Source organism: Anolis sagrei, chromosome 1, assembly GCF_037176765.1.
Source record: "Anolis sagrei isolate rAnoSag1 chromosome 1, rAnoSag1.mat, whole genome shotgun sequence".
In the NCBI taxonomy this organism is placed as follows: Eukaryota; Metazoa; Chordata; class Lepidosauria; order Squamata; family Dactyloidae; genus Anolis; species Anolis sagrei.
The window spans coordinates 263,425,679-263,569,857 of record NC_090021.1 but is presented as its reverse complement, the minus strand read 5'-3'; the positions used below and the strand labels follow the sequence as shown (position 1 = coordinate 263,569,857).

The following is a 144,179-nucleotide window of genomic DNA, read 5'->3' as shown; positions in this document are numbered from 1 at the left end:
TATACTGTACAATTCTGGAGAAAAATCAAGAGAGATGAAGAAACAAGAGCTGGATCTTTGGAGTAGGGAAATTAGATGAGTTTATTTCTCCAGAATGTTTCCTTTACTTTGTTTTGTGAACTATATAGAAGGAACTATAAAGAAGGCTAGTAGATTCTAACATAAGGCCCTTAGGTATGTTTGGACTTCAGCTTCCAAAAGCATTAACCACAGGGCCATTGGTCAGGGATTCTGGGAGTCATAGGGCCCTTCTACACAGGTATATTATGCAGCTTGGAAGCAGCATGAAAAATGCTGGTTCAAAGCTGCATTGAGGCTATACGGGTGTCCTGAGACATTTCAGCAGTGGGACATCAGCCCAGCCATGTCAAAATATGTTCAGTGCAGCAGAGGATGGGTTCAGTTTCCAATCACCCTGCATCCCAAGGTGCAGGTCCCAAGTAAGAGGCCTCATAACTTAACTAGCACAGGGTCTCATTTGTCCTACATCCGGCACTGGATGCAATCATTGTCCCACATCATTGGGAACCTTTGAAAGTATAAGAAGCTTCCATCTACATTTTGCTGCAATGAAATTAGCAAGAAGCCTCCCAAAGTCTTTCTTTGTGATTAGCAAGCTAGTCTTTTGATAAGTCTGAAATTTGTTCCTTGCTTTTGCTTTTTCCTTTTCTGCTTCTCTTGTCATCTCTGTTTGCAGAGTAGTATTTATTCCACAAAGGATGTGTGGAGATTTCCATTCCAGGGCAAAATTTGAGAAACTTGTCTTGGTCCATCTTCCTAAACTGGCTGTGGGAAAGACATAATTTGTACTTTAGAGTGTTCATGTTGAAGAACAATTGCATCTGCCCTCCATAAAAATCTAATATTAAAAGTGTCCATAGAAAAATCTGTGGAAAGTCAGCTTTCTGTGTCCATGGATTCAACTATCCACAGCTTGAAATTATTTTATGTCATTATTTATGCTAGGATCCACAGATTATGGTGGAACCAACCACAGCTGATAGCATTTTAATTGCATATAACGTATCCCTTAAATCATTAGAAATCATTTTAAAGCAAGCACAAAGTTCCAAACATTTTATGGGAAAATGCCCAATAAAATGAGAGAGGAAAAAACATGGTATGGACCAGTAATGTGGGTGAGAAAGGATGAAGGACTGCATATGTGGACTTCATAGATATCCATATCCCTAGATGTTAAGAGCTTGTCTATTCTGCTCTCCTAAAGCAGCAGCTTACTTATAAAAGATACTCCTTTCGGGAAAGCATAATTTTCTTGCCTGGGAACACCATGCTGAAGATGGAAGGAGCTTTTCAAAATTTCAGAGGTCAAAGTGCAGCAAAGACCAAGTATAATAGTCAGAGTTGTATTTAATTTAAAAGAAGCTTGGTGATCACTGGAGGAGCACTGAACAGGCCATATTAGTTAGCAAAAAGATTGAGCAGAGCAGCAGAAAGCTAAGTTTAGCCAAGGTCGCCTTCCAGCTGGCACAGTTCCCTTGTAAAGTATGGTGATACGGATCAAAACAAGGATCATCTCTAGACAATCAATGTAATCATCTTACCAAGAAATTAGCACTGAAAATGTAAATCTTGTGACCTCATATTTCCCTCATGTACAATATTACCTGTCTAAAGTTTTGTGGGTGAAAAGATCTTAAGAATTATCACTCCTGAGAAGAGAGTTCCTGAGTTATGGTCTTGCCTGGAAGCTGGGACATATCTCCTGTCCTGAGCAAGACTATGTCGTGCTGCCACTTCTGATATCAGAGTCCTGGAAATAAACTCTGCTTGTTTGATGTCTACAGTGAAATGTTTGTGACCAGAAGTGTTTTGAGGTTTGGGATTTCTTCATATTTGGGAATACTTGTACTTGCATTTATATACATAACAAGAAGTCATCGAAATGGGACCATATGTACAGGTTCACATGATTTATTTAGTTACATTTTGAAAGTGTGTTTGTACTACCTCAGAAATAGCTGAGAGGCTGTCCTCTCCTGGTCTGAACTGCACAAACTATCACTCATCCATGATAGCAAGCTCCCACCATCCTACAACAGCGGGAAATGGCACCGAGGTTATAACTCAGACCTCCTATTTGTGAGCGACAGCATCGTACAGCAATGCACCAAATCAGTGGGACCACCAATCCCAAACACACAGCACCGACCAATAGTATGCCAACTGTTCCCAACTATAAGGCCTCAGGAAGTTCGATTTAAACAAAGATTCAACTTCAGAAAGGCAGATTGTACTAAATTCTCAGACATGTTAGATGGCATGATCACATCGGCCGCGCCAATCCCTGAGTAATACGAGCATTTTATTGAAATCTTGAAAACCTGCTCATGGGCCTCGATACCATTACTCCTGAAACAGCTGCCTTGTTGGAAAACTATTACAGGCTCCACAACGAAGACCCATTTAGTGAGCAAACCCTTCAGGCAGCGCAGAGCATTGTGTCCTCCATCTCTGAAGCCAAGAAAGAACAGTGGATCAAGTTGATCACAGAGGTCGACATGGGCAGGAGCAGCCAGAAGGCGTGGAGGCTGCTGAGACGGCTGAGCTACGATCCCTCACAAACTAATACCCATGCCAACATAAAGGCAGATCAGATAGCACACCAACTCTTGAAGAATGGGAAACCCAACTTTGCCACCAAAGTAGAAAAGAAACCAATAGCCAGACAACCAGAGATTGAGAACAACAACCTTCATGAACCCTTTACATCTACAGAATTGGACATGGCTCTCAATAAATGTAAAAATGGCAAAGCAGCTGGCCTGGATGATCTACGGATGGAACAAATCAAGAACTTTGGTCCAAAAGCAAGGCACTGGCTGCTGGAGCTGATGAACAACTGCACTGCATCCTGTCAGATCCCCAAAATCTGGAGGAAAGCAAGAGTCATCGCCATCTTGAAGCCAGGGAGACCACAATGACCCAAAAAGCTACAGACCAATCTCCGTGTTGTGCCACCTCTACAAAGTTCTGGAGAGACTTATCTTGCATAGAATTACGGAAAAAATAGATCCATGTCTGATCCCACAGCAAGTTGGCTTCAGAAAAGGCAAAAGCTGCACATCGCAAGTGTTGAACCTGACTCAGCACATAGAAGATGGCTTTGAAAGGCAGCAGATCACAGGAGCTGTCTTCATAGACCTGTCAGCAGCCTATGATACTGTGAACCACCGCCTCCTCCTCAGAAAAATGTATAATATCACAAAGGACTACCACCTCACCCGCCTCATAGGAAACCTGCTACAAAACAGGAGCTTCTTTGTTGAGATCCAGGGCCAGAGAAGCAGATGGCGGAAACAGAAGAACGGCCTGCCTCAGGGGAGCGTGCTTGCTCCATCCATGTTCAACATCTACACAAATGACCAGCCACTGCCAGAAGGGACAGAGAGCTTCATCTACCCTGATGATCATGCCATTACTGCTCAAGCAGGGAGCTTTGAGATGGTAGAACAGAAGCTTTCGGAAGCTCTAGGTGCTCTTACTACCTATTACAGGGAAAACCAGCAGATCCCCAACCCATCCAAAACACAGAGATGTGCCTTTCATCTCAAGAACAGAGAAGCATCCCGAGCTCTGAAGATCACCTGGGAAGGAATGCCACTGGAGCATTGCAGCGCACCCAAATACCTGGGATTCACTCTGGACCGTGCTCTTACCTACAAGAAGCACTGCCTGAACATGAAGCAAAAAGTGGGTGCTAGAAACAATATCATATGAAAGCTGACTGGCACAACCTGGGGATCACAACTAGATACAGTGAAGACATCTGCCCTTGCGCTGTGCTACTCTGCTGCTGAGTATGCATGCCCAGTGTGGAACACATCTCACCACACTAAAACAGTGGATGTGGCTCTTAATGAGACATGGCGCATTATCATGGGGTGACTGCGGCCTACACCACTGGAGAAATTACACTGCTTAGCTGGTATTGCACCACCTGACATCCGCTGGGAAGTAGCAGCCAATAGTGAAAGGAGCAAGGCAGAGACATCTCCAGCTCATCCCCTGTTTGGGTATCAGCCAGCACGTCAACGACTTAAATCTAGAAATCGTTTTCTAAGATCTATAGAGACACTCGCTGGAACACCTCAGCAAGCGAGAGTCCAAAAGTGGCAGGCTCAAACCCAGAACCTCAACCAATGGCTGATACCTAATGAGAGACTCCCCACTGGGCACACAGAGGACTGGGCAACTTGGAAGGCGCTGAACAGACTGCGCTCTGGCACCATGAGATGCAGAGCCAACCTTCAGAAATGGGGCTACAAAGTGGAATCCTCGACATGCGAGTGTGGAGAAGAGCAAACCACTGACCACCTGCTGCAATGCAACCTGAGCCCTGCCTCATGCACAATGGAGGACCTTCTTGCAGCAACACCAGAAGCACTCCAAGTAGCCAGATACTGGTCAAAGGACATTTAATCAACTACCAAACTCACAAATTTTGTATTCTGACTGTTTGTTTGCTTTGTTCTGTTAGAAATGTAATATAATTTGACTGGTTGTCCTGACACAACAAATAAAAAAAAATCTCAGAAATAATATAGATGGTCATAAGTAAACACAGCTTTTGTATACAGGACATAGATTCAACAAATATCAAGTAAGAGAAAAGGGAAGGTTTGCACTTAAACAAAATGTTCCTAATACATAATTTATATATTATTGTTAAAGCCCATTAGCACTTTGATGACAACTCCTGAATAGCAATAACAGCATAAATAATATTTATTTATTATTTATTTATTTCTTGCATTTATTGACCGCCCCTCTCAGCCCGAGGGCGACTCGGGGCGGTGAACAACAACAGAGAAGACAGTGTACAATGCGTCAAGACGATACAAAAACCAGACAATACAACATGACATATACTTATACTAAAAATCCGCTTCGTCAAGTCCTGGGGTCATAGCCAAATTCGTAGTCCTAGTTCAATCCAATGTCATTCAATACAACTCAATTGAAGGCCTGCTCGAAGAGCCATGTTTTCAGGCCCCTACGGAAGGCCATCAAGGAGGGCGCCTGTCTAACTTCAGCGGGGAGGGTGTTCCACAGCCGGGGGGCCACCACCGAGAAGGCCCGCTCCCTCGTCCCCGCCAGACGTGCCTGTGAGGCAGGCGGGACCGAGAGAAGGGCCTCCCCGGAAGATCTCAAGGCCCTCGTGGGCTCATAGGCCAAGATGCGGTCTGCAAGGTATTTTGGGCCGGAACCGTTTAGGGCTTTGTAGGATAACACCAGCACCTTGAATTGGGCCCGGTAGCAGATCGGCAGCCAGTGGAGCTGGGACAGCAGGGGCGTAGTATGCTCTCTGCGTCCAGCTCCCGTTAACAACATGGCTGCCGCGCGCTGGACTAGCTGAAGCTTCCGGACCGTCTTCAAGGGCAGCCCCACGTAGAGAGCGTTGCAGTAGTCGAGGCGGGATGTGACCAAAGCGTGTACCACCGTGGCCAAGTCAGACTTCCCAAGATACGGGCGCAGCTGGCGCACGAGCCGAAGCTGTGCAAATGCTCCCCTGGTCACCGCTGAAACCTGAGGCTCCAGGCTCAGTGATGAGTCCAGGGTCACACCCAAGCTGCGAACCTGCGCCTTCAAGGGGAGTGCGACCCCGTCCAGCACAGGCTGTAACCCTATACCCTGTTCGGCCTTGCGACTGACCAGGAGTACCTCTGTCTTGTCTGGATTTAATTTCAGTTTGTTCGCCCTCATCCAGACCATTACAGCGGCCAGGCACCGGTTCAGGACTTCGACGGCCTCCTTAGTAGCAGGTGGGAAGGAGTGACAGAGTTGGACGTCATCTGCGTACAGGTGACACCGCACCCCGAAACTCCGGATGATCTCACCCAGCGGCTTCATGTAGATGTTAAACAACAAGGGGGACAAGATGGAACCCTGAGGAACGCCACAGGTCAAAGGCTGCGGCGTTGAACAGGAGTCCCCCAGTAACACCTTCTGAGTACGACCCTCCAGAAATGACTGGAGCCACTGCAGAGCAGTGCCCCCAAGACCCATCTCTGCAAGGCGCCCCAGAAGAATACCGTGGTCGACGGTATCGAAGGCCGCTGAGAAGTCCAGGAGCACCAACAGGGACACACTCCCCCTGTCTAGCTCCCGGCGCAGATCATCCACTAAGGCAACCAAGACCGTCTCGGTACCATGTCCCGGTCTGAAACCAGACTGTGCCGGATCCAGATAATCCGTGTCTCTCAAGAATACCTGGAGTTGTGAGGCCACCACGCTTTCCATGACTTTGCCCAAGAAGGGAAGATTGGAAACAGGCCGAAAGTTGTCCAATTTAGTGGGGTCAAGTGATGGTTTCTTCAACAGCGGCTTTATAACAGCCTGTTTTAGGCTCGCTGGAATCTTGCCTTCCCGAAGGGAGGCATTAACCACCACCGTTACCCACTCAGCCAATCCCCCTCTGGCCTCCTTAAGAAGCCAGGATGGGCAGGGGTCTAGGATGGACGTGGTGGGTCTCATTCCTCCAAGTACCTTGTCCACATCCTCGGGTTTCACAAACTGAAAAGAATCCAACAAAATCTGACAAGCAGGTGCTTGTGTCACATCCACGGAGACTGCATCTAATGTGGCGTCCAGCCCGGACCGGATCAAAGCGACTTTGTCTGCAAAGAACCGAGCAAATGCTTCACAGCACGCTGCCGAGTTGTCAGGGCTCCCACCAGTAGGGGGAGTTAAAAGACCTCTGACAACCCGGAACAGCTCCGCCGGACGGTTCTTTGCAGACGCAATAGTGGCCGCAAAGAAAACTTTCTTTGCGGCTTTTATTGCCGCGGCATATGCCCTCAAGAAGGACACAAACCGTGTTCGGTTTGACTCGCTTGGGTCTGATCGCCACACGCTCTCTAGAACCCTCTTCCTTCGCTTCATCGCTGCCAGCTCCTCGGTGAACCAAGGGGCTGGTTTAGCTCGGTTACTTGAGAGGGGACGTTCCAGAGCGATCATGTCAATAGCCCTGGTCATCTCCCCATTCCAGAGAGCGACCAAGGCCTCGACATCATCGCCTACCGCGGTGGCGGGAAACTCCCCAAGAGCCGTCAGGAATCCGTTCGGATCCATTAGCCTCCTGGGGCGGACCATCTTAATGGGTCCTCCACCCTTGCGGAGGTTAGGGGGCGCAGTGAGCCTAAATCTAATCAGGAAGTGGTCGGTCCATGGCAACGGAGAGATAGACAACTCCTCCACACCGCCACCCTGCTCCCATCCCTGGCAGAAAACCAAGTCCAATGTGTGTCCAGCACAGTGGGTGGGGCCAGTTATTTGTTGGGACAGCCCCATGGTTGCCATGGCGGACATGAAGTCCTGAGCCGCGCCTGTGAGGGTTGCCTCGGCGTGGATGTTGAAGTCCCCCAGCACAAGAAGCCGTTGGGACTCCACCGCCAGGCTCGAGACCACCCCCGCTAGCTCAGGTAGGGAGACTGTAGTGCAGCGAGGTGGACGGTACACTAACAGAATCCCTATTCTGTCCCGGTCACCCACCCTCAGGTGGACGCATTCAAAATTTGTGGTCTGCGGGATGGGGCTCCTGGTTAGATGGATGGTATCTCTATAGACCACTGCGACCCCGCCTCCCCGTCCTCCAGCTCTTGGTTGGTGTTGCACGGAGAAACCTGGAGGACAAAGCTGGGAGAGATTTACGCCCCCCGCTTCATCCAGCCAGGTCTCCGTGATGCACGCCAGATCTGCCCGCTCCTCCAGGATTAAGTCCTGAATCCAAGTTGTTTTCCCGTTGACAGACCTGGCGTTCAACAACACCACCTTCAAGCCAGAGGGCCCGCTCACCTGGTTACACCAAATTACCTTAGGAGACCTATTGGGAATAATTAATTTGGAAAAGCGGTCCGAATCAGGCCGAATTCGAGGTCTCCTTCTCCCGCATCTCCTCCTTCCCACCACGACCTCTATGGGGGCCCCTCGGCTAGTGGAACACCTCCCCCCCTCCATGCCGCAGTTATGAGCCCTAGGAGTACTTTCTCCTGTGCTTGTTGTTAAGTTTATTGGTTCTTGCCAGCATCCCCCCTCCCCCTCCTCCCCCTCCCCTACCACAATCTCAGTCCCAGGCTCCAGACCCCCTCCACTCCCGCCCCCTCCACCACACCAAAGCAACATAAACAGTAACCAAAGGGGGGCAGGGGACCACATGGGTAGCAGAGATACGGGTGGTAGTATTGGTATAGCTAGTTCTTAAAGTGCAAGGGTCCGTCAGAGAGCGTAAATGAACGTAATTTACTTAGCAGCAACACACATTCAAAGGCACATTAATAAAGTGCTGGATCTAAAGTGCTCTACTTAGCGATATAAAGTGCGGCACAGAGGGACAGGGGAGGGGTGAAAGTGCAGGTGCAATCTAGCAGCAGATGGCAGGCGCCTAAGTGCTCTAATTTGTTCTTATCACAATAATGATAGATGGCAACAATATGGGTGTGCAATTTGGCTAAACCCCATGCCGTTTTCAGTGTCCACATTTCAGTGGCCCCCTGATCCATTTTTTGGGAGCTTCCCGAATTTGGGCAGGCAAAATTCCATTTTTGATCTGGCAGCTGAAAGATCTGTTTTTTGCTGCGGGAAGATGTGGCCCATTGGCGGCAATGGGGGATCTTCCCAGGCTCCCCTTTCCGTCATTTGGAGAGCATCAGTCTTAAGAAACTACTTTTTTGGGATTGTTTCTCTTCATATTTTTCAACTAGACCTGGGTTCAGGCATCAGACTTAAGAAATAATCCTTTCTCCTTATATCCTTCAACAATATCTGGGTTTAAGGCATCAGACTTAAAAAGTCACCTTTTCTGGCATCATTTCTCCCCTTTCAATTAAGCAGAATTAAGGCACGCTTTTTAAACATTTATTTCAGTGGGAGACATACCACAAGGAGCATTAGCCATTGTTTTAAATATATATAAATTAATTCCTCATTTTATGGTAGCTTTAGAAATGGTGAGGTATCTCTACCCCACATTTGAGGCTTGCATCGTGAGAAGGGCACCGTTACTGGTGGTTTCTTAAGTGTGTAGAAAGTAAACATTTATTGTTATTTGAGTCAAAAAGCAAGGCAAGCAATGTAGAGCTGTGAGCAGCAATGAGAATTTAGATCACCAGCAGACTGGAGCATGATCTGTCTCTTCCAGAAGTCTGCTCACAACGGAAAAATGGAAGCCCTGGTTGGCTTAATGGGCAGGGCTCACAGGAAACCTGTGTGGGCATATGGCTGCCTCTACGCACTCCATGTGTAGCCAAATGAAACTGAGAGTAGCTGTAGTCAGCTGCCATGTGGACTGCTGCATCCAGCATCCATGCCATCATGACTGAACAAAAGAGCTGGAAAGACAGAGTCCTTTTTGAAAAATGGATCTGTGCACAGTCCTAATAAATAATAAAAAGACTCAGTGAAAATTGGTGAAATTCTATTTCTGAAATGTTAGATGAGGCCAAATGTGAAATATAATCATTGAGAGGGGAGAAGGTAGGTAGGTCAACCCAGGATATGTCAAGAAAAGATTAGTCAGAGCAGCTGGAAAACCCATGAATGTGAATTTACAATGTAAACAAAACTTTTTTTATAAAATGGGGCAGTAAATTAAAATGGGTGGAGGCAACGTATGCAAAAGATAACAATTCAAGTATGCACACAATCCATTGAGTGTGAGTGAATGGTCAGGATGATGGGAAATAGGGATACATGATTTAATTATATGAATATATGCATGCATAGTGACAACAAACAAAATCATACCACTGCTGTCATCATGTGACTGGACATAAAACCACATGGGGAACTCTAGCACAGAACAGAAAGATTTCTTGTATTGATGTGACTGCATGAAGAAAGTCCTGTGTGGCTTTCCAAACTGATCTCAGTTTGGACAAGTATACTATACAGTGAAACTGGCATTGGGGGCTGTGCAGCGGTGGTGGGACTGTAGAAGGATGGCAGCATTGTTTTGTGATGTGTGCTGGAGAAAGCATTTAATTTTGTTGTACAGTGTTCAAGGACAATAAAGTTATCCTATTCCTACAGCCTTCGGGTAAATTGAACCCCATTCTCATTTCTATTGGATTTTAAATAAAAGCAACAGCTCTTACAATAAACAAACAATTATTTTACAATCTTTTTGTTATTCTTCTTAGTCTGTGAAGTCACTTGCCACCCTCAGATTCCTTTGATGGTTTGTTTGTGTGTGTTTGTTTCGGACCTTAATTATTTAATATGTATAACTGTATGACCACGAAGTTCACCAAAATTTCTGCTCTTTCTGGTTCTTTCATGCACCCGAGGAGGTAGATGCTGGCCAACAGAAGCTAGTACATTAAAAAAATTAATACAGATACATATTGATTTACTGTCTTTATTTTACTATGGTTCTTTACTTCACATTGGTTAAAATATGTAGTGCCCCGTTCCAGGAGAATAAAAATAGCCCAACAATAATAACTTTATTATGAAAGATTTAGGAAGTGGTTTTAATGTTTACATTTGCTTATTATAAACAAGAACTCCATTATCATCAGAATAGCCAAATCTTGGAAAGACAGGCCATATTCATTCATGGAGAAGAAAAGTTAATGAAAACACTTTTCGTTTTTGTTTATTTAATCTGATGCGCGGAAATGTTTGCTTGCTTGTTTGTATAGTTGTCTGTCATTTTAGATTACTTTAGGCTTCCACCTTGTGAAAAAAAAACAAAGTTTATTAAAAGGTGTGAGGAAAATTTAGTGTGCTTTTATCATTCAGTGTATACAAATAAAAAGGCTGTTTTTTGGAGCTAAATAAATAAATATAACTCTTTTTTCAAGGCTTACCAAATTACTACTAGAACTTTTTTTCATTCAGCTCATCTCTGAACACATTTCAATGTTTTTATGAAAAAAATTCAATTTTAAGACACATACACATACACACAATTTACAATTCCCACCATCACTACGAGGATTGCTTTCTTTTACATATTAATCCTTTTTGAGATTAATTGCAACATTAATACCGGCCTCAAACAGACAATAGTTTTTTCTCCTACCCTGGATATTCCACATATATATACAAGCCTTACTTGCCTAGTTTCCAACAGACCTCACAACCTCTGAGCATGCCTGCCATAAATGCAGGTGAAACGTCAGGAAAGAATGCTTATGGAACATGGCCATGGTCTATCTGGCTTCAAGACAGTAATAATTTTGGAAAATTTCCATGTTTGTAGGACAATACCTCATTAAATATTTCTGTCATATGTGGTACCAATTCATAAATAAAGGTGTTATAGAATTCTGCTGTAAATCCATCCAAGCCTGGTGCCCTATATTGCTTCAGTCCTTTTATTACTTTAATTACTTCACCCTGTGTTATTACCGCATTTAACATATTTGTATTATCCTCATTTGCTTTATTCCCAACCTTTATCTCAATATTATTCACCTGTTCTTTTTGGTATAGATTCCTGTAAAATTCTCTCATTATATCTTCTCATTCCTTTTTTTCCTTTCTTCAACAATTCATTTTTATCTTTGAATTTTTTTATACATGACTTTTCCTTTCTCCTCTTTAAGTATCTAACCATCTGTTTCATTGATTTTGTACCTTATCCATTAATTCTTTGCCTCACACACTATCTCATTTTATTCCATTGCACTTCATCCATTAATTTCAATTCCTTCTTTTCTACCTTAAAATACTATTTATATCCCTTTTATACATTTTTCTCTTTCCCCCCTCCAGCTTTTCCTGATATGGGACTCAATACTAATACACTGACCTCATAGTACACTTTTAAGTGAGTCTGACACCATGGTTTTAGATAAATTTCCAGTATCATTCATTTTCTAATATTCTCTTATCTCCTGCAACTTTAATTTATATTCACTTTTTTTTACTACCACTGAATTATATCTCTGAATTCTCTGTCTAATCTCAAAACTCAACCCCAGTGCCACAATCAAAAGACAATGGTCCAACAAAAAGATTGGTTTACTTAGATTAGATTATATCTTAATAAACAAAGCAAGTAATGTTCAAATAAAGAAGGTAGGAAGTGAACACATTTCAACTTGTCAGTATCTTTCATGAATTGTGATGACCAGAACTGGGCACAGTATTCCACGTGAGGTCTTACTAAAGTTGAACAAAGTGGGATTATGACTTCTCTCAGTCTGGACATAACATCTGATGCAGTCTAGAATCACATTAACTTTTTTAACCACAGTATCATACTGCTGACCCATTTCAGCTTGTGGTTTACTAAAATTCCTAGATTGCTTTCACATAAATTGCTTTCAAGCAAAGTATCATCCATCCTGTACAGTATCTCTGCACGTCATTTCTTCTGCTTTAAAACTTTACATTTCTCCCTGTTGAAATTCATTTTGTTCATTTTAGCCTAGCTCTCTAATCTGGGCTCATTTTTCAAAGTGTTCCATGTAGAAATTAGCTATGACCAGGATGAGAGGGCTCCCCATAGCTCCTCCATCTTTCTGTTCACTGTCCCACTGAAAGTAGCTGGTGGTGAGGCAATGGTGAAACAGAGCTGTGATGTCTTCTGGGAACCTCTGGTTGATTAGTGCAATGGTGTCTGCTACCAGGACCATGGTAAATAGAGACACCACATCGAAACTGATCAGTTTGTCATTGTCATTGGTATTTAGCTTGAGATTGCTGATTTTTTTTTCCTATGAAGTGGGCTGAGTCCTTGATGTAGTGTGTAGTGAGCCCAATATGGCTTTGTAACTGTGCAGCAAGAAATTTTGCTAAGTCGTATGTGGGGGATCCAATGGCACTCACGATGGGTCTGAGTGGGGTGGAGTCCTTATGGATTTTTGGGAGCCCTCTTAACCCGGTCATAGCTAATTTCTACATGGAACACTTTGAAAAACAAGCCCTGGAAACAGCAATAAAAAAACCCACTATATGGTTCAGATATGTGGGTGACACTTTCACCATTTGGAGTCATGGAGAAGAAGAACTAAACAGGTTCCTGGACCATCTTAATATTATGTAATTGTAATGTTTTAATTGTGTTGTGATACTATGTATACTGTTTTGTTGGAAACCGCCTTGACTCGCCGATATGGCTGAGAAAGGCGGTACACAAATACAGTAAATAAATAAATAAATAACAGCATCCACCCAAACATCCAGTTCACCATGGAAAAAGAAAATGAAGGAAGACTGCCTTTTCGAGATGTCCTAGTCATCCGCAAACCAGATCAACAATTGGGTCACACCGTATATAGAAATCCACACACACACAGATAGATATCTACATAAAAACTCCAACCATCACCCAAGTAAAAGAAGAAGCACCATTAAAGCCTTGGCAGACTGTGCAAAAAGAATCTGCAAACCCCACCTCCTCCAAGATGAACTGAACCACCTCAACTACAGGCCAATGGATACTCCACCTCAGACATCAGAAGAGCTGCAAGACCGAGAACAAGCCACGAGAGTCAAGACAAAGACCCATCCAGAGGAAAAGTGTTCTTGCCATACATCAAGGGAACCACTGACCGCATAGGGAAGCTGATGAGGAAACACAACATACAAACTATCTACAGACCCACCAAGAAAATCCAACAAATGCTACATTCAGCAAAGGACAAGAGGGATCCTCTCACTTCTGCAGGAATCTACCGTATACCATGCAGTTGTGGACAAGTCTACATAAGGACCACCAAACACAGCGCCCAAACACAAATCAAGGAACATGAAAGGCACTGCAGACTACTTCAACCAGAGAAAGCAGCCATAGCAGAGCATCTGATGAACCAACCTGGACACAGCATTTTATTTGAGAACACAGAAATGCTGGACCACTCTCATAACCACCATGTCAGACTACACAGAGAAGCCATTGAAATACACATGCATTTGGACAATTTCAACAGAAAAGAGGAAACCATGAAAATGAACAAAATGTGGCTTCCAGTATTAAAAAACTCTAAAATTACAATAGCACAACAACAGAGAGGAAACAAACAAGGACATCTAATCTCCCCTCAACAAAAGAGCCTTCAACAATACATTGAACATAAGTGATGATTGCTGATACCATCTAATTCTGGCCAGCCATTCTTAAAAAATTCTAATTCCAGGTTCCATTCTTGGGGAAAATGTGGCATATCAATAAGACGATTGATGATTTGCCACGAACAATTTCACCTTGAATTGCTAAGACAGAGCCTCTGCATATATTGTTTAAAATGATAGCACTGAAATAGTTTTGAAAGCATTGCAATCTTAGCAAGAAATGCATCCCCAGAAATTGTTAGGAAGCAAAGGGCAAAGTGTAGTGTGGCATGGAGAATTATAACTTCACCCCACTGAAAACTAAATTGGAAATACTGAGTTCCAGCTATCTTGTGTTTCAGATACAAGCTCCAGTTTCAGCCCCTTGGGGTAAATCTTCACAGACACACTACAGCAGCAGGATCTCTCCCAAGCTACACAGGTAACATGAATTCATCTTTAGAATAATGAATAATTGAAGTTCAGATCACAGAAGAATAGCATAAGAAATTGTGCAAACAACTTCTACAGTGATGATCACTCTAATATTCTCAGTGGTACTCTGAATACCATAACAGCTAAACAAAAGTTCAGTATTTCATGCACTGACTACCGGCCCTGACTTGGCTGTCCTTGAATAATTGCAAATATTTAAACATTTCCTTATTAAAAGGCAAACTATGAACATTTTATGAACATGAATGCCCTGTAGATTGATATTCAGGTGCCAGCAAAACATTTATGATATTTATGGATCTCTGGCACTATCTGTAGAGTTGGCTTCAGGTTGGTGCTAACTCTGTTCAAACAGGAACACTGAATACATCTACACTGTAGAATTACAGCAGTTTGACACCACTTACGTGTCATGGCTCAAGACTATGGAATCATGAGAGCAGTAGTTTTACAATGTCTTTAGTTTTCCCTGCCAAGGAGTGCTGGTGCCTCACCAAATACAACTACCAAGCTTGCAAATTCTGTGTTTTGTCTGTTTGTTTGTTTTTGTTAAAAATGTAATACAAATGTCTGGTTGCTGATGACATGATAAAATAAATACCAAATACCATAATTTCATAGCACTGATCCATGATAGTTAATATGGTTTCAACAACATTAATTCTACAGTGTAGATGCACCCACATAGAGGGAACTGGCAATGACATGATAATTTTTATAAAGGGTAAGCAGTAGCCTGGCACAGATAAATAAATATAAGGCAAGAAAAATAGTAAGGTGAGTGGCATGGACATATTTTTCCTACAGTTATATATTGGGTTTAGATATTCTGAATTGTTTTCATGAGACCAAGTATGGTGAAGTGTTTAAACACTAGACCGTGGACTTCATCACACTGAGGCCAACAAGCCATGTGGTAGCAGGGAGATTTGCCATGCAATGTGGCAAATCTGTCAGCTACCCAAGAGAAACCATTGCCCAGCAGACAATATTGCTTGCTGCACCCCTTACCTTATCCCATGGGGGGAAGCATTACCACCCGGTTTCCCTCTGTTCAGAAGAATGAGAACATGGGAAGCCTCCTGTGTTCTCTGGGACACATCTTAGCATGCTGCCAGGACACTTCCTCTATGGAGCCCCACTGGAAGTAGCCTTACATTGTGTGATGGTATCTCCCTTGAGGAAGCATCCTGGAAGCATCCTAGGATGCTTCCCTTTCTCCATGTGATAGGACTCTGGAGACCAGGATTCAAATTCCTGCTTTGCCATGGAAACCCATTGTTTGTCCTTAGGCAAAGTACACACTCTCTGAACCTCAGAGGAAGGCAAAGACAAACTCCCTCTGAACAAATCTCATCAGGAAAACCCTGTAATAGATTCACCTTAGTGTTGCAAAAAGTTGGAAATGACTAGGAGGCACACAAGAACAACAAATAGTGTCACACATGTTTGCCCTCCCACACCGAAATAACGAGACCACACAAAATATTTGGATGAAATATGGGCAACTTTATTAACGTTACCTAATTAACTTTAACTGATTTAATTTTTAACTGAATTTGGTAAGGGGAAGCCGAGGCAGCGCCCCTGCCCGTCCACTCCTCGGCAAACTGGGGAAACATACTGGTATTCCTATAACAAAATCCGGACAACCTCCAATACAAAGTGCAGGGAACCAATATTTAAGGTAATGAAGGCCATAGTCTCCCCTCTTCTTTACAGGCATTTTCTTTACGTCTCCTGCCAAAGTGAACCTCCTGAGAGTGTTTTGTTAATAGCCTCTTAACCTTGAGAGGGGGTGCCTTGTATGTATCTCTAATAATAAACTTTTATCTACCTGTTTACCGTGGATCCCTATTTAAAACCACACCATCCCAATTTGCCCTGTGACAACATAGGTAAGTGAAAAAAAACCCTAGAACATAGGGGGGGGGGGAATTCCTACCCGGCCCCCTAATGGCAACCGCTATGCTGTGACAAAGAGGGTGGGCATGGTGGGTCGATGGTTGCCGGCAGAATGAATGAGAAGGGCGGGCCAGGCTGAACCTGGCTCTGCCCCCTCCTAAGCAGTTCCACCGGAACTGGTTCTCTCCCTTCGGTGAAGGGGACAACCGGCTTTCCCTGCCCAGCTCTGCCAGGTAGGGAAAGCCTTATGTGTGAAGTGGCAGAGGTAGTGCTCTGCTAATAAAACAAACAAACCACGTGTTATGTGTTATTTTTTTATGCATTTTGATAGAGTCTCCTAGGAAGACAAAAATTGTCATGATACAATTTTGAGTCCTTGTGTTCATCTGACATAAAATAACTGATAAATATGTTTGTTAGCATTGTTCTTGCGTACATTCAGTATCTTCAAACAAATCTTCATACAGAATAAGATTCTACCTCACATTTTAGAAAAAATATAAATGAATTTTGGAAGTAGCAGCAGAAATAGTAGTTGTATTCAGTTTACTAAATATGTTTCATAACTCATCTTTTTTCACTAATGCAAATATTCATCATTTAAAGTTAATTTCTGATTCTGACTACAGCAATCTCAGGACATTATGAGTTTGTAAAGAAAGGTCACAAAGTGATTGACTGTTATGAGCAGGAGAAAAAAATATTTTTAGACAAAAAGAATGTTCTTGCTAGAATTTACCTTTTTGCCTTCTTGACTGGAACTTTGGTCAACAATTTCCCCCAGAAAGGCAATGATGTTTTCTCCATAATTGCAACATCCACACATATTTCCACCAAGGTTCAGTGCTCCCTAACACATGCCTTGCTTTTATTGCAATATGCAGACAACTTTGATGCCTGGAAAATTCCCCTCAGCATTAGCCATCTGTTCATATTGCATCTAGGTTTTAACACTTTTCATAGGCTTTGCACAGAAGAGCAAAGCATGCTGTGAAATAAAGTAGAAATGTATCCATAGGCCCATCACTTGTTGTGTGCTTCCCACAGTTACTCTTTGAGCTTCATTAAATAAGATGGCCTTTAATTTGATTACCTTCAGCATTTAAACACTTTTATCAGTGCATGACAACCACATGCTTTATGAAGTCTTAATATACTGTTGATGGAAGATCGCTGAGAAAATACAAATCTTCTGATGTATTTCTAGTTCCCTGCCTTTGATGAGCATTGTCTGCCACATTGCAGGCATTGTTCACTTCTAGGGTTTCAGAAAATCCCAGATCAGCTTCTTACAGCATTCATTTCTTCTGACCGGAGACTGAGGGGCAGCTCATTTATTATTGAATGGCATCAATTTCCTTTGACATGAGGAAGCATTAGAGACTGGGGATGACTCCAGTTATAAACAGTGGGCCTTTGATTTCCACTGGGCTTTGGTTTCAGGACTCCCATGTATACCAAAATCTTGGATGCTCAAGTCCCGTGGCATGGGGAAATGGCGAGCTCAAAGATTACTTTTTGGATTTGTTTTTAAAAAATGCATGGTTTTATGTGTGCAAGATCTGTGGATATGGAGGGTTGGCTGTATCTGTGTGCTTGGGAATACAGACTAGATGTCTAATGGCACGCTGCACTAGCAATTGTACTTGTTCTGAGTGCTGGTGAAGGAAAGCAAACAAAATATGCTCACATGAAAGAACTAATAACTATAATGCCCCCCTTTCTTCTTGGACATTCCACTCATGTCCTTTTCCATTTGGCTGCTGCCATCTATGCTGATGTGGTTGCATCATTGTAATTCCATGTATCAAAAAGTTAAACCAGATGGTGAGCCAGTAGGCATTTGACATTTTGCCTTAGCCTACTTCCAATGTGGCTGATCTATAAACATAAAGGTAAAAAGCCAGAGACCTAAACGCATGCATGCAAACATATATGAAGTTAGGATAATGATGATATTTCCTATACCATGAAAAGGGATTAGAAATATAATTTTTCCTGAAATTTTGGTGCTATGAAAATTCCCCCTACACTCCACACTGTTCCCTTTTGCGAGAATTTTTTTTGAAGTTTTTTTAAAAATGTAAAATTAGCACCTATTATGATTGAAAGACACCTTGTTACTATAGGAAAATCAAATGTATTGGATAGAATTTTGTTTGGCCTATAATAACCATGCTTGTCATAATAAAATTTGGATTACTCACACAAATTGAATTTTCTTTTTATTTATTATATTTCGTTGCATATCAGATCTAATTTTTGTTACCTATCTGAGAGATTCTGAAGATGCCAATCACAGATGCAGGTGAAACATTAGGAGAAAATGCTACTGGAACATGGCCATACAACCTGAAAAACTCACAGGGACCCAATGATTCCAGCCATGAAAGCTTTGACATTTACAGTTTACAGAAAATGCTTCCACTGTACTTCATTAAAAAGAAAATCATCCTGTTTAGCAAGTCCTGCTAATGTTGATGTATTATCAGTAAATGACTGGTTTTTATACTTATTTTATAAACCTATATTCTCAGACAGAAAGGAGTTGTAAATGGAAAAGGTTTAAGAATGACATACATTATGAAATGGTAGCAAGTTAAGAGACTGATATGCCACAATGGGTATTGATGTACATCAGGATACTCCCAACTTGCATCTTTACAATTCATTGTGTCTTTGCATTTATACAGTGTAGCAACAGATGTGTATCATTAAGAAATGTAGAACATGATGTAGAATATCAGCCAACTTTTATAAGCTCTGAGAGAGTGCATCTGGAGAAAACATTGTAGAGTTAATAGTTTGACAACATATTAATGCCATTGCTCAATGCTATGGAATAATGGAAGTTGATGCTTTACAGTCTTTTGCCTTCTTTGCCAAACAGTGCAGGTGCATCACCAAACTACACATCCCAGAATTAATAGCACTCAAGCATGGCAGTTAAAGTGCTGTCAAATTGCATTAATTCTGCAGAGTTGATCCCACCTGTCACCAGTAAAGACACTGTGACTGGACACCCATACATACACAAAGACAGCTGATTTTAGAAAAAAACATCTATTATACAGGCAGTTCCATTTGAAAAGTACATCAGTTTAAGTACTCAGATTCAAGATCAGTTCAAGTCACTGAGATAAGCAATCAGTCAACAGCTTAACCCTTTTGTAATCGGGCTGTGAATATTGGATAAAATGACAGAAAGTACATTTAGGTCAAACTGTGCCCAGCATGAGTTCATTCACAACCTTATTCACTTCCATTTTCTCTTAGCAAGGTTTTTGTTCTGAAATCCCATAGAAAAATTAGGGTGTTAAGGACACAGTGGGAGTCACAAAAGCTGTCTGCTTCAATGTCTGTCTGTGCATTTTGCCAGTAAATTGTTCAATACAGCTTGCACAGTACTCAATAATGCCTTATGCTACATATATTTCATGACATAAATGCTATTTGAAACTATTTGATAACTGCTCTGCTCAATATATGGGTTGCAGGTTGCTAAAGAAATGGTATTTACTGGGGGGGGGGGAGAAAAGAAAAAGAAACCCTTGCTGCTATTGGGGGTGGCGGGCGGAGGGAGATACCTGTATTTAAACTGCAGAAGGTAGTTCATTTATAAAATACCAGTCAAGGCTACACATTTAAACTCATTGGAATTCCATGTTCTGTGAGGCTCAGAGTTTGTGTGAAAACGGATAACAACAAAATAGCCCTCACAGGCATCTCTGTGCAGCATATTGGCAAGCATCAGATCAAAAAGAAAGATGTTGTCCTCTGTGCCACCCCCTAGAATTGGATTGTCGTTTTAGTTAACATCTTCTCTCCATTTGAAAGTAGCCATCACAATACGAGCATGATCTTTTTGCTGCATTTTTCCCTATGTGGCAAAATTATTCCAAAGCCACCACAGAGAATAATATTACTGCAGTGGTAGGGAATGACATTCAAGCAGAACTAAGGAGCCTTAGAGCCAACAGAATGCCTCAAAAAGAAGAGTGCATGCTGTAATATTGCTTTGTGAGGCAAAAGATTTCATAACCAACTCCCAAGCAGCACAGGCACCTGCAGGTTTCAGGGAGAGTATTCATTCTTATTAACAAAAATGAAGTCAATTTCTGTGCTTTCAACATGCTGTATATGTCTGGAAACAATACATCTGGCATATTAAAGATATAATGATACCCCCCCCCCCCCAGCCTTTGATGTGTTACCAGAAGTCACATAGAAAGTATATGAGAGAGGGGGGAAGAGGAAGAAGAATAAAAGAAGAGTAAAACGAAGAGGAGGAATTATATAAATGAATACAAGTAAGACCCAGGCAAAATCTGACAACACATACTTTTTGGAACAAATTATGGCCAGAATCCTGTTAGTAGCATACACATAGTAGTTGGGTTGTTGTTACGGGTTTTGTGAAACAGTCATATCTAGCTGATGGCACTATATGTGGACTGTTGTGAATGTGATAGCAGATTAAGTTACAAAGAGTAGCATCTAAATGTGCATTGCTGCCATGCACTGCCATTGTGCATTGCAATGGTGTGCACTTTACATAGGTCTACATATTTTGTGCCATGTTGGTATTCAATATGGGGTTGTGTGATATAACCAGTGAGTGGAAAATTGCATTATACTGAATGGATGTCGAGTCTTGGCCAAAGATTGAGCACATATCACAGGTAAACAATTTACTAAAATCTGCCATCCAGTTTCCTGAAAATCTTCTTTATGAATAAGGCCCATTTTTGTTTTGTCCTTTTCTTTGATTTTATGATGCTTTATAATTTCTTTTGAGTTTCCTACAAAAATCTTTTTTGTTTCTGCATTTACCTTATTATTATTGCAAGGTGGTGAGTGCAGAAAAACTAAGAACTAGCACTAGGCCCGGATGAGATGTAAACGCGCCCCCCCCCCCAAAAAAAAACAAATAAATGTCACTTGTTATTTAAACATAGCAGTGAGTCATGGTAGTTAGAAATAGTGTCAACCTCATTAAGTACACTCAAAATGGCTCCAATCAATAGCTTCTTTGTAGATACAATGGTAGCTGCAAATAATTTATTTGCTGCCCACGTTGTCATTATTTATTATTAATTATTTGAAACATTTATATTCCACCTGAAGGGGACTCAGAGCGGAGCACAACATACAAACAACAAACATTCCATGCCAGGACATAAAATAACACAAATTTTAAATTAAAAAAAACCATTTAAATCAGTCATATCTACTTTATATATTGCCATAAAACAGGCCTTCAAAAAGTCTGTATCCCATGTAGGGTTAGACTCATTCCAATCCTTTTATCAACATAGTTCAAGTCTCCATCTTACTTGCTTCAAAGCCACCAACCCCATAGAAAATCAGGGCATTGGTTTGACTCCATTCTATAATAAAGGTCTTTCAGGAGTGATTGTGTCCACTGCCCAGGCCATTTCCCCATTCCAGAGTTCAGCCATAGCTTTGGCAAAATCACTTACTGAGGGGCCAGGAAACTCCCCGAGAGCTGTAAGGAATCTGTACACATCTATCAGCCTCCTGGGGTAAACCATCCTAACCAGCCCTCCATGTCTACAGAGGTTTGAGTCCTGGTAACTCTGTATTTAACCAGTTCTGTCCGTGACAATGAAACTACAGAAAGTTTCTCCCCATGATTAAATGGGAACAAATGGTTAAGAAAACTATCATGTTAAGTTGGATCCTTATCCAACTGTCACCTGAGGATGCAATTATAGTTCAGTTTTAACAGGAAAATGTGTGCATTTGATTCTGTTCATTAGCCTGAAGAGACAGGGCTGATAAGAACCAGCTCCAGGAAGCTGTATGTTCCATTAGACATTTCTTCTATAGAGATCAGATCCTCCAAATACTGTATAAACTCACAGATGTGACTGCTACGCAATGTCATGAATCAAAAAATGATGGAAATCTCAAATTAAAATGCTAGAGCTACTGCAGCCTTTGAAGACCTCACTGACAGCCCCACAGGAAGGGGCTTCAGCAGTGTCTTTGCATAGAAAAAGTTTCCACATTGGATTCCTGATATTGCCAATGAACAAACAATTATGTAAGAAGTGATGGTGAAGATCCATGACAAAGGCTTGGAGAAATACTGAAATACAGAGAACAACAGGCAATAATGGGCTAAGCACTACATGGACAAGACAGGATGGTTGGTATAAAAAGTTTACTTTGTACCAAAATAATGATGGGCCATAATTTTTGAGAAATCTTCTATAGTATACAAAGCAAGGATAATTTATTTTGTGATATAGGGTAATGTGTTCCACTCAAAGATTGGGACGGGGGCGAAGGAAGGGGGTTCTTGGAGATTTCCCCAAAAACTTTTTGTGAACCAAAGGAAAAATCAATTTCAGGAGTATTGAGTAGGCACAAATTTCATGTAAAACAAGGCATTTAGTCCCACATCTTGGTTGTGAAATTAAAAAAATGTTTTAACAAACCAGAAGTTATTTTATAGTGACATCTGTGGGATTTTTAAAGAAGAGTTTGACAGATTCCAGATGGTCTGAACGAGTGGGGTGGAAAATGGTCCTGGACCTTCCCAGGTTGACTGTTTCTGATGTTGAGGCATGACATTGACTTTATTTATGGCTATAAAACTACAAAAGCACAACTGGGATATTAAGAAATAGGAGTTATTTTCTCCAAGAAAATTAATGATAATGAAATAGCAGTACAACATTTCCATTGCCATATAAATGTTTAGTTGCCAAGCATTGGGAGACATAGGCATGATTGCTCCATTGTACGGCTTGTGCCGATGCACTGGTAAACGAATAAATGTGCAATGAAAATGGTAGAGGGATAAAGATATTCTTAAAGAAATGAAACAAGTGGGGTGATACTGCAGTTTAGATTCAAAATGAGATATTAAGGAAGTAGATAATCTAATTTGGAACAGAGTGCTGCGAAGTCAAGTGTACCGAGCAACTATTCACAAGTGCCAGTAATGGAAGTCTCCTTAAGAATGGCATGTGCCAACTCTCTGACTTTTCACCCCTCCTATTTGTAAAAGGATTTGGCCTTTTTAACCTGTAATAAAATGAGCGAAGAGTATGTTAAAATGGCCATTTTCATTCGGAGCAAGAACATTAGTGAGGTTTTTGCTAAAAAATGATTTTTTTAAAAAAAAAGGTAGCGGTGGTGATTTTGAAAATCATGATAATGTAATCATGCCAGTCCCCTTTAAGATGCAAAAATGAATTGGAACAGATGGTGAATCTTCTGTTGAATTAGTCAGATGTGTGTTGAATAATAAGTCCTACATTCAGGGCCCACATAGACAAGGGAAGGTTATACTTTTCTGGAGTCTGAAGGTCCAGCCAAAGCTGCAATCACCATCATGTATAAGAGGGAATGAGGAAAAGCTGTACATTATGCTTAGGGCTATTTATATAAACATTGTTTCTTGTATCTATCTATCTGTTGTACAGACCATTTCCAATTTGCTGGTATTTACCAAAGCAAGATCATAGCAATTTTGAACAACATTCTAAGCTGCTAGGTCTTCTTGCTCAGCCCTTAGGGATTTTTCCCAGAATAGAGAATATGCTTGTGCAGTCTGGATAATATTTTAAAAAACAGTGTTTTTAATATAATTTTTCCCTATCACCTGCCATCTCAATAGTTAGGAGATGTGAAGATAATAATGGATATCATAAGTAGAGTAATGAATTTGGCAAGGCAATTACTGGTCTCCTTCTGACCCCGAGACAGACAGGTTACAGCAAAGGAAAAAAGAAAGTGTTGTCTTCTTTATCAAACATGTGAATGGCTTTACTTCCTAATACTTTTGAATAGCTAAATACATGGTGTAATGGAGGAATGAGAGAGAGAGAAAGTGAACAAAATGATACAGGAGGAGTGTGGGCATGGTGAGCAAACTTTCAGGAAGTAAACTAAACAAGTAAACTAACAACTAAGTATAGGTTTTAAAATGTTACCAGCAATAGCATCTATAAATCTTTCCTTGAATATAAAAAAGGAGCAGAGATAAAAACAAAATTTCACAAGAAATGGGAAGATTTACTTCTGCTTTTATTTTAGTAGAATTGGCAAGGCCCTAATTGTCTGATTCAATAAAATTAACCATTTTGATGAAACACAGTGTTATCTGCCCACTGAAGCTCAGATTTATAGCAAGATTTATTTATTTATTTATTTATTTATTTATTTATTTATTTCGGGTATTTCTATCCCGCCCTTCTCAACCCCTGAATAGGGACTCAGGGCGGCTTCCAACTGGCATACGTTGATGCCAACAATTCACACAGTAAAATACATAGTAACAATAAATTATAACAGTTAAAATATTACATTAATACAATAAAAATACAATAAAATGCCAGCCTGGTGGCCATCGTTTTGCCAAGTCTGTAATTAATAAATTCATTCCGCTTATCATAGTCCGTTTCCAAAGCTTTAGTCGTCATTGTCCATTGTCAGTCTGCCAGATTATCCAAAGGCCTGCTCCCATATCCATGTTTTTAATTTCCTTCTGAAAGAAAGGAGGGATGACGATGATCTAATTTCCCCGGGGAGTGAATTCCACAGGTGGGGCCACCATCGAGAAGGTCCTGTCCCTCGTCCCCGCCAGTCTCATTTGTGACAAGGGTGGGGCCAAGAGCAGGGCCCCTCCAGAAGATCTTAAATTCCTAGGCGGGACGTAGAAGGAGATACGTTCGGACAGGTACGCTGGGCCGGAGCCGTATAGGGTTTTATAGGCCAAAACCAGCACTTTGAATTGTGCTCGGAACTGAATTGGCAGCCAGTGGAGCTGACATAACAGAGGGGTGGTATGCTCTCTGTATGATGCTCCAGTGAGAAGTCTAGCTGCCGCTCGCTGGACTAGTTGAAGTTTCTGAACAGTCTTCAAAGGCAACCCCACGTAGAGTGCGTTGCAGTAATCTATTCGGGATGCAACAAGTGCGTGGACCACTGTGGCCAGATCAGATTTCCCAAGGTACGGGCGCAGCTGGCGCACAAGTTTTAACTGTGCAAAAGCTCTCCCGGCCACCGCTGAGACCTGAGGTTCCAAGCTCAGCGATGAGTCCAGGATCACTCCCAAGCTGTATGTGTGGACAAGTCACATACTTTCTGTCACAGGGCGCATCCAGACAGCACCTAAAACTCCAGCTGTATTTTTTTTCTTTTTCTATGGGGTTTTCTTTTTTGTCCAGGTGCCCTGCCAGAAGATCCAGCAGAGTATCAAGACACCCCCCCCCCCCCACCGAAAAGCGTGAAAAACCTGATTGAGCACACATTAGAGTCCTGCCTGGTTTCGCTCTCAGCAGAAGGCAAGAGCAAACTCTATCAGAACAAATTCTGCCAGGAAAACCTCATGGTTCACCTTAGGTGGCCATAAATGAGAAATGACTTGAAAGCACACTCATATAATAATATAATGTAATATATTGTATTGTATTATAATATAATAATATGAACACAATCACATACATGAAGAGCTAGCTCACCAAATATAGAGCATAATATAAAGAACTTGGCATACTCGCACAAAAAATTAAATGGGCAAATGTCACCAAGTCTTTAAAGTATTTTTCATAACAATACAACATCTAAGTTTACAGCCTTGTTTAGAATAGTGTGGTCTTGTTTCTCAGCAGCATATTTCCAAATCAATTAACCAACCATTTTTTCCTTAGAAGAAATAAAAAATGCCTCTGACAACTTGCTCAGAAGAGTTTACATTTGATTTTCTAGTAGTTTTCAATCTGAGTATGAACTTAGAAGGAGCTATGCATGATGCTAAGCTTATTTGGGATCATGAGGATTACTCTTTCCAAGCTTAGGCAAAAACTTGCAGTAAACCACTTCTCTAGTGATATGTAAGTCACCAGCCAACCCTGGTTGAAAGAAAGGGTGTCATCCAAGATGGACCAGGAGTCATTCTGGCTATGAATGTGTCCTGTTTAGTACAACTCCAACACTCCATTGGCTAACTTTCACTGGTTGTAGTAGTAGTGCTTATGTTGGCTCAAAAGCATACATTATGAGCTTTCAGAAAGGAAAGAACAAGTCCTCAACTTATTCATAAAAAAGAGGTAAAGACAGAGAACCACTGAAGCTGCATGAGGAGATAAATGTATGTCACCATAAAGCTCTGCTAAACATTTCTTAAGAAAGAAGTACTTTTCAATGCTGAGCTTAGTGTTCATTTTCAATGGCTATACATATAAAGAGGATTTACTTTGGAGTAGACTGGAGATTCAACAACATTATCTGCTTTTTAGTTATGCAGCTGTTGTCTGACAATTTGACATGCAGCCAGCCTCAAAAAATCCACATTGCACTACTCTATCTTGCAAAGCCAAAATGCTGACCAGCAAAAGAGCCAAAATGAAACATAGGGCATTTATTTATTTATTTTCTGTAGTATTGGGGATAAGAGATGGCAGAAGCATTTTGAGCTAATCTTAAAAGGAGAAGCAGAAGATATTTGGCAGAAATGAAATCTTGCAGAGAGGAATAACCATTTGAGGAGATATACAATTTGAATCCATTGCTCTATGTCCCGGTTTCAATATGATATCCTTTCAAATATTTAAAAATAGCTACCTTGCTACCTCTTTATTTGGGGACATGAGAGAAGCCTCCTCGCAGGATTGCAAGACATCCGGGCGTCCCCTGGGCAACGTCTTCGTAGACGGCTGATTCTCTCACCTCAGAAGCAACCAGAAGTGACTTGCAGCATGCATGCAAGCAAGCAAAACAACCAACGGACCTTTTCAGGACCAACCATGACAATAATCTCAATCAACATTGAAGGCATATCAGCTGCCAAAGAACAACCTCTTAATTTTCTTTTCTCCAAGCCAAACATTCCCAGCTCCCTGACCCACTCCTCATAGGACTTGGCTTCCAGATCTTGTACCATTTTGGTCACCCTTCTCTGGACATGTTCCAGCTTGTCAATGTCCTTCTTAAATTGTGGTGCCCAAAACTAAAACAATATTTCAGGTGAGGTCTGACCAAAGCAGAATAAAGACTTCACTCAGGCTGTTTCCACACAGCATTTAAATGCACGGCAAAGTGGGTTTAAGAAACCCTCTTAGGGACACATTTAAGTTTCTACACCTCCCCCCAAAATCTGTGATTTCCCAGTGTGGCATTTAGATACTCTCCTGGTATGTTCCAGGAGGGCATCCAGACATCCAAAAAAAAAAAAAACATTAAAAGAAGCATTAAAATCAAAATAACATATCTGGCCACCATAAAACTACATCTAGAATCCTCACTCACCCCCCCCCCCCCCCATCTCCTGGTGCTTCATTTCTGCATGCCAGGAGGACTCCATAAATACTTTAATGGTGGCTGGGTAAGTACTTTTAATTTTTATGGGGTTCTTTTGGGCATTTTGGGTAGGGGCTTGGTGCCCTCTAGCTTTTCCAGGCTCATTTAGCCCCAAAACCAAGAGTGCTGTGTGGATTGAGCCCAGGGATTGTTTGATGCAGTCCCCGGGCCCATATCTAGAAAGATCCGGTTCTTACCAGGTATCAAATAAATTTGGGACAAAGCAGGATTTTTGTGCTTTGTCTTGAATTAATTCAATTTTACCAGAGGCATCTTTTGGTAAAAGGAAATAAAGACTAAAAGTTGGTGTGGGGAGATAGATTGTGTAGGGTTTTGAACATTAAAGCAAGAATCCTAGGAGGAATGCATAACCAGTGATGATGTATCAGAAGTGGAGTAACATCACATGATCAAAACATCAGGCTAAGAAGATAATCTTAGCAGCAGAATGTTAAATGGAAAGCAGAGGATGGAGATAATATTTATTTATTTACTTACTTACTTCAGTTGTATACCGCTCTTCTCAACCCTTAGGCGACTCATAATAATATAAAAGAAGCCAAGTTAAAAGAATATTGAATAATCAAGATGGGAAATGTCCAGTAACATCTTACAAGAGGAAGCAGAAAGGAATTTCATGATGTTATAAAGAAAAATATTTTCTTGGCTTTACTTTTGTGGGGAACAAAAGACAAAGAAGAGTCAAGAATAAAGCTTCCTTCATAGGATATTATTAGGGGATCATCAACAGTGATAGATAATGCATGTAACAAAAAGGGGAAATAAGTCTTTGCTATATTAAGTTTTAGCCAACTATGAAGCATTCAAGCTGCAATAGTTCAAAGACATGCAGTAATGATTTTTGATATCAGAAGAGAATTCTGGTGTGGAGAAACACAGCTGAGTATTGTCGACAAAAAGATGCTATTGAAAATCATGTGAACTGGTAAAATTATCTAAAGACGGTATATGAACAGAAAACAACAAAGGGCCCAGAACAGAACCCTATGTAACCTCAACCAAAAGGGGGAGAGAAGATACATGATCATGATCAACTGTGGGCCCTTCTACACTGCCATATAATTCAGACAAGCAATAATGAGTCTACATTGCCACATAATCCAGTTCAAAGCAGATAATCTGGATTTTATATGGCAGTGTCGAAGGGGCCTACGTCAATGTCCCCTTCCACACTGCTGTGTAAAATCCACATTGAACTGGATTATATGCCAGTGTGGAGTCAGATAATCCAGTTCAAAGCCTTGATATTCTGGGTTATATGGCTGTGTGGAAGGGTCCATTGACTGCTGAGACATCAAGGAGAATAAGAACTGAATACAGACCTTTTGACTTGGGATAATTTTCATAAGAGCTTTTTCCACAGCGTGCAAAGTGCAAAATCTCCATTGAAAGTGATTCATTACAGAAATACTACAAAAAAAGTTGAGGCAGTGTATATAAAGTGTATTCCAAAACTTTCTAGAGGAAATGTAATATTGAAACAGGACAATTATTAGAAAGAGAAGCAGAATTGGAGTGACAGTCCAATCAAAACAAAAAAAAATCTATGTTTCCCATTATAATGTAGGTGATGGGATACTCTAACACCCACATATCCTCTGCTTCTAAACCAGTGGTGGGAAACTATTGGGAATATCATCGCATTGACCCACCCGCTCCCTCCCCCCAGAAACCTTTGAGGGCTACCATGCCACTAAGTCATCTTAGCATTAAAAAAAAAAGGAAAACTGTTCCACAAATACCTACAGACACTCCTAGAGGCTGTGGGAGAACTTTCATCATTTCTCGGCCTTCTTAGGCCAAAGAGAGACCTTTTCTTTCAATAAAAAGTGACTTTGGGTCTTTCCACACTGCCCCTATATCCCAGGATTTGATCCCAGATTACATGTTTATCTGGCAGTGGTGACTCATATATTCCAATTTAAAGCATATAATCTGGGATAAGTTCCTGGCATAAAGGGCAGTGTGGAAGTGACTTTGAAGTCTATTGTTTTGCTCCTGGGACACTTTTTGCTGGAAAGTGCCCCAGAAAAATAGCTTGGAGGATGAAAGAATAAATTGCCATTATAACCTGTAGAACTTATTTGCTATAATTAGCATCATTCTTTCAGAGTTTTTTTTTAAAAGAGATGGGGTTCATGGAGACCTCGCAAATTTATTCTTGGGTGCATTTTCTCTACCCCTGCTTTAAACCATGCCAGCTAACATTTCCATGTTCTCAAAAAGTTGTGATAGCAGATGCTTTACCACTCTTACATAAGCACACACATTCTGAAGGTATGATAGTGCACTATGCATTCATCCATTATAGCCTTTCATGTTAGGCCTATTCCTTGAGTAGGGAGAGAGAAGAGATTTTCTTCCTTATTTTCCCTTCCTAATCATTACATGTCACAGAAGTCCATTATAACTGAAGTAATAATAGTATATAATCATGCATATCTTTTTATCATTAGGGGTTCTCTGTGAAGTATGTGAACACACAGTAAGTATAAGAAGCTGAGCTAGGTAATTTTCAGGTCTCTTGCAGTCCACAGGTCCATGAAGAGCCAATTTCATGCCTCATTCTATGAAAAGTAGTCAATCGTATCATATCCTGACTATGGCCCAATGTAACTAAGATCCCCCCCCCCTCTACAACCTCCTCCCAAGGTTTCTAAATTCCCATTGTTTTATCAGTTGAAATTGAGAAAACTGCTTTCTGGAAGATCACCTGGTCTGGCATCAGAGGAACTAATAATACTTTGCAATTGTGTTTGCTCTACTTGTGTTTACTCTGGGCTCCACACACTAACTGAAAGGTTACATACAGCTGTTATGGAAATATCAGATGGCACTCAGATGATCCCCTTTATTAGAATTTGCCTTTGTAGCCTACATTAGCAACTAAGATTTTTGAACCAACTTGGATATGCTTGTATACATTATTGTTGTTGGTGTCCAAGCTAACTCGGACTTATTCAGTCAAGCTCATTATTGCCTTCCTATGAATATACCCTAAAGTAGTGCTACTCAAAGTGCAGTTGGTCCATGAAGTATTGGCCAGTCTGAGGCAAGTGCCTGAAAAAGAAAGAAATAGTTGTAGCCAATGAGCACAAACATCATGCAATTCCTGAAATATAAGAGGGAAGTTCTGCTAATCATATACAGCCTGCTACTTAAGAAGGACATGCCTGCAGCACCTGGTATTTTCTGGTGATCTGTCTTCCAAATAGTAATCAGGCCTGACCTTGCTTAATTTTTGATCTCTCATAGAGTTGTTAAAGGCAAATTTTCATGCCTTTTAAAAGAAATATGGTAGAGTGCTAAGAGCCTTAAAGGCACCACGTCCCATCTGATTTTGGAAGCTAAGCAGGATCAGCTCTGGTTAGGTAAAAGGTAAAGGTTGTCCCCTGACATTAAGTCCAGTTGTGTCCGACTCTGGGGTGTGGTGCTCATCTCCATTTCTAAACCGAAGAGCCAGCATTGTCCGTAGACATCTCTAAGGTCATGTGGCTGGCCTGACTGCATGGAATGCCATTACCTTCCCGCTGGAGTGGTACCTATTGATCTACTCACATTTGCATGTTTTCAAACTACTAGGTTGACAGAACCTGGGGCTGACAGTGGAGGGTCACGCTTCCCAGAAACAAACCTGCAACCTTTCAGTCAACAAGCTTAGCAGCTCAACGCTTTAACCCACTGCGCCACCGGGGGCTCCTCAGCTCTGGTTAGTATTTTAATATTTTAGAGCAGTGGTTCTCAACCTGTGGGTCTACAGGTGTTTTGGCCTTCAACTCCAGAAATGCTAACATCTGGTTAATTGGCTGGAATTTCTGGGAGTTGTAGGCCAAAACATCTGGGGATCCACAGGTTGAGAACCACTGTTAGAAAAAGGAACTGGTAAAACCAGTTTTGAATATTTGTTGCCTAAGAAAACCCTGCGAAATTCATGACATCACCATAAGTTAACAAGTGACTTGAAGCCATAAACACTGACCCCAAAACCTTAATAAAGCAAAGAAACAATACAGAGCATACAAATATACAACAACATTATTGATCCTGCCTTTGAAAGCATAGCTATTCTGTGAGAATGTTCAACTTGATCTTGCAAAATCTTAGAATGTCAAAAATCCTTAGAACCTCTTGTGATGTTGTCATGAATCTAACCTTTTGCCAGGAGGCCGAAGCCTGGAAAATCAGTAGCTGACATGTTGAGAGAAGGGCTTTAAACATCGAAGAGTGTAGTAGTACTTTAGGGAGAGGGAGCTGAGAAGATTCTAGGCAGGGAGGGAGAACTTTTGAAGTGAGCCTTGTAGTTAGAGCATAGGAAAGGCAAAGGTTCCTGGTTCACTGTACAGAGAAGGGTCAGTGTAGGAAAGCCTATTTTGCTCTGTGAGGCAGTCAGTGGGCTGTTCTCAAGAACACACTGTATCAATGTAGTGAACAGTGTGAGACAAGGAACTCACAGGAAACAAAAGTTAAAGTCTTGAGAGAAGACTGTTTGTCTAAACCAGCTAAGCCTCTGAAACGCATTACGCTTTTGTACAACTCTTTTTAAGAGTTGATTTGTTCACCAAGTTTTATATAAACCTGTTTCTGATTTCATCTACAACTGGTGTCTGCCTCGGTCTGTCACAATCAGTAGATATCAGCTAGCCCAAAGACAACTCAATTTCAGTCCAGTCAGTGAGAGAAACAGCCATTAAAGAAGATCCAAGGGCTTGAACAAACTTTACCAAATTTCACATTCACACTTATGTTTTCCTCAGACATTAATTGAGGTGGCGGCGGCGAATCTACCTCATACATCCGTCTTTAACATCGTTCATACAGTTGGTCACTTAACAATATTACTGAGGTGGGACAAGAGAGTCTTTCCCCCTCGTCGTAGTCATTTATCTTCGTTAAAGTAGTGTCCAGCTGAACGTTTAACACCTGTACACTGGTGGTAGAGGTGGATTTTGTTGTCCCCTCTGCCCGGTGTGTTGTTTATCTTTTTTACAGATGTACATATCCTTCATGTACCCTCTTTTACACATTTCTTGGAATTCAAAATACAACTGACTCAACAGGGCCATGTGCATCTCTGTCAGCTGAGGATAGCCGCTCATGCACCTGATGTAGTGTTCCCTTCCTCACAAAAGCATCACAAGATTATTTATTGCTTCTGCTATATCTCTGGAACAGCAGTGATTCAAATAATGGATTCAATACTACTATACTTTTCTGCATAATAAACAAGCACTGACATCATCATAATGGAGACATTTTAAATAAAACTCAACATTTTGCAAAGCCCTTCAGAAAGTCACTTTTAAGATATTAGGGGGGGGAAAACATCTTCTACACATACCTTGCCAAGAAAACATTAAGATAGGGTTGCCATGAGTCAGAGTTGAATAGACGGGATAAAAAAACAATAGAATATATAGATATAGATACACACCCACACACACACACAAGTTTTGGATTGCCTGCTGACAACAATAAGCAAGAGCTCATCAATAGACCAGGAATTTGCTCTTATTTCTAGAATGTGTTTCTTACTGTATAGTAAAACACAGAGACTTATTCACAAAGAGTGACATGTTGATTTTCAGCATGACCTTTGTGTTCAATGGCAATGTTGTGCAATCAAATGATCTTGTATTCAATGCAGATGATACACACACTGGACTACAATCTCCAACCACGTCTAAAAGAATATATCTATATCTATATCTAACACAAGTGGATTCTGACCTGTAATTGATTATTGTTCTGCATAAAATTGTTGAACAGGACAATCAGGCTGACTAAATGCACAAGGCTGACTAAATGCACATTAGACTAAATGCACAAGGAAGGACTGGCAGCATTATCTGACTCCTTCACATAGTGCACATCGTTGATTTGCGTAGAAAACAGCATTATTTGAACAGAAAACAGGATTTTCTGTGCCGGAAATATTAGTTCTGTTTTGAAATATTCCTCTTCCATGAATGAAATGCTGATTCTTAGGACCTCATCACATCTTTCTTCGGCTCCATCCTAGGACGTTTCTAGGATGAAGCCAGGATGGAGTCTGCTAGAGCCCATCAATGAAGCAGGGCTACTCTTGGCAAGGCTCTGTCCTGGCTCAATCGTGGAAGCATCCTAGGAACATGGGAGATTTCCTGTGTTCTCATTCAGTTAAATCCTGCCACATGCACAATGGAGGACCTTCTCACAGTGACAGCAGAGGCACTCCAAGTGTTCAGCTTATGGTCAAATCACATTTAGCTTAATGGCAAGTTTTTAGCCTTGTTTATGTTTTTAAATGCATTTTAATTGTACCCTCAACTTGCTTTTGACATGATAAATAAATAAATATAGAATGTATATACAAAAATAGTGTCTCCTTTCCTAGATCTCTTTGGGTGGCTCCACACAGCCCTTTAACCCGGGAGCAATCACTTTTTAAAAATGTGATTGTTTCTGAGTTCTAGTCCATACATACCCTAGAATCATAGAATCATAGAATCTAAGAGTTGGAAGAGACCTCATGGGCAATCCACTCCAACCCCCTGCCAAGAAGCAGGAACATCGCATTCAAATAACCCCCAACAGATGGCCATCCAGCCTCTGTTTAAAAGCTTCCAAAGAAGGAGCCTCCACCACACTCTGGGGCAGAGAGTTCCACTGCTGAACGGTTCTCACAGTCAGGAAGTTCTTCCTCATGTTCAGATGGAATCTCCTCTCTTGTAGTTTGAAGCCATTGTTCCGCGTCCTAGTCTCCAGGGAAGCAGAAAACAAGCTTGCTCCCTCCTCCCTGTGGCTTCCTCTCCCTAGAAAGTGTGTGCTTTTCTGGGGGAAGGGCTGTCCACATATCCTGCTTTCCAGCAGGACACCAGGACACAAAAGAAAACCCCTTTAAAAAGACTTTTAAAAAGAAAAATAACTCACCTGGCCACCATTCCCCTTTCTCCAGAGCTCTTCTGACATGTGCCAATGATGAACCAGGGAAGGGGAGAGGAGGAAGGAAATTGCTCCTCCCTCCCCCCTTTGCTGGCGTACATGCCAGAAGAGCCCCAAAGAAGGGGAATGGCAGCTGGGTGAGTTATTTTCCTTTTTGTAAGACTTTTAAAGGGGGGTTTGAGAGGAGGTGGGGGCTGTCTCTGGTTTCTTGGGCTTCAGGAGACAGATAATGTTACTGAACCCAAAAAGACCACCCCCAGCCAAATTAATGAACTGATACTACATTGACCTGTTTTCCTTGCTCCAACCCTTGCACCAATGAAATCACTGGCAGCCACGTTCAGTCTGGAGGGCCCAGCAGCAGTCACCAACCCCCTGGAGAACTACATAGCCTAATCCTATTTTTAATAAAGAAGTAAAAACTTACTATGAACTTTCTATGTCTCTTTCTCCTTTCCTGCTACTATTTTCAAATCCCTTCCGCATTCCTAGCCATGACTGATGGGACCCAGGACTGGAAAAACCATACCAGACCCAACACAGGGTTTGCACCTCATCACCTGACACACATATATCTCTATAAAGCCCCATTAACCTAATTTTTCCTTCCAGGCTCCAGGAACTGCGTCCCTTTAAACCACAGATACTGAAACTCATTGTTCCTCCCCTGGTATCCACAATCTTTTGCTCCAGGCAACCCCTGGACCTCCTGAAACCATCAGCTTAGCCCCCAACCCTCTAGGGGCTCTGAGTCTCCCAATAACCCCACACTCATCCCTATAACCTTCCTCCTTCCCTAACTACCTAACACATAATCCCTTCCCTTGCACCAAGACCTATATCCCACAATTCTGTTTTCGTCCTGGTGGTTTTCCTGCTTTGCGCCAAAAGCATTTGTTTTTCCCTGAAGCGCCATCTGGACACCCCAGGGGAAAATATGGGAATTGCGCACTATAGGTGCTGTCTGGATGCGCCCATAGTTTCATTTAAAGATAATGGTTGGATCATTTATACTAAGATGTATGAAAATCATTAGCTAACAAAATTACACCAGCATAGTATTTTTTTTCTATATTGGAAAAAAATCATTATGAATACAATGTGGTAGAATGAATTTTACCATTGTGTATCTGATGAATTTCATTTTGCTCTTTCATCAGGCATAGATTTCTTGAAGAAGGGGAACAATAATGATGAAGAATTTTCCATTTGAATTAACTTCCTGTAGAGTTATTATTAGATAGCATGCTAACATCTATTTAACACCATTGTTGGTCTATAACACCAAGAAAGAAATGTAGATTTGCATTAGGAATCATTCTTCTCTAGGTATCCCGTTTTTTAGAAACGTAAGTAATAATAATGATTCTTAAATTTTGATTTAATCAGTTGCATTGCCACAGTCACAGCATTTCAGCCTATATAATTAGTCATCTTCTAAGTAATTAATAGTAGGCTTCTTATTTAGTAGTCTGCACTGCAGTAATAACACCCTGGCTTAGTAATGCACATTCATCTTAAATGCTTTTATGCTATGCCATTATGTTTTATATGCAAATGTTATAGCCTACCTATTATACCAAGTGGCTTAAGAAGACATGCTCATTATGATCTGGTAGGTTTCTAAATTAGAATCTTTACCAGTAGTTTGAGCTTCTTAGCCTTTTGAATTGCAGTGCACTTTGGAATTGTGAAGCAATAGTTAAAGGCTCAGTGCTATGGGGCAAATGAGTTATGAGAGCCATTGCAATCCTTTTTTTTCCCTCAAGAAAGGGGGAAACGTGTGATTCTCTTTTAAATACATCTGTGATGAAAATATGAAGTTGAGAAAATGGTAAACAACCAGCATATATAATAAATGTCATGTTCTGATGGCAATTGACATGAGTCAATGATGGAGGAATGTGCACATTATCACAGTGCAATTTCTATCAGTGACCTCCATCCACTGATATACTTTTCTGGAAAGCCACCATGGGCATTGGGAGTACGTTCACCAGGGGCAATGCCACTTTTGACTCCAAAACTTTGATCAATGTAGGCCCCTTCTACACTTTCATATAATCCATATTATCAAAGCAGATAATCCAGATTATGTGAGTCTACACTTTCATATAATAGAGTTCAAAGCAGATAATCTGGATTTTATATGGCGTAGAAGGGGCCATAGACACAATACTAAGCTATCATTTTAACATTATATGTACAAAAAATATAAGCCCTTTCCACCTCCAAAGCAGGTGAGAGGAAAGCCCAATCTAAAATGCCACATAATGCAGTTTCATAATGCAATTTAACAGCATTGAACTGCATTATATGACAGTGTAGATTCATATAATGCAGTTCAATACAATTAAACTGCATTATATGGCAGATGAGGCCTAAGAGACTGGCAACCTAAACAGATAGGGGAAGAATCGGCGGCATGCTCTGCTTCGGCTCTCATGACATGACACACTACTACTTCTGGTGGGGCTCCATGCTTTAAGAGGTGGCAAAGTGGAGCATGCCACCACCGTGGCAACACGAGAGGCTTCCCCTGTTCCCTTGGATCAATGAGGGAAGCCAGACAGTCAACACTTCCTCCTGAGGGATCATCCTGCCAGTAAGCTGTGCAATACGGGGTGTCACCGGATTCACCACGATGCACAGTGATTCTGGAGGTCTGTGTTAAGATGTCCAGAGTGTTTGTGGAAGTTTTCAATTGTGTCATGAAAATGTGTACCAACATTTCTGCTCTTTTTGCAATATGTATATAATTCTACATGCATTTCTGTCTTCACTTTTCAAATATATACATAATTGCTTCAAATAATGTCAATACTGTGACATAAATTTAGGAAAAGCATATCTTGTGGCATTCTGGTTTGCAGTCATGTTCTGCAAGTGCATGTCTGGTAAGGCTGAACTGAAATGCAAAATTAACTCATTTCTTTCTCATAGCTTTTGTTTGTAAATAACTTAAAGGCACCAAATTCTATTTTACCTTGGAAGCTATGCAGGCTCAGCTCTAGAAGAGAGCCCCTAGTGGCGCATTGGGTTAAACCTCTGTGCCGGCAGGAGTGAAGACCGACAGGTCAGAGGTTCGAATCCGGGGAGAGTGCAGATGAGCTTCCTCTCTCCTCTTCCAGCTACCGGTGTGGGTACATGAGAGAAGCCTCCCTCAAGGATGGTAAAACATCAAAACATCCGGGCATCCCCTGGGCAACGTCTTTGCAGACGACCAATTCTCTCACACCAGAAGTGACTTGCAGTTTCTTAAGTCACTCCTAACACAACAACAACAACAACAAAAAGCAAACTCTGGAGGACCAGTAATGTAGGTTATATTTTAGATGAAGGAACTGGCAAAACTACTACTCAATATTCCTTGCCTAAGAAAAACTTATGAAATCCATGGGGTCATCCTTACTCAACTTGAAGTCACATACTTACTCAATAGGCTCTGAAGGGCTATATTTGGAAGAAGGTGTGAAGAAAGCAGACCTGGCTTCAAAGCAGCTAGTGATGGTTCAGGGAGGCTATGAAGATATGTGTGTGTGTGTGTGTGTGTGTGTGTGTGTTTGAGGGGAGTGCATTGGAACAAATATATGAAAAAACAGAGACTTGCCTCTGGCCCTTTCTACACTACCATATAAAATCCAGATTATCTGCTTTGAACTGGATTATATGGCAGTGTAGAATGAGACTCATATAATCTGGTTCAAAGCAGATAATGTGGATTATCTAATTTGATAATCTGGATAATATGGCAGTGTACAAGGGCCTGAAAAGGATTTGAAACTGAAGCTGTTAGGGTAGGATTCTGAGCTGCAGAGTTTTGGATTTGAGGAAGAAATCCAAGGTAGCATATTCTACTGTTGAATAGTTCTTACTGTCAGAGACTTTCCCCCAATGTTTAGGTATATTTTAGAAGAAAAAACTGCCAAAACCATATCTGAGTATTCGTTGCCTTTAAATACATCCTTATGCAATTCATGGATTCACCAAATGTGAACAGATGATTGGAAGATGTATGCATCTGAGGATGAGGACTTATAAAAGCTTATGCTGTCAACTTCATTTTTAGTCTCTAAGATAGAGCTTTCCGAATTGTGCCTCATGACATGTTGGTATGTTGGCTAAAGTGTGTTACTGTATGTAAGGAAGTTATTGAAACTAGGTATATGTATTTGAACTGTTTAACTATTTGTTTGGTAACAGTAGCTGAAGACTAGAACTGACTGGTTGTATCCACTGTGGCGTTGCCAAGGAGACCAGGCACAGGAGAGTGGAAAGTGGGCGGAGCCTAGCAAGAGAAATCCATCTGCGTTTTATTTATTTATTTATTTATTTCGAGGTTTTATATACCGACCCTCTCACCTTCAAAGAGGGATTCGGACCGGTTCACAACATGTGTTAACATACAAAAAATATACAATAACAACACAATGCCACTTCATTACACGGTTAAAATATCAGCACTATACATGTTAAAACATTATCATCACAGTTAAAAGAGCCAACTCGTCCAACACCATCACAATCCCATTCATCATCCTCCTTTCATGTGGGCAAAGAATTAAATCAGTTGTCAAATGCCGCATTCCACAACCAGGTCTTTGTTCGTTTCCTGAACGTCATGAGGGAGGGGGCAGTTCTGATCTCTAATGGCAGGGAGTTCCAAAGTCGAGGGGTCACCATCGAGAAGGCCCTGTCCCTTGTCCCCACCAGCCGTGCTTGTGCAGGCGGAGGGACCGAGAGCAGGGCCCCTCCAGACGATCTTAGTGGTCTTGATGGTTCGTAGGGGAGAATACGTTCGGAGAGGTAAACAGGGTAAACAGGGCCGGAGTCGTTTAGGGCTTTATAGGTTAACACCAGCACTTTGAATTGTTTTCGGAAGCTAATCGGCAGCCAGTGGAGTTCAAGTAAGAGCGGAGTGGTGTGCTCCCTGTACCCCGCACCCGTTAGTAATCTGGCTGCCGCGCGTTGTACTTGCTGCAGCTTCCGGGCAGTCTTCAGAGGCAACCCCACGTAGAGAGCGTTGCAGTAATCTAAGCGGGATGTAACCAAAGCGTGTACTACCGTGGCCAAGTCAGCCCTCCCAAGGTACGGACGCAGCTGGCGCACAAGTTTTAATTGTGTGAATGCTCCCCTGACCACCGCTGAAACCTGGGGTTCCAGGCTCAGCGATGAATCCAGGAGAATATGGCAGTGTACAAGGGCCTGAAAAGGATTTGAAACTGAAGCTGTTAGGGTAGGATTCTGAGCTGCAGAGTTTTGGATTTGAGGAAGAAATCCAAGGTAGCATATTCTACTGTTGACTGCGTACCTGTGCTTTTAGGGGGAGTGTGACCCCGTCCAGCACAGGCTGTAACCCCGTACCCTGTTCGGTCTTATGACTGACCAGGAGTACCTCTGTCTTGTCTGGAATTAGTTTCAATCTGTTGTCCCTCATCCAGTCCGTGACAGCGGCCAAGCACCGGTTCATGACCTGAACAGCCTCCTTAGTGGCAGGTGGAAAAGAGTGATAGAGTTGGACATCATCTGCGTACAGATGACATCGCACCCCAAAACTCCGGATGATCTCTCCCAACGGCTTCATGTATATGTTAAACAACATAGGGGACAATATTGAGCCCTGCGGGACTCCACAGTGCAATGGCCGAGGAGTCGAGCAGGAGTCCCCTAGTGACACCTTCTGGGAGGGACCCTCGAGAAAGGACCGGAGCCACTGCAAGGCAGTACCCCCAAGACCCATTCCCGCGAGGCGTCCCAGAAGGATACCGTGGTCGACGGTATCGAAGGCCGAAGAGAGGTCCAGCAGAACCAACAGGGACACACTCCCCCTGTCCAGTTCCCGGCGCAGATCATCAACTAAGGCGACCAAGGCTGTCTCAGTACCATGTCCCGGCCTAAAGCCAGACTGTGACGGATCTAGATAGTCCGTGTCCACCAGGAATTCCTGGAGTTGCGAGGCCACCACACGTTCCAGGACTTTGCCCAAGTAGGGGAGATTGGAGACTGGCCGAAAGTTGACGAATTGAGTGGGGTCTAGTGATGGTTTTTTCAACAGCGGTTTGATGACAGCTTGTTTTAAGCTGGCTGGAATCTTGCCTTCCCGAAGGGAGGCATTAACCACCACCTTTACCCACTCTGCCAAACCCCCTCTGGCTTCTTTTACCAGCCAGGAAGGGCAGGGGTCTAGGATGCATGTGGTGGGCCTCGCCTCTCCCAGAACCCTGATGACCTCGTCGAGTTGAACAGATTGAAACGAATCCAACAAAACTGGACAAGCAGATGCTTGAGTTACATCCTCAGAGACTGTAGTTAATGTGGTGTCAAAGCCCGCGCGGATCAAAGCGACTTTGTCCGCAAAGTACTGAGCAAATGCTTCACAGCGCGCTGCCGAGTCATCAGGGGACCCACTCAAGGTGGGATTCAACAACCCTCTGACTACTCGGAACAGCTCTGCCGGACGGTTCCTTGCGGACGCAATATTGGCCGAGTAGAAAGCATTTTGCGCGGCCTCTATTGCCGCGCCATACGCCCTTAGATAGAGGCGTAGGCGTGTTCGGTTTGACTCGCTGGGCTCTTTCCTCCACACGCTCTCTAGCCACCTCTTTGTTCGCTTTAGCTCCACCAGCTCCTCGTTGAACCAAGGGGCCGGTTTCGCTCGGCGACTTAAGAGGGGGCGCTCCGGAGCAATCGTGTCTATTGCCCTAGTCAACTCCCTATTCCAGTGAGCGACCAGGTCATCGACAAAATCACCATCCAAGGCAGCGGAAACATCCCCAAGAGCCATCAGGAGTCCTTCTGGATCCATAAGCCTCCTGGGGCGGACCATCTTAATGGGTCCACCACCCCTGCGGAGGTTAGATGTTGCAGCAAATCTAAACTTGATCAGGTGGTGGTCAGTCCATGGCAAAGGGGAGATTGATAACTCCTCCACACCGCCACCTTCTTCCCGGCCCTGACAGAAGACCAAGTCAAGTGTGTGTCCAGCACAGTGGGTAGGGCCAGATATTAATTGGGACAGCCCCATAGTTGCCATGGAAGCCATGAAGTCCTGAGCCGCTCCTGAAAGAGTGGTCTCTGCATGGACATTGAAGTCCCCCAGCACTACAAGCCGCCGGGACTCCAATGCCAGGCCTGAGACCAACTCTGCAAGCTCAGGTAGGGCGGCCGTGGTGCAGCGGGGTGGTCGGTACACCAACAACAGCCCTATTCTGTCCCGGTCTCCTAGCCTCAGGTGGACACATTCAAACAAGGTCGACTGTAAGGCTGGGCCCCTGACCAAGGAGATGGAATCTTTATAGACTATTGCAACTCCGCCTCCCCGCCCCCCGGATCTCGGTTGGTGTTGCCCGGCATAACCTGGTGGGCAAAGCTGGGTGAGATTAACCCCTCCAGCCTCGTCCAACCAGGTCTCCGTGATGCACGCCAGGTCTGCCTTTTCATCCAGGATTAAATCCTGAATGGTTGATGTTTTACCATTGACAGACCTGGCGTTCAACAGCACCACCTTTAATCCGGGAGGACCGTCTACCTTGGAATCCAAGTTTACCATGTCGGGAGGACATTTTGGAATTTTCCTTAAGGTTTGCTCACGAATTGGCCAAATTGGTTTTTTAACTCTCCCTTTCCCGTATCTCCCCCTCCCCATCATCACCTCGATGGGGGCCCCCCAAGCACCGGAACTCCCTCCCTCCCTCCCCCCTCTATCATTCTCCACATCCTGGTAGTTCACTAGTGCGCTGTTATATGATATGTCAATAGCCCTGGCAGTTGTTAAACCATCATTTCTGCCATTATTGTAGTTCAATTCCTCTGCCTTATAAAACCATCTCCAATTTTCCCCGGCCATTCGACCATTGTTGGGAGTGATTATATAATACACGATGTAAAGTGCAAATGCAAAATTAAAGTGACCGCACAATAGCACCATTGACATTAGTAACTAACAGAGATCTCACCGTTAATTAAAGTGCTGGAGTGCTAACAAGTCATCTTTCATCACAGTGCAATGGGGATTAGACTACAGAGGTATTCCTACACAGTGCAATTCTTATTGGCAAGAAATCGGCAGATTGGCAGTGTAATTGACATTAAGTAGGGGCATAGGAAAAAGTGCCAGGTGCAAATCACAGTAGCTTGAGAGATATTCGCAGCAGGACCTCGGGCTCCAGGAGGGAGCCGTATAGTTCCTCTACTGATGCCTTCAGTCAATCTGCAGCTGTTGACAGTCTTCTCTGCGCATAGGTGGTACAGTAGCACCAAACACACAATAACCCTCCTAGAGCCACTGCCCAGGATGGAGTACGGCTGTACTACTGGAGGTTGGAATATATTCCTGTTTGTTGGGTGGATAGAAGGGCAACTGACCCTTGGCAAGCTGAGGGTGTCTATAATGACAGTTGGCAACTGGCGACTGGTCTCAAACAAACAGTAAGCAGTAAAAAAGCAGCTTCAAAATTACACCATAACCAAGCCAGGATGGATAGCAAGCCCGCAGCCGCCACCGCACATTGGGGGCCGCTGGAGGACTGCACAAGAAGTTCTTAACTGCAGATGGAGCACACTGTCACAGCCCCAATAGTACAGCACCACCAGTCGTCGTAGGTATTGCAGCTCATCCAGTTGGCCTCTAGCTGCTGCAGGCAACCCCGCTGGCTGAAGTAGGTGGTCACCGGTCCAAAGGAGCTCCTCAACCAGTGCAGGCTCCAAGGGGGGAAACTCTATCGCCAGTCTTAACTGGAAATGGAGATGGACAGTCGGATGGCAGCAAGTTCAGATGGTGAGATGGTCAATGCTAGTCCTTCCAGGAGTGGAGATGGAAGACGCGATGACAGGCGTCTCAGATGGCGAGATGGTTAGCACTGGTCCTTCACAGCAAAAAGAAGCAGTTAGTTTAGGGTTTAGGTTCTGAGGAGTGAGGGTTTAGGTTTAGAGGAGTTGGTAGAGGAAAGGATTAGGAGGTTGTAGCTGAAAGAGAGTAAATTGTGAAGCAAAGTTTCAAGGCTTTGGAAAGCCAGATTAAGCTACTGGAAGTTTCTTAGCCTAGAGAGGCTGATAAGGGAAACGAAGCCAGTATTCCTTTAGTCTAAGGAAAGGCTAAAGAATAATCTTATTAAGTATCTGATCAAGGGAGGATCAGATAAGGGAGACATCCCTGTATTGAAACTTTGTTTTGTAGTAAGTGCTTCACCTCAGGAAGATACTGTGTAACCTGAAAGAGTGTAACATTCAACTAACCAAGCATTGTTCTAAGTTCTATAACAAAAGTTACGTCTTGCAACCACACGCTGTGTACTTAATAAAATTGTTAACTTTTATTTGAAGATTGCCTCATCTCCGTCTCCTCTGTGTACCGAGTGCCATTTCTCACAATATTACAACTTACCTCACATGGTGGCAGAAACGCAGGGAAAAGTAACCAAATGAAACTACATTCTTCTCTCCAGTCACGCTACAGTATATACAGTGTAATTACTACTAAGTTATTACTTTCTTAATAAAGGAGGAGGTGCAATTGAACAGCCTCCCTTCCAACTTGAAGGTAAATTTGGTTCCTAATCGACAACCTCCATTGCAAATCGGCCAGTTCTTTTTAGAATTGGGAACTGGGGTGAAATCTCCTGAATACTGGATCCTTTCAAATTGGAGGCAACAATAAATCATCCCTCAGCTCCCCTGCTTTGTCGCACTGTGTCATGCAAATGAAAGGAGAACTGTTAACTCCTGTATGTTATCTATTTAACGGTTGTGGGTCCATGGTGTATGCATCCCCATATTTTTCATTATTACAATTTATGTATGTTATAAGGGGATGGTTTAACCTTCACTTTGCTAGTAGATTGTGTCGTAAAATGATGTATGTCTACAAAGTGTGTCACTGACATGAAATGTTTGGAAAGTTCTGCTCTAAAGTATTGCAAGATTGTTATTTTTTTGCGTATTGACATTCCAAGCTAACATAACTATGTTCTCTCTTTCCCAGTGTTCATATTTGTGTTTCACTCCAACTCATCTCAAACATGTTTCAAAATTCTCTAGAGTTTTTAGACTTTAAATCTTCCTGAATTATTTTTTTTATGCATGAGAAAGATTTTGTTTTGGATTTTTTTTGGGGGGGGGGGGCATTGGGCATCTACAGATTTCCTCTCTTTCAGCTATATAAATTACATATTGATTTTTTTTAATCTGCAAAAATGCATTTTAAAGCTCATTTACTCAAATAGACATATCAATGGTTGCATTAAAAAGCACAAATCATCATGAACCAATGCATGTCTGTGCATTCTGGTAGTGTATGCAGTGCTGTTTTTGTACATTTTTCAAATGTTCAGACTGTTATTTTTTCTGACTTAACAGAGCACAATCCTAGGAAAGCATGGCTTTCTAATTTTTAATTGCATCTGGTTCAGTATTCAGTCTGGAAAACTCAGATTGGGTATATCCATTTAAAAAAAAAAAACCTTTAAAAAAGAATATTTCTATCATACACCTATTTATTTTCTGGTCCCTCTGTTCATATTTGTCCTAGCATTCTATACCTCATTACAAAACCTGAATATGTGAGAAAAAAAACTATACAATGAAAAAGTGTTACTGGATCCAAAAATCTGTGTTGTTTTAAAAGAAACTTGACTTACACAACTGAGAAACTATTTTGAGGAAAACGCTCCCTTCCACCTCATCTAAGTACTGGTGAAAGTTGGAGAGGAAATCACACTGGAGTTAAAGAAAGGAAAATAGTTTGCCAAACTTCCTAGCCTTCGATCCAGCACTGTATTAGTTCATAATCTTTCCATTTACAGTAGTGGTTGTAATACAGCCTTTTATCTGGTGGAAGGAGAAAGTGATAAAACAAACTTGATAAGAAATCTTATTCATTTCACAGCATTAGTGGTTTTTCACAGTACTAGGCCTGAGCAAATTGCCATTGACAGCAACTGGAATAAGCTAGGGCTTAGGAACATATGTACCTATTTCATATCAGATTGGATCTTCTCCTTTACCTTCAGACCTCAGAGGGAAATTTCTGATCAATTCCATAACCTCAGGAATACTATATATACTTGCGTATAACTCCAGAAATTTTAATAAAAATGATACCCAAACCTGGGTGGACAGGCCAAAGTAAATACTGTATATAACTCTGATTTCTTTATCTTGAGTATAGAGTGATGAAAGGTGAGAGTTAAATCCATTCCAAGAAAACCTGAAAGATGTACTGCCACCTTCTAGTGTCTCTGCCATTGCCTTTTCAAAACATGAAGGCCAAGGTTGATTGCCCCTAAGATGGGGCTAGTGCTCTCCCCTCTTCTCAGAGTGATCTTTCACTTATCAGTATTAAAGTCCAGAATTTTAACTCCAAAACCTACCTTTGACTTTTAAATCAGACCTAAACATGATAATGTTTTTGAGCCATGGCACAAACCTCCTACCCAAAGGTTTATGATCAATAAAAAGACTTCAAGCAAAAGATATGATTTTTTCTTTGTTTTTAAAACATTTTCTGCTTTTTCAAAGTTTTGCAATATAGAAGTTGCTGGAAGCTCTGGAAGGACACACCATCAACTGTACCCTGAAATCTATCAAAGCTGAACCCTTTAATAAATGTATCAAATTGATATTTCTTGTGTAACTTGTATTTCTCATCTATTGGCTCAACTTCTAAATTTATATCCTGAGGGCAACTGCTTCCTCATGCCCCCTATTTACATAAACTCCCGGGAACAGAGATAGCTCTACAGAAAGATCCCTCCAGTGGTCTCATAAGCCAGATAATATCAGACCCTTTTGTGTATGCATATAAGACAGATTATCCTTTTGTCATAAAGATGAGCTTAAGACATTTACCTGTTTGACTAAGGCTGAAATTTTGTCATTATCAGGGAAGAGAAGGCTAAACAAATATGAATACATTAGTCTTCTAAATAAGCAGCCAATCACCTGGTTATTTGGGATTGTCAATTTTGTCTCTATGAGACTGGACACTTAAGTCAATCAGGGAATCATCTGCATACCCACATTATCATTTTCCCCAGTTTTATGTCCTCTCAGGTTTTCTCTGCAATGGACTTGATCTTTAAAATGACCAATGATCAGCTGTTCTTCTTCCTTCCATGGGGATCTCCTCCTCCTTTCAGTGTTGACAGGGTAACCTCTGACCAAACACTGCATGGATCCTAGCCAGCACAGTTTCTCAACCAATTAGAGGGAGATATTATGCAATTCTGACAATTTTATGTTGGAACTGCATAAAACGCCTTGCATTTTTCTGTGAAGTTATGCTTGTACATTTTGAGCATTGACGGGTACTTGCATTCCTTTTGGCCATAATGTAATGACCCTTCAACTCAGAGTGCTTGTTCTCTGTCCTGGCTGATCTGATTTAGTGGAAGCTCACTGGACATAGACCTCCTTATGTCTGGTCCTAGCTGAAATTTCAAGAAGCCTTCTGATAAATTTTGGAACTCCAGATGACACCCTTGCTTTCATTTTTTCTAAATTGGAGACTTAAATGCCCCCCCCCCCCCCCCGCTTCAGACTTGAAAATATCTTGGGATCAAATTTGATTACATATTTTGGTGGCTTAAAGATTTCCTTTTCTTTTAAATATTTTATTGATATTTTGTATAGAGATAATATAAAATGAGAAAAGAAAAGAAAAAAGAAAAAAGAAAGAAAAAAGATAGAGAAGAGAAAGTGTGTGTGTGTGTGTGTATACACACACACACACACACACTTTTCTCTCCTTTTTCTTTTTCCCTTTCTTTCTTTTTTATTATACACGCACACATCTTCTTAATTGCTGGATATGTTTATGCTCTTCCAAGTCTTCCTCCTCATTTTGTAGTTGTGTCCTTAAGCATGTATCTCCAGTTTTCCAACTGGCTATATGATCACCGCATGTGGTAGAAGGTTCCTTCCTGTTTTTCACACTTCTAGAATTATTCTGGAGGTTTTTATTTAAAAAATCCCTAATTTATATTGAGTAATATACCATTGAGGTATCATTTTAAGCCAGTTTTCTGTCAAGTAGCATGAATATGTTTGTTTCAATTTAATGTTCCATATGTTTTCCCATTCATCTGGTCTAATTGGTTGTCCTATAGTAGCAGCCCACTTTATCATGCACTCTTTAACCTGTTCTTTTTCTGTTGACCATTCTAATATTTTTTAAATATTTTTTGTGATAATCTTTAATATTTAAAGGATCCCTTTTGGTTTGTGCACTTTTTATTATTTTTACTGTTTCTTTGTTTATTGTTTAAGAATTTCTACTTTAGCTTTTATGTGTACTAAATAGTTACAAAGTAGACATGATTGATAAATTGTTACATCTAATTATTAAAGTGGTTTTACATCTAGAAAAACTCAGTTCAAAAGGTTTGTGTGTGTGTGTGTGTGAACTTTCAAGGTGACCTCATGAATTTCATAGCATTCTTCTAGCCTGTGTGCTCTTGCTCATTAATAGCTTTTGGCACATTGGGCACACTTTGATGTTACCGGGCTTCACATTGCTCAGTTTTCATGTGAAATGTTGGGAGGGTGTGCATTTTATACCTTTCACTTTATCTTTCTAGAGTCAGTGGAAACACCATCAGAATTTTAAATGATGTAAGTTATATCTATCTATCTATCTATCTCCTGTAGAAATACAAAATTTAGCTGCTGTCCTTTGCTGACTTTATGCTGTCATGTCCACAAGCTAGCTTGGGTGAACTACTTGCTGATTTCTTTACTCAAAACTAAGTTATTTTTACTCAAAACTAAGTCCCACTGTGTTTGTAAAGTCCTGCCCTCCCCCCAATTAAATAACTTTAGGCCTACAGCCTTAAAGCATGAAGTGAAACAAGAAAGGGATCAGAAAAATGTTGATGTGAACCAACTAAAGCAAACAGGAACAGTAAAAAGTTTAGGAGTATTCATCCCAGTCCAATCTTATTGTCCATCTTAGAGAGCAGAGACAGTTCCAAGTATTTGTAATTATTGTTGCATGTCAGTAGTTGATAGAAAAATTCTAAAATCAGCTTGGGTCCTACATAATGCAGTTATGCTTCATCATCCCAGATGTAGTAGAGTGTAAAATGTCACCCTTAGCATGTGTTTATACTTCAAGACATGATATTTTCAGAACAGATAATATAGGCTTCCCTACTAATTCCCCCTGAGTAGCTGTAATTCAAATGAACAATGCAAAGAAGACCTATCTATCTATCTATCTATCTATTAGGGCTGGTCAATTCGTTTCGTTAATTCGTAATTCGTTAAAAAATTCGTTAATTTTTGAATTACAAAACGATTACAAAACTTTTTTTTTAACCTGGAAGTGTTTTTAAATATCAAAACGGCAGGCGCCAAAAATTTTTGTATTTCCGTCCATTTCGGAAATACGTAAGATGGCCACCTGCCGATGCTTGCTGGGAGCTCTCCTCTCTCGGCGCCGGCTGAGCAAGCAAGCGAGAGGGCGAGCGAGAGGGGCGAGCGAGCGGCGAGTGAGCGGCGAGCGAGAGGGCCCGCCATAGTGAGTGCCTGCCTTCCCTCCTTAATAATAATTTTAATTTCTCCTCCCTATTCTAATAAATTAATAATTAAATTTAAAAAATATTTTAAAAATATTGAAAAAAAAAGGGCGCCATCTTTACAAAATGTTTTGTAAATATTTACGAAATTTCGTAAATACCGAACTTTTTTTTTGGAAAATTTTGTAATTATTTTAAATATCGAAACAAAAAAAACCCCCAATTACAAATCGATTTTAGAAACAAATTTTTGCGTTGTTACCCAGGCCTACTATCTATCTATCTATATGGGCAAAAGTTTCTTAAAAGCTGTGCTCATGTAGTCAACCTACAGGATATAAGAGCACAAATGTGAGGTGATCCTCCTTTTTAATTCTTTTCCACTCTTCCACTACTCATATATATTCAACATTTTTCCCAACTGTATCCAGGGTTTCCTTTCACATTTTTGATGGTTTCTGGCACTTCACAACATCCCCCCCCCCCAGCATCTCATCTTTTCCACACACAAAACTCCCAGAGTCCTTAGAACAGGGGTTCTCAAACTGTGCTCCATAGAGCCCATGTGTTGTGGCTCACTTTGAGCCTGAGCTTTCTGAGCCTGAGTTTCCTTAGGATGAGAAGGATGATGGGTTACAGATTTCTGAACATGTTATTCAGGCAAACAGTGTTGATTCTCAAGAAGAGACGGCATTTCTGTTTCCCAGAGAAAGGGATGTTGTTTTAGATGAAGATAGTGAAACTTCACAGCTGCAGGTGGTGGAGTAGGCTCCATCTGGGAGTTCAGTGCCTCTTGGTTCCCAGGATAATGAGTTATCTGGCCTTGAAGATAGTGGAGATTTGATTAGGGAGGACCGTTTGCAATTAAGGGTACGCCGAAGTGCATGGCTTGCCAACAAACAGGAAGTTTGAAGTCCCTAGCTTTCATGCTAGGGAAACATCTTTAATGATCCAATTGAAGTCTATCCTTTGTCAGTGCAATGTTTTATTTATTTATTTGGATTGCTTCTACCCGCCCTTCTCAACTCCCTAGGGGGGACTCAGGGTGGCTTACAAAAGGCACAATTCGATGCCCAACAGTTCACTTAATACAATATACAAAATACAATATAACGACAACAGTTATAACTAGTTAAAACAATCAAATTAATACAATAGCAGCAATAAAATCATCTTGTGGTCAACGTTCACCAATTCATAAATCCATAATCCATCCAGCATTGTCATTGTCCTTTCCTACTCTGGTCATCGTTGTCTTTTATCCATCTGCCAGCTTACCCAAAGGCCTGGTCCCATATCCAGGTTTTAACACCCTGTCAAGTTCTTTGGATTACCTCAGCTTTTGGGGAAAGCTTTTAGCTCTTTGGGACTTTGGTTTTGATCTTGGTTTTTTGGGACCTTGTAATGCTGCCATGGACTCTTGTTTAACCAATGCTAAAGGATTATACTTCATGTTATTTGCCTTTGGATCTTAGAAACTTTGCCTTTGCATTTAAGACTGTTCTGGCTATTGAACTTTTGCAACTATATTTCTATGTTTTTGATTTTTGCTTTTTCTTCAATAAACTACAAAACCTACAGCCTTGGTGTGTGGTGATGTCTTGAGCAAGGTGAATCTATCATGAGTTGCAACACCGTGGGGCTCCATGAGTGATAGCTTGACTGCCTGCCGCCGAGCACCTCACCTCTACAGGAGAAAAAAAAAATAGCTTTAATCAAAAAGCCTGTCTGCAGCCGAGTGCCTCTCCTCTAGAGTAGAAACAAACAGCTTAAATGCCTAAAATGATGGGAAGTAGAGCCTGGGAAGCCCCTTTCCCTATAATGGGTTGATAGAAAATGGATCTTTTGGCACCCCCAGAGCAAAAACAGATATCTGCCCTCCAGTATTTAGGAGATTCCCAAAAGACGGATCACGGTCCCCACCAAAAGCCGGGACACAAAACAGCTTGCAGTTTACCTGGATTGCACAAGCCTAATATCTAGTGCAGCATTAGGAATATCTAGAACAATGTTTCTCAACCTGGAGGTCGGGACCCCTCGGAGGGTCATGAAGCGATGTCAGAGGGGGTCGCCAAAGACCATCAGAAAACACATTTTCTGTTCGTCATGGGGATTTTTTGTTTGACCCAATTCATTGATGGTGTTCAGAATGCTCATGGATTGTAGGTGAACTATAAATCCCAGAAACTAGAACAACCAAATGTCAAGATCTATTTTCCACAAATTTCACCACTGTTCACATTTGGGCATATTGGGCATTCATGCCAAGTTTAGTCCAGATCCATCATTGTTTGAGTCCACAGTGTTCTCTGGATGTAGGTGAACTACAACTCCAAAACTCAAAGTTAATGCCCACCAAGTCCTTTCAGTATTTTCTGTGGGACATGAGAGTTCTGTGTACCAAGTTAGGTTCAATTCCATCTTTGGTGGAGTTCAGAATGCTCTTTGATTGTTGACAAACTATAAATCCCAGCAACTACAACTCCCAAATGACAAAATCAATCCCCCCCCCCCTCCAATCCCACCAGTATTCAAATTCAGGCATATTGGGTTTTTGTGACAAATTTGGTCCAGTGAATGAAAATACATCTTGCATATCAGATATTTACATGACGATCCATAACAGCAGCAAAATTACAGTTATGAAGTAGCAGAAAAAATAATTTTATGGTTGGGAATCACCACAACATGAGGAACTGTATTAAGGGGTCGTGGCATTAGGAAGGTTCAGAAACACCAATCTAGAAAAATCTTGCATCTATTTCATTGGAACTTCCATTTTTATACTTCATCTGGCAGAACCATCATTCTCCATCAATATTGCACAACTATACTACATTTAAGGCACTTTAATTACTGTGCTCCATTTGGGGGGATTCTGTAATTTGTAATTTGGTGAAGTACTTAAAATTCTTTAGCAATAGAAATGTCATATTTTTACATGTAGAGCTATCACAAAGTAGTATCAAATTGCTGCAATTGTATTGTGTGGATATTAATGTAACTTTTACAGGAGCATGTCACACTTTTATACAAGAATGGAAAAGAGTCTTGAGAGCGTTATCTATATTTCTCAACATTAAGTCCAAGTTGGGACAACATCAGACTATCCCCTACACGAGGAGAACCTGTGGGTGCCGTGAGGTAGATGCAGAAGTGGAGGACTCAGAACATTTTTTCTTAAAATGTCCCTACTACAACAGGATCCGGTCTTACTACCTAGAGCAGGGGTCCACAAACTTTTTAAGCAGAGAGCCAGGTCACAGTCCCTCAAACTGTTGGAGGGCCGGATTATAATTTGAAAAAACTGAATGAATTCCTATGCACACTGCACATATCTTATTTGTAGTGCAAAAACCACTTAAAAACAATACAATAATTAAAATGAAGAACAATTTTAACAAATATAAATTTATTAGTATTTTAGTGGGAAGTGTGGGCCTGCTTTTGGCTGATGAGATAGGATTGTTGTTGTTGTTGTGTGCTTTCAAGTCATTACAGACTTAGGTTGACCCTAAGCGAGGGCCAGGTTAATGACCTTCGAGGGCTGCATTCGGCCCCCGGGCCTTAGTTTGAGGACCCCTGACCTAGAGCCTCTGCTGGAGAACCATACTTATTCAGAGAATAAGGAGAAATTGCACATCCTTCTTCAGGGTTCAGATAAAAACTCTATTTTAAAATTGACCCTTTTTACCCAAAAAGCGCTGGCCATCCGTGAGAAGATGGAAGCAGAGAGAGGCAACCTTGCTGCCATCAACAAAACTCAAACTTAAAAACTTAATATGGGCACGCCACTAGTTTTACCTACCCATGCCCCCCACCCTAACCCTATTTTAAGGAATTAATCAATTTTAATCTTTTAACCTCTTTATCTTGTAGTTGCTCAATTATTTAGGAGTGGGTCGACAGGCCAGTAGGCCATGATGCCTTGTATTCATATATGGTTTTACTGTATGTGTATGTTTTGTATGTTTTGCATGTTTTGATATGGTCAAAATTGACTAATCAATAAAGAATTGTTGTTGTATCTATATTTCTGTGAAAAGTAAGATTATTATGTACCATAAGACAAAAGTGTCACATTTATTCAAGAATATTAGGAATTTTGAGTTTTTAATAGTTGCAAGGTACACTTCAGAAAAAGATGACTTAAACATCAAGAAAGAATTTAATACCAGTCTTCAGAAGTTAAGCAACTTTGTTCTTGGCATTCCCACATATGTACATAAATCTGTCAGTTTGATAGCTGTGTAAGGAATTTATTTTGAATAACAATATTTGCATGGCAGAGAAATCTGATTTAAACTAAGACTTTCAAAAACAAGAGACAGATTATTTTTAATCAAACCTGTTGTTTATCAGTATATCCAGTCATCCCATTGAAGGCGATTTTTTTTCATTCAACAGAAATACAAGAGAGAACCATGATTCTGTTCATAAAAGCAATTCTTTCATTAATGAGGTTGTATTGCTCTTCAAATAATACGTACAGCCATCTACCTTCTGGAATTAACATTCCTGGAGGCTCTGCAATCCTTGTATGGTCATCTTGTTTACCGTTCCACAAACAAGGTCACCAATAAGGCTGCCTTGGGGAATAGTTCAAAAAGTATTTTATCTGACATATTTTTTGTAGCAATCTTGAAAACTCTCCATCTCCATCAGACAGAGCTGGAACTGACACCTCTTGTTTCACAACAGGTAGATACTGCAACAGGAAAATTGCTACTTCTATGCTGGAAGCAGGTTTTCTTGCTGTGTAAAAGCTATCAGTCTGTTAGATGCTCACCTACTGCGGCAGTGTAAAAGCAATATGAGCCTAATGGTGACCAAGAAGGAGTGCTGGAAATGGAGTTAATCTTCACATCCTCTGCTCTTAAAAGCTCTTCTGCAGAAAGGAACATGTTCATTCCAGGCTGACTAGTGGGAATAATAACGATGTTATGCCCACAATAACAATCAAATTCAAATGACAAAAATGCACTTAAATGGACCCACTAAACTTATTTACCTTTCTTTTGTGTCTGGAATGCTGAGAAGGTTTACATTCTATTTTCATAAATAGAATTGCTTTCTCTCTCCTGCTTCCATCCATGTCAACATTTTCAACTTTGCTATTCCTTAAAGTAAAAAGTGATACTTGTCCCAACAACTAAATTCTATAGCACATTATACACTTTTGCATTTCTATAGTTCAGACCCCCTTCCCACACCCAACATATTAAATAATTGCCTAGGTTTGCCACCTAGTGGAAAGTGTAATTTTAAAGTATCTCTTCATAACAATGACATCTCTGATCAAGCACCCAAAAGAAAAAAAGATGAAATGTCTTAGGAGATACCCATTGAAGCTTTGGACTGTGGCTTCAGTTTCATTCTCAAGCAGTAACATAAAATCATTTATTCTGTAATATGAATCAATTGCATTCTTATATGGTTCAGAACATATCTGTGATTATTCAAAACAGATAATCTGGATTTTTAGGCCCCTTCCAAACTGCTATAAAAATCCAGATTATCTGTTTTGAACTGGAATATATGGTAGTGTAGACTAATATAATCCAGTTCAAAGCAGATAATCTGGATTTCATATGGCAGTGTAGATGGGGCCTTAGAGAATCCTTCCTGTTGCATGACCAGTGGCTGGGCTGGGGAGAAAAAAACCCACTAAAGTTTGAAGCCAGCAGACTCTACAGTATGATTTGGTCAATTGTCATCCAAAATTTTGGTTGTAAACATGTTAGCTCTAAGGCAGCAATTGCCACAGTTGTGGAGAACATATGAGTCTCTCAGTTTTGCTGGACCATCAGCCAGGCTATGTCTCACCCCTGTCAATACAGTCTAGATGATGAGAGGTTCAGTCAACCAATATCTGAAGTGCCATATGTTCCACTAGCCTAAATTACACTGTTCAAAAGCTAGAATTTCAACAATTTTGTTTGCTGTTTTATTCCAATACAACATTGTGTTCTACAGCTGCTCTAAGCCAGAGTAGAATGGCTGGTAGTAGTTCAATGTTCTGTTTTCTTATCATTGTTACAACTGGTCCTTTTTCATTACAATTAAATCACTATTCTTTCTGGATATATATATATAGAGAGAGAGAGAGAGAGAGAGAGAGAGCATGGTGCTCTTTCACAGTTTAAAGATTTCCCTTTGACTAATAGAAAATATCAAAGTAAAGACAACTAAATTTTTGAATTGATCAGTAATGCTGCTATAATTAAAAATAAAAGCATAGGCGAAGAAATTGAAAGAAGCAAGCTTTTGATTAAAGCCACAATAGCCCTGGACACTCTCAAAAGTACTTTACCAAAGTCTTCTGAAGGCTGATGCTACATGTTGATTTTGGGATGGCTGAATAGTTACAAATCAAATATGACAAAATAGAGGAGGTAAAGTCTGAAAACACTAGAAAGCTATGACATGACAAAGATGTCATCTAAATTTTCCATTAATTTTTTTTTAAAAAAAAATGAATGATGGCAATTCAAAGCCAAGCCCTTATCACTGAAATGACTTCTGTGACATCTTTGCTTTCTACACAGTTGGAATGTTGGTACTTCAGTGTTACATCACATCATTTCAGAAAATTGGTGTCCAGAGACTTCATCAACACATGCATAATACAACTAAGTTTTTTTATGAGTGAATAGGGAAAAGAAAATATATGATATGTGGAGCAGAAAAATAGAGTAAAGAAAAAAATGTGTTGCATAATGATACAATAGATGTTGAGGTACAAATTGGGTACTAAGAATTTCTGAAACTTTACCCATTTAGAAGTTAAATAATTCCATATCATGGCCCAAGGATCTTAAGAGAACCAGATTCCATCTGTTACTGAAAAGTAAGCAGGGTCAGCTCTGGCTAATACTTGGAAGGGAGGCCGCCAATGAATACCAGATCTGTGGATTATATTTCAAAGGAAAGAACTTGCAAAATGACCTCTGGGTATTCTTTACCTTTGAAAACCCTATGAAATTCTTTGGATCACCATAAATCATCAGGTGACTTGAAGGCACACACATATAGTTTCGTATCAATGCTGTTTTCCTTTGTCAAAGACTGTGAAATATTTTTTTAGTAGAATTAATGAGCAATTAAGGCAAATTCATAACAGTTTGCTCATGTGCATGTTTACTCCATAAGAAATCAGGGAATTACTGCCATTGGATTGTATTTGAAGATGTTAGTTCAGTTGAGTTTAATCCTGGTTCAGACACTGGAACTCTTGCCAAAATGGAAATGAAATCCATAGAGTTCTTCTGGCAGGATGGGCAGGTACAGAACCCATGGGAAACCTTGGCACTAGGATAAAAGAGGAACTGTGGTTTGGATGGGCATCTGTCTTGAATGCTTTGATTGTTTATTCCTGCATGGCAGAGGTTCAACTAGGTAGCTTTGGTGGTCTTTTCCAATTCAATGAATCTATGGAATATGGTCTGGAGGGTATCAGAGAATGGAAGGAGTCCCACAGAGCTGTAGGGGGGAGCAGGAATTTATTCAACAGGTGTTATTCATTCCATTGGATGCAACCATAAGTGCTTGACTAAAAGAAGGTTGTATATAATCAGAACCTGCATCAGTCACATACAGAATCTTAAGGACATCAGACATGTTAAGACAAATGTACTTACCAGACTTTGGCAGACAGGAACTGAATGTGAACTAAAGTGAATTCCCAATGCATCTGGGAAGAAGAATGAGATATTTGCACACTATGGTTTTCAGATATTGGTGGTGCAAGCAGCCATTTACAGATGGTCTCTCCAAATCAAGGAAACAGCATTTGACATATCCTGCAGATGCTTCATTGTGGATATTGTTACTGCTTGTCCTGTCTGCAGTCTGCAAGCTGATAAGCTCTGTCAGCTGGTAGCTGCCAGTAGGCATCTGGTTTTTTAAAAGCAATTTTTCAAAAAGAAGTTAAACAAGAGAAACAAGAGAAATGTTGCCCATGTCCATAATTCCCTTGGTACAGATGAAAGTTCATCATGTACTTTTCTCTATCCCCTCCTTATTCATCACAATCCTCTCATTTTACCTGGAACCATTTCTCCCCTTTCACAAAGGATCCCTGATAGGATTTGATAAGGGCATACAGGCAGCTCTGACTTCAGGGATGGAATGAGTTATTTCAGCACTTCTGATTCCTCAGATGTAGCTTCATCTTTATATACAATCAATGAAAACACAGGCAAACCCACCTGCATTCTTAAGTTCATAAATGATTGCTGACAAGTTTTGATATTCCTGGTCGGGTTTGTGTGTTTCTATAAAAATCCGAAACAAAGGGAAGCTCAAAATGCCTTTGCTTGTGTTCCAAAGGACTGAAGCTAGTAGTCGGTTTCCAGTCCAAGAAACAGTCTTGGAATTAAATCTGTTTGCTTGGAGTAGAAACCCTCCTATTCAGATGTTGACTTCATGTGAAGAAAGCCATAGGAGCAAATTGAGGGAGTACACTAGTGAGTTCCACTCTTTTGTCCCTATTGAATACACTTTGTAAATTAGCAAAGAGAGCTACAGAGGGTTGGATGTTTATGGCTTGCTGTCTTTAAAACTGTCCTTATGGTCTGTTGGCAAACATTACATATAAATGTACCAATGACTATTAGTGAGTTGGTGATCTTTAATACATTGTGGGCTATTCCAAAGAAGGCATTAATGGCTTGTTCTGTTTCTCAAGAGAATATTAGGAGAACATTCTTGACATAAGAGCATGTTTGCAATAAAGAAAATACCAACCAAAGTAGTGGTTTCTGCAGGTATTTCAGATGAAATCAGGCACTTTTGTACTCATCATAAATATTCATTTGGATTTGGCTCTGGGGTCTTCATGTTTGCTGCATTAAAAGCCATTCAAGATACTACATTATACACTCTATCCTTTACATTTTAGTTGAGTGCAGAGAAAAGTGTTTGAAGTGAGCCTTCTTTAATATTATGCAACTTGCCACATACAACCGAGTCAAGTCAGTCCTTTAAAAGTGTATTTAATATATTATAGGTATAGCTATGAAAGCAACTGCAGACTTGACGAATACTGAACAAACTGATACTATCAGAAGATTCAGTTTCTGGGATTAAACACAAGCTGATTCTCATGAATAAATTTCTCTTCGATATATCTAAATAAAAATTGATATATTGCATAGTTTTCTAAGTAACAGAGGCAAGATAACACCAGTGTGATTTTTTAAATATACATCATTGTTCATATTGTGGGTTACCAATGTCACTTACTATTGTTGACAGAAAAATGAAAAGGTTTACAGCATGACTGTTCTTCTCATTTATTCTGATGTTGGACTGCAGCTACTCCAAGATATACTGAAAGACTGATATTGTATCAAGATTGACACAAGTACCTTGTTTTCAAAAAAACACCTACTACATTGCTGATTGTGCTAGGCTTTCACAGCACACATCTTACACATCCTTATTTTACAAATCTTTGCTTGTTTAATGTGATTTTAACTGACTTGTTTTAGTAATAGCATGTTTAATTTTAATATTTATATTCTGTATGCTTTAAATAGCATTTTTTAAAGGTTGAGGCTCACTTTGGGTCTCAATTAAGTGCTGGGGGACTTCAATGTCCATGCGGAGACCACTCTGTCAGGAGCAGCTCAGGACTTCATGGCCACCATGGCAACCATGGGGCTGTACCAACTGGTATCTGTCCCTACCCACAGAGCTGGGCACACACTGAACTTTGTTTTCTGCCAGTGATGGGGGGAAGGGGTTAATATCTTTGACCTAACCACATGTGAAAATGCTGTGTCACTGTCATCAGAGTGAGGGGGCTGATGTAATGGGGAGAAATAAAAGCTGTGTTCTCCCTGATGAGCAGGGATGGTGGTTGTAGAGAGTTGGAGAGAGAGAAATTGTAAAGTTTCTATATATTATATACACTGTACATATTGCTGCAACAAAGAGAAAATACTCTTGCAATTTTTTTGGAAAGAACAACTGTGTGTGTTTCTTCCTGTTACTTCAAAAGTCCACTACACATATCTGTGGGTATCTGGTTCCATAAATGGAGTTATTACAGTCCCTTATGCGTTTCTTTTAAACACTACACAGACTTTATGTATGTGTGGAGAGAGAGATCTAAATAACAAAGCTTGTAGACTTTTCTATTCTAATTAAAGGGTATTAACAGGTCAATTATCTAAAGTCTCTTGAATATAAAATATATAAATAGTACAAAACTTATCTATATATTATTAATAAAGTTTTTAGTCAACAAATTCTGCTGTGGTCATCTTCCTCTGCTTCTTTATACATTCCATAAAGAGTTTCCATTCTTCTTGAAGTTTCTGTGTATTTGTTTGTTGTAAAGCTAAAGTTAATTTGTCCATTTTGATTATTTTAAAAACTTTTGTAATCTAATCTTCTGATGTTGGTGTGTTTTGTTGTTTCCATAATTTTCCATATTAAATTCTTGACGCTGTTGTCATATAAAGAAAGATTCTTGATATTTCAATATCTGTTTGTTTAATAATCCCAGTAGAAAAAGTTCTAGTTTCAATGGAATGTTATAGTTTAATGTTGTCCCTGATCAAATGTCACTTACCCACTATTAAAGAATACCTATTCATGCTTACTACCTCTAAAGTCCAGATCTTGTCGATAATACTTTCCCTCTATTAGGCTCTAGCAGATACTCACCATCATCAAAATCCTGAACCCACATGAATATCCTGGTCCCTGGGGTGTTCTGTGACCTGAACACTCTGTAGGATGTGCAGTGGATAAAGTGGGTCCAAACAACTTTCTACATGCCATGCAGTTATGATAAATGTGCAGAAACATGGATTTGATGTATTTGCTCATGGAAGCAATGACCAGACTTTCCTTGCCTTGGTTTTGCAAGTGGACACAAGAGGTCATTCATTTCTTGTGAAATCCCAGAGCATAAATGCCCTATCTTTCAATTTAGTGGTGAGAGAGATGAAGGAGCAATGTTACTGCAGATCTCTGGATTTATTTTCCAAAAATGAGCAGACAGTTGAGAAAACCATGCTAATCTGGAGGGGGGGGGGAGCGGTGTTAATGAAAATATAAGGCTCCTAGCCAATATTGTAATGGATCATACAGTATTCAAGAACCAACCTCCCCTAATATGTTGAACAATCACTTAGTTTTTATTTTACTCACTGTATTGTCGAAGGCTTTCATGGTTGGAATCACTGAGTTGTTGTAGGTTTTTTCGGGCTGTATGGCCATGGTCTAGAGGCATTCTCTCACCACATCGAAGCTGATCAGTTTGTCATTGGTATCTAACTTGAGATTGCTGTTTTTTTTTCTATGAAGTGGGCTGAGTCCTTGATGCAGTGTGTATTAAAAAAACTCTAAAATTGCAATGGCACAACAACAGAGAGGAAGCAGGCAGGGACATCTAATTACCTCTCAACAAAATTTGCTCCAGACACAGTCAGCCCATTGTATGCTAATCAAGGTGGTCAGTTGAAACATTCACACCTAGCTCCAGGAGACAAGAGTCCTTTGTCTCACCCTGGTCATTCCACAGATATATAAACCCTTTTTCCTAGTTCCAACAGACCTCACTACCTCTGAGGATGCTTGCCACAGATGCAGGCGAAACATCAGGGGACAATGCCTCTAGACCATGGCCATACAGCCCGAAAAAACCTACAACAACCCATTTACTCACTGTATAAGTTACCTGGGTCATTGATAAGTTCACATAAGACAGCAAATTAAGTATCTGACATGAATACTTGATATTCTGCAGTAACAGTTTCAAGAACACCGAAAATGAGTATAAAATGAACATGTGACACAATTATAATTTAATTAAGAAGAAGCTGCATGAGGTAAATATAAGATTTTGCTGAACAAAACGTACGATACAATGGAAATGAAACAGGTGGTGCAGTAAAAGAAAGGAACACATAGGCTAACAATGGTAACAAGAGATGAGTAAGAACATATATGGAGGTGAAGTAATAGGACAAGTAAAGCTACCTAAAACTAGCTAGTCACAGAACATGAACAGTACTTGGGATGAAAAGAAGGTGGCTTAGAAGATCAGTGTTTGAGCTGAAATTGTTAGCTTTACAAATGGAAAGAAAGGAGATTAAATTGACTGCTGAGCCTATCGTTGGAGCAGTCAATACAAAGCAGGAAGGCAATCAAATTTGGAATGACTTGAATTGACTTGGAGCATGGGCAGATGAAGCAATTCAGTGCTGAAAAGTGCAAGGTAATGAGTCTCGGGATTAGAGCAGGACTAGGAAATATATCTTTAATGGCCATATGCTTCCAAACATTGAGCAGGAGTAGGATCTGGTGGTAGAGTTGGATACAGCACTAAATACTCTTGGCATAGTGCTAGAAATAAATTAAAACATAAAGTAAAGCAATGGGAGGTATAAAAAGATATTGGACCAAATAATCACTTAGCATAAAGAGGAACTGTTATAGTAAATGCCAGTGATAGTAATTCCCAAATTCATCCATGATGAGACAATCCAATTGAATTAAATTCATCCTAGTAAAAGGTATCACCTTTGTATACTACAACTGGAATTGGTTATTGGTACTAAGGAATGCTTTTTATAACTTCTAAAAAATTATCAGTTAATGTCAATGGGGGAGATATTACCACTTTATTTGCAAACTTATTTTTAATGCCCAGCAACCTATGTGAGGAGCTAGTTTAAAATTCAAGTGATCTGTGATTTTCCTTAAATCCTGCAACTAAAACTGGTAGGATGAATATCATTCTGAGTTATTTTTTTCACCTGCAACACTGAAATAATGAGGAGTTCGTAGCTAGACTAAAATACTATGGGCTAAAATGGGCATATTTGTAAACAACAGTTGAACTAATATAATTTTTAAAAAGTGTATATTTTCATTATATCCATCAGGACAGCTTTCAAATTCAGAATTAAATGTTACAAAATATAGAGATGTCATTGAAAACAGTATTCTAATGTTGATTCTAACTGTTCTCACATTATGATGGATTCAATTCCACACCCATGGTAACTAGAAACTGAAAATGCAGTTATCTTAGGAAGTAGGGTAAATCCTACCAGACATTATCATAATCATAAGTTCACATAAGGTTAAGGAGGCAGATCACATTTTTTTCAGGGTTACTTACATTAAGTTTAGACATGGATGTACCTTTGGGAGAATGATAGGGGATCAGTGCTCTGAGATATAAAGAACTGAAGAATGGCATGAAATATTTGAAATAAATAAACACAAATAAACAAATAATATGCAGTTTTATTGTGCATATATGTTGTTGTTATGTGCCTTCAAATTAGTTCCAAAAATATAGTGACCAGTGGGGTTTCTAGACAAGATATATTCAGAACAGGTTTGACATTACCATCTTCTTACACTGAAGCAGTGTGACTATCCAAGGTCACCTGAAGGATTTCTGAGCAGGGATTTGAACTCTTGTTTCCTAGGATCCTGGTGTTGCACCCTAGCACTGGAACACCTCTTTCACCCAGCACCACACCAGAGTCCAATGATCCAATAAAAGTATGTTTATTTTAAAAAGTATATAAAAAGGGGAAAGGGGGACATCCAAAAGAAGCCAGAGTTTAGTAGCAGTAATCCAAAAATGCCAGGTTACACATCAAATCAAGAAACCTAAAATCACAGAATAAATCCAAAGGTATATCCCTGAACATGAAAACAGAAACCTCTTTAAGGTAACTTCTCCAAAGGTACATAGGCATAAACAGGAACATTAAACAAAAAATCTTGACAATATAGGAACCATGAACTTGGAATCATGAAGAGGAATCATGAGCAGGAATAATTAACAGGAATAATGAACAGGAGACAGATATCCTAATAGCAATGTTGTCTCCTCTGAAAGGCCTAAAACCCAAACCACTAAATTTAAACCTGCCAGGGCACCCATAGCATCATGCCTAACACATCTGGACTTCAAAGTCATATCGGGAATCTTCTAGGACTATCTAGTTTGTCTGCTTTTCATGCCCTGCATTCTCAGGTCTAATCTGCACTCCTCTGAAAACTCCTCAGCTTCCTGAGGCTTTTCTCAGGGGAACTGGCACTTTCATTTTCCCCTGTTGCCTGGGAACAATCTGAAGAATTCAAAACATTAGCCTCATCTGTCTACAATTCCCCCAAACACTCACAGACTCCTCATTTTAGATTCATCATTCCACTCATACCTTCAACATTCAGAAAAATCCTCTAATGCTTACCAGACCTGGCCCAATACTAATCTCACAGCATGTCAATCCTAGGTGCACTGGTTTAATGTTACAGTGGCATCTTCCCCCTGCCAAATAGTTCTTTATACAGAATACAACCCACTAGTCTTCCACAATTACATACCTTGGGGCTAAATATGGTCTATGTATATCACATAAAAATGCTCTCCTCATCCCTGTCCCCACAAGCAAAGGCTGCATGGTCAATATGGCTAGGTATCTTTCCTTGAAGAGTTTTGGCAGCCACTTGGAGAGAGTGTGTTGGCCACCCCTGAAGGATGAAGGGAGCAGCATGAACAATAGTGGCAGCAGCCACTCAGGAATCACGAAGCTCAAGCCTGAGTCCCTGCCATCCTCCTCATCCTTGGCTCTCCACCTCTCCTATGACAGCAGTGACCCAAATAACAGTCAAAACCACAGCCAGATGGGAGGGAGAGCAGAAAGAAGAGGAGGAGAACAAGAATGAGTAGGCGCTCAGGGGAGGGGCCTGTGGTGGAAACAGAAGCACAGAATTCAAAGAGATCCCCAAAAGGCACCCAGTCAAACCCTCCTTCATCCAGGAAGGAAGACAAAGTCAAAGTCCAAAAGACAATCATTCAGCTTCTATTTAAAAACCTACAGAGAAGGAGACTCCACTCGACTCCCAACCAGTCTATACTTTACTAGAGTTGGAAGAGATCATCAAAGGGCATCTTGTATAATGCCTTCAGTCAGGAAGAGAGACACAGTCAAAGCAACCTTGGATAGCCATCAAGCCTCTGTTTAAAAACCTCCTGAGAAGTTAAATCACTACAGAAGTAGAGTGCTCATGGTGTTCACTGCTATAACTTTTATAATTTACAGAATTTGTTGATTGAGTTTCAGTAATCACCAATAAAATGGATAAGTTTCTGAGTAAGAAATACATTTCTTGACTGTGATGGGCCACAATGAGTAGCTATAGACGAAACTACACAGGAATCCACTGTAATGCATAAGAAATGTAAAAGAAATATTTCCAGACTTCATTTATGCAATAAAGATTATATGAAACTCATATATAGAGAGAGGGGGGAGTATTATATATTTTATATATAATAAATGTTTTATATATATATAGTATAACTCTTTTAAGGGGTTGGTTTAACCTCCAGTTTGCTAGTAAAACTGAATTACTGTGTCTCAAAAGGATGCATGCCTAAAAAGTGTGTCACCAACATCAGCCTGCCTGCAAGAACAGGAGAGGGTCAGCGTCCTGGCTGCATCTCCCCCACACTGGTGAGAAAGCAAGCCAGGAAAGGAGGCTTTAAGAACTTCTGTCTCCCAGCTACACCTTGCTATCAGCCTGCCTGCAAGAACAGGAGAGGGTCGGCGTCCTGGCTGCATCTCCCCCACACTGGTGAGAAAGCAAGCCAGGAAAGGAGGCTTTAAGAACTTCTGTCTCCCAACTACACCCTGCTATCAGCCTGCCTGCAAGAACAGGAGAGGGTCAGCGTCCTGGCTGCATCTCCCCCACACTGTATGTCATTCTGCATTGTCCTGGTGTATCATCTGTGGAAAGCCATCCCTTTACTCTAACACTGAGAGATTTCGGGATCTACATTCCAGCTTGGATGCTGAGATTCTGCCAGTCTTCCATCAGAGGCATTACCCAAAGTTGTACGTAGACGGTCCCTTTGGGTTGGTTCTCTCTTCCCCCCGGGGGGTTCCTCCTTCCCCCTCCTGGATTCGGCCGATTGTGCGCCCCATGGGCTCGGCCGCCGGCCGCCGACTCTGGCGTGGAGGCCGAGCTGGGACGCCGCTGGGGCCGGTGGCTGCTGCGGCTGCTGCGGCGGCGCGGGACGCGGCAGATTTCGGCGTCTCCGCTGCTCGGCGTCGGTGCCGCTGCTGTTCCAGGGTTGCTGGGGTTGCTCAGCGTTACCGCTGCCGCCCGTGGTGGCTTCAAGACTTCCTTCAGGACTTCCTTCAGGACTTCCTTCGGGACTTCCTGGTTTGGCTGCCCCGCTACCTCGCTCCGGCGCTGGGTTACCTGGCCCCCGGGGCTGTGGTTACCGCTGCCGAGCGGCTCTACCGGCGTTGCTGTCATGTGGGTGCGCTGTTGGTTGCTCCGGGCTGCTTGGCCTCCTAGGCGGCGGACCCCTTTGCGTTGGCTGACTGCTGCTCTGGCTGGCGCCGGGGCCGACTGTTCCCCGGGCCCCGCTCCGGCTTGTTTCGGCTGGGTTTCGGCTGGACCGCCGTGGGGCGGCGTCGTGTCGCCATTTTGGGCTCCATCTCGCCGGCCTCGATACGCTGCCGCCATCTTGAGAGCCAGGCTGCTTCATCAAAGCATTAGTTGATCTTCCTAACGCTCTGGCCCTTGAAGAAATTCCATCTCCGACGGGCAACAGATAATAGAGCCAGTTTTTGAATTAACAGCTACCTGGCCATTACCCTTCGCTGTTTGCCCGGTATCCACCACCTCCCGGAAGACTGAGTCGGCCACCTGTGACCAAATTACTGCTACCTTTGCATCTCGCTGATCCAATTTTGGACAAACTGTGCTGATCGTTGTTAATCCGTCTGTCAGTGCTGACCCTTTTGACTTTGCAATCCATTTTTCGAGGGTGCTGACTATCTTTGATTGTATTGACCATTGTCTTAAACTGTGCTGATCATCTTAATTGTGCTGACCTCCTCTGATGGTGCTAACTACCCTTGATTGTGTGACCACCTTCTCAACTGTGCTGACTAATTTCAGTGTGGTTGTGCGGAGTACTTTATTAATTGCGTGATCTTAGCACTTTACTCTATTAGCACTTTAGATTACTATTCTGTGGCACTTTAACCAACTTTAGCACTTTAATTGATTCGATACATCTAGTGTTGAATTAGGCCTCCATGACGCACTTTCGGGTTAATTGTTAAGCCACCGCACTTTAATTGTTATTCCATCGTGTGTGTTGACATAAGTCTCCATCTGTACTCTAAGAGCCTTAACCAAACCCCCTGATTGTGTTTAACAGCTGCTATTTATGTCATCATCCACTCCCTGGCATTTGTTAATCTGGTTGCTAATTACATATGTGGGTCAGAGGGAATGGAATAGCTCAGGGGGACCCGAATATAACATAATAGGAACGGGAAATGATTGGAAGGCAAAGCCATGGCAAATTGGAGCTGTAATATGTCAAACAGTCTACAATGATCCTTGGGTTGTTATTATGGATGTTGAATGCGTCATGGAGGAGGGAGAGGCTTCCGTTAACCGAGGAGCCCCCATAGAAGTCATGGTGGGGAAGGGGAGATACGGGAAAGGGAGACCTTTAATTCGGCCTAGGGAACGTAGAACAACATTAGTAATTCCAAATCGGTCTCCTGATACGGTAAGTTGGTGTAACCGGGTTGGCGGTCCCTCGGGATTGAAAGTGGTGCTGTTGAACGCCAGATCTGTCAATGGTAAAACAACTTTCATCCAAGATTTAATCCTGGATGAACAGGCAGATCTGGCGTGCATCACAGAGACCTGGCTGGACGAAGCGGGAGGTGTAAATTTGACCCAGCTTTGTCCACCCGGGTTCTCTGTGCAGCACCAACCGAGATCCGGAGGGCGGGGAGGCGGGGTTGCAGTAGTCTACAGAGATTCCATTCTTCTGACCAGGACCCCCATCCCGCAGTCAACAAATTTTGAATGCGTCCACCTGAGGGTGGGTGACCGGGACAGATTAGGGATTCTGCTAGTGTACCGTCCACCTCGCTGCACTACCCTCTCCCTACCTGAGCTAGCGGGGGTGGTCTCGGACCTGGCACTGGAATCCCAACGGTTGCTTGTGCTGGGGGACTTCAATGTCCACGCCGAGGCTGCCCTAACGGGAGCGGCTCAGGACTTCATGTCTACCACGGCGACCATGGGGCTGTCCCAACAAGTATCTGGCCCCACCCACAGTGCTGGACATACATTGGACTTGGTTTTCTGTCAGGGATGGGAGGAAGGCGGCGGTGTTGAGGAGTTATCCATCTCTCCGTTGCCATGGACCGACCACCACCTGGTCAGCTTTAGACTTACTGCACCCCTTAACCTCCGCAGAGGTGGAGGACCTATTAAATTGGTCCGCCCCAGGAGGCTTATGGATCCGGAGGGATTCCTGATGGCTCTTGGGGAATTCCCCGCCACCTCGGTTGGTGATCCTGTTGATGCCCTGGTCGCTCTCTGGAATGGGGAGATGACTAGGGCAATAGACACGATCGCTCCAGAACGTCCCCTCTCAAGTAGCCGAACTAAACCAGCCCCTTGGTTTACTGAGGAGCTGGCAGCATTGAAGCGAAAGAAGAGGGAACTAGAGGGCGTGTGGCGTTCGGATCCGAGCGAGCCAAATCGAACACGGTTTGTGTCCTTTTTAAGGTCATATGCCGCGGCAATAAGAGCCGCAAAGAAAACTTTCTTTGCGGCCACTATTGCGTCTGCAAAGAACCGTCCGGCTGAACTGTTCCGAGTTGTCAGAGGCCTGTTAAAACCCACCATTCAGGATGGGTGCCCTGATGACTCGGCAGCTCGCTGTGAAGCCTTTGCTCAGTTCTTTGCAGACAAAGTCGCTTTGATCCTCTCTGGACTGGATACCATATTAACGGCAGTCTCTGAGGATGTAACACGAGCATCTGCTTGTCCAATTTTGATGGATTCATTTCAATTAGTTCAAACCGAGGATGTGGACAAGGTGCTTGGAGGAATGAGAGCTACCACATGCATCCTAGACCCCTGCCCATCCTGGCTTCTAAAGGAGGCCAGAGGGGGATTGGCCAAGTGGGTTAAGGTGGTGGTTAATGCCTCCCTTCGGGAAGGCATATTTCCAGCCAGCTTAAAGCAAGCTATGATAAAACCGCTGTTGAAGAAACCATCACTGGACCCCACTCAATTCGTCAACTATCGGCCTGTTTCCAATCTCCCCTTTTTGGGCAAAGTCATGGAACGTGTGGTGGCCTCACAACTCCAGGCATTCTTGGTAGACACGGATTATCTGGATCCGGCACAGTCTGGCTTTAGGCCGGGGCATGGTACCGAGACAGCCTTGGTCGCCTTAGTGGATGATCTCCGTCGGGAGCTCGACAGGGGGAGTGTGTCCCTGTTGGTGCTACTCGACCTCTCAGCGGCCTTCGATACCGTCGACCACGGTATCCTTCTGGGACGCCTCGCGGGAATGGGTCTCGGAGGTACTGCTTTGCAGTGGCTCCGGTCATTCCTCGAGGGTCGGTCTCAGAAGGTGTTACTGGGGGACTCCTGTTCTACCCCACAACCTTTGTTTTGTGGGGTTCCTCAGGGTTCAATACTGTCCCCCATGTTGTTTAACATCTACATGAAGCCGCTGGGCGAGATCATCCAGAGTTTCGGGGTGCGGTGTCATCTGTACGCAGATGATGTCCAACTCTGTCACTCCTTCCCACCTGCTACTAAGGAGGCTGTCGAGGTCCTGAACCGGTGCTTGGCCGCTGTGACGGTCTGGATGGGGGAGAACAAATTGAAATTGAATCCAGACAAGACAGAGGTACTCCTGGTCAGTCGCAGGGCCGAACAGGGTATAGGGTTACAGCCTGTGTTAGACGAGGTCGCACTCCCCCTGAAGACACAGGTTCGCAGTTTGGGTGTGATCCTGGACTCATCGCTGAGCCTGGATCCCCAGGTTTCGGCGGTGACCAGGGGAGCATTCGCACAGTTAAGACTCGTGCGCCAACTGCGACCGTACCTTGGGAAGTCTGACTTGGCCACGGTAGTCCACGCTCTGGTTACATCCCGCCTTGATTACTGCAACGCTCTCTACGTGGGGTTGCCTTTGAAGACGGCTCGGAAGCTCCAACTAGTCCAACGGGCGGCAGCCATGGTACTAACAGGAGCAGGGCGCAGGGAGCATACAACTCCTCTGCTGTACCAGCTCCACTGGCTGCTGATTAGCTACCGGGCCCAATTCAAAGTGCTGGCATTGGCCTTTAAAGCCCTAAACGGTTCTGGCCCAACATATCTATCCGAACGTATCTCGGCCTATCAGCCCACCAGGACCCTAAGATCTTCGGGAGAGGCCCTTCTCTCCATCCCGCCTGCTTCACAGGTGCGGCTGGCGGGAACGAGAGACAGGGCCTTTTCTGTGGTGGCCCCGCGGCTTTGGAATGCCCTCCCTATAGAGATAAGATCAGCCTCCTCGCTGATAGTATTTCGGAAAAAACTCAAGACATGGATGTTTGAGCAAGCATTCGGCTAATCCGATGCGATGAAATCTCTGATCAAGGACCGGCAATCACAGACAACGAAATTGGATTATGATTTTAATTTAAGAGATGCATTGGTCTGTATTGGTGGCCCAATACTGTGTATTGTATATGTATGTTTTATATTTTTAATTGGAATATTGTTGTTTTTAAATGTTGTAAACCGCAATGAGTCGCCGTTTTAGGCTGAGATATTAGCGGTATACAAGTGTACTAAATAAATAAATAAATAAATAAATGAAACATTTGAAAAGTTCTAGACTAAGGTATCCATTGCACTGACAATTTGCTTCTTTATATTGTTTCATGAATGACCTATGTCCTATTATGTGTCCTAAGAACTTTGACTGGTTTGGCAGTCATGTTTGGTAAACAACAATGTCAAAGAAATAGTTAATATTCTTCACTATTATAACAAGGCTTTTTTGCATTTAAGCCATAGAAAACTGCTGCATCTTAGCACAATAGATCATATATTGAAGCACTTTAAATGTCTCATGGCAATAAATGTTGTTATGCATTTCCCAGGAGAAATAGCATGCGCTAGGTTGATAATGTAATAGCTTTTATTGAACCTACCAATAAATCATAATGCACATGGTTTCAGGCCAAAGAGCTTCCTTAGCTACACTGGGTAATGTGAATTGAGATATTTTGCTAAAATCTCACTGAGTTCAAAGAAGCATCGGGCAGACTGTTTTCAATGGATGCATAGCGGTTTCTTTGATTGAGCTTATAGTGGTTGCAAAATGTAAATGCATTTGGCTTATAAGGTCAGGAACCACTCTAGAAATGTACTTTTGAATTTTCCAAATTGAGAATAGTATTAGAGAGCAAACTTTATACATTCTATCACAACCTTCTCTGGAAGGCAAGGCATAATAGAGTATTTTAAGCTTGACAATCTTCTTATCAAATACCTTTCAAAAAACTTCCATGATTTTCCAGATGGTCATTTTGTTATTTTTAGATTATGGAGAGAACTTCCCAACTTTTTGTCATTAGGGTAGGATAGGAAGAAAGTGTGTATTGTAGACCTGTTCATTAGTTAACCTATCTCTTAATAGTTTGTCATGGCTCACCATTAGGGAACACAGCAACTGTGACCAGGTAAATGATGCAGATTTTATTTATTTCATATCAAAAGCATTGCATAAATTAGCATAAAACTGATAAAATAGAAGGTGTGCAGGTGGCTAAATATCTTTTGACCAAAAATGGGCAACAGCAACAGCATTGTCTGTAGCCTCCAACAATTCCTCATCTGTACATGAGGCAGGGCACAATAGACAAGCATACAGATGCAGAGTTGTCTGTTCTGCTCCACAGTCACACAAGGTTTGGGATTTTTTTAGATAGTGCCATTTTGCCAGGTTGTCTTTTGATCTGCCCACTTTGCTTCTGAGTTTATTCTGAGACTTCCAGGTTGCCCATTCTTGGTTTGCCCCGGGAGGCAGACCCACGTGGGGGGCCATCCAGTTGGGATTTCCTGATTTAGCTGCCCAGAGGGATACTCTTGCTGTTTCTGGAGGGATGCCAAGAGGAGTGGCAGTTCTCATAAAGCTTTTCCTTGATTCGAGTTTGATGAGAGGAGGCTGGCAGCATGTAGTGGGTGGCTTTCACAGTGTTCAACCTTTTTTCTCTCACATTTAGCAGCAACTTCCCATCCCACATCGGGGGGGACGGGGGACGCCAGCTTGCTTGAAGAGTTTATCAACAGGCATAGGTTTAAGACACCCTGTGATTATTCTGCATGTTTCATTCAACGCTATGTTCACCTGCTTTGCATGGGGAGACCTATGCCAAACAGGGCAGGCATACTCAGCAGTTGAGTAAGACAAAGCTAGGGCTTATGTTCTTATTAATTTTTTGTCTGCACCCTATGTGCTTCCAGTAAATTTTCGCAGGATGTTATTATCCAAGACTATGATTTCACAAAAACTATCCAGACTCTCCTAGAAAACCTTAACTTCTATGTGAAGTTTCAGGGCAAGAAAAGCAGATGGAGGAGGCAAAAGAATAGCTTACTCCAAGGCAGTGTTCTTGCACCAACTTTGTTTAATATCTTTACTAACCACCACTCACAAAGAGCTTTATACAGTATATGCTGATGACCTTGGCCTAACAACACAAGCAAAAGACTTTGAAACAGTTGAAATCCAACTTACTAATGTCTTGAAAGATCTCTACAGCTACTGCAAAGATAACCACCTGAAGCCTAACCCTGCCAAAACACAAGTATGTGCTTTCCATCTACGCAACTGTGAAGCCAACGGGAAATTGAAAGTCACCTGGGAAGGTCAAGAACTTGGACATTGCTTCCATCCTAAATATCTCGGTGTCACCTTCGATCGAACACTAGAATATAGGAAACACTGCTTGAACACCTAGCACAAAGTAGCTGCATGCAATAACATCCTGCGAAATGATGCAGATAAATTAACATCTTTATTTGCATCTTAAAACTACAGACACTAGCCCATTGTCCTTGCCATCATCTTTCTTCTGTGGTTTTAGTACTTAAAAAGGTCATCTCTTCCTTGGACTACACGGGTTGCTTCTGGAAAAACAATCAATTCCCAGCACTCCCCATCGAATGTACTGAGCAACACTAACTGTTTTTCCTTTGTTGTAGGCTGTAATGAACTCATACCTTTTCTTCGTAGGCCGCAGCCTGGGAGTCAGTGAGCTGGCCTCCATGTTGGGAAGGCAGCTCAGGATGGCAGACATGATGGTATAGGCAGAGAGGCAAGGGGAGGAGTCAGCTAACTCCTGATTGGTTCAGACCCCAAGGGGAGGAGTTGAAGGAGAGTGTAAATAGGCTGTCATTTCTGACAGAAGGGAGAGAGAAGGATTTGATCTAGCAGAGAAAAGATTAGGATTTCAGACAGGGAGAAGAGAGTTTCTTAGTGAGCTAGGAATTAGCCTGTTAGGGAATAATTAAAGACCAAGTGCTTCTATATAGTTTGACTAGGGCAGTCAAAGTGAAGGCTTGTTTACTTGTATTAGGATAGAATACAAGTGGGTTTATTTCCCTAAAGGTTCAGAGTAGTCCAGGGGAAACCTAGATACTCTGGAAGGCAGCCAGGGGCGGCTGGTCAAAGAAATGCACTGTTACATATTACAGGATAGTGTGAGGAAAGTAGCTCAAGTTAAGGAAAAGTTACCCCTTCTAAAAGAAACCATTTGCGTAATAAGTCTTTGCTTCAGAAACAAATTACACGTATGTACCTCTCAGTAGTCAGTTGTTTGCTTCAAATACTTCAATAAACCTGTTCTCTAGTTTACTGTTAATCTGCCTCAGCCTTGTTTCATCATATAAGGTTAGATCCAGTAAGCCTCCACATCTCTATAGTTCAGTCACCAGAAAGGGAGCCAAAAGGAAGAACTGATGTATAGGGACATTTTACCTCAAGTATAACAACAAGACAATTCCTCAAACTGTAATTTGGAGTGGTGGCAGCAAACCTACCATTACACATTCACGTTATAACAACTACACTCGTGTTGAAGCGCTTTGGGTCTGACAGGTGGGATTGAAAAGAAAGGTTCCCCCCTGTCACATGCAATAAGACCCTTATTTTCGTTACATAGGCTATTTTGTTTATGTGCTTGCTTGTTTTGGTTTTTTTTTGGGGGGGGGAGCAGCATGTTGAACATACTTTACAGCATTAGAGTAAGATAAGGACAAAAGGAGAAATTGGGAGGTGGAGGGAGAAACTGGAACATTTTTATAGTAGCTGATAGCATGTGATGGTAGAGGATTAATCAGGACTCTCCTGCCAGATTAGGACAGTTTTGCAGAGATTTTTATGCTGCAACTCTTAGATTGATATTTGCAATCCTAGCAGTGATTTATGCAAGATGTGGTCCAAAGCATCTTGCATAAATCTGCCTAATCCTACTCTAAACAGACTACTGGGTATATGGTGTTGGCTGATTCTTTACTCCCAAAAGGTGGAGTCATGAAGCAGCCAAGTCTATGTGTTTTCATCTAAATGGTGGAAGGAGGCAGCTTAATCTACTCAGTCACTTTATCTTTACCCCTTGGCAAATGTTTACTAAATTATTGTATTTTTTTCTGTGCATAAATAGCTAGTTTTGCTCTTAGAATCTGCAAATTGGAAGAAGGAAATAAGAGTATTAAATCAAAATGCTGACTCAAGAAATCTCATTGGTGCAATTGGCCCTCTCTCCACATCTTTCTTCTATTTAAAATTTTATTTTAAATAGTAATTAAATACAATTATGTATAAGCAAATAAGAAAAACTAGAAAACAAGAACCAGTCCATGGACAATGCAACAGATGTCATAGAAACAAGGGCCCAGGAGCCTCCAGTATGCATCTTGGGATGTGGCCATAGTAAAAGGAAGCTGAGCTGAGCTGTTTATTGTAAGAACTAAAAGAGAATACGAAAAATGCATACCCTTCTATTGCTTACCATGAGGGAAAGTCAGCCAACTTGCCAGAAACAGAAGATACTGGGGGTGATAGTAGCAATGGCCTCCCTCATCTGTTCCCCTGGTGCCTGTATTGAACAAGAGAACTATATGGATCAAGCAACCTGTCCTCTTCTCATGTTACTGATATCACATCGTATCTCAAGTATAGTGAAGAACATTGTCTTGTCACTCAATTGCAGTTGCCAGTCCACTTGCCTTCTATTCATGTAATGAGAGGATAGCACAGACTTATCCTTCACTTTGAGCACTGAAGTGATTTTAGCAGGGTTTGTCATTACCGAGGCCTTTACCATACAAAGCTGCAATTCTGTGGCAGTTGTGCAGTGTTTGATTGTGGCAACACATCAGTATTGAGAGGAACAGTGAACCAAAGTAACTCCATCTTGTTGGTCTGTCATTACAGGGTGCCAGAAAAGACATATTATCAACTTCTATTCAAAAATGCAGCCTGCCTCCCACACAAGGGAGGCAAGTGTTACACAGCTTACATAGGAAATGGTTGTAGTCGGCCAGTGGTCGGCCAGTTACTGGAAGATGTATGCAATATCGCCATATATGGGACACATTCTTGGAATTGTTTACTGCAAAGGAAACTGTGTGGTGAGCTATTCCGGGGGATGTTTATGTTAAAGGAAATGTTTGCTTAACACTATGCCAAATAAGGGTAAAGGGGAACCCTGAAAGTTGTCAACAAGTAGGATATAAAGAGACCCCAAACGTGCTGGTTGGGGCATGACGGCTTGGCTACAGCACTTCCACATTCTGTGCTGTCTGCCTATTTCTACTGCAGTAAAAAAATTAAGGTGTACTAGCTCCTAACTCTTTGGGCTCCGAGTGGTCTTCCAAAGTGGCTCAGCCGAGGACCCGGTTGGTAAGATTTGGGAATGCTGGCGTGTTTTCCCTTACATAAACTTGGTTCCCTGACTGGGAATTGATGACTGGGAATCCGCTGTGATTCCCCTCGGAGCTGCTTTTGAAAGCTGATGGCGGGCATTGCGCTTCCGGGGCACAGCGATCGGTTCACACTGAGAAAGCGGCTGCGCCTAAAACGACCAGCGGTTCCCCTTGGAGCGTCCAAGGAAGGGTGGGCATCCCCTCTCCCAAAACAGGAGTTTTGAAGCAACCACCACTCAAGAGGCAGCCGCCACGGGAACCTGGACGAAATCATAATCAGGCAAGTGGAATTTCTTGGTATGCATTATTAGGACTCTGAGCGATACTTGTGAGAGGAGTACCAGGGAGTCCAAAAGTGTATACCTTGACTAAGTATAGGGAGTCCAGGGTCCCATTTGGGACCTTTGGTGTGGATGAGGGAAAGTCATAAACCCCCAAAGGGTGGGACTGGTTCGTGAGGGTGTTCTGTACTGAATCAAGTAGATATAGACTCGTGAGGGTGTCTCATACTGAGTTATGGGTGGTGGAGGGTCAAAGGGGCCTAGGACCCCCCTCCAATGTTTGTTGGATCATTTTAAGCAATTTAAAACATTTACTGCAGATGAAGGTTTGAAGGAATATAAGCTATGTAACTTTTGTGAATTGGAGTGGCCGAGGTACCCTCTCTCCTGCCCGTGCCCCCCCCCCCCCCCGAAGGGTCGTATGATCATGACCTAGCCTTGGAAGCAGAGATATATGCGGCTGAGGTCCACTGAGACCAGTGGCCATATCTCAACACTTGGGAATCGGTCTTGGCAAAGCAGCTCGGGTGGTTGAAAGAGTGTAGATGTATGTTTATTAATGCAACCAGTAAGACTAATGGTTCCGCTGCGACTGGCATCAAGTGGATATTTGGGAAACCAAAGGAAAATAAGCTGGAAGGGAAAAACAGCCCCTATCCAGATTCGGGAAGTCCAGCTGATGAGCTTCGGTCAGCCCCTCCTTCCACCCCTGCACTTTATCCCCCGTTGCCGCCTCAGCACAGTCCGGGGGGGGGGGGGCTTGAGAAGCTGTCCTTGCTATGACCCCACCTTTGCAGGGGCCCACCTCTGCAGGGGCCCGAGGTGGACTCCAGCCTCGAACCAAACCTACCATTGAGGGAGGAGTTTGAGGCATTGTCCCCACAGGATCAATACTGGTATCTTACAAGAGCTAGGAAACAGGCACAGGAGGCAGAAAGGCATAGGAGGTGGGAGGCTTTGGAGGCGGAAAGGTTGCAGAAGGAAATTGAGGTTTTTCCTGTAAGGGCAGTTTCCCAGCTTGTCCCCGGAACAACTGATGGGCAGGGAAGACTGCGATTTGTGACTAGGACTGTGTATCAGCATGAGCCTTTTACTAGTTCTGATCTTCTGAACTGGAAGGCATCCTGGCCTTCCTGGACAGAAGATCGGAGAGGATGGCGAGTCTGGTGGAAGGCATCATTCAGAAACAATTCTCGGAATTGTTTACTGCAAAGGAAACTGTGTGGTGAGCTATTCCAGGGGAGGTTTATGTTAAAGGAAATGTTTGCTTAACACTATGCCAAATAAGGGTAAAGGGGAACCCTGAAAGTTGTCAACAAGTGGGATATAAAAGGGACCCCAAATGCGCTGTTTGGGGCGTGACGGCTACAGCACTTCCACATTCTGTGCTATCTGTCCACCTATTTCTACTGCAGTAAGAAAATTAAGGTGTACTTGCTCCTAACTCTTTGGGCTCTGAGTGGTCATCCAAAGTGGTTCAGCCAAGGACCCAGTTGGTAAGATTTGGGAATACCGGCGTGTTTCCCCTTACAGTATGAGTATTCTGTCTATTCCTCCTCTCCACATTCCTGCAGTTGTATTTCTGCATAACCATATGATACTGTCCTCCCCACTTCTACTGCTTCTCATATGTGTGTGTGTGTGTGTATTAAAAAGCAATTTTGCAATTACAAATTAAGTTATTTTTTAAACAAAACAAATAAATTGTAAAATCAAGGAATTGCTGCTTCGAGGTGCTGGGAGGAGGGAGAGTGAGAAAGGAGGGGAATCCCACTCCTTTATGTCACTTTAGTACAGATATATTGGGAGAGAAGCAGAACAGGCCCTTTGCACCAGATAAGGGATGGGAATATGATGTGATCTGTGGCCATTGATGGGGTTCCCTGTCAATAGTGAGGATGGGTTTATCACAGGGAAGAGGCAAACTGGTAACAGGATGCACATGGCCACATGAAATAGGGACTTACTTCAGTGCTGGTTTGCTTCTTCCATGAAATAAAGTCCCTAATGTCTATTCCAGATTCAGAGGCTCAGTTCAGCTCTTAATAAAACATCTACTCCCATGTTTCTTCTCAATAATAAGTGTTTTGTTTAGCTTTACTTTTCCAGGTATGATTGTTGCCCACAGACCAGCAAATACTCTAAAATTCTACCCAGTAGCCTAATAAAGATTAATTTAAATGCATGAGTAAGACAGGGAGTCAGATTTGACAATATCCGACTTCCTTGTGCCTCAGGATATTTACATTTAAAAAACCATCTTCATAAAGGTTTGTCTTAGATGTCCGCATAGGTGGTCCCTGTGAAGTATTTCTAGAAATCAGCAGGTGGGATTCTTGCACTAAGTCTTCACAGCATGGCTATGAATTGTCACACTTCTCTTTCTTTTGACAGATGCTAATATTATGGAGTTGTTCTAAAGGTGGCTGATTTAAACAAGAAAGTTTGAACCTGTGCCTGATACATTTCACATTATTTTAGCAATCATTCACAGTGAGAAAATGAAGTAGTACCCTTGGACCTTGAAGCTCTCTGGATGCTGATCAGAAGATCTTTCCACCAAAGAACTTCACAAGGTGGTTGTGAGGATAAAATGAGGTACTATATTATATGGCTTAAACTTTACTACTCTTCCTCATCGTACAGCTTGTTTAGGTTCCTCTTGGCATCCACTACCTGTAACCCATACACTTACTATGCTTTGTATGGCTTGCTTAAAATATTGTGAATCAAATGATCCTATCATTTGCTGTTGCATGCCTTCTAATCCTTCCCACACCTCAATCAAACAGAAAAATAAAATAGATTTCAAATTTATTGGGCAGTATTTTTTGCTGTCAGATCATGGTCCAGAGTGACTCCCAGGTATTTTTTGTGGTACAGTGCTTCAGAGGGATTCCTTCCCAGGTAATCCTCAGAGCTCAAGATGCTTGTCTGCTCTCAAAATGAAAAACACATGCCTGTGTTTTAGATGGATTGGTGATCAGCTGGTTTTCCCTGTAATAGGCAATAAGAGCACCTAAAGCTTTGGAGAGATTTTGTTCAACCATTTCAAAAATCCCTGCTTGAGCGGTGATGGCACAATTGTCAGCATAGATGAAGCTCTCTGTTCCTTCTCACAGTGGTTGATTGTTTGAGTAAATGTTAAACATTGTTGGTGCAAACATGCTCCTGCAGCCTCTTGGTATAGAAGCCAGTGAGCAGGTTTTTACTATTTTAAAGATGCATAAATAGAGGGTGAAAGAGAGCAATGTGCCAGGTGGAAGTCGCATCAAGGAAACTTTTGTCAGTACTGCCTTTTATCTGGAAATCTGTGTCCTCAGTGTGAAAGACCATATGGATCCAGAATAGGTCCCTGCAATAACTTATGGACCTACCACCAAGACTCTACCCTTGAAAGACAATCATACTTGGCCACGAGGGATCATCTATTTATTTATTTATTTACCGTATTTATATACCGCCTTTCTTAGCCCGAAGGCGATTCAGGGTGGTTTACATTCAGCACAATTTGATGCCCCCAACAACATAAAAACAATTTAAAACATTAGCATATAAAATATAAATCCATTTAAAATCAATAAAAACAATCTCCTTACTAAAATCATTATTCAATCACATCATCCAGTCGTTCCATGGGTCTATCTCTGCCTATTACATTGCATTTGTAAATGCTTGCTCAAAATGCCAGGTTTTAACTTTGTTGTGAAATGTTAAGAGGGAGGGAGGCAATCTAATATCCCTGGGAAGGGCATTCCACAGCCGAGGGGCCACCACTGAGAAGGCCCTGTCTCTCGTTCCTGCCAAATGCATCTGTGAAGAAAGCAGGGCTGAGAGCAGGGCCTCCTCAGATGATCTTAAAGTCCTAGATGGTTCATGAGTTGAGATACGTTTGGACAGGTAAGCTGGGCCGGAACCATTTAGGGCAGGGGTCCTCAAACTTTTTGAACAGAGGGCCAGATGACCGTCCCTCAAACTGTTGGAGGGCCGGATTATAATTTGAAAAAAACATGAATTCCTGTGCACACTGCACGTATCTTATTTGTAGTGCAAAAAACACATAAAAACAATACAAAAATTAAAATGAAGAACAATTTTAACAAATCTAAACTTATTAGTATTTCAATGGGAAGTGTGGGCCTGCTTTTGGCTGATGCGATTTGTTGTTGTTGTTGTTGTTGTTGTTGTTGTTGTGTGCTTTCAAGTCATTTCAGATTTAAGTTGACCCTGAGTGAGGACCGGGTAAATGACCTTGGGGGGCCGTATCCGGCCCCCGGGTCTTAGTTTGAGGACCCCTGATTTAGGGCTTTATAGGCTCAAGCCAGCACTTTGAATTGTGCTCCGTAGCAGACTGGCAGTCAGTGGAGTTGGCGCAACAGAGGAGTTGTATGTTCCCTGAGCGCCACTTCTGTTAGTAACCTGGCTGCTGCCCGTTGGGCCATTTGAAGCTTCTGAACAGTCTTCAAAGGCAACCCCACATAGAGTACATTGCAGTAGTCTATACGGGATGTAACCAGAGTGTGGACCACCATGGCCAAGTCAGACTTCCCAAGGTACGGGCGCAGCTGGTGCACCTATGATGATGATGTCCCACCCAGCAAATACTGCTTCTGATAATGAAATGGCTGCTTAAATTTTTTTTACAACAAATATACAAGTATAGGAAAAAAAACCCCAGAAAAATACCATAGATTTCAAAATGATTGGGCAGTATTTATTTATTTATTTTTGCTGTAGATGCAGGGGGGGGGGGGGTGTTTGGCAGAGGTAATTGTGGACTGGGCAGGAGTGGCATTACTAAAGAGACATTTCCTTAAGAAATGTAGAGGCTTCAATGGCCAGAGAAATTATTTAATGAGAGGGGTACCATTTAAATATCTTTATTTTTTTAGGCAAAGGAATGTTTCAAAAGAAAAAGGTTGGGGGCAAGTGGCTTGTCAGGCATGTCTGACGTGGTAGTGGGCAGCCCTCCTTCAATTGGACAGCTAGGAACAAAGAAGCAAGTGCTTCACCACCATTGCTTCTTAGTAGTGAGAAGGAGATTAGGTCTGAGATGCTAGCTGTGGGAGCCCCTGCAATTACTGCAATCATACCTCAGAAAGCATTGAATGAAGTAAGCTGAAACGGTCACCTCCTCTTCTTCACAGAGCCTACAGCTAGCCTGGGCAGTGATGTCAAGTCTGCATGGGTGCACCTGCTTTTCCTCAATTGTTCTCTTTAATCTATGCCGTTGCCTAGTCCAGTGGTTCTCAGCCTGGGGTCCCCAGATGTTTTTGACCTATAACTCCCAGAAATCCCAGCCAGTTTACCAGCTGTTAGGATTTCTGGGAGTTGAAGGCCGAAAGCATATGAGGACCCCAGGTTGAGAACCACTGGCCTAGTCAAAATGTTCCCTCCCACAGAAACAAAGGGAAGGAAGAAGAAAGGAGGAGAATCATGTCCATTAAAGCCATATGACTGCCAGTGTCAAAAGGGACCCATCACACCAGAGGCAGAGTTAGAAAAGCAGCAATATTGGGAGTCATTGATGGGTTTTTCTGGCACAATAACTTTGGTAATGCATGCTAGTGACAGGAGAGTCATGATAACACTACAGCAGCAATTGTTCTATGCCAGCCTAGTGTGAATGCCTATGGAATGCCCAAAATTAGGCCATAAAAAGTATATTTCTCTGCAGCAATTAATATGTAGTGGCCTTGGACACTATACTGTGTGGAAAGGGAATAAAGGTCACATAAATAAATACTGCTTCTGATAATGAAAGCAAATGTATGCTAATCATGGCAACAGAGGTCAATTGATGTGGTGTGGTAGTAATGCCAGTTAGATACAGCTGTTATGCATATCTATAAATGGATGCATAACATCACAATGAAGTGATGTTTTGTTTTCTCTTCATATATGGAGGTGCACTTTTTATGGTTTGTTGAGTTTTTAGTGTTTGTTGACTTATTTTGAGAATTTATTTAAGATAACCTGATGGTAAACACAATCTGAAGGGAGTTTAGAATTTTGTTTGAAATATGGACTATGCAGGAGACAAGATTCATCTGTGTAATTTAGGGAACTGCTGGCGTAACATATGTTGATCTCTAACCAATTTTTAACATAATTTACACTTGTATTATAAGGGAAGGCTACCACTGAAAGTAAATTAACTTATTTTTTTCTGAACAAATTAATACTCATCAGCATCAGAGGTAATTCAAATAAAAAATAAACCAATTGAAATATAGTTTGAAGTATTATTATAACTGGAAGACTGCATTTTATTTCTTATATTATTGTTACAATCAGATAGATGGAAGGTAAAATTGTAAATCCAATCAAAACAATTTCCTTGCAAGAAAATACAGTGTTATGTGATTGCTGCATCAAACTTTGAATAGTGAGTAATGTGTGTGTGTGTGATGGTAGGCATACACTTACCAAGTACATTAACAGCGTTCAAACTGTGAATATTTTTTTCAGACCTGATTTAGTTATGTTGAAGAAAGTATGCTGGATAAACTTTACTGTACGCACTCATTTTTTTGAGGGGGGAACCATCTGCAACTCTTGTTCTGTTAAACCTTCCTTTATAGAAGAGTAATTACTGCAGATACCTCCATTGATGTCTTAATTCAAAATTATGATATATCTTTCCTAAACTTTTGACCAGACTGTGGCCTATCTTCCTCCCACAAGAACTGGAATGATGCCACTTTCTATACTTTGGGTGAATGGTATAATTGAAGTGCTCATTAAAAAGAGAAACTATGTTGAAGACATGCCTAGAAATAATCCTTCAAAATAGATTAATACATTAAAGTGGCACCTCATTGGAGTCTGCTGCCAAATAAATCCATATGGTGTTCATTATTCAGACTTAGGTCTTTATACCTGTTTTTTTTTCCTTGCAGGTTCTCACTGGCTTTGTCTCTCTGTGTAGGCTAATCTTTGCATTATGTCTCTTCAAAAGAACTAGTGGGAATACTCTGGACTGGAAGACATTTTACACTTTATCCAGCACTCATTTTTGCTACAGAAGGAACCTTAGAGAACACCCCTTGTAACTTGTTGTACAAACCAGCTCCTTGACTAAAGTGAATTACTCTTCTCACACTGCTTTTCCCCTTTCATCTTTCTGATGACTCACCAATTTGAAATACAGTTTGATCATCCCTTATTCTGAAATCCCAAATACTCCAAAATCCAAAATTGTTTCTATTGGTTCTTCTATCTGTTGTTAAAGTTCCTAGAAGTTTTTTAAAACATCCACATAATATTTCCCTTTTTGTGAAATATCCAGAAAATGCTTGAAAGCATCTCTTAAGAATTCTTTTAAAAAGCTGGGGGAAATTCATCTTATTGCAAATTGAAATGGGCAGGTTTCTTCCATCACTAGCGAAATGTCTTCCACAAAGAGCTGATGTCTGCTAATTAACAAAGTGATTGCCTACAAACTTTATGGCTTAAAATAAAAATGATGAATATCTTGGGAAGCAGAAGTGAGGTGGAACCATCGAAAGTTTAAAATGCTCATTTGAAAGGTCTTATTCTCTGAGACTTTCAAAGTTTGTATGATACATTTTGTCTCCATATTTCTGAGTTTCCTATGTCAATAAAATCTAGAGCTTTTCAAAACAAAATGGGATGTGTGTGTGTTGAAATACCCTTTTCATTGTATTTAAGGCTATGGGGAAGTTACCAGAGATCTGGGTTTACACTGGAATTTCTACAATAGAATTTATACAGAATGCATGTACAATTGGTTGTCCTTAATATTTAAACATAACATCAGTGAAAGTGTGCATATATATTCATCTCCTCACTTCAGTATTCTTAAGCATAGTTTTTTCTCCTTGGGTTGTTTCTAGTTGTATTTATCTGCTTGACTCTTTCGGGACCACTGAGTGTGGGAATTACTTATTATGATTTTATTATTCTTTACTAGTCTTTCTTCCAATTAGTGTAGGTCACAACTTGACCTTTCTTTCCAGTTTACTATCTCAAAAATGTATGGAGATAACAATTAAGCTGCGAATGATTGGCTCAAGGTTATTCTGTTAGTTTCATCGCTGCTGAATCTAGATCTTCTAAGCCCCAGTCCAGCCACTACATAATACTGTTTTTCTATGTAGTTTGTAATGCTCTTCAGATTCAAGTTCTCTCCCTTAACCTCTTCAGGATATTACAGTTGGAATGAACAACTAAACCATTTTACATGTGATAACCGTTACCTACAGATGTTGGCAGAAATATATGTATGGATGTTGTGTGTGGTGGGCGTGGGGGACTCTGCTTCTAAGGACTCTATCACATTACTTTCCCTAACATGGGGCAACAGCGGGGGGGGGGGGGGTCCACCAGGCATCACAGCAAATCCATGGGGCAATAGAGGAATTTGTTGTCCTGTGTCCTGTATCACCCACAGCACTGTCTTCCCCATCACATGAGGAAAAGTGTCACTGTCCGGCTTCCTCTCACACTTCCCTTGTTGCTGGCAACAAGAACTCAGGAAGCCACCTATGTTCTCATTGCTCAATTCTAGGATGCTTTTAGCACAGTTAATGTGCAGAGAGAAAAAGCTCAGGCACCACCGTGCTCCACTTTGAATACAGGGCACTGAACTAATGAGGCCAGCTGAACTGATTTAACTGCTGGCTATCAATTTGTTCAGCCCAGGGCACTCTGCTGATGCAGAGCACTAGGTCATAACCCTCCAAACAATCCTATCTGAAACCTCCAACTTTCTGACCTTCAGTATCTGTTTTGGACTGTTTTTCTGGTAATTTCCCCATAGCTCTTTATAGTAATCAGGACTGTTTTCTCACTTTGGATTGAATGGACCACACTCCCATTTGTCAACTCATATAAGCCTTGGGATTGGACTGGTTAAATATGCTCATTGGCTTTAAGCAGGACACTATTGCTGGTATAATTTCTGGCCTGTTCTAGAATTGTATCTGAGAAATGGGAAGGATGTGGTCCCTATGGGCTCTTACATTTCCCATTGTGGTCCTGGAGTACTATGCTACTCTCTCCACAGGAGGCATCAGATAATGACCTGGAGCTTCTGAATCCAAACATCAAAAATATTATCCAGGATGAGGGAGCAAGATAAGAAGGATCCAAAACACTTCAAGATATTTAGAAACCACATCAAACAAGTATTTGTAACCAAGTCTTCACAGCAAACAGGAGCAAGAACAAGAATCTCTGACAAGAAGTCTTTTACAAAGCCAATGCCAGAACTTTAGCACAGAGACCGGAATACAAACGCACCAAGTAGGTTGGTTGCTGCCAGTACTGACTATTGGCTTCATTGCTAATTTATAGCCCTGAGCTCCCAGCACAAATGCTCCTAGAGGTTTTGCTGCAATTCTAGCTGACCTTTGTCTTTCTTCTTTTGACCTTCACCGTTCTTGAAATGTAGAGACTTGTAGTATGTCTTCCTTGCCTTCTCCTTCCTCCTCAACACTTAGCCCCAAATCCCTAAGTGCTACCTTTTCAGCCTTCTGTTAAACCCCCTCCTCAGAAGTGGAAGAGTAGTCCACAAGAGTTATCACACCAAGGTTTTAAAGCAGGCAGCCCCACATTTCTGCTGCCTGCAGAATTCTGAGAAATATAGCTTGACAACGTGAGGACCTCTGTAGCTGAGAATTCAAAAGACCCCACCCTAAACTGCATTTCTCAGCAGAAATATGGGCTACCCCCTTTAAAGCCCTGGTGTGATAACATGGTAAATGATCACCTTTCCTAATGAATGGAGGGACACTCATGAGAAAGGCACTTTTCAGAAGTATATCATTTCTCAAGTCACATTGGTGGACCACAGTTGTTGTTGTGTGCTGAGGGTTCACACCTAAAATAGTCTTGAGTTAAAGGCAACAAGTACCAAAACAATATCTGGCACCAGCTCTCACAGTCATATGTGCAGATAATTTATACAACTTCCCCTTCTTGAAAATTTGACTACCTTTCGAATTTGTTTTGTGTACTAGCACTGCTTGCAATCTTTTTTCTGTCCTCCATAAAATGCCAGTTTTCATATCAAAGAAGCACTTGCTGTGAAATGTTCTGCAGTGTTTTTAGAGTAGGTTTGAGGGTTGGGTCTCTTTAAATTATTTTGCCTTACATCATTCTATACAATAATATTGTAAATTTCCAGACATAATTGCCATATCTCTATCCCCTTCCTCAAAACCAATAGTTTCTAGCCATGTTGATCTTGGTAAAATATACAGAAAACAGAGATGTCAAAAGCAAGAAATGGAATCAGCCTTATAAAATAAGTAATGATAAAAAAGAGAAAATTATTCAGGGGAGGGATTAGCAAGATGCTAACTCTTATATGAAATCAAGAGGAAAGATTGTTACCATGGCACCAAGAGAGCTTCTGACTTGTCAATGCAAAAACACCCATGAGCATTTCTTGACAAATTAATCACAGTTTAAAACTGAGGCATGATTTAGTAATCAGGATATTCATGAAGGGATTGCCACTGTTTTATATTGATCACATTTACATTTATGGTTATGAGTCTGCTTTGGCTATTGAGAGTTGTGGGGATTTTTCCTCTCCCCAAACAATCTCTTGTGAACACAACCCATTGATGCTTCCTTGTTAATTTCAAGTTGTAGCAAGTAGTCACATAGATAAAGGACTAGTTTCCTCCACAAGCGACTGTTACGCAAACCATTTCTGCATAAAGCCAAGTGATATCAAGAAGATGGTCACACTGATAGGAAGAGGAGAGGCAATAAAGACAAAAATGGCTCATCTTCTCCTTTCTTTGCATAATCTAAACCAGGAGTAGACAACCAGGACCCTTCTACCTATCCTGTGTACACTAATTTCCATAAGCCTGGAGAAAATAGCCAGAGATTGTGAGAGCTGTTGATCAAAACATCTGAATAGCACCAGGTTTCTTGAACTGAAACTAAGACTGTTAGTGAGTCAAACTGTGGCATTATAACTCTTCTTTCTTTCTTTCTTTCCTTCCTTCCTTCCTTCCTTCCTTCCTTCCTTCCTTCCTTCCTTCCTTCCTTGGTAGGGGAAAGTTATTGCCCATGTCAGAACTATGTACTGACAATTCAACAAACTTATCCATTTTTTCTCTATGGAACTCCTCCTCAAAATACACACACACATGGTCAGTACCAGGCTGACAATATCCTTAGAGTCTTCCCATAGTCCCTTGGAAGTCCATAAGGTTGATATTATTGCTGTGTGCTGCATGCTTCTCTGCCATTCTCTCTGCTTTCTACTGGACAGGTACATCGAGCTGGATTACAGCAAAGAAAAGATGGCTTTTGTGGGATCTGGATGAGAGACTAGCCTAGTTGCACACATGTCATATGCTTCCTGAACCAAGATCTTGGCCTAACACGTCCTGATGAATATGGGATCCAGATTATGTTTAAAGGATAAGAGTCCAGGTCAGTCCTTCTAGTGTTTTTAGATGGTGACAAAGAACATGCTGGAGCATATATGCAGCAGAACACTTTCTGAAGAATGGAAAATCATAGGCTTGAACATGAGTTCATAGGCTTGAACATGAGTTCATGACATATTTGAGCTTATTTTCACAATGAAAAGCAGACAATATGTTCAGTTAATATATAAATCCAAAGCAAGGGCAATAAAGTATGGTATTTTACTAAAATAAAAGGAGAGGTGATTATAGACAGTAATATAAGCCCAAATAAAGCATTATACCCATATTAAATAATGGGCAAAGGGTTATTCAGAAGCCAAATGCTATAAAATCTTAAACACGTTTGTTCAAAAGTATGTGCCATTAAGTTTGATTGGGGCTTATTCCCTAGAAAGTTGATATCTGATGGCAAGCTAAGGTGCAAATTTACATAAGCAAAAGTAAAAGCACTGAGAAATTGCTAGATTAGAAAACTAATCTTTAGATCTTTAGAGGTCATCTTGAGAACCATTTTAGCTTGCATTTGTTAGCAAGTGTAGTTGGGTGGTGAAATATTGTGCTGATTAAATTTGCTGATGACTCCAGATTGGATGGTATTGTCAGAATAGATAAGGATCAAAAAATTGCAGCAGGAACCATGCGAGTTATAAAAATGAGATTCGATTCAATAGTGCTGACTATAAGGTCATACACTTGGGAATCAATAATGAGCACTTTAGTATCTGCTTAGACCTATCAGCTGGAAACCATGAGAGTGGGGTGAGCCGAGGCAGAGAAAAGAAAGAAAACTGCTGATCCTGAATGAAACCAAGATGCCTCTAAGCCACAAATGGAATGTGGGAGCATGATGGAAAAGGTGGATTGAAAACATATTAGTTGCTAAGGGTTTTTGAGTAAAAGTAGAAAAATACCTATCTTCATATAACACAACTATATAGGCTAATTTTAAATATTTCAGTGGTTTGGAATTTATGTGCTTATTTATTACATTTCTTAGAATCACAGGTGTAAGGAACCCCAAGGGCCACCAAGGATCCCTTCTATACTGCCCTTATATTCCAAGATCTGATCCCAGGTTCTCTGCTTTGAATTGGATTATATGAGTTTCCACTGTCATATAATCTGGGATAATCAGATAATCTGGGGTCAGATCATGGGATATAGGGCAGTGTAGAAGGGACTTGGTTTAATCCCTGCTAAAGATCTCTGTTAGATGGCCGGCCAGCCTTCAGCAAAAAAGAGCACACCGTCTTCTGAGACAGTTGGCTGTCTTCTGTTCCATTGTCAAATAGCTCTTGCTGCCTAAAATCTCATTGATTACTTACAGTGGCACATATCCCACTCCTATTTGCATAAATTGTTCTTCAGTCAAGGTATAGTAATGGTAGGGGATGGCAGGAAACACCATATCTATCAGTGTACAAAGCTGCTCTTCAAACTGCTGAGTTGTTCAGATACTATCAGGACAATTTTATCGTATGATGAAATGGCTGTGTCAGATGTCCTCTCACTTGCCACCATCACAACATCCACAGTCTTTTCTCCTCTGTCACCTTTTCCATCTCCACCAGTGTAGTTACATGAGCAAGCAGGATTATTTTGCTAATGTTTAGTTGAAATCTAAATCCATTGGTTTGGTTTTTTTTTTCCTTTTTTTACTTGCTGCTCCACACTCTTGAAATTGTCTCCATGAACATTTGGGAATTGCAGCTTCCCAAAATATTTTGAAGTTCTAATTAAAAATGTATCTGTTTTCCTAAGGATTTGATATTTTAGTTTAATATTGTTTTATAATCTTGTATATTTTATGTATATTTGTCAGTTTGCGTTATACTATATTGTATTTTTGTAATTTATTTGGAGGTGTATTGCATAATTTTATATTTTATAATTCTTTCTTCCCTCTGTGTGTGTATGTTCCCCTTTGGCAGGACCCTATTTTTTGTTGTGTTACTTGTAAAGTGCTATGTACGTTGGCAGCTCTATATAAATAAACAATAGTAATAATGGTAATGATTCAGGTCCTGGCCAACTGAAGTATAAGAAAGCAAATTTATTCTATCGTCTATATGGCAGCTTCCTACATATGCAAAGATGCTTAGTGTTCTATTTTTATTTTATTTCTTTTTTTTAAAAAAACAAACCCTGTACTTTCTTCAAGGAGCTTCAAATATGCATGTTAGGGTTGAGGCCTATAAGGCCTCAGCCTCTGAGGATGAGGTAGAGGATGTTATGTATGAGCCGGATACTTCTGTGAGGAAAAGTGAAAGTGTTTTTTGAGATGTTTTGATTAATTGTCAGGAAAACAGACTATGTTTCTCATGACAATCTTCCAGGGATTGACTGTGAAAGAATTGTGGAGTAAACCGGAGAGTTACCAATAACCCAGCATTTATGGCTTAGACTGGAGGGTGTGAAACAAAGACAGATTCATTGTTCTCAGAGACTGAAATATAAACAAAGGGAGCCCAGGTGTGGGAATAAATGATGTTTAGGTAAGAGGGAGACTTCTTAAGGAATCTCAGGCTTTGTTTGGTGTGGAGGTCAACATTGGAATTTCATGTATCAAGTCACCTGTCTATGAAGCTCTGAGTCAGGAATTCTGGTCCTTAGTATTTGGATCTTATTTTCCTGTTTGGATTACAAATCTTGTTTCAAGTTTTCACGCCTTTGGAATTATAGTAAAGTTTGAGTTTTCAAGCCTTTGGAATTATAGTCATGTTTTGAGTGCCACCACCTTGGGATTACAGTTTCCTGTTTTACCTTCTGTAATTTTTGGATTCATGTTCAGAGTTGCTATGTGACTTTTGTCAAACTCTTGATATATGGCTCATGGATGTACTTGGACATTGTTATAAAATCTGGCCTTTGATTTTACTTTCTTGCATGCTTAGTTTGCTCATTTTAAATGAATTTTAGAGAAGTACTTGCACTATTTTGAAGCTGTTACTTTTTATATGCTCTTTCTTAATAAACTCATTATTATTGTTGAACTGTGTGGTGTCTGGGTGAAAAGAGATCAAACAGGCGGCTGGGCTCCAACAACTAGATTCTTATCAACAAAGCAAATAACTTTCCACAGCATTAATCTAGTAAGAAAGAGAAGCCCTGTGCATCACAAAACAACAATTATGGTGATAACAAACCAACAACATAGCATTGTAGGCTATGCCCTTACAAAAATTGCTGGCCTGGGATTTATCCAGTTCCGATAAATGTGTAGTGTAGATAACTTCAATCTTTTATACAACTTGAAAACCGCAGGCCTTGTTCACAATGGATAAGGACCTCAATACAGTCAGGTGGTTTCAGGGCCCTTCTACACAAGCCTAAAACCCACAACCCACCACGGGTTAACCTGAGGTATCCAAACAAGGCCTCAGGTTAACCCGGATTAATCTGAAATAAACTGGGATTTCCCAGTTTACTCTGGATTAATAAAATACCTCAACAGATCTGGATCTTACTGAAAGTTCCAGATCTGTTGAGGTACTGGGCCTGTGGGAATTAACTCCTGGGACCACATTCTGGGTACCCAGGGATCAATCCCCATTGCCATCCTGGTTCTTCCGGCTCTAAGAAGCTGACCATAGAACTACCCTGGAGGACCTAGGGCCCTTCCACACAACCCTATATCCTAGAATATCAAGGCAGCAAATCCCACATTATCTGAGTGTGGACTCAGATAACCCAGTTCAAAGCAGATATTGTGGGATTTTCTGCCTTGATATTATGGGATGTAAGGCTGTGTGGAAGGGCCCCCAGAGATGCCTAGATATAGGTTCTTGCTGGGAATCCCCAGGTCCTTCAACACTACTAGCCTGTGGTCCACATCCAGTGGAAGTTGATCGTAGAGTCACTCTGAAGGACCTAGAGATGCCTAGAGAGAATGTAGTAATCAAATCCAAAAAAGTTAAGCCCACAAATAGGGAGGGTGATTGCAAATGCATTTAAGTGAAGTTTTTAGATTCAAATGGGTTACAAATCTTTGATTTCAAAAGTAGGATATGTTGGATCTGTGATTCTATTTTTTTTCTCCTATATTACCTCATTTTCTCTGTTTTAAATAAAATTAATAAGACACATAGCTAGGGTAGAGGCCCAGATAATTGCTGACAACCATGACGGACAATAGCTCAAAGAATTCAATCTTTACTCAATTCTAGCATGGCTACCATCTCCAAAAATTACTGTCTTTTCAAAGTAAAACATATGAGATCTTATCAGAATGTCATAAACAACAGCATCTCTTGGATAACCAAGCAGTTTAAGAATTATAGCATAATTATTACAATATCATATGATCAATTAGTGTAATCAAAAGTCTTAGGTTCTTGTAAACACTAGCTGCATTTGGAAAGATTGGTTCTTATCTGATTCTGTCAGTTCTTTCAGGTGAGACTTGTATTATTTGTCTTAAAATCTATTGAACTCTATAACTGTGTGTCTTAAATCAATTTTCTATTACTATTCTGCTTTTATCCTTACTCCAAATCCATATTTTAAAGAAACATGCTGTTTTTAACTAACCCATGTGTTTGATGTCCTCATTGTCAGTAAATTGACATGTGTGTCTTAAATCAATCTCTAAACATATGTCAGAGAAATGGAGAATGTGTAGCAGTTCTTGGATTTTGCAAAGTGGAGGTCTAGGCTAGATCACAGTAACAGCCACCCTACTGAGCAGAAATTAAAGAAGAAAAGGAAAGTAGGCTAAAGAGGGTCAAGAAAAAAGTTGATAGAAATGAAAGCAAAAGCTGAAGGAAGTAAAGGAATGAGGTAACATCTGAAAGAAGTCTGGGATATTTTCAGAATGGGCGTGTTTTTTTTTCAAAGCAGAGAAGAAAATATTAGAGTTGTTACCTCTATGTGGTTGGAAGAGAATAATTAAAGATGAAGGAGAAAACAAGAAGGAAGTGAGAGACCCAAAAGAGACAGGAGTGAAAGAAAGAACCTAAGCATATATCTAGGGGTAGAGCACATGCTTTGGATTCAGAAGGTCTCAGGTTCAATCATCTTCAATTAAGTGGTTGTAGGTTGTAGGCTGAGACCTCCTATGCTTCAGACTTTGAAGAGTTACTCTCCTACAACTAACCCAAATGATGATTGGACTGATGCAGCAACTTCACATCTTTAGGTGAGGTCAAAGGACTGGATTTTTTTTTTTAAAAAAATGTCTTGGCATAGGCACAGCCAAAGCTATTGGAAAGAGTAACCCAACAAAATAAAAGGAAGGGGGACAAGGGCAAGGGTAAATAATAATAAGTGCCATATGAATATTCAAATTAAAAAGATCTGTGAATGGCAAAGGACTCTGTATTGTTTGAATCAGAGTTGGAAGAGACCACAAGGACCATCCAGTTCAACCCCCTGCCATGCAAGAACACACAATCATGTTATGCTTTGTGGTTCTCTTCCAACTCAGTTTTGTTAATACTTCCCCCATGTCTGAATGGGATATGTCCCTGCACTTTGCAGGGATCTTTGAAACCACAGATAATATCAAGTACTATTATTTTCAATGGGATGAACGATGAATGTACCAAGAAGAGAGTGTGGCTTGTACATGATACCCTATGTGAAAAATGGAACGTATATATATTCTGCAGATAAGTGATCAAAATCCATAGGCTTACATAATCATGCCTTAATAATACAAATGCATATATGTGAGTGTGTAGAATGAGGTGGCATATTTAACCAGAACTCTACTTTGTAGACATCGAATATGTTGGAAGCCGCCCTGAGTCCCCCCTAGGGGGTTGAGAAGGGTGGGGTAAAAATAGCCTAAATAAATAAATATTTTGGTGAACCAAGCAGAATTTAACAGCCATGGCAGGTTTTTATCTTGATCAGTAGACATCCATATTCAAATTCAGATACAGATATACCTTGTGGGCCTGTTCAACTTGTAAACATTATCTTCTTGGTACCTCTGAAACATGTTAAAGGCCAAACTGATCCCTGGGTTTCCACAATAACCTGCCCCAATGCAGTATCCCTGATACGTCTTCTTTTACCTTCTCAGTACTCATTATTTCAAGATTGCTGCAAGCAAAGCAAAACAAAATCGACTGTGATAGTGTCTGCTGCTTACTTTACATCCAGAGCTGTATATTATATGCTGTTGAGATTAAAATGTAGCAGAGTTCCTTTCTCATTACAATGATTGTAATGAAAATGATAAATAGGTTCAAATAAACCCAATTCAAGCGACAAGTGATAAGATAGTTATCACTGTGAATGCAGTATGTAGCCCAGTTCTGTGGATTCCATGATATCATTATCTTCTCTGGACTGTAATGAAATTGGGGCTGTATAAAAAGACCCATCAAGTGTGCTATATTCTGATTTCTCTGGGATGGTATGATAATTTTCATCTGATCTCATTTTGGATTCCAAGTCATACAGCCTGCTTGAGAATTTGTTTTTGATTTTAGTAATAATGGAATGAGAGAAAAAGAAGGGAAGAAATAACATAGATGCATATAATGAAATAAATTATTGGTGCAATGCTGTGGTATGCAGTTGGGGTGCAGCCAAGTTGTATAAATAGAGGGTACAATCCTTCTTTTGGCCAAAGCATCCAGTGGTGGCCAAAGTTACTATTGATACAGTTTGGGATATACTCACCGTACAAGACTACCCCTCTTCCACAGCCAGCTCTTAGGCTTAGAAATGGAGATGAGCAACAACCCCCAGAGTTGGACACAACTGGACTTAATGTTAGGGGAAAACATTTACCTTTCCTAGAGTGAGCCCAGGGCCAGGTCCAATGTCCTTTCCACAACGGCAACAACAATAATAGAACCCTAGAGTTGGACGGGACTCCAATGGCCAGCCAGTCTAATCCTAATTCTTCCAGGCAGAAACACACATCAGGATGATAGGTGGCCACCTTCTTTGCTTAATAACAACCATAATAATTGAATCCTAGAGTTGGAAGGGACCCTAATGGCCATCCAATCTGACTCCAATTCTGCCAGGGAGGAATACATATCCAGGCCCTCCCAACAGGTGGCTATCCAGTTTTGCTGGATGATGATGATGATGATGATGATGATGATGATGATGATGATGGGACCCTTGAGTTGGAAGGGACCCCAATGGCCATCCAGTGCAAACCCACTCACTCCTGCCAGGCAGGAGGACCCCATCCAAGCCCTCCCAACAGGTGGCCATCCAGTTTTGCTGGATAATAACAATAACAACTATAACAACAACAACAACAACAACAACAACAACGGGACCCTTGAGTTGGAAGGGACCCCAATGGCCATCCAGTGCAACCCCACTCACTCCTGCCAGGCAGGAGGATCCTATTCAAGCCTTTCCAACAGGTGGCCATCCGGTTTTGCTGGATAACAACAACAACAATAATGGGACCCTTGAGTTGGAAGGGACCCTAATGGCCCTCCAGTCCAACCCCACTCATTCCTGCCAGGCAGGAGGACCCCATCCAAGTCCTCCCAACAGGTGGCCATCCAGTTTTGTTGAATAATAATAATAAAAAAACAATAACAATAACAATAATAATAATAATAATAATAATAATAATAATAATAATAATGGGACTCTTTATTATTATTAGTTTTCTGCTTCTCCTCCTTCTCCTCGTGCCTGGAGCAGCCTCCTCTCTTGTCTCCTTCAGCAGAGCTCCGTTGCCACCAAGCCCTAAGTTTCTCTGCTGCTGCTGCTTCCTCCACTGCATTTGCGGCCACCTCCTTGACCGCCGCCTTTGCGGCACCGCTGCGCCTCTTTGCAAAGCCCAGGCCATTGCCCGCCACCTTCACAGAACAGCATTGCAACTGCCACCAAGGCCTGCCTATTGCGGGAGCTGCCAGGGCCGCATGCCCCCCTACCTCAAAGCCCGCGAAGGTGCAGCAGGCAGCTCCACACACTCCTCTCGCCACCGAAGGGGGAAAAGCAAAGCAAAGTAGGGCGCCTGTTAAATGGCATCCCAAGCAAGGAGAAAAAGAGGGCAGAGACTGTGCCCCACAAACAAACGGGTGCGCACTCCTCCTGCAACCAAGCAAAGCACCCACTGGAGAGACCAAAGGGAACCGGCAATATCCGGCGTACAAGACAACTCCTCATTCTGGAGATGATTTTCCTGGGTTCAAAAGTTGTCGTGTACTACTTTTGTACTTTGAAAGGAGATGCCACCTGAACATTAAGAAGAACTTCTTGACTGTAAGAGCTGTTCAGCAGTTGCACTCTGCCTCAGAGCATGGTGGAAACGTTTTTCCTGGAAACCTTTAAGCAGAGGCTGGATGGCCATCTGTCAGAGGTACTTTGATTGTGCCTTTCCTGCATGGCAGGGGTTGGACTAGATGGCCCATGTGGTATCTTCCAACTCTATTCTTCTATGATTCTATGAATTCAATTTACAATTGTTGAATTAAACTGATGACAAAGGGAAAGAGTAGGAAATGACAAAGGATTAATCGGGATTGCCTTGATAAATTAAACAGTTGGAGGTTTAAGGGGTTATATATTCCACTAAAATGTACCAATTAAACTTTCTTATGGTTCACACTAAAAACAAAATCAAATATTCTGTGATGTTTTGCTTGCATTTTTGAATGTGTGTAACATTTTCCTCTTTTTCCAAACAACGTGATGACTCAAAAATTATTCCGTGTCTATTTCTAACAATGTTGCATAGTTAGGAATGACTTAGATTAGATCATATTGCTTTCTCTGTTCGTCCAGTCCAATACAATGTTGCAAATGGGTTGGTGTTAAAATAACAAAGTGTGACATTATCCTGTCTCAGTGCTTTAGGAAATCAAAGCAGCTGAGCCACTAAGGCACTACAAAGCAGATAGAATGATGTAACATCATGCCATATGATATCAAGATCAAGATATTAATGATGTTGGGATGTCACCATAGGACCATGCAATTCAAATGATTGATGAGAATAGATACATGGCATAAAAGAGACAATGTACATGGGCTGGAAACAACACATTCCAGACAATAGACAGATATTAATGTATATTCCAACAGTAGTTAAGATAGCAGGTATACACCTGCTCTTTAGTTTTAAATATATTTAAGCCTGGGTATAGTTCTGTTTCAGGCTTTATTTATGGTAATGCAATGTGTAAGAAACACTCTGCTGCATGTGAAAATGGATGGGTTTGAAACAGAAGTTATTTTGTATATATGGAGGCTTTCCATAGACCCTACTTTCCAAGACTTTGATTATTTTGATTATTTTACTGACACAAAAACACAGTATGTCACAGCAAATGAGATATACAGTATATGCTGGATTTCCTATCACAAAATCACAAGTTTAACATTTCCCAAGCGTCTAGGGCTGTGTAATGTATTTTCGAATGATGTGTGCAGATCCAAGTAAGGTGGCCTTTTGCAGTTGACAATTTTGTCAATGTTTATTGTTTCCAAATGCCAGCTGAGATCTTTTGGCACGGCATCCAGTGTGCCGATAACCACTGGGACCACCTGTACTGGTTTATGCTAGAGCCTTTGCAGTTTGATTTTGAGGTCCTGATAATGGCGGAGTATTATTATTATTATTATTATTATTATTATTATTATTTTATCCCGCTTTTCTCCCATGGATGGGACTCAAACCAGCGAACAAATTAAATGACAAAAATTACATGACACAAAATAAAATAAAACTGATAAACAGATAACACAGTTACATAAGCCATAGACAACAAATACAACATATTCCACTAAAATCCCTGGCTCTAATTCGCATGACAGAGTGCCCAGGCATCCCGAAGTCTCTGTGAACCACAGAAAAAAAATCAGTGAAGAATCTGAGAAATAAAAATACTCATTTAAAAATGAAAACTAGTTTTTTCTCACATAACTAAGGATGAGGTCATGTGATGAGGAGAGCTAATGTACTTAGTAAACCCTACAGGAAATGGCTGAATAGGCCCTTTTAAGCCATAAGCATATGCTCCTGTATAAAATTCACATTTATGGACTTTCTGTTTTCATCATCACATCTATCCCTTGTTTGGATCCCTTGTAAGGTCTTTTTTAAACTCTTACAGGATGAAATATGCTCTTCTTTTTAGTTATATTTTCCCCAATGTATCCATGTTTGTATGCTTGCTTTTAATTGTACATGTTGCTTGGATACATAATCCTACTGGGTACATTTTAGGCAGTGATTTGTATATGTGTAAAATGTGGATATTTTTTAAACTTCATCTGCAGCCCTCAAGAACCCACAGAACAATGGATTCTGGAACACAAATTGTCAGGCAATCCAGAAATGTAGACTAGACAGGACTATAAATGTTTGAGAGGGGACAAAAGTAGAGCTTTGTCATTATAACAACAACAACAACAACCAACAACATTATTACCCACATCTTCTGGATCAAATAATATTTCCGCTATTAAAATTAAATGTTCTTTCAGTCTCCAAATTTCTATAATTGAAAACTGCGAGACATTGAAAAGTATGTACATGTAAAACTCATATATGTCATGTTCGCATATGCAATATTTTTGTAACTTTGCTCCTTTTCTTTAGACATAAACTATACTTCTGAAAGCTCACATGTACCTTTTCAGTCACTGCAATGCTAGAAATTTGAGGACTGTAGTGAACCTTATTCTGTAGGGCAGATTTTTTATTTGGGGATATAATGTACTCATTTTTAATATGCATGCCTAACAACTAAAACCATGAAAATTCCATTTAAACAGATTCTTCCTACATCTGTACTCATAATCTCAATGGGAAAAAAATGAGAATTGTAGTATAATAGTGTATCTAGCATGGTGTTGGGATCTGAATGTTTGACTTTGGAGACCATGGCCTGAATCCCCAGCCATGGAAACCTACTGGGTGACCATGGATGATTCATACTCTTTCAGCCTCAGAAGATGTCAAAGGGAACCATATTCTCAATACGTTTTCTAAATAAAACCCCCTTATAGGTTCAACTTAGGTTGTCATAAGTCAGAAGCAACTGTAAAGCATATAACAATAACAGTAGTGTAGAGCACAGATAAGCAGTGTTGGGTAATCTGAATATTGCCAGTCTCCAATGTCTAGCAGCTAAGTATCATGAAAAGTTGGAAGATGCGAAATGGAATCACACAATAAAAGAGCAAATGGTTTATCTTTTTGATGTAGTAATCTCTACTGCATTTACATAGACCTGTGTGATCTGTAGTCCAAATTAGTTCAGCTGGCTGGATGACAACTTGAAACCACTTCAATAATGCAGTCCAAAATGTTTTCAACTAAAAAATAACTATCAATGAGTTCAGTGTGGGTTATGCCAATTGCCTTATTGATGAAGCTTACTCCCATCCTCTGTGCATAAGTTTGGCACATTCTAGTGGAATTGGGGAGGAAGGAGGGGGCAGAATTAGTGAATAATCTGAGAAACTAAAATACTCAGTTAAAAATGAAAATTCTAGATCATAAAATCAATACATTCTAATAAAATAATAAGCGAGATTAAAAAACCTAACACCATTAACAAGTTAAAAATCTTATCAATGCCCTAGAAAAGGTAATAGTAGAACATTTCAAACCTTTTCTCATTGTGCCTTCTTTAAAGCAAAGATGATAATGTGGTTGATGATAATAAAGAAGAAGATGGAAGAGGAGGAGGAACCACAGAACTGTAGTTTTAGTTCAAATTCTAAAGTACTGGTTCTCAACCTGTGAGTCCCCAGATGTTTTGGCCTTCAACTCCCAGAAATCAAAAGCTGGTAAACAGACTGGGATTTCTGGGGGTTGTAGGCCAAAACACCTGGGGACCAACAGGTTGAGGCTCACTGTTCTAAAGGGTCATGCCAATGTTCTGGGCCTAGTTCAAGAATAGGGTTCAGGACCTTGGATAGTTTTCTTCCCTGAAAGCGGAAGAGCCACTAAACACCACAGCTGCATCTTTTCTACTCCTGTCCTGGCATGCATTGTAACAAAAAATGTAATCTCTATTTTTTTGTTTTTAAAAATAATTAAGCAAAGAAGATGGAAGAGGCAAAAAAGAAAGAGGAAAATAAAACAGAGGGAGTATAGTGTTAATGTAGTGGAAGATGAGAGTGAGGCATAATAGCAGTTGAGTTAATGTATGCTTCCCATGATAACAGGCAACTCCACTGTTTATGTTTAGCCATGCCTACACAATTTTTATCAGTTTTATATATATGTTTATTGTAATGCAGCAGGCAGTAACAAGGTTGCAATTTTAAAGAAAAAGAGTGCAAAGCTGGCCTGAAATAATAAAGTTGCTGAGTTACGCAGGGTTTAGAAGACAGAAATAAAGAATGTGAAAATGTGAACAGTATGAACAAATACAAATAAAATATGTACCAAAGACCATTTTCTGTTCATTATACCAGGACAAGAAACTGAATAACATATGCACAAATACAGAAAAACCATAACAATTCAAAGTGTTCACTGGAAAAATTTTCTGTAAACAACAGTGTTTTCCCCCACCCTTGCTCCTGCCCTTTTTCTCCCAATCTTTAGCTATAGAAATCATTCACATATGGCCTGTAGAATGTAAATGGATGTAGGAAGGAAAGGGGAGATATAAATGGAAGTTACTACTAATTATGACTCACAAAGGAGTTTCTGGGAACATTAGCTTCCAAACACAGGCAATGTTAAATCTGTTATCTTTTGTGTATTCTAGGCAACCTGTCCCTTTTTATCCTTGTTTAATTTGCTGTTCTGTCACCAAAGACATGCTGGGAGTCACAATTACCAGGGAACTTGTGTACGCTTCCCCTATTGACACAAAAGTAGCAGTGTGCTAATAAATACTAATCTGTGAACTATGTGGAGATGGATGGGAGACAGGAGTACAAACTACAAAAAGACCTCTTTCAATGGCAACTCTAATAGGAACATTTTGTGTGTGATTGATGGCTAGAAAAGAGAAATCAATGGGAGGGGCTTCAAATGCCCAAGAAAATGGGATTAATGTTGTCTATATTTATCTGTACTATTTTATAAAGAAAACAGACTGCTATCTTTTCTGCTCGTATTAGTAGTATATCTCAAATGGAATGCTTTGGCACTCTTTAAAGAGATGTCAGGTTGGTCAAGAGTGGCCCTCCACAGTCTCATTGGATTGTGATGTTCACCACCACAAATCATCATGGCCAGTGTTAAGAGATGCTGGGAGTCACAGTCCACAAAATCTTCATAATGACAATTTCTCACAGTTGCAGACATGTATGTACATAAAAAACACATTTTAAAAAATACAGATTCCCATACTTCTACACTATGTAACTAGTGGGCAAAAGACATTTGCAGTGCCCTTTATGCATATCTTCCAATCTGCGTAGGAAGTGAGCAGTGCTTATTTTTAGCGAATCTGTGTAATTCACCTTCTATGTGCTTGCTTGCTACTAAATTGGCAAAGAGCAAAATCCTTTTAAGCCTTATTTATGATGTGAGATATATTCTGTCACTATTTTAAATGTCAGAGTAAGAATGTAATTCTTCACTAAGTTTCTTCTGAAAGAAGCAAAAACTAATTTTGGCAATTTTCTTCCCACTATAAGAAAGACTTGAAAAACATGCAGTTTGTGAAGCCTTTTGCAATTTTAGATTTACTTTGTACAAAATTCAAATGTGGTTAAGATTGCTTTAAGAAAATGTCCAGCTCTTCAAGAAGACAAACTTCATGGTGAGCTATGCTATGGGCACCGGTTGCTGATATTTTAACTGTGATGATCGTTTTAATTATATTTCTGTATATTTGTTTTTGTATATTTTTGTATACTATGTGTAGTGTATAAAGGCATCGAATTCTGCCTTCTCTGTAAGCCGCCCTGAGTCCCCCTCCGGGGGTTGAGAAGGGCGGGGTAAAAGTACCAGAAATAAATAAATAAATAAAAACTATGCTACAGGACATGGAAGTTTGATTTTATATCCAAGGTAGCTTTTAAGTCCTGGACATTGGAAGTGTTAAGAGTAGTCACAATTTTTTCTCAACCTCATGCCCATTGGGAATTATCTTGCTCGTTTTTGAAATTCAAGGTTTGTGTGTAAAAATTGCTTCTGCAAAAAAAGAAAAAGAAAAACAATGGGGGGGGGTGCATTCATGTATGAAATAAAGGAAACTTGTATATTTCTGATTGTCTGTGATCTCTATTCATTCCCAGTTGATGCCAAATGCCTGGGAGTAAAGAGGTTTGTATGATCATTCATTCCACCAAAAAGCTAGAATGGAAAGAAGGGAATAAGGAGAGAGATGGTACCTATAGGCACCCAGGGTCATGGCTCCAATTTGAGCCAAACATGGAACCATGAGCTTTCCTGTCCCTTGGTAGCAAAAGGGCGAAGGTTGGAAGAAAACTCCCAGATGTTAGAAAATGGAGTCATCACAAACCTCAAGAACCACAATGAGTCTGGAAAAAGATCCTATATATATTCATATTCATGATATGATAAATTAGTAATCACCTGTTAATAATTTTGAGGTGACAAGGGAGGCGTAATCTCATAGTTCAAAAGTACTGCTACAAGTAACATTTGCTTATGTCAGCTGTTGCACCAGTCAAGGTTTCTAGTTACTTTCAAAGGTCACCTTTAAAGTACATATTCAGAGCCATTGTGACAGGAATTTGGCAGATTATGTGTCAGATTCTTATGAATCTTAAAGTTTTGTCTGTTAAGGAGAAGTGGAAGATAATATAAAACTAATAAGCCTGCAAAAGCTTGCAAACATTGACTGCTATGATGCTGACCAGCCTTGCAGCATCCCTGGCCTCATTTCTGGCCTTGAAATCTCAGCAAATTGGATGTTGCTGACCTACTTATTAAAAATAGCATGTAAAATTACCTTCAGGCTATGTATTTAGGGTTTATATGAAACATGAATGAATTCTTGTTTAAACCTGGATCCCATGTCCAAGATATGTATATATGAATACAGGTATTACAAAAAAAGGATTTTTAAAAAATCTCATACTTCTGGTCCCAACATTTTGGGTAAAGGATATTCAGTCTGTAGCACAGTATTGGTGATCTAGTCTAATGATTTCCTTCTTCCGCATATGTGTTTCAGCTATACTGAGGATGGGGTTTTATTCAGATGAAGGCAAAAATAACTGGCAATGTTCCCCTTAATATGTCTAAAGTCTGAGTCATAAGGGAAAGGAACGGGGTTCTTAAAAGGGGTGCCAAAGAAAAGCTAATAATAATAACAACAACAATAATAATGATAACAATAATAATCATAATAATTTCATTTCTTACCTACCTCTCCTTGTGGTTCAAGGCAGGTTACAACATAGTTAAATCACGTAGTCATTGTAAACGTTCTATAAAATACACATATTATAAAACATATTTCTATAAAATACATACTAAAATACACATAATAAAGATTAAAACACAAGATGTGAATTTAAAATTCATGATTAAAACTGGGTAGAAGAGTATTTTAAGTTCCAACAGCTCCTTTAGCTGTTGGAGTTCTTCCAGCAAGTCATTCCATAGTCTTGGGGTGGCCAATGAAAAGGTCCTCTGAGTTACAGCTGCCAGTCGAGTTCTGGCAAGCTGAAGCAGACACCCCCCAGAGCACCTCAGTGTTTGGGGTGGATTGTACAGGAGAAGGCGATCCTGTTGGTAACCTGGACCCAACCCATGTAGGGCTTTAAAGATCAAAACCAACACTTTGTACTTTGCCCAGAAACTAATGTGACATCATACTTCTTAACACACATCTTTCGTGTATATTTTTTCCACAGTAGGTAGATCTCATATGAAAAAGGAGAAGCAAATTCAAATGTGATCACATTCAGATATTATCACAATTGAAAGGTCAACAACTGATTTGTCCATTCCTTACTAGAACCTTAAGAAAAGCTTGTGATATGGCTGGCATGAAAGATAAACCACTAATGATACTGAAGATATCAATATAAAGTACAAGGATAGCGATAAGAAAAATGGGCTTCACCTGTTACCTGTTACCATTTGGGGTAAAGGTTGTCATGGTTACAAAAGCATGGGCTTGATAGGGGAAAGTCAAATTCAAGGTAAGATTGACTTCTAAACCAATTAATGAAGTGACCAGCCAGGGGTAAAATCAACACCAGTGCATTTTGTAACCATAGCAACTTTGGCTAGGATTATTTGAAATGTATAAGGAATTTAATTTTAAGGATTAGGAATTTATTTAAAATCTAGTCCAACAGAAATTCCCTCAACCTCTTTATTACACTAAATCTTTCAGTATTTTCCTGTTCATTTAGTCTGAATTATTTCTCTTATTGCTCATTTGTTTACTTAGAATTATATTTTCATGCCCCTAGTCGTTCAGCCTTTGAATTTATATCCAGAGTCTTGTGTCCCCCCCCCTTTTTTTTTTTTTTTACAAAAGATTGTTTAGCACACTATACTAGGTCTCATTTATGTTTCAGCAAGTTTGAAGAACTGCATTCATGAGTGTAAAAGGGCAGAGAGAAGAGAACAAAAAAGACTTTGTGGTTCTTCATGCTGTCTCAAGGGGAAACAGCATGACAAATCAGTTTTTGCCATACTTGATGCCCCTCTCCCCAAATTATTGGGTTTTTTTTCTTAAAACATTACAGACTTGTCTCAGAAAGTATGGTTCTTCTTTAAACCAAGATGTGTGCCCCTCATGAACCTTGGTTTGGTATTTATTTATTATTTATTTCCAGCATTTCTACCCACCCTTCTCAACCCCCAAGAGGGAGCTCAGAGAGGCTTGGTACAAAAGTGCAGCCCATGGTGGGACTCCTGTGGGAAGTAAACTTGGATCTCTAATGCTGTGATTTCCTGTTCTACAGTGTGGAAGTGGAGAGCAAACAGTGTGGGTCTACTCAATGAAAATCAGACTGGCTCAAGACATTTTACTACCTGAGAAGGACAATTCTACCTCCTCTCCCCACTGCACATACACAAACCACCTACATTGCCAGGTGAGCCTTACTTTAATACTGAATTGTAGCAGACTCGGGTACAAGGTTTAGGGCAATCAGTGTCTCATATACATCTATGTCCTCAAATAGAAAGGAACAACTAGGGACTTCTATCATCCTTCAGAATCTGCTGCCCAAAGCAGCTCCTCGCTCTTCTTAATGGTAGGGACAGCCTGTCATAAACTGAATAACACTTCAGCCAGCTCCTCTTATTTTTTCAGTTTGTAGAAATGGTTCCACCTAAGTTTAAGGCTTTGCTGAGCAAAGTCAAGTGACCTGACAAAATGATCTTCTTTAAGCTGTACATTATGAAAGCTATGGGCATGAGAGATCATGAATAGTGTGTGTATGTAGAACACTTAGTTAGTGGAGCCGTTGCCATCCTTGCAATTGCATAATGTCAAAACCTCTCCTGTGATGTTTGCAGCAAGAAGCAAGGTTTCATTTGGTGATCCAAGACCAGTTACTATAATCTTGCCCATACTACAGTGGGTTTGTGAAGGTAAAATAATGATTTCTCATGGACATTTGAAAACAAAAGCTTTTCATCTGAGGTTATTTGCTTCACAAAAAGCCTGGCAGTTGCTAAAGCAGAAAATTGTCTCAACATTTATATGAGTCCTTCATCAGCAACTGGTTATGTAATAGAATACACTGACTATATTGTACTTTTGAGTGCCAGTATATATTACATCTGTGTTTAGCTGGATGGTTCTTGGAGTTTTAATTGGCTGTACCGATTTTGAGCATATTGGGAATTTTGGACTATTTTCTTGCAGTTTTATTATGAGAGATTTGCGCTGCTGGAGTCAAACCAATCTCCTGCAGAGTCTGCAGCCTGTAGAATACATATGGGCAATGTCTGGATTTTCTCAGTTCTTGCAACTGGTATTTCCAAAAGAAAACTACACTAAAATATTCCCCAACATATTGGCAATTAAGGAATGTGGAAAACAAGATGACAACAGAAAGACATTGGTCTGATGCATCAGAGATCTTTTGTTGTCTCAGATATAGTTTTTACATAAGCATAAAGTTAAGCAAGTACCCTTGGAATGGTCATTGTTGCTTGGCATGATCTTCATTCGTGTAAGATGGGGCAATATCATGTTTCATGACTTCAATATCTTGAAGAAAAAGCAGGATGCAATATGATACATACATAAATACAAATAGTTCACAGAACCTGTTAAAGATACCTTTGGACTAGGATTGTCAGTACCTTCCAAACTATATCGCCAATGAAATGTTTGCCTTGAGGGTTCTTATAGTTTAAACCAAAAACATAAATATTTTTCAAAACTCTATGCTGTTCACATGACTAGCAGAGGAGCTAATAGTCTGGGATTTTCTATGAAAGCCAAACAATAAGCTATAGCCGCTCCATGGAGATGAAGGAGTAAGAATCGTGCTACTGCTGTGATCTTTGTACTAGTATTGAGATGAATAGCTAGTATTTTTTACAAGACATCGTTCTTGTTACATTTCTTTCATTTAGTTCTCAAATGAATCAAAAATATATTGCACTGTAATCCTTCATATTTACACATATAAAGAAATCATTGTTATATTTTCAATTCATTTTCTATATTCAGGGCTTGTAACCTTTTGAAATACTATTGAAGTGTTATTTTCCATTAGTAAATAAATTATTAGATTTAAACTCTAGCAAACTGTATACTAAATGAGTGGCTTCAAAATAGAATCTCAAGGCCAAACTTTTGCGTACATTTGTTTCTCACTAAGCACTACTCAATAACTGTACATGAATGCTTTTGCTTCTGTTTTTGAGCCCAGTTGCCCTCTACTGGGCCAAAATTAGTAATGCAAGTGGCTACATTCCAAATCCTGCTCTAATATCACCCATTTGACTTTGACTGACTGATGTGCCTGTTCCAAGAGATTTGAAATTAATTTCTCAAGTTCTTCCTTTTATTAGGAAGAAGATATGAAAGAAAGTAAGAAGAAAATCATTTACAACTACTATGGTTGGATTGCTGGGAGAATTAACAGTACCTTACAGCAATATGAAAACCAAGCTAGAATGAAATGATTTTGCACAAGAAAGATTTGTTTTCTTAACTTCTTCTACCTTCTATTTATCAATTAGAAAATCAATAATTGGACAGATATGAATGAGAAAGGCAATGTGTGATATTTTACTTAAAACAATTTCATTTTATGGTATAAGATAATAATAATAATAATAATAATAATAATAATAATAATAATACACTTTTTATATATTCTGCTCTATCTCCCTGAGGGGACTCAGAGTGGATTACAAAATATGCATATATAGGCCAACATTCAATGCCTCTTATACAGTGAACAATGGCATGTAATACATAAACAAAGGCAAAGATTCACCTTTCTTTCTGTGACATCTGGAGGCAATGCTCAACTCTCGCCATAGGAAGGTACTCTTGTTCCATTTTTCAATGTTGAGGAGACTGTTGTCCATAGACCCTGCTGGTCATGTTGCCAGCATGTCTTAATTGATGCCTTTTACCTTCCCGACAAGGCAGTACCTATTGATCCACTCTCATTATATGTTATTGAACTGCTAGATTGGCAGAAGCTAGGGCTAACAGTGGGAGCTAACCCCAATCCATGGCTTTTAACTACCAGCAGTTTTTCTGCAGCTAGCAGTTTAGCCCACTGTCCTACCACAGCAATAGTGCTCTTTAAAGTAAGCTGATGATCATGATGGAAATAGTATGAGAAATCTTGAGGTATATTAGCAACTTCCATTAAATTCCATTGCTTGAGCGATTCTACTTTTTTCTAATTGGTTCATTGCTGAACTATACAAGTTGTATGGACTTGTTAACATTTGCAATTACCGTAAGTGCATAAATTTCTGTAAATTTTTGCTATGCGGAATTCAGTGGAGTTTATTTCTTAAGGCTAAATAAAGTCAACATCATTAGTGCATTGGAAAATCTTTCTTTCTTGCTTTCTGCCCTTTCGCTCTCATTTCCTGTGCCCTGTTATAGTTTGCCGCTGATCCCTAGAGGACATTAATATGTGCAATAGTACACCTTAGTGGATTAGTTACGTTTTTTTCGTCATTGATCCACTGAGATGTGCTAATGACCCTGTATTTTCCGGATAATGTGGCTACTATCCCTGCCTCAAACTGGTTTTGCCGTTCAGTGTCTATTGACCAACCATGCTGAACATGGTATGGTGCCCCTGGGCAGCCATAGTTGTAGACAGCATAGAAAGCATAGATGAGGGAATGCTAGTAGAAACCTCAGTGTTCGAACTGGAGCCCAACAGTGAACAGCAGCTCCCTCAGCCATGCCTGGAAATAACATCTAGGGAAGGAGCCTTCTCACCAAACTTGGACATTTCTGGCAAGTGACACTTGTCCCTGGAATTGACATTTTGATTTTTATTTCTCTCTTGTGAATTCCAGTGATTGTGTAGACTTATCAGCTTAACCTGGGATTCTTTATGTATGCTCTGCTTGTAATTGGGGGTTGATGTTTTGACAGCTATCCTAGGAGTCCACACCCCCACCTGCACCCCCTGTATTACAGCTGTCCCCAGCTGTGACACACGATCAACCTCCTTCTCAGCACTCTGGCTGATATCAGCTAGAGTGTTACTATTCTAAGGGAGCTGGGAAGGGGGAAAATTTTACATCCCCCCTCCATCTCCTCAGTTGGCACAAAAGTGTTCTGTCTGATGTCAGCTAGAACCCCAAGAACAAGGTAGGTGGCATGTCACAGCTGGGGATAGCTGTAATATGTATGTTTGACAGGGGACTGCATAATGGCAGTGAAGACAGTTGCATCTGGTTCCAGTTAGGATCAGGCACGATTCCCTTCACAGCACCTAAGTTAAGAAAAACCCAAATCCTAACCCAGCATTCAGGTTTTCCCCCAACTTAGCTTAAAGCAGCATTGGCCTGAGTTAAATTAGATCATCCCTATGCAGTGTTGAAATAAGTCATCAGTGTTGATGCACCCCTGCCCAACACAGGAAATAGTAAAAAAAAAAAAATCTGGAGTAGCAGCCCACATTTGAAAGGTAGCACAATTACCACACCTAGCCTAAATTCAGTTGTCTGGACCAATTAGAGCAAATCTTCTCAATCAATAAGAACTTAGTTAAGTCAAGACTGGTGCACATTCAAATGATGTAATGGGTGTCCTCTAATTGGATTTAGGGTTTTGTATACATTATGATAAGCCAACATGGTATAGTAATTTGAATGTTGCACTCAGATTCCAAGAGACCATGTCTCAAGTCCCGTCCCAGCCATGGAAACTTATTAAATGACCTTGGGCAAGTTCCACTCTCTCAGCCTAAGAGGATGGGAATGGCAAAGGGAGGGTATAAATACAGTAAATAAAGAAATAAGACTACACTTGCTGTCTTGCGTCTTATACAAACAGGAAGGCGAGATATGGATCAAACAATTCATCAAATAAATAAAAGCACTTATAGACCACATTACTGAGAAGAAAAATATTTTTTGAGTCACTGTAAATTTCTTTTGTGTGGCATCTACAAAAGGGGAGCTAATGAATAGTTCTGTAGAGATGTCATAGTAAACTGCAAAGTGCAGTCCCTATTATCTAGTCTCCAAAAAAGACTGAGAGGGATGAAATTTTAAAACATCTGGCAGAAATTCGCAATGTCTCCACACATTTTACTTCCTCATTATGGCAATATAAAACTCGAAGTTGCAAAAGACTGAAAGCAATCTAGCCATGTGCAAATTAAAACAGGAAGTTTCAATGTGATCAAATTATATCTTTACTACTGCAACAGCTTATGCAGCAGCCAAAAGCCATAGATTCATAGGCAGTTGCACATATAAACAGTCAAAAGTTTAAAGCTCTATGGGATGCTTCAGTGATACTTTTCTCAGCGTATGATTGAGGTAATCATTTGGTGAAGTATCATCTGCATCGTGCCAGCAGTTGAGGATGAGAAATGAACCCTTCTTTAGTATTCCTGTATTTCTGATCAGGTTAGAAGAGTACAAAAAAAATCACAGTACTATCTTGCAGTTTGATAAGGAATTCCTGATGTGCACATTTATTGATTGCTGTGTTTGCTTCCTTATTTATTTATTTGACCTGCTATGGAAGTATTTTCCAGTTATGTGACATATAAATGACATATATCATGGGCACTTGATATACACTGAGGTTTACTTCCAGGACATGTCCCCCTATGGATACATAAATCCATAGATGCTCCAGTTCCATCATATACAATGGCATAGTAAAATGGCATCCCGTATATAAAAATGTCAAAATTAAAGGATGCTTTTTGGATTTTTTTTAAAAAATATTGTTGGAATGTATGGTTACAGATCTTGTAGACAGGGAGCGCTGACAGTATATATTTTAAAATAATAAAATCAAATTAAAATAAATTTAAGAGTAACATTCTACATTCTGAATATGCAAAGATATATGGGATTAAGATTTTTTTAAATCTTTTTTTAAAGATCTGAACCACATCTGTTTAGTCCATCAGTAAATTTGCTATTTAACTGCTCTTTGTTGCACTTCTTGCTCTTTCAGTTTATATCAATATTGGGACAAATAAATAATTATTTTAATGTATTGTCGAAGGCTTTCATGGCCGGGATCACTCAGTTCTTGTGGGTTTTTTCGGGCTATATGGCCATGTTCTAGAGGCATTTCTCCTGACGTTTCACCTGCATCTATGGCAAGCTTCCTCAGAGGGTGAGGTCTGCTGGAGCTGGGAAAAAGGGGTTTATATATCTGTGGAATGACCAGGGTGAGACAAAAGGCTTTTGTAAGTTGGGCTAGGTGTGAATCTTTTCAACTGACCACCTTGATTAGCATACAATGGGCTGACTGTGCCTGGAGCAAACTCTTCTTGAAAGGTGATTAGATGTCCCTGCCTGTTTTTCTCTCTGCTGTTTTAATTTTAGAATTTTTTAATACTGGTAGCCAGACTTTGTTCATTTTCATGGTTTCTTCCTTTCTGTTGAAATTATCCACATGTTTGTGGATTTCAATGGCTTCTCTGTGTAGTCTGACATGGTGGTTGAGGGAGTGGTCCAGCATTTTTGTGTTCTCAAATAAAATGCTGTGTCCAGGTTGGTTCATCAGGTGCTCTGCTATGGCTGATTTCTCTGGTTGGAGTAGTCTGCAGTGCCTTTCATGTTCCTGGATTCTTGTCTGGGCGCTGCGTTTGGTGGTCCCTATGTAGACTTGTCCACAGCTGCATGGTATACGGTAGACTCCCTATGCGATCAGTGGTTCCCTTGATGTATGGCAGGAACACTTTTCCTCTGGGTGCAGACTACTCCAATCAGAGAAATCAGCCATAGCAGGAAAAGTGTTCCTGCCATACATCAAGGGAACCACTGATCGCATAGGGAAGCTGATGAGGAAACACAACATACAAACAATCTACAAACCCACCAAGAAAATCCAACAAATGCTACGTTCAGCAAAGGACAAGAGGGATCCTCTCACCTCTGCAGGAGTCTACCGTATACCATGCAGCTGTGGACAAGTCTACATAGGGACCACCAAACGCAGCGCCCAAACAAGAATCCAGGAACATGAAAGGCACTGCAGACTACTCCAACCAGAGAAATCAGCCATAGCAGAGCACCTGATGAACCAACCTGGACACAGCATTTTATTTGAGAACACAAAAATGCTGGACCACTCCCTCAACCACCATGTCAGACTACACAGAGAAGCCATTGAAATCCACAAACATGTGGACAATTTCAACAGAAAGGAAGAAACCATGAAAATGAACAAAGTCTGGCTACCAGTATTAAAAAATTCTAAAATTAAAACAGCAGAGAGAAAAACAGGCAGGGACATCTAATCACCTTTCAAGAAGAGTTTGCTCCAGGCACAGTCAGCCCATTGTATGCTAATCAAGGTGGTCAGTTGAAAAGATTCACACCTAGCCCAACTTACAAAAGCCTTTTGTCTCACCCTGGTCATTCCACAGATATATAAACCCCTTTTTTCCCAGCTCCAGCAGACCTCACCCTCTGAGGAAGCTTGCCATAGATGCAGGCGAAACGTCAGGAAAAATGCCTCTAGAACATGGCCATATAGCCCGAAAAAACCCACAAGAACTGAGAAATAATTATTTTGTTGGAAGTTTTCTGTTGTTACTCTCCATTTTGTGTTATTTAGTTGAATCAGTACCTATTTTGAATATTTGCCTTTTTATGTGTAAACTACCCTGAGTCCTTCTGGGGAGAGAGGGCAGACTAGAAATAAGCTGTTGTTGTTGTTGTTGTTAAGTTGGCAAAGGGTTAAGATTAGGCTATCAGAAGTTGACCCTCCTTTAAAAGTAAAATTGGACCATCAAGACTTCTACATAGTTGTGCCTTCTCAGATATAATAAACCAGAAGGATACTAAATGATGAAATGCTAAGAAATAGTAATTCAGCAATTGCCAGTGAGTTCTTCCAGGAGTAGTAAAGCCTGCTCGCAGTGCTTCGAATTTACTTACTTGGGAGAAAGTGATGTGGAATAAATGGAGGGCACCTACAGATTGTGCTTATCTTCATATTTAAGGATGTTTGAATGAGATTGGGTGGTAGACAAAATGAATTTCAATTTCTCTGTCAAAGTTGAATTTTGAACCTTGAAATCTGTTCTGAGGGACAGGAATGGTTTATTTCAGTGTAAGATGCTGGATGCTAAAGCACTCGGGCATATTGATTCATGGGTACATGGCATTGCATGATGGGAATGTGAAAGAGTTTAAACGGCTTGGATGAAATGAATTAAATACTGTGAGAATGCAGATAGCAAAGAACATATGCAATTTGCATTGATGTAAGCACAACAACAGGTGCTGCTTACAGGGTGAATGCGATGTGGATTTACTGAAAGCATAGCAGACTTCAGCATAGCTGGAAATGTTTAGAAAAAGATCCTTTATTGACAGAATTGCAACATTCATATTATGGAAATTCTCCTCTCCCACTAATTGCAATGCTAAGTCTGATTTCCTTGAATAAGGAGTCTTTTTAAGTACTAGCAATCCTACTTTATCTGAGTTTTTCCCCCACTTAAAGATAACATTATTGTTGAAACCTGAGCAATTTTAGACATTTTGTCCACTTTTCTGAATTATCAGTCAGATAACAAGGCCATCATACTTTTGACAATATCTTCTTCTCCTCCTGACTTCCTTCTTCTTCAGGGTAAAGAAACATCCTTCTCCATAAAAAGATCTTAATCCTGAATGCACTGCAAATCACCAGAATATAAGGTATAAAATTAATAGTGCAATATGTATTCCACAAATCAGACCTTTCCCCTGTCCCCAAGATGCTCAGTAGCTAATCATAGCATGCATGAATCCCAAATGAATAATAAATGGTAGATTGTATTTCTTGGCAGCCTCTTTGAAACTCAGATCATCGGCCAAACAGACTACTCTGATAGTTTGTGTGTATGCGGTTAATGCAAACTCATTAATTATTGATTATTTTTTTAAAAAAGTGTGAAATAGCGCTTATGGTTATTAGCTATTCTTTTTAATAGAAGGGAATGTTCAAAGGAAAAGATTAGCTATAGAATTAATGCCTCTGAGTTTTGCCTAGTAAGAGAAGTGTTTTAAAAAGTGACCTGGAAAAGGGTTTGAGAAGCAGAACTTATTTGAAGGAGGGATTTCACTGTAGACTGAATTTGACTTCCTCTTAAAACAGAGAAAGATTTATGTCTTGGTCTTGTTATTTTTTTGATGAACTGGGGCACAGGAGAAGACTGTCATGATATCTGTTCTTAACTTCTGGTACTCTGCTATGGAAGGTTAGGCTGTCTGTCTTCACTGTTGTCTTTCAAACAACAAACAAAGTTGGAGGAGCATTGTGTGGTTTATGGGCTGTATAGCTGTGTTCTCCTGACATTTCGCCTGCAAACAAAGTCCTTTTCACCTTTGCCAATTGGCCTTACTTTGCATAGAGGGATCTTTAACTGGCCTGATGCTATATTTTCTTCTACCAGAATGTATTTTTTCTATTATTTCTTTTGAGCTGAATTGGACCACTTCATATCAAGTCCACAAAGACACTTGGATCAGCCTGACAAGGGTCAAACTACACTGGTTTAATCCAAAGTGATTTGGACTAACTCAGACCCATTGGACAGCAGGAAACAGACAATGCATCTCCAACTATAAGGAAAATAGTGCATAGAATCATACAGTTGGAAGTGACCATCCAGTCCAACCTCCTGCCAAGAAGCAGGTAAATCACATTCAAAGCATCCCTGACAGATGGCAATGAGGAGCGGATCAAGATTTTGTTCACTGACAGTTCTGCCTTCCAATCTGGTGCAAAACTCTCACACATATTCTCCAACCACAACATTGAATTGGTTGGAGGGAAGGTGGGAGGTCACTGAAACCTTTATATTTGTGCAGGTTTCTGCACTTGTTTAAATTTAACTGACAATTGCAGAACACTGTCTAACTACCCAAGATTATCAAATTTCTCTGTCAATGCAGCATTTTATTTTTGTTCATTATGTTTACTTTCAATGCACATAGACCTTGGGATGCCATTAGAAACCATTACATGGTGGCTTTAATGGTAAGAATGTGAAGCATTCTCTCCCCCTTCTCTTTCCAGTTTTCCATCTTATGTCTGCATTGTGTGGGTTTATAGCTCCCACAAACATGCATATATATATATATATATATATATACACACACACACACACACACACACACACACACACAGTCTCTTTGACTGCACTAAAGGTCACAGATTTAAAATGAAAGGTTGCAGGCTTGAATCCAAGCAGCGGTGTGAGCTCCCACTGCTAGCCCCAGCTTCTGCCAACCTAGCAGTTCAAAAACATGCAAATGTGAGTAGGTCAATAGGTACTGCTCTGGTGGGAATGTAACAGTGCTCCATGAAGTCATGCTGGCCACATGACCTTGGAGGTGTCTGTGGACAATGCCGGCTCTTCAGCTTAGAAATGGAGATGAGCACTGTAGAGATATGTTTATTATAAAGTGTTTATTATACTGTGTTTAAACTGTATTTGTGGTTTACATTTGTTGCCATGGCCTAGCTGTGAGGGATAGGTTGCCATGGTGACAAGACAAGGCAGCAGAGGAGGTGGGCGGAGCTTAAGGAGAAAAAGGTTTGAAAGTGGCAGTTAAGCTTCAGTCAGGAGGATGAGACCCTGAGAAGAGGGCAGAGTCAGTTAGGGCTCTGTGGTGTGAAGCAGTATAGATTCAGTCAGTTTTAGTGTTTGTGAATATTTCTTCAGCAAGGGAGCTGAAGGGAAACCTAGTTAGATTGCTTTGAGGAAAAAGAATCTAACAGAGGGGGTTTTAGGATCGCCAGTAGTGTAAGACTGGAGATCAGTGGTTTGATCCGGTATAGGACAAACAGTGTGAATATTCACAACAAGGAACACTGAAATAATAAAGTACTTCACTGAAGAAGGAGTTTATAAGATTGTAACATCTAAAGCCTGAATGTATCTCAACCAAGCCATATTGTAACCATCAAGCAAATGCCAAGCTCAACATCTCAATATTGCAACAATTACGCTTTGTTCAACAATAAACTTGTTCTCTTTGTATTTTAAACCTGCCTCCTCCATTGATTTTACGTTTAGTGCTTTCCACTCTACCAAAGTTACCTCACAACGCAAATAGGGATAAACAGAGACTTTAAGACCAGCGTCTCTAAACATATTGGTGGCAGTTTGATTTAATAGCAGTCTAGGAACTTCCTTACATTTTGGTGTTCCCATTTGGTGGGATTAACACCACATCTTTACATTTTTTTGGTGGCATTGATACCTTCTTTACATTTGGGGTGGCATCTAGTGGGATTAGTGCTTCTTTACAAGCACCAACCCCCAGAGTCAGACACAACTGAACTTAATGTCAGGGGAAAACCTTTACCTTTTAAAGAGCAGCAAGAATTGGTAAGACCAAGAACTCAACCAATTGTAAATACTTTTAATGTATGAATGCATCATTTTTAAAAAAACAATGGTAAAGGAGGCAAAACAAATACACCTAGAGTCACCTGTCTGCAATTTGACAGAACTTACCTGTGCTGAAGGGACACCAAATTCCTCACACCTGAACTGGGGAAAGGGAACATTGACACTTACAGCATTTTTGGTCTCCCAAACCAGAACAATAGGAAATCCAAAAATTCTGGATCTTAAAATGGATTTTTGATCTAGCAACAACCTACAAGACGAAGTGCCTAGAAATGTGTTGTCCCATCTTCATCCAACCTAATAAAGCATTTTGAATGACCCCTAATTTGTATCTATGGGTCTCAGACCTTTATCCAAGTATGAACTTGACTTCTTTCCCACTGTATAGCTTGAGTCCAGGCAATCTAAATAACAATATTTTAGCAAACCCTTAGAGCTCTAAAATCTTTAGGAGCTGTTCTCTCTGTCCTGCCATCTGCTTCAACTTGTTGGAAACAAAGGACAGGGATATCTCAGTAACTGCTCTCAGACTTTGGAATTCAATGCTTGATCTCTGCTGGCAAGTCAAAACTTTTTTATGTCATCAGACTTTTAGAAACTGACTGAGACAGACTTTTAGTAGTATGCTGTTTAATGTAGTTTCAAAGGCTTTGATGGCCGGATTCACTGGGTTGTTGTGAGTTTTTTGGGCTGTGTGGCCATGTTCCAGAAGCATTCTCTCCTGACATTTCACCTGCATCTATGGCAGGATCCTTAGAGGTTGTGAGGTCTATTGGAAATTAGAAAAATAGGATTTACATATCTGTGGAATGTCTGTGGGAGAAAGAACTCTTGTCTGTTTGAGTTAGGTGTGAATGCTTCAATTGACCACCTTGATTAGGATTTAATGGCCTAGTAGTTTCAAGGTCTGGCTTCTTACTGCCTAGGGGAATCCTTTGTTGTGAGGTGATCAAACAGTATGCTGTTTTATTTGTGATTTGCATATAGTCTTTTCACAAATGTTCATGGTTTTCACTTTATAAATTACTTTATTGACAGTATTTTTAAAGTATTTTTTGCATTTAGACTTTTCAATTGATGTTTCGGTAATTTTTAATCTTTTTTGTGTGTAGCATGAGTAAAGCTGCCTTGAGTGCCATTATTGGGGAAAGACAGTAATAATAATAATAATAATAATAATAATAATAATAATGCAATGTTATGACATTAGAGATCACATAACAAATTGTTTCTGCACTGGATACATATTCTGAAATGTCTTAGGATCGATATTTCTTTCTACTGTTACATTATACAGACTATATATACTTCATGGGTTGACTATTGTTTTAACAGTGACAAGTATGACTCATAATTTCAGCATCTGAACCATATAATTACCATACTCACAATAAGTTTTGATATTATCTTCCTTCAAAATATCTCTTCTACTGTGAGGCATGTTTCCTTCTTCAGATGGTAGTATAGGAGACCAAGATTTGCTACAACTAAAGGCTTGAAAGTCACTTAAACATTTAATTACATGACACACACCTCAGTTGTCTATAGTTGAAATAATCAATATATTTTTAAAAGAACTCCTTCCCTTCCTTTTTTGCTTAAATAACTTAGATACTTTTAAAATACACCTTAATGCTATAAGCTGCAGCTATGTTGCAGGATACATGTAAGTAGAAAAAAAGTTCATGATAAATGTTCATATTCTTCTTAATTCTTCACCACCACCACCAACACAACACCCCCCGAGGTATAAACAAACCTGTAGAATTAATATGGCACAGCTATATTTTCAGACTAGCCCCCACTCTGCAGCAGCAATGCATAGAAATATGTTTTAAATCTGGGGAAAATGCCCCTTGTAAAATGTAGTTCCTGAAGAATCATTTCTTCATACAGCTTGTCAGATAAAGGATTTTCCCTAGCAGTTATGATGTTACCACTTGCTATGAACAGGTGTTTTACTGCAGAGTTGGAAGGCACACTGGATTTAGAAAACACATGGAAAGTCATGCAGTAATGACAGTTCCTTGCTGGGAGACTTCAAGTAACTCATCAGAAGTACTCCCTTGAGTTATTGAAAATACAATTTTCCAAACTGTTCTGAACACCCATCACTGTCTAGACCAAGGGTGTCTCTTACACCAGCCTTTAGCAAGCCTTCCATTAAGTTACTCTGAAAGAGAACACTTAAATCTACTCCAATATGCCTTCCGATCTCTGAACATGTGCAGAAAACCTTTGACATGAAGTTGCTTATTTTAAAGAATTAATAAATGGAGTAATTTTACAGGTATGTCAACTCAGAACTAAAGCATTGCATTGACTGTAACTTACTCCTGAGTAAGTGTAATAGGATTGCAGCTGGAAAGACAATGTGATTCTGAAATTATAGCAATGTTTGCTGGATTGGGAAATGTGGAGTAGAAATGATAAACTACTTTCTTACAGATACATAGCAAAAGACTGTGTCTACAACACACATAGCTGCACCCGTTTCAAGAATCCAAGGACCCAAAGATGATAGTTGGGCCAGGCCCGTAGCCAGGATTTCGATTTGGGGGGGGGGCTGAGTTTGTTTCGGGGTGGGGGGTTGAGTCTGAGTGAAAGAGGATCTAGCCTAGCAAACCTTTCGTATCATTACCCCAATACCCCCATGCATATGGGATATATTGAGTATGACGATCAGATCATGATATAACAGTTTAAATAATGCACCAGTGAGGCCTTTTCGCGAACCACCATGAGAATTTCGGGGGGGGGGGGGGCTGAAGCCCCTCAAGCCCACCCCCCTGGCTACATGCCTGCATTGGGCTACTGCTATACCAAATTCAGAAACTCAAATTAGTTCAAAATGCAGCAGCCAGATTGGTCAAAGGAACATTCAGGAGTAAACATATTACACTTATACGAAAGTCATTCCAATTAGTCATTCCAATTAGTTTCCAGGCAAAGTACAAAGTATTGGTTTTGATTTTTAAAGCTCTACATGGTTTAGGTTCTGGTTATCTACAGGATCACCTACTCTCATACAAACCACCCCACACACTAAAGTCTTCTAGGTGGCATCTACTCCAGCCTTCCAGAGCCCCACTGGCAGCCAGCACCCAAAGAACCTTTTCATCAGCTGCCCAAAGAGTGTCAAATGACCTGCCAGAACAACTTTGACAGCTAGATGACAATTGAAGATACATTTCTTCCAATAGGCCCCATGCATCATGAAGACAGTAGGGATGTTCAAATCTTCATTTTTAAAGTGTAAATTGTATCTAATTCTTAAGTTTTATATATACAAACAGATATTAAGAAGTGGGGGGGAGGGCACCCATGCAAAAACTTAAGAATCAAAACTCACCCAATACTTTTTTGTTTGAATTCTATAATACTCAGAAGTCAGTTTCATTTTTACTGCAAGCGAGGCATAGTCAAAAAGGCTGCCATTCCTCTTAATTCTTAAAGTCAGGAGAAATTGATTACCTCTCACCGTGAGGAGAGGAAAGCAACAGAGCAGGATGAGCGGAGTGAGCTGGGAAAGAGACTGAGGTTCCTTCCACACAGCTGGATAAAATCCCACAATATCTTCTTTGAACTGAGTTATCTGAGTCCACACTGCAATGTATCCCAGTTCAAAGCTTTGAACTGGGATACATTGCAGTGTGGACTCAGATAACTCAGTTCAAAGCAGATATTGTGGGTTATTTTGCATTGATATTCTGGGTTATATGGCTGTGTGGAAGGGCCCTGAGAGAGCACAGAATTTGGGGAAATGTAGCTTGGGGAGGCGAGGAGTCCTAAGATGGAGAATTCAAAAAGCCCTGCCCTAAACTATATTTCCCTGAATTCATCTGAGCATCAGAAAACCCTAATTAGGATAATTAGGAACTCCTAGCAATAGCCAGAGTTCCAATAAATTGTTCAATCTACAAAGAGGAGGACTGAGCGATACTTCAATACTAGTAAGTAAATCTGTGCTGGGCTGGAAAGAAATCCCTAAATTGAATTTCTATTGGTTAAAGACATTCAATGAGATAGCTGTTGTGGCTTTTAAAAATGTTTTTGTTAAATGTTAACAAATTCCCAAAAATCAGTAGATGTATCAATATTTCTGAAAGTTGGAGGGAATTATCCCATGTTATCTCGTATCATTGTAGAGAAAATTCAAGGAAACAGCTCTTTTAGGTTTCTTAAAATGCTGTTTGTAAAAACGTTGAAAATTCCTCAAAAATCCATGGATGAGTGAAATGTCCTCAGATTTGATCGGCTAACAGTGGTAAATATATTCTATAATCCTAGCAAGTTTCATTCCAATAGCTCTAAAAATGAGGGAGAAAGGAGCCTCTGAATTTTCCCAATTGACACAATTACTTAATGAAAAGTAACAAAAAAGTAGTTAACTCATTATAGTTATGATACGAACCCTGTCCCATTTCAGAAATACTTTAGAAACCATCTCCATCCCCACCCCCTAATTTCGTTAAGAGTATTGAAATATTTGTTTCATAGATCATACAGGCCTAGAAGACAGCCAGTGCTGGATTTGTACATAAGCCCTTGGTATCCACCTCAAAAAGGCACTGAAAAAAAGGTGATATCATCTATTGTTAAGTTACAGTTGTTACCCTCTCATGATTGGGGAGGGGGAATAATTTCAAGTAACTTGTTGTTTTCAATGTGTTACTGGGGAATAAAAATATAAAACCATTTCTTTCCTGGTCCCCTGGGAATACAGAAATGTATTTTTTAAAACGTGTTATATTGATCATAGTACAAAAAGCATAATTAATATCTGTCATGAAAAGTTTATGTCTCAAAATCTTAACGAAATTGAGCTTGTACTCTGATTCAATAATTGAGGCAACCTGGTTCAGAAAATGCACTTGTATATTCAAAACTGCACTGAATTCTCAATAACAGAGAATGAATTTATTCAGCCATGTATCAATAATGCATGTTATACCATGTATATTGCTATATGACTGCCTAGGCATTGCATGGGCACACTGAATAGGATTTCTGTGAATCTTTCCAATCTGGAGTGCATACTTTGCTCTTCTCTAACAGTAAATTGGATTACAGCACATGGCTTCTTTCAATAATAAAAAGGGAGGAATAAGAAGTTGTAAAAAGGCTGCCAGAAACAAAAAGATATGAAATGTTGTTGTTCATTCGTTCAGTCGTCTCCGACTCTTCGTGACCTCATGGACTAGCCCACGCCAGAGCTCCCTGTCGGCCGTTACCACCCCCAGCTCCCTCAAGGTCAGTCCAGTCACGTCAAGGATGCCATCCATCCATCTTGCCCTTGGTCGGCCCCTCTTCCTTTTGCCTTCCACTTTCCCCAGCATCATTGTCTTCTCTAGGCTTTCCTGTCTCCTCATGATGTGACCAAAGTACTTCAACTTTGTCTCTAGTATCTTTCCCTCCAGTGAGCAGTCGGGCTTTATTTCCTGGAGGATGGACTGGTTGGATCTTCTCGCAGTCCAAGGCACTCTCAGAACTTTCCTCCAACACCACAGCTCAAAAGCATCGATCTTCCTTCTCTCAGCCTTCCCTAAGGTCCAGCTCTCACATCTGTAGGTTACTACAGGGAATACCATGGCTTTGACTAGGCGGATCTTTGTTGCCAGTCTGATGTCTCTACTCTTTACTATTTTATCGAGATTGGACATTGCTCTCCTCCCAAGAAGTAAGCGTCTTCTGATTTCCTGGCCACAGTCTGCATCTGCAGTAATCTTTGCACCTAGAAATACAAAGTCTGTCACGGCCTCCACGGTTTCTCCCTCTATTTTCCAGTTGTCAATCATTCTTGTTGCCATAATCTTGGTTTTTTTTACGTTTAGCTGCAACCCGGCTTTTGCGCTTTCTTCTTTCACCTTGATTAGAAGGCTCCTCAGCTCCTCCTCGCTTTCGGCCATCAGAGTGGTGTCATCTGCATATCTGAGGTTGTTAATGTTTCTTCCAGCAATTTTCACCCCAGCTTTGCATTCATCCAGCCCTGCACATCGCATGATGTGTTCTGCATACAAGTTAAAAAGGTTGGGTGAGAGGATGCAGCCTTGCCGTACGCCTTTCCCAATCTTGAACCAGTCTGTTGTTCCGTGGTCAGTTCTTACTGTTGCTACTTGGTCCTTGTACAGATTCCTTAGGAGAGAGACAAGGTGGCTTGGGATGCCCATTCCACTAAGAACTTGCCACAATTTATTATGATCCACACAGTCAAAGGCTTTAGAGTAGTCAATGAAGCAGAAGTAGATGTTTTTCTGAAACTCCCTGCCTTTCTCCATTATCCAGCGGATATTGGCAGTCTGGTCTCTTGTTCCTCTGCCTTTTCTAAACCCAGCTTGAACATCTGGCAACTCTCGCTCCATGTATTGCTGGAGTCTTCCTTGCAGGATCTTGAGCATTACCTTACTGGCATGAGAAATAAGGGCCACTGTACGGTAGTTGGAGCAGTCTTTCGCATTTCCCTTTTTTGGTATGGGGATATAAGTTGATTTTTTCCAGTCTGATGGCCATTCTTGTGTTTTCCATATTTGCTGGCAAATGGCATGCATCACCTTGACAGCATCATCTTTTAAGATTTTAAACAGTTCAGCTGGGATCCCGTCGTCTCCTGCTGCCTTGTTGTTAGCAATGCTTCTTAAGGCCCATTCAACCTCACTCCTCAGGATGTCTGGTTCTAACTCATTCACCACACCGTCAAAACTATCCTCAATATTATTATCCTTCCTATACAGATCTTCTGTATAGTCTCGCCACCTTCTCTTGATCTCTTCAGCTTCTGTTAGGTCCCTGCCATCTTTGTTTCTTATCATACCAATTTTTGCCTGAAATTTACCTCCAATGTTTCTAATTTTCTGGAAGAGGTCTCTTGTCCTTCCTATTCTGTTGTCTTCTTCCACTTCCATGCATTGCTTATTTAAAAATAGTTCCTTATCTCTTCTGGCTAACCTCTGGAATTGCGCATTTAACTGGACATATCTCCCCTTATCCCTGTTTCCTTTTGCTTTCCTCCTTTCTTGGGCTACTTCCAGTGTCTCAGCAGACAACCATTTTGCCTTCTTGGTTTTCTTTTTCTTTGGGACATACTTTGTTGCTGCCTCCTGAACAGTGTCTCGGACTTCTGTCCATAGTTCTTCTGGGACTCTGTTTACTAAATCTAGTCCTTCAAATCTGTTCTTCACTTCCACTGTATATTCGCTAGGAATGTTAGTGAGATCATATCTAACTGGTCTGTGTATTTTCCCTGATCTCTTTAGTTTGATTCTAAATTGGGCAATAAGAAGTTCGTGATCTGAGCTACAGTCAGCCCCAGGTCTTGTTTTCACCGACTGGATGGATGTCCGCCACCTTTGGCTGCAAAGGATGTAGTCAATCTGATTTCGGTGTTGACCATCTGGAGAGGTCCATGTGTAAAGCCGTCTTTTAGGTTGTTGGAAGAGAGTATTCGTTATACACAGCGAGTTTTCCTGGCAAAATTCTATCAGCCTGCGTCCCGCTTCATTTTGTTCTCCCAGACCATGCTTGCCTGTGATCCCAGTTGTCATTTGACTTCCCACCTTGGCATTCCAGTCTCCTGTAATGAAGATAATGTCTCTTTTTGGTGTATTATCCAGTAGGTCCTGCAGATCCTCATAGAACTGATCTACTTCTGCTTCTTCAGCAGCTGTGGTTGGGGCGTATATTTGGATCACTGTAATGTTGAAAGGCTTTCCTTGCATTCGAATTGAGATCATTCTGTCATTTTTTGGGTTGTATCCAAGCACCGCTTTAGCGAATTTCTTATTAATTATGAAGGCTACTCCATTTCTTCGATGTTCCTCTTGTCCGCAGTAGTAGATCTGGTGGTCATCTGATGTGAAGTGGCCCATTCCAGTCCATTTCAGTTCGCTGACCCCCAGAATGTCTATCTTTAGTCTTGACATCTCACCAATAACAACATCCAATTTGCCCTGGCTCATAGATCTTACATTCCAGGTTCCTATGGTGTGTTGATCTTTAGAGCATCGGATTCGTCGTTCACCTCCAGTACCGTCGGCCGCTAGCCTTCCTTTCGGCTTTGAGCTAGCTGCGTCATCACATCTGGGGCTACTTGAACTTATCCTCTGCTCCTCCCCAGTAGCATTTTGGCCATCTTCCGACCTGGGAGTCCCATCTTCCAATGGCATACCGACATATCTCTGGTTGTACTGGTCCATTTAGTTTTCTTGGCAAGGATACTGGAGTGGTTTGCCATTGCCTTCCCCAGGGATCACGCTTGGTCTGACCTCTCTGCCACAACCGTCCCGTCTTGGGTGTCCCTTCACGGTTTCGCTCATGACATCATTGAGGTGCTCAAGCTCCAGCGCCCCGACAAGGCGGTGATCCTTTGCTGGAGGATATGAAATAGAAGACTGGAATATATGAAATTACATTAATTGGTAATTATTTCTGTTGCTATAAGAATAGAGTATATAGAGATGGTTTTTATGAAATACATTTACAGAGCTTAGAATGGAGCAGTTATCATAATCTGGAAAAAAAAAACACTGTGTAACTTGTAATGAAGAAACATATTGTTATGGTTACTGTTGTGTCATTGAAAATGCAGGAAAATGTTCACTGATTCCCCTATGTGCCCAGTTCAGAAAAATATAAAAGACATGATAGAGAAATCTTTACTAGCTGCATCATGAGGCAGCCATCCATGTGACTCTTCTTTCTCCCTCGCTATTGCCCAGATAAGTCAACACACAGAGGGAGGGAAAAAAGTGAAGAGAAGAAATGAAGCTGTTCCAGTTCCATTGAATAGTAGAGAACTATAGCCATAACTGTTATAGCAAAAGAGTAACTTCATTTCAGTTAATTATTCCAAAAGGAAAGTAACATTAAAAATAAGGTGAAATAAATTAATTACTAGCTTTGAAATAATTCCATGGGTGCGTTTACACTGGTCTGTATATTGCAATTCATTAGAAACACAGAGACGGAAATCTGACAGTGTCACTTCCCAGAGAACTAGACTCCCACTCCTGACGACATTTTCCATACTGCAGAATAGGATGGAAAAGGCTTGCCACTTGTAAGTTTTGGATATAGCTCATAAAAAGATAACCATTTATTACCAGGCTCATCATTCGCTGTGTTGGCTATCTTAGCTTCCCCCCCCCCCTTTTTAAAAAAATAGATTTCTACCCTTATGGATGTCAAAATACGCTCATATTAAAATTAAAAGTCATCTACAGGATTATCGTTTTCCAGCCAGAGGCATTTCAATGCTTTATATACTGCTTTTTTCCATGACTAACAGTCATTTAGATCTTTCTTTGCTATTCTTTGAATTATTGGCCGATTTTAAAATGTTATGGTGTCTAGTGAACTTGGTTTAGAGATATTTTATAGGATAAATATTAGAATAAATAAAAGTAGTATATCAAATATGTGGGAAAACCAGCATGGTATAGTGGTTTGAATGCTGGACTACAACAATAGAAACCAGGGTTCAAATACATGTTCAGCCATGAGAATAATGACACTATCTTTCAGCTTCAGAAAAAACTCCCTCTGTACAAATCTTGCCAGGAAAAGCCTGTGATAAGCTTATTTCAGGATCATCATAAGTAAAACAACCACAAGGTACTGATTAAGTGCACACAACACTCAACTAAGGAATTCTGTTTTTTAATGATCTAAGAGCCCTTCCACACAGCCATATAACCTACAATATCCAGACAGAAAATCCCACAATATCTGCTTTGAATTGGGTTATCTGAGTCTGGTAAAGGTAAAGGTTTTCTCCAGACATTAAGTCCCATTGTTTCCTTCTCTGGGAGTTGGTGCTCATCTTCATTTCTAAGCCCAAGAGCCGGCATTGTCTGTAGAAACCTCCAAGGTCACGTGTCCGGCATGACTGCATGGAGCACCGTTACCTTCCCACCAGAGATGTACCTATTGATCTACTCTTATTTGCATGTTGTCTAACTGCTTAGATTGGCAGAAGCTGGGGCTAACAGCGGGAGCTCACACTGTTCCCTGGATTCAAACCTGTGATCTTTCAGTAAGCAAATTCAGCAGCTCAGCGGTTTAATCCACAGTGCCATATATTCTACTTCAAAAAAAGATGTTATTGGATTTTATTTAGCTGCATGGAAGGGGCCTCAGTATGAAAAACACTTGATGAAAAACAGTTTCTTTTTCCTTCTCAGTCATGAAAATCATGATGACCACCTTCCTGGAGGATCTTGAACCAGCTGCTTTCTCTCAGTTTAGACTCGCCTATAGTATTGTGGTGAGGATAAAAATTGAGAGAACCAGCCATAATTGCTACTATTTTTTCAGATTCACAACATTTTATTTCTACTGGTTCACATCCACTTCCACCATAAGGGTGCAAGTAAACTTCTTGTATATTACATGTCTATCAATTCAATCCTGATTTATACCTATAATGTTTTTGTCTTGCTTTTCCCCAACAGGCTGGAATCACCAGTTTGGCATGTTGGCCATATGTTTATTTTTTATTTGCTACTCCAAATACTGCTGATGAGTTTTTCTGTATGTGTAGCAGTGCAACCTGCATATCTGGCAGCTTGAAATCATCCCCTTCCATGTTTTACATATGGCTCTCCCCTCTTGGCACACAGTTCTCAACAGCTGCAACAAGGTCTTGGGAATCCGTCTGCCCAAAGAGCTATAGCAACGGCAAAAGGATGTATTCCTACAAAAGACCGGATGGATACACATATTGTAATGCTGTCTGTCAGTCAACTCCCCAACTCCTTTGCCCTAAAGGCACATGTCCAAGTGACTTCCAGGAAGGCAAACTGCCATTTCAGCAGATGGGTGAGAGGTTGAAGCCAAACAACTATGTCTGTGCATCAGACATGAGCAATGTGGGCATGATTCCTAGAATGTGATTATTGCTGTTCATCTTTGCTTAGCAAGCTAGGGGTCAGGTAGTATGTCATTCCTAATTAAGGTTTGGGTTAGCTCCTTCATTTAAGGAATATAAATGTTAACTTCAGACATCCATATCCACCGATACCAGAATCCATAGCTTGAAAATAATCAAAATACATTCTAAAAGCAAAACCTGATTTTGCCTTTTTATATAAGGGACAGCATTTTACTATGCCATTGTACATAATGGGACTATTTTAAATGTATATTGAATGATATTCTATTTTTAAAAAATGCAAAGAGACTTATACAAATTTATACATCAAGTGAAGAAACTTAGAATCAAATGTTAAACTCTCCAAGATGATAAACAAAGAAAGGTTACGGAATTCTGAGGGATGATGGAAAAAATCTTGCTTCTCATCTTTAGTATATAATAGAGCTTCAATGCCCACAGATTATGGTATTTCTCTTTCAAAACCATACAGTTTGGAAGCCCTTGTTGATGAAGAGGATGAGATAAGTATACATTTCATAAGAATATAGTTTTCAGAATGGGTCAAAGAGAGGGGAGAAGGGAGCAAAAGAGTTGAAAAAAGATAGTGTTGCCAGGCACAGTACGAGAAAAGTGTGTTAAAGGGGAAGAAAGATCATGACGACATAGAGGAGAGAGATGGGAAGGTGAAGCAAAGGATGCAGATCAGTCTGGTGTGGTGCTCTTCTATTGCACACCCCTTATTTATTCTGCAGATTAAAGCTATTGCATTTTAAATCTGCTCATCTCTAGTGACTGATTGGAATATAGATACTAGTGATTTTGGGGGGCATCTAGCCTCAACATTACAACTTATGGTAACAAAATCCTCCAGTTTAACTTCTTGCTATGTAGATAATTTCAATTTATCCTAAATCTCCCAGCACTCAACCTGAGTCAAGGAACCTGAGTTCTGGTTAAGTATGTAATTTTCACTGGAGCAAGTCTGTTTATGAAAACATGAGTTGATATACTTTTCTGTGCAGTACATTCTGTATTTTAAATGTTTGTAATTGTGGACTTAACAAAATTCACACTTGGTGGATTTTCATAAAAAAAGCATTTTCTGCATAGGAAACAGATTTTCCATATGCAAAATTTGCACATTGTGCAGAAAATAAATCCTGACCTGTGAAGATTATTACTGGATCATTATTGGTCATCAGAGTTTTCGACATTCAAAGAATGTTTAACTATTGTTCAAATATTTTCACATATGGTGTTTTTCCTAACCCTAGTTCTAGTGCATCCATTTTCTCCACAGTAGGCATATTTTTTTTAGAATATATATCATTCCTTATTAGGTGTTATAGGACTGGCACTTACATTACTTTTAACATTCCTGATATGCTAGAAAATACCTGAATTTGATTTTCTACCATGTTTTTACTCAAGCATCCACTCAAACAGCTGTTATGCTGCTTTATAACAGTTTTGAAAAGAATTTCAATAAAGAACCTGAAGCCACATCTGTGACAAAATTAATCAGATGTGTGTTTGAAGATATCGGGAAACTATTAAGATAACCAGCATGTAGCTTTCAATTGATTACTGATTTTCCAAGTACTTCAGGGAGATCAATAAGCATAAGCCCATAGTTTTACGCCTATCTTGTTGCAAGCACAGCATATTTTCTGGTAGAAATATTAGACCTCATTGAATCAAAGCCTATCAAAGTCAATAGAAAACTTTTCACTGACTTTCAAGGGCAGGTGGCTCTAACCTCTGCAATCTGAGCAATCTTCATGAGCACCCATTATCAAACCGGAATCAAATTGTTCTGTTTTTGCGGTAAGAGCCCCTCTACCATCAGAGAGACTATGACAGAAAATCAAATGGAAAAGAACTCCACTTTCATACCTGTCACTCTAAGCAGACAGATAAAAGGGGAACAGGCAGGAGTGGACATTGATGTGGAATACACAGAGATAAAAAGTAGCACTTGATTTAAATTTGGTGTTTTGTTGGAAAATAAAATGGTAATTATTTGTAAGTTTAAACTTGTGGGAGATTTTCACATACCTATACCTTGCACCCCACACTGGTATCATCATGTTTGGTTGAAATCAAATCTAGGGGAGAAAAACTGCAATACATGCATTCAGTTTTTTTTTCTATTGGGGTCTTATGTGGGGAGAGATAGTCTTGGTAGCAGAGCATTTGGAGGATGGCTTCAGGCCACAAAAATGGGGCACAGGAGGTGCACGTGGTCTGTGGACACCACTTTCTCCATCCCGGTTTAAACAGCTTCACAAGTATTTGAAAACAAACCTAAGTATTTGACATCAATGGTAGGAAATTGAGGTACTACATCTTGATTGTCTGGTTCATAGGCAAAGGATTGTCATGTGATCCTTTGCATGAACCAGAAGCCAGAAAGATGTCTGTCATTCTAAGCCTTGATGTTATCTTTTTCCTCCATATGTAGGAGGGTCATGAACAGAGTATATCCTTGGTCATCTAATTTTTGAGATGTTCATGCTCTTCCGTAACATGTGAAGCATGCTGCAGGATTATTATTGGGGGGGGGGGGGGGAGGCAGTGATACAGCCTGAGGAGGGGCCTAGGCTTCATGTCAAAATATGAATGTGTGACATTCTCTTATTTTTTTGCCATATAGGTCCTCATGTACAGAGGCAGCCCTAGGTAATTTTCAACGGTAAGCAAACAGTATTTTGGTGTCCCGTCCCCTCCAACCAATGACTGATATATATTTTCTGTTCATCGTGGGAGTTCTGTGTGCCATATTTGGTTCAATTCCATCATTGATGGATTTCAGAATGCTCTTTGATTGTAGGTGAACTAGATATCCCAGTAACTACAACTCGCATATGTCAAGGTCTATTTTCCCCCAAGAGCACCTCAAGAGCACCCCTGGGCAAAATCAACTATACTGCAAATGCTTACTTTGTGTAATGGGTTGAGTTGCCCCTGCTCATGTACATAGATTACCTTAGTGGATCTACAATCCTGAAACTGCCCCTGGAATAGTTTTCAAGTCTGACACTTCCCTGCCACAAAATCGGTGATTCTTACTCTTTGAGTTCACATTTATTCCCTACTTTCTGCCTGTAAAGGGTGTTGTCAACTGTGAAGCTTGGGAACATATAAAATCTCACCAAAAATTAGGGGTGAGATTTACAAGAAGTTGAATTTTCCCTAGTTTGTATTCTAATCTCAACTGAACAAAAATATAGTCTCCTGCCAAGATAGAAATGTGTTTTCTGGATTAAGAGTCCATTTTAGTTACTTTTTTGTGTATCAGAAGCAACTTGAGAAACTGCAAGTTGCTTCTGGTGTGAGAGAATTGGCCATCTGCAAGAATGTTGCCCTGGGGATGCCCGGATGTTTTACTATCCTGTGGGAGGCTTCTCTCATGTCCCTGAATGAGAAGCTGGAGCTGACAGATGGGAGCTCACCCCACTGCTCAGATTCAAACCAGTAACCTTTTGGTCAGCAGTCCTGCCAGCACAAGGGTTTAACCCATTGTGCCACTGGGGGCTCCTTTTTTAGTTAGTTATCTTGTGACCTATCGCAATCAAAGATCAAATTCAAAAACATTTGTGTCATCCTGTATAATTTCCAGCTCCTGAAACAAGTCCTGTCAGCCCCAGAAGCTCCTATTAGGTATCTCTAAGATGGGACTGGCTGCTTTGGCATTCCCACTTGGGTAAGAGTTTCAGGAGAAGTTCTATAGAAGGGAATTTCATGGTGGATGAATCCTCTGTTCCATCCACAATTTTGTTCCTGTAGCCTTCCTGAATTCCCTGCAAGGTTATTTCAATGTGTCTTTCTTGTACATCTTATATCACCTCTTCAGTTTCTATTTCTCATTTGATGCTTTTTGAAAAGATGATTTGTGGAGCTTCCATGGCAGGTTGATGAATTCTGGACTTTGGATTTTGCTTCTGATCCTCCCACAGTTTCTCCTCATGCTAAAATAAGCTCCAGAACAGCTGAAGATGTCAGCCACAGATGCAGATGAAATGCCAGGAGAGTATGCTACTGTAGCATGGCCATACAGACTGAAAATCTCACATCAACCTAAGCTACAGATCTGTCAGAAATTCCGTTGGACTCAAGGACAGCTGTGGGAGAAGTCATCGCTATGTTGCAGTGGATCTATATTGCCCATAGGGAATAGCTTACCTTACAGTTTACTTTGACATTCTGGTGCCTTTCTATAATAGTGGATGTGAGTAGGAAATAGACCAGTTTATTACTCGCAAAGCATGACCTCTAATTTTTTACCACAGGGATAGATGTAAAGCAATGCTATCTCCTTTGTATTCAGAAACTATTTAGATTCCATCTAGATCCAAACAGAAAATCATTTGCCTATGAGAAAAGTAGTAATTAAAGAAACTAAATTATTACAGAGTGATTTGCAGCAGGTGTTGGAGCTGATGCTGTGTAATACTAGCCAAGATACAAATCATCCGCTAAGGTCAATGAGAGTGATATTATCTGCTTACTTAAGGTATATTTCAGCTTATTCATTCCAATAAATCTGCGTTAGGTTTATTCCCTAAGATCGTGCTATCTCTTCTAACACCAGACAGAGAAGTTTTTTTTCTTGTTATTGCATATGAGATGGCAGCTTCAGTTTGTGAGAATATTGGTAGAAATGCAGCCATAAAGTATGGGATAAGTTGACCCATTAATGGCAATCTCAATTTCTCTCCCTTTTTGCTAGTTTTGCTTTGACTTAGGAAATATATATATTGGACTAGATCTCTCACAATAAAAATGCTAGCATACCCCGTGAGATAGATAGTCCAAAAACGTGGGAGTTATGGTTGAATTTTGGGATTTGGTGGGTTATTGTCCATAGCAGTTTTTCTCCCTCTTCCCAAAGGAGGACACAACAGTCAGAGTGGTTATAAACAGGGTCAAGGCGGAGCCTGGTGGATAAGCAATAAAACAAATAGATCGAAGCATTTGGCAGAATTATATAGAAGTCTGACAATCCAATCAATTTTGGGTAGTTTGTAGAAAAAGAAATTATTAACTTTTGAGCTCCCATTGGTAGCAATTGGCCTTTACAATCATTTTGTCATTCTGGTTGGTGCTGCTTTCTCCAGCCTTCACTACCTTACCTTGGAATTGATCTGCCCCTTCCCAAAGCTTTCAAAATTTACTTTTTTTCAAACTAATGGGCATGCTGGGAAATTGCCTAGGAGCCCCATGCTAATCTATGCACAGACGTGAATTTAACACTAATTTTCTGATCACACACTTCAGCATGTGAATCACTTGCTATCTCTGTAGAAAAAGAAAAAGTACAATTTGCAGCAGAAAGTTGGCAAGTTTGCATTCAGTAACTGTAATTTATAATCCCTAACACAAAGAAGATGCTGGAGGGAAGTGAAAAAAACTGAGTATTTGTCTCATCTGTTCGTCCCCGTCCCCCCTCCACACACACACACACACACACACACTTTCTTTTTCCAAAACTTTTATTTTTTTTAAACAATCTTATTTCAGTAATTGCATTTTTAATCAAGATCAAATTCAAATTATTGATATGGTTGCTCCCCCTCCTTCCCACTCCTAAAATGTATGCATATATGTATACATAGAAGACATATGCTTCAGAACAGTGCCTACCATAATTGTTCCCCATTACACTATTTCCCTCCCATTGCAGTGACCTTTCTTTCTCTTTCTTTCTTTCTTTCTTTCTTTCTTTCTTTCTTTCTTTCTTTCTTTCTTTGGGGTGCACAATTCCTTTTCTATATTATCTGATTCAACAAGCAGCCTAGTGTAGAATGGGAGGCCACCAGTGAGAACTCAACCATATGTACAGTAGCAATAGCTATAAGTGGTTGTGTAGGTACGCCCCAGAGTATTGCTTTGCATGGGAGTCTATAATGCTGTTAAGACTGCCCTGCTCTCAGCTTCCCCTTCTATGCATGACCATGCTAGTAAGGAATCCTGATAATTACCATTTAAAAACATAACTCCTTCACCTTTTGTTCCTTCCCTTGGTCCTCTTATTCTTCATAATTTTTGGCAGACACCTGCTTCCATTCCCTTCCTTTGTCAATTCCCTTACACCAAATTCCTTTCATTCATGAACTCATTCCTAGGCAGGCTCAGTGCCAGTTTTCCTGATCATTGTGTCCTCTCTGTTCAGTTTTTGACCCTTATTAATCTGTTGCAGAAAAAAGACCTTGTGTCATAATAAGAACTAACCAATTTTATAAGGCCTAAGCTTTCACAGAACCCAACCCACAAAGGCATGGCAAGCCTGATAGTCTTCAAGGTGACACAACTTCTTGTTGTTGTTGCTGTTGCGATTTATTTTTGCCATCTTACTCTGCTTACATTCTATCTTTCGATTCATATTCACACCATGTCCCTTTATGTTTCAAATTTTGCAAATGTTAGGCTAGTGGTATGGAAGCAAATAGGAAATAAGGCCAAAAAGATGAAAATCTTGCTTTTTCTGAGGATAAACATGCAAGAAAGACAAAAACTGAGATCTTGCATTGACTTGCCAAAATGTAAAACTTTGCTGCCTTTGCTCCTCTCTATTCCCTCCTCTCTTCATGCCCCAGCTACCTTCCTTCTGCCTCACCCCATCTCAACCATTTAGTCACCAGGAGAAGGCAATTGCTGAACCCCAAAGAAACCATATGAGTGCCATCTTCTCCATGTCTCCTGGAACAGAGAAACAGTCCCAAGCTGCCTAGCCACTCCCCATACATCTCTGGCCATTAAAAGACCATTGGTATTGCCTAAGTGGGAGAGAGTGGTCACAGGCAATGCAATTGTAGATAGAAATGCTGTATCTCTGCAACTACCATGAAAAAAACATGAAGACATAATTTCACATTATGCCTATGTATGTCACCAACAAGATTCCGGGGACGCTATTTGTAAAGAGGAAGTATTTGGCCAAATGAGAGCAGACTATATTGTGAAGTCATGAAGTGCTTCAGACTGCAAGGTCAGGTCTGTAGAATCATCATAGCAATGTCCAGCAGTTCTAGAACAAAGAAAATCAAGCTGGACAAAATAAGTGATAAAAATTCTAAGAGCCAAATGCACAAAGTGAAAGAATAAAAGATCGTGGCATGTTGGAGAGCATCCTATCTATTGCTATTTTTCAGCATGTCCAGGTAGCGGTTGGGTGATGATTATGTGGGCAAGAGAATGTATGTGTTTGCTAATTGAAAAGTAATAAACCCTTGTACAATAGTGTACTATTATATTATATTATGTTATATTATATTATATTATATTATATTATATTATATTATATTATATTATAATAGTATTGTTGTTCATTCGTTCAGTTGTCTCCGACTCTTCGTGACCTTATGGACCAGCCCACGCCAGAGCTCCCTGTCGGCCGTCACCACCCCCAGCTCCTTCAAGGTCAGTCCAGTCACTTCAAGGATGCCATCCATCCATCTTGCCCTTGGTTGGCCCCTCTTCCTTTTGCCTTCCACTTTCCCCAGCATAATTGTCTTCTCTAGGCTTTGCTGTCTCCTCATGATGTGGCCAAAGTACTTCAACTTTGTCTCTAGTATCCTTCCCTCCAGTGAGCAGCCGGGCTTTATTTCCTGGAGGATGGACTGGTTGGATCTTCTTGCAGTCCAAGGCACTCTCAGAACTTTCCTCCAACACCACAGCTCAAAAGCATCGATCTTCCTTCGCTCAGCCTTCCCTAAGGTCCAGCTCTCACATCCGTAGGTTACTACAGGGAATACCATGGCTTTGACTGGGTGGATCTTTGTTGCCAGTCTGATGTCTCTACTCTTTACTATTTTATCGAGACTGGACATTGCTCTCCTCCCAAGAAGTAAGCGTCTTCTGATTTCCTGGCCATAGTCTGCATCTGCAGTAATCTTTGCACCTAGAAATACAAAGTCTGTCACGGCCTCCACATTTCCCCCCTCTATTTTCCAGTTGTCAATCATTCTTGTTGCCGTAATCTTGGTTTTTTTTTTTATGTTTAGCTGCAACCCAGCTTTTGCACTTTCTTCTTTCACCTTGATTAGAAGGCTCCTCAGCTCCTCCTCGCTTTCGGCCATCAGAGTGGTGTCATCTGCATATCTGAAGTTGTTAATGTTTCTTCCAGCAATTTTTACCCCAGCTTTGCATTCATCAAGCCCCGCACATCGCATGATGTGTTCTGCATACAAGTTAAAAAGTTTGGGTGAGAGTATGCAGCCTTGCCGTATGCCTTTCCCAATCTTGAACCAGTCTGTTGTTCCATGGTCAGTTCTTACTGCTGCTACTTGGTCCTTGTACAGATTCCTCAGGAGAGAGACAAGGTGGCTTGGTATGCCCATCCCACCAAAAACTTGCCACAATTTATTATGATCCACACAGTCAAAGGCTTTAGAATAGTCAATGAAGCAGAAATAGATGTTTTTCTGAAACTCCCTGCCTTTCTCCATTATCCAGCGGATATTGGCAATCTGGTCTCTCGTTCCTCTGCCTTTTCTAAACCCATTTTATAATAGTATACTATTGTATAATAGTATACAATACTGCCCCGGTGGCACAGTTGGTTAAACCGCTGAGCTGCTGAACTTGGTGACCAAAAGATCAGTGGTTCGAATCTGGGGAGTGGGATGAGCTCCCACTGTCTGCCAACCTAGCAGTTTGAAAGCATGCAAACTTGAGTATAGATCAATGGTGGGAAGGTAATGGCCACATGACCTTGGAGGTGTCTATGGCTTAGAAATGGAGATGAGCACCATCCCCCAGAGTTGGACATGACTAGACTTTATGTCAAGGGGAAACCTTTAACTTTACCTTTAACAATAGTATACTATGTTCATGCTGTTGAAGATACTACAGGAAATCCTAGAAAAACACAATGAATGTGTGAATGGGGAAATGGAGCTGTTCAGAATCTATTGTACTCACTAAGACTTTGAAGCTTGTATAATGACATTTTCAAATTTTCCTAATTCCAATTTTGGGAGAAGTGCGGGGGCGGGGGAGGTTTCTCCACTGTGAAATATTTAAAATTCTTTAAATGTAGTCTATTACTTTTACCTTTCTGTGCAAACATCTCTTAGACTACTGAAGAGAGTTGGAGTAGGCAAGCTCACAGATAACCCTATGAATATAACCTTTATAGCTTGATAGATTTTTTTCCCATTCAAAACATGCAAGGATCCAAATAGCTTGAGCTTGATGGAGAAATCCAAAGGTCAAAGCCAAAGGTAAGTTGCACTTCTAGGGTATGATAGACACTGAGGAAAACAGTAAGCTGAAGTGAGATATCCAGTAAATGCAATGAGGAATGAAGCTTGAGACCTGGTAGATATCACCCTGTTTCTATTGTAAAAATGACTTTGTATAGATTGAATCTCTAGGCACAAAGGAGACATGTAAGTTTATGCTTATAGAAGAGTGTACCAGTGTTAAAAGAGTGTTCCACTCCATCTTTTAGTTAATCTATTACAGCACACAGGAAGAAATAGATTTCTTGAGTGACTGTATTATAAGCATTTACACTTAGGACAAGCAGGGGAAAGTTTTTCAAACTCTACATGAACAGGCCTTTCACCATACAAAAAAACGGAGAATGCGCCCTATTAAAAAAATAGAGAGAGGCCCAGTTCTTATGGGATTTTTTTTTGGGGGGGAGGGGGTAATGGAGCACAGTTAATAAGTGTAAAATTAATACAATTTGACACCACTTTAACTAGTCTTTAGACTACAAATCCCAGGATTCAATGGCATCAAGCCATGTTGTTTTCTGGGCAAAAACTCTGCATTTTGTGCAGAAAAGTTCAGAACAATGAATAGCTTTCAAAGACTTCATTGTTTTCAAAGACAATCTTGTAACAGGAAGAAAATTGCTAAAATTACTCATTGTTTCCTTTGGGAACTAATTAGCAAAGAATTACATCCTTTGCAGAAAATGGCAGCTCTTCCCCCTCGCTCTAGTCAAGGTATGTAGTAGCTAAAGCCAGTCAAGTGACTTTGACACATCCTTTTCCTTCCCTCTGGCATTAAAAAATACAAAAACTAATTAAATAATGAATAGTTTAGAGCGATTTCATGACACCTAAAATCTCTTGCCTAAGGCAACCACATCCTATTCCCTAATGGCTCTGTTTAACATAGCAATCAGGTTTTATTTGGGTGACCCAAACCTTTATTGTACAATGACACTCCAAAGAAGGTCTCTCTGTTTTAGATGTTTACATGATGGGTCAAGGAAAAGGGCAAACCGTTCCACATTGGAGGCTACAGCAATAGAAGCCAAATGATTTAACAACCTCAGCTGAAGGTCACATTTACACCATAACAGAACCTATCTTGGCAGGCTGGTGATATACAAAGGATGCTTTGGATCTGCTGTAAAATGTAATACTATGAGACTTTTGTTTTACATTATATAAAAACACAACAAAACATATTTTTCTAAGCATCTTTTCTTGCCAAGAAATATTGTAAATATGGTGGCATTGGTAACAGATTTCAAAACATCAGAAAAGATAAGCAGGTCATGGCAGAGGTGAATTGGAAACAATGAATTCCAATATTCTGGGTAAATTTGGGGGCTTTTTGTATCTGGTGTGTGTGTGCCTTTCTCAGATTATAGTGGGGAAGGGTTTTAAAACAATTGAGTGATGTGATGTGGAACATGAATGATTGAAAATTCCATTCCATGCTTCTCTGGAGCTTTCCTTGTCAAATCAGGTATAGACTCTGAAAGGGCAAATCCCTCATCTAGTTCTTCATAGTTTTGCTTCACTTCTCTAGCTGCAAATCCAGGCATCTCTCACCCAAGGGGGAGGTGAATGCTAAAGACTTGTTTTCAGATATAGTGAGAAGTAAATACAGGACTTCATTGAGCAGTCCATGTTTAATGCTACAATAGACAACCCGGGGAGTTGAGACATTTACATCAACTTGACTAATTTGATGATGTTGGCAGTTGTAGACCATAACACTTATACTAAATTAAATTTCTCATTTTTAGCTGATAGTAGGTGGAGAATTCTTTGGGAACAAAATGTTAGAAAGGCTACAGTGTATTCAGAACTGGCTTCAACTTATGTGGAATGTCTTCTGGAATAAGTGGTTGCAAAAAAGTGAAAATGTCACTATTCATTCCACTTGCTAACCAACAATTCTTTCCATTTCAGTTACTTATTCAGGAATCCAGTCTCAGTCTACTCAGTGGCCTTTGAACAACACAAATAGGCAACACATTTCAAGGACATGCACTCATGGTTATCAGTGTGAATCCTGAAACAGCCCCCCCCCCCACCTGTCACTAAGGCTAGACAGCATGGTAGTTTACAGGATTTAGAATGAAATAAGTTGGTTTCAGTGCTAGCACAGAGGTAACATTTATATTTATTTTGAAAATATATGAATTTGCATAATAAAAACTTACATCAAAAATTATCTCAAAGTATATTTCCTAGTTTTTGTTGATGCAAATTTTTGATAACTTCACCAAAATCAATTTCCTTAGCAAAATCATTTTTGATACACAAAATTGCAAGATGATTAAGTTGCTCTTGACTAATTCTGCTTCTTTCTCATTGATATGTTTAATTTTTATTATATGTTATGTTTTTAATTGTATTTATGATCATGTAAGCATTGAATTTTACCCTGTTAACCGTCTTGAGTCGCCTACAGGCTAAAAAAGGCGGTATACAAATACAGCAAATAAATAAATAAATAAATAAATAAATAAATAAATAAATAAATGTTTTCAATGAATTTGCCAGTCACCTGAATGATCTTTCAGCTAAAGAAATCATAACTTGTAAACTCTATGGAACCTATATATGATTTACATGAAATAGACACCTCTGAGGATGCACAGTGACACCGGTTAATATATTGGTTCAAATGGCTACCTTTGGGGCCTTAATGTTTTTGGCTTTTGATTCTTTTAAAAATCTTATGAATGCTATCAATTCTGCCCTCAAGCACATAACACATAACATTTTGCAAGACTGTTGCCTTGGAGAATTTTAATTCACACAGATCCGTCTAGAAAGAAAAAAATACAATGAACTATTGAAATCACTGGGGGTTTTTTTCTTTAAGTGATCCATGATGGAGAAAATTGAAGAAAAATGTCTTTTATATATATGGTTCATGGACCCTTAATAAATATCCTTGGATGCCTAAGTTCATGGACTATAGTTTATAAAACTCAGTCAAACCCTAACCTAAATTTTTCCTCAGATAAACATTACCTCTATTCCAAGCCTGGTGTTGTCAATATGATATTGTTTTTAAGAGCGGACATACTGTCGTTGCATGCAATGCACTTTCGTCTAAAGTGCCTTACACTTATCTAGATTAGTAACATAAATCTTTGCTCAAGTAATTTCTGCACCTGAAAATGGAAAAAAAAATGAAATGCAGTCTTACTACTAGTTTAAAACAAGCTTTTGCACATATTTAATGATATTTTTGTTGGAATTCAACCCCATGCTGCCCAAGCCTGCAGTCCTCAATGAGGAACAGTTAGTTAGCTTAGGCAGAGGGAATCCCTCCCCTCCCACACTTCTGAATGTCAGTTGGAATGTATCTATTTGTTCTCCTTCTCTTTCTGCTTCCATCCTGATTGGTGAAGTAGAATGGATATTCTTCAGGTTGCATGCCTTTGTTTACGTGCAATGAGGCAATAATAGGAAACCTACTCTGCTGACTGGAGCCAGCATGGTGTCTTGAGATGGTTTTAAGCAGCTGGTTTTAAAGTAGATATAACTGATTTTAATGTTTGTGTATTTTTATAGTTATTTATGTCCCGGCATGGAATGCTTGCTCTATATGTTGTGCTCCGCCCTGATTCCCCTTTGAGGTGAAAAGGGCGGAATATAAATGTTTCAAAAAAAAACCAAACAAATAAATAAATAACCTTAAACAAGGTTGTTTAAGAGTTCTGTTTTTCCATCTTTGTATGCAGACCTCTCTATACTCTGAGTGTTGGAGGAAATGTAGTGTTTGGAGGTTTTTCCTCTTATTTTCAAACTTAGAAGTTATGGAGTTAGAGAGAAGCTTAAACCCATTTCTTTCCTATCAAGTAATGTAGTTCTTATTTGTAAATAAACCTTTTGGCAACTTTAAGGATTGAACTCTGCATCTTTTTTTTGTTTTGTTTTTTGTTTTATTTTTTAATGGGGTATCTCAGAATTCTCAGACATGACAGGCAGGTAATATTGCCCTTCTCTACAAGCTAGTTCTAAGGTTTTCAAGATATTATGAATCTTCAGCAGAATAAAATACGTTTATGATTTTAGGTCTAGATCAGAGCCAGGCAGTGGTTCTTCGTTGTTGTAGGACTAAAACTCTGTGATCTCCAGTGATAAGAGAAAGATGGACATGGCAATCCAATAATACCTGGAAAAGCACACATTCCCCACTGCTGTGCTAGAGAAGCTGTTTTGGAGCACAGCACCTGAATACACAAATGACACAAGCTTTGGTACAAAGACTGGAGAGGAAACCATCAATATAGTCAAGAAGTAAAATTGGAAATAATGGTGTTTCTCCACTCAAAGCAAACCTCCTTTTGATAATGCACAAATCAGTGGATTGTTCTGACTTGATTGGGGAGGGAGGGGGGTCTTTCTGTGACTTGTTACCCCCATCTGGCTGTGATAATGATGAACTATGATCATTGCACATTTATGTAGCTTCTGCCAGATGGGAGACAGACTGCAGAAATCTATTTCAAAACGGGATTCACTATTCAGCCTTCAGGCAGCATGTTGTTCACACCAGCAATACAATATTTCTTCCTTCTCTGAGGAATATCTAATGAAGGCTAGATAAGTAGACAGAGTGTCATTATAGAGATAAAAGCACAAAGGGATAATGGATTTGCTTCAAATCCACACACAGAGGCTAATGGTCTACATGAGAGAGCAGAACAGGGGCAGTCTTTGCTTGCAGTGTCTGAACCTTAACCCTGGAATGATGGAAGCATTAAATGAAAGGATGGCCAGCTGTGAAGAGGACATATGAGAAGAAATCCCTTACCCAGACTATTTTGAACTGACATGGGTTGAAAGTGTCCTGAAATATATGCGAAAGTAATGCACCTGAATCTCTTTTACAATAACACTATTCAGTATGCAGTATTTATATGCCTTCAAGATGTCTGTCAAAGATTTCACCTATACATTAGGAAGAACGTCGTGTTGATAACAGCTGAGGAAAATGCTGCCTTGCAGGGTGGTGAACTCTCCTTCTCTGCAGGTTTTTATGCAGAGGCTGGGTGGTCATCTGTCAGGGGTGCTTTGATTGTATGTTCCTGCATGGCAGGGGGTTGGATTGGGTGGCCCTTGTGGTCTCTTCCAATTCTATGTTTCTATGATTCTATGACTTATCGTAATGGCATGGATTTCATATGTTTTTCTAAAGCAAGGAATATTAAGAGATGGTCTTGCCGATACTTCATGTGATACTTCATATAGGATATAAAACTAGGTATTTGTTCTATACCTATGCAACAATAAGTGGAAAGCCCTTGAATACTGACAGCCAGGCATATAGCCGGGGGGGGGGGGGGGGGCTTCAGGGGTTTCAGCCCCCCCCATCAAAATTCTCAGGGTGGTCCACGAGAAGGCCTTACTGGTACATTATTTAAACTGTTATGTTTATTCATATCATGATCTGATCAGCATGCTCAATTTATCCCATATGCATGGGGGTATTGGGGTAATGATATGAAAGGTTTGCTAGGGTAGCTCCTCAGCTCCCCCCCCCCCCCAATATCAAAATCCTGGCCTACTGACAGCATAACTAATATGTTTCTACTCTGAAGCAAGTCTCGCTAAACTTAATGGAACATTCTAGCAGGTGAGTGGGTACAGGATTTCAGACCAAGTAGACAAATGTAAAATATATGTCATCATGATGGATCTTTATAGAGCTCTCTAAGTGACTCATTAACTATTTTTCAGGGCAGCAAAGCCTCAATTACCCATTGTCTTCCTTTAGTGGCCAATACATTTAACAAATTCTTGACTAACATTCTTCAGGGGGCAATAAACACTAGTCACTGTCTTGTCATGGAGGTGGCTTTTAACATGCCTTATTAGAGATGGAAAGGGTATTGATTAACATCGGGATTATCCAAATGCTGCCTGTAAGATTTCTTCTTTTCAATCCTTTAACAAAAATGTAATCTGAAATTTCCATGAAAAACTATTAGCATCTTAAAGATAAAGCAGGATAAAATGCATCAAAACTAATGAAAAGAAATATGTTGCTGAATATGTTCACTGTTCTTTTCTGGGTGTCTTTTTCCTTGAAATTTCTATGAGGAAGCAATCCAAAATCAAAATCAAGGTACACATAGTGCTAGAAGATGAGATCCTCAAGTTGGAAGGCACTCATCCAGTTACTGGGGAGGAGCAGAAGGCAAGTATAGAATCATAGAGTTGGAAAATATGAGTCTAATAACAAAATTATACTCAAGTTGACATGCTCAGATGAGAAAGGAGATGATGAAGTTAAAAAATGCATGTAATAGCAACATGGAGTGGGAGAAACATGAATCAGGGAAAGCTAGAAATTGTAAAACAGAAAGGGAACATATAAACATTGCAATATCAGCAGCAAGCAAGCTAAAGTGGACATAACTCAAAGCCAACTTGACTCCAAATAACAGAAAAAATATCTTTACATCGTAACAAATGACAAAGTGGAATGTGCTAAATTCAAGCTGGAAAAGGGATAATTTGTTCTGAACCATTTGTTGGCTTAAGCTTCCACACAGCAGAGAACCCAAACATTTCTGTGATTGAAGTATCTCATAGAATAACCTTGTTTGGATGACAGGAGCCCAAAGCATGGAGAAGTTGTTTTTGAGGGGCTACAATCCTTGAAATAATCCACCAGAATTGCTACCAAGGAGGTGCCTGGGTGTTGTAGTCCAAAATGAAAAGATTTCCAATTTCGGAGAGGAAAGGATCATTTGGGAAAAATCAATGAGCAATTTTTCAAATGGAAGGTGTGGAAGGTCCAGATGTTCTCTGCCATTGCCTCTCAAAAGCGCCAATCATCATGGTCAAGCATTCTGAGATAGAAGTCCAACAATACATGGGGATTTTCTGATCAATAACCAATAAGATATTGCAATAGAGTATGCTATCCAGAGGGAGAAGCATTTTTAAACAGAGAATAGCTTTATACTGAGAGCTAGCATGATGTAGGGGGTTTGAGTGTCAGGCTGTGACTTTGGAGACCAGGGTTCAAATCCCTACTCAGCAGTTAAAACTCATTTGGTGACCTTAAGCAAATCAGCTTCAGAAAACCCTGTGATAGATTCATCTTACGCTTGTTGAAAGTTGGGATGACTTGAAGCCATAGAATAACCACCACCACTACAATGAAACTTTGCACTTTATAGCAAAAATAGGAGGAGATGTCTATGGACAATGCCAGCTCTTTGGCTTAGAAATGGAGATGAGCACCAACCCCCAGAGTTGGACATGACTGGACTTAATGTCAGGGGAAAACCTTTACCTTTACCTTATCAAGCAATAAATCCATTGAAGGAGCATGTGAATATCAAAGATGTTGATCATGTGAAATGGTCTGTCTGAATGAACTCTCAGTGCGAGAGAGAGAAAGAAAAGAAAATGATCTTTCAAATTGAAGGAGAAAGTGGCTTGGCCTCGAGAGACATGGAAGCCCTGCCAAAGAGTTCTATTATTATTCTCCTTCAGAAGACAGGTTGTTGCTGTGTTTATCCATTTATTTAACTGAATATATGTTTACCATGCTAACGTAGCTCAAGGCATCTCAAAAGCTCAATTAAGACCATTTATAAAGTACACCTGACAATGTAACAAACTAAATAAACTGTAAAATCTCAATGTGCTGCTCCAGAAATAAAAGTACACATTGTACTTCCATCTAACTAAAAGGAAAGAGGTAGAATACAGAGAAACTGTGGTCCTCAAATTACATGCAGCCCATCAAGATGCTTTTCTGTGCCCTCCAGGCTTGTCTAGATCACCCAAGTATCCCAAAAACATGTTAGCAATTCCTTTTGCATAAAAACAGCTAGATACCAAGAGTAGGGCCAAAAGTATAGTCCACCTTGGGCATAACCAATAAGGCTGTGCAAGAAGGTACATGACTGCATGAATGGCTTCTGGGTTCATCAGATAACACTGCACTTGTGCACTCTGTATCAATGTCCAGTTGTGTTTTTGGCATGAAATTCTACCACTGATCTATCAAGATAAAAATGTATCCCTCACTAAATAAATTGGCTCAGAATTGATGAATTCAGCTTTACAAAAGCATTTGAAGGGGAAGGAAAACATCATAGGTCAGCCATGAACAAAACTGCAGCTCTTCAACTCTGTTTTGTGGCAGTTGACTACCCCAAACAATCTTGGATCTTACCAGACATTCAGAAGGAGAGCGTGAGCATTTCTTTTAACAATTAAACTTTGAGAAATAATGTTTGAATACCTGGAACAGATTTCTTATACATCCACTTGAAGATTTTTAAGCTCTCCAAGTGGAAGTACAAATTGTGAAAAGTTTCAGAAGCTGATATTTTCATGGTCATATCTTGACTATCAAATGAACACAAAAATATAAAATGCATTCACCTTTGTAAAACATCAAAGCACATTTAATACCTTTGTTCCTCCACTCATTATACTGTGCTATCTATAAAGTTGTGAAGATTACATACTTGTTCGAATAGAGGAATGCACCATCATCAATAGCAGATAGACCATATGCTCCCATAAGGAGGATATAATCAGGATATAGGATACAATCAGTATGCTGATAACATCCATCCCTTAAACTCCAGATGATACCCGAAAATTGTTTTATGTAGATACAGCATGCGGTTATTGATCCCTAAAGAGTTACAAACTGTATTGCTTAGGCGGCATAGCAGACAACTTCAATAACCATTTTCTGAAATTGCTCTAACAAAAAGAATCAAAATTAGCCCAATACCAAACTTTACTCCTATATTATGAATGTTGTAGTAATTTTGTATGTTTGTCAGAAGCAACTTGAGAAACTGCAAGTCACTTCTGGTGTGAGAGAATTGGCCATCTGCAAGAACACCCAGATGTTTTACCATCCTGTGGGAGGCCTCTATCATGTCCCCATATAAGAAGCTGGAGCTGACAGACAGGAGCTCACCCCACTCCCCAGATTCGAACCACTGACTTTTTGGTCAGCAGTCCTGCTTGCACAATAATGTAACCCATTGTGCCACTGGGGGCTCCTATTACAATAAATAATAACACTCCATTGGGGCTGAGCCCATCCCAGGGTGCTGAAAGGTATACATCCACATCATCTCTTGGCTTTCTAGAGAACAATGCAAGAAATACCATGTAAACATCAGTAGGTCAATTTGTCATGGCAACAATACTATGCTGTTAAAAATATTTAAATCAATAAAATCAAGAGGGCACAATTTTCCCTATTCAGTTCACGTAAAAGACCTTAAGCTAAAATCAAGATTGAAAGTTCTATATCAAGTGTACAATGGTAGCCTAGATTTTTGTATTTTGTAAAGGTGGACAAACAAACAATCTCCACAATACCAAACTTTACACCTATATTCTGAATATTCATGATACAATAAACAACGCAAAGTTTTTTCATGCAACAGATACTGTTGATTTGGATGAAAATAAAGAAGGTGGGAAACTGCATATGACTTTGCAGTCTAATC

General features: G+C 40.5%; 1 long non-coding RNA gene across 13 annotated transcripts; it reads left to right on the top strand.

The window, feature by feature from the left end:
* Positions 1–74,813: 74,813 nt before the first annotated feature.
* LOC132761858 (uncharacterized) lies at positions 74,814–138,574 on the top strand. 13 transcript variants are annotated; one of them, XR_010908942.1, is made up of 8 exons: positions 74,814–75,270; positions 77,666–77,869; positions 84,303–84,541; positions 86,532–86,695; positions 103,495–103,626; positions 111,815–111,883; positions 112,650–112,862; positions 125,037–126,635. It is a non-coding gene; the product is annotated as an uncharacterized lncRNA (long non-coding RNA). The 13 variants fall into 13 exon arrangements; XR_010908941.1 differs by having other exon boundaries at positions 112,621–112,862; XR_010908947.1 differs by lacking the exons at positions 111,815–111,883; positions 112,650–112,862; positions 125,037–126,635 and adding exons at positions 128,115–128,140; positions 136,624–138,574.
* Positions 138,575–144,179: the final 5,605 nt, after the last annotated feature.